Consider the following 130,000-nt stretch of genomic DNA (forward strand, 5'->3'; position numbering starts at 1 on the left):
TAGCTGCCCAAACAGTGATTTTATCCGCAAAGTGTAGCCAGCATCAGGGAGTTTTTTAGAGGTCTTGGTCAAGGCAACATGGTCATGTTAAAAAGGAACGGAGATAGAAGGGCCCTTTTTGGAGTACTTTTGTTGGGATGTTATATGAGCTTGTCTCGCCAATTAGTATCGTAGAGGTGCATTTCGAAAGAAATGTCTTCATATAATTAGAGGTCCTTGGCTAGTTCTTGGAGCATTGTCTCATGACAGACGTTGTCATACACTCTATATCGACCTCGACGAAAAAGTGTTCTTGAGGTATTCCAGTTCATACCTCTTCCTTAAGAAGTAGGAAGGCGTCCCGAGCTGAGAGGCAGCCGACCATAGTGTGGAGTGATAGGCTGTTATTCTCAAGTTAATTTTGGAGGGTAGTCGGGACTATTAGCTGGCAGAGCTTTCCTATGTAAGGCGGGAGGGAGATGGGTTGCAGAGCATAGTGGGCGGGGAGCTTCCCTGTTTTGGGGATAGTGATGTTCGCAGCATGGCGCCAGTTCTGTGGTACCTGACTTTTTTTCCCTAAGCCCCTGCTGAGATAGTCCGGGACGTCTTGAATGTGCGCCAGGCTGAGGTTGCGAATCCAAGCGTTCATGATTCGATAAGCTCCAGGGACGGTGTTCCTGTGTGAAGCCCTTGCAAGACTTATTTTGGGGTGATAGGGGCGTCAAAAACTCAGTTATAGTCTGGTTGGTATTGCTGGATACATGGATGTATATTGGTATCGCCGAAGTACTTGGTATAGAGAACTGGGATGAGTTCTTTATTAGTGCCGAGAAAATTCTTTGCAATTTACTGGGCGGTTCTGTTAGTGACTTGTTTGTTTTTGCTGGGGTCAGTCAGGCAACGGAGGATATTCCAATGTTAGGGCCATGCATAGAGTACTTCCGAGTGAAGTGCAAGACTGTCGATTTCTGTCCGGTCAATTGTATCGTATATTCGCGGGCTTCATTCCTGAGCTGTGCGATGCTTAGTTTAGGTTTTCGATTTAGCCGTGGCCGTCTCTTTCTTTTGGTGAGATTTGCTCGAGCATTCCAGAAGTGAAGAAGATGTCTGACAGTTTAAGGGTTTGAACCATACGTTTTATTGTTATGGTGTTTTTTTTATAAGCTTATAAGATGCCGAGTTTTTAAAAATGGCAGAACATCTTAGTGAAACACACTGTATTGGACCCGCTATACGTTTTCGGGCACTGACCTCCTTGCTACGCGCCATGCCTGACAGGAGTTTCGAAGCGCTTGGGCGTCTCACGACCAGGCGTCCGGCCCGATGAGGGCAAAGATGGCGTGAAGCTGAGGCGGGGTGCGTGGGGTGTCTGGTCATGCACTGCAATCCCTCCTTTCCCCTCCCCCAACTTATGCATCAAGTGCGCACACAAGCTGAAGGTGACGAAGGCAGCGCCAGGCACGCGCAGATGGTGGCCACGTGACCACGACAAAGAGCCGGGCGTGGGTCATCGTGGAAAGTGTGCACCATAGCTACGTTGTGAAAGCCATCCTTCTAGAAATGCCTCCATCCTTGCCTCGGCTTCTGAAGCGCTGACTGCGAAACAGCTCCCACACTGAAACAAGACATTAGTCAAACACAGTGGTCTCCGCTATTATTCGCTCTTTATAATCTGAGAAGACACTGCAGGCAGCTGTGATGACCCCCATAATGCGCAGGTCTACACGGGACGGAGAGGCAAAGAGACACCGTATGGCTCAGTTTAAACAAACAGGTATATTCAATAATTACACATGATTAAGGTTATACATCAGAGGCTGGGGCGTCCGAGCTTACGTGCCGACGACTTCATGGGGGCGATGGAGTGGCTCCGGAGTTGGGCTCGAGCGGTTGCTGGCAGAAGCTGCACGCCGTCGGGCTTCGGCGCTGAAGGCCCTCTTGGCGAACGATGTCGTCCTCAGCTCAGACTCGACTGCATCCGTTTACATGTGCTTTTAAGCACTTGATTAACAAAGGACTAAGGGCGGTCATTTCCAGTGGCCCGCCCAAAGCATCAATTCTCCAATCCAAAATAACATGCGAGATGGGGACCACCCCTTGGGTTGGGCTTAGCCTCGAACCCAGAGTCTGTTAACAATACAAACTAAATAAACAACAAAAACGCCACCACTCTCTCTCAAGTGAGAGTATACACAGGCTCTCTCTTCGGAGCTAATTCACTAGCGCCTGTCTTTCCACATTCTTGGCGAGTACTGCCTGTCCGCCATGACAGGTGTCCGTCACGGCCCTTCTGGGAATGCGCTTTTGTTCACGAGGCACGGCGGGAAGCTGTGGGTGCATTCCCGGCGATAGCCCACGTCGAAAGGGGAAGGAGGGAAAGAATGTTGTCTTCGCGGTAGCGCATAGCGTCGGCTGTGGTACGGCGCGCTCTGGCCCGCTGACAGCTCCCTTGTCCTGGAATGTGCCCGGAAATTGGGGAGGATAAAGCCTGTTTCCCCGCGGCGGCGGCGGCGGGTCCGGTTGTTCTGGTCGTCACTCAAAGAGCATGGCTGGGTAATTGATGATGCCGCTGTCACGGCGGCGGGTCCCTTCGTTCTGGTCTTCACTCAAAGTGCATGGCTGGGTAATTGATGATGCCGCTGTCATCTGGGTCTCCGTCTACGCCGCGCCGTGAAACGCGGAACCTCGCAGCACACAAGGAATGTCACACTCGCTCACCCTCCAGAAGAATGTTCTCCGAACATTTGAGTCCCTGCAGCTCCCCTTGTCTTTCTGAATCGCCTCGCACAGTGCGTCCGACAAAACACTTTTCGCTGCACTCAACACCACTGCACAACACCAATGCCTCCGCTGTCATAACTGGCGTCTCCAGGGGCAGCACTGATCTTTTACAGATAAACATGAAACTCAGCACCCAAGCCTCTCCTTTCTAGTCCAAACTGGACGAAATAAATTTACCACAGTTACAAAGGAGCTCCCACTTCTAGCATGATCACGGCACAGACAAAAATATAGATAACGAAAGGAAGTAGGGCAGGTTCTGCATGCGCTCCGCATGCTCTCCTGTGAAGGTGTTACTTAATGACAGAAAGGTTTAACTATTAACTCCGATAACTTAACACATACGCATATAACAATGTTATGAGCTGCGGCATTACACAATTCTAACCAGTTCACAACTCCGCTCTGTTTACGCCATTAGTCCGACTTAGCTTTCCGATTTCGCAGCGGATATCGGCCTTCATGAGTCATACTAAGTAAGTCTGTGCCCCTTTGTCTGCTTTGGGACTCGCGAGGGCTCGTGGCAGGAGCCTCTCCTGGCGTTATCTGCGCGGCAACCTCGCGCGCTTCTTCTTCTAGCAATGCATGAAGTAAATCCGGTGGCATTCCGGCCGTCACCTCGGGCGCCTGCCGAACAAATGCAGGAGAGGGCGTTTCTTGCGAACTATCTGCGCGCTCCGCTTCACTTCTGTCCCCATCAAAATCCGCGCTTTCCCTTTCCTCATTTCGTGAATACTGAACCGGTGCCGACTTGAGGCGATTTGCGTGTATCCTTATCAAACGCCGGTTCACGTCTCGGACTCTGAAGTTTACCGGAGAAAGCTTCTCGACAACCTCGCACGGTCCTCTCCACTTCGTCTGGAACTTACGAGCTAGCCCAATCTGCCTTTGGCAGTTTTCAATGTACACGCTGTCCCCCACATCAAACGGCGCGTCTCTAGCACTGCGATCGTGCACCTCCTTCCTGCGCTTCGCCGCTTTCTTTAAGGACTCCTTTGCGATGTCCCTCGCCACTTGCAAGCGCGATTCTAGCTCAACCTTATAGTCGTCCAGTGAAGCGTATGGGACACGACGGGGGCCCTCTGGCACTTCACTAGGCTGGTCCGGGTCTCGGCCGTAGAGAAGAAAGAATGGCGATTCGCCCGTGCTCTCGTGTGCTGCGGAATTGTAGGCAAACATTGCATACGGGAGCCACAAGTCCCAGTCCCGCTGGTCGCGCGAAACAAAATGCGACAGGAACCCGGCCACGGTTTGGTTCAGTCGCTCCACCGCGCCGTTGCAAGCCGGATGGTACGGTGTTGTCTGCTTCTTAGCGATCTTAAGCAGCTCGCAAACTCTCCTCATTAGCTGCGACACGAAGTTCGTTCCCCGATCTGTCAAGAGTTGCCTCGGGGGTCCATGTCGGAGCACGATCTGTTCGACAAATGCTCTTGCAACCGTGTCTGCCTTCTGATCTGGGAGTGCTACCGCTTCCGCGTATTTTGAAAGGTGATCGACAAATACTAAAATGTACTTGTTTCCGGAAGTGGTCGTGGGCAATGGGCCCATTATGTCCATACCTGTCCGCTCGAAGGGAGCCGAAACCTCAGGGAACGGCTGAATTGGAGCTGGTCTTCGTCCCTTGGGTGTTTTTCTTTCGAGACAGGAATGACACTTCGCACAGTAGTCTCTAACATCCTGTCGCATGCCACTACAAAAGTACAAACGCTCCACACGCCTGCGTGTCTTCGCTACGCCAAAATGACCGGCGCATGGCGCATCGTGAAACGCGCGAAGAACCCTTTCTGTCCACGACCGAGGTATGACGACTCTCTCCCAAGCGGTTTTCCCTGGTCTCCCTTTCCTGGTTGGCCTCGTGCGCCGACACAGGGTGCCGTCTTTGCCAATGAAATAACCTAGCTGTTCGGGGTGAGACGGTGCGTCCTCTAAGCTTTCGATTATTCGCTTCAGGTCCGGATCTTTGCACTGCTCTGTGCGTAATTCGGCGGGGTCGACTACGGGGACAAACTCATCTATAGCTGCCACGGCAGCTGTGCGGCTGAGTGCATCAGCATTCAGATGCGTCTTTCCTGACTTGTGCTCAACTTCAAAGCAGTATTCCTGCAGGTGTAGATTCCATCTAGCGAGTCGCGAGCTAGGGTCCCTGACACTCATCACCCATTTCAGAGGATGGCAGTCTGTGACTAGCTTGAATTTGCGGCCGTAAAGGTAGCATCTGAAGTGCTTTACTGCCCAGACAACGGCGAGGCACTCCCTTTCCGTAGCTCCGTACTTTTGCTCTGTGGGGCTCAGCTGTCGGCTAGCAAAAGCAACGGGATGTTCTTTGCCCTCGATAACCTGAGATAGCACGGCACCCACTGCGAACTTTGACGCATCTGTGGCCATAATGAAGGGCAAATTAAAATCCGGGTGGCGCAACAGCGGTGCACTCATTAGCTTCCTTTTCAGGGCCCCAAAAGCATTCTCCGCGTTTTCGTCCCAGCGAAAGGCGACATTTTTGGCTGTTAAGGCGGTGAGCGGCTTAGCGAGCTTGGCGAACTCCTCTATGTGCCTTCGGTAGTAACCGATCAGGCCGAGAAACTGCCGGACCTGGCGGACGCTAGTCGGGGATGGAAAATCCGAGACACACCTTAGTTTCTCAGGGTCCGGTCGCACGCCGTCAGCTGAAACAACGTGCCCGAGGTATTTCACCTCGTTTTTGAGGAATTGGCACTGAGAGGGCTTCAGCTTGAGACCCGCTCCTCTTAGTCGCACCAAAACCTGCTCAATATCGCGCAAATGGTTCTCAAAACTGTCACTGTATATGATAATGTCATCCATATACACGAAGCACAGCCTCCCCAGAAGACCTGCCAGGATAACATCAGCGGTTCTCTGCCAGACAGCAGGGCTGTTGGCCAGACCCATCGGCATTCTTTTCCATTCATAGTGCCCTGAGGGCGTGTTGAATGCCGTTTTCTCGGCATCTGCCGGATCCATTGCTATCTGCCAGAATCCCGCCGCCATGTCCACTACCGTGAAGTACCTGGCAGAGCCCAGCTGAGAAAGCGTCTCCTGTATATTGGGGATGGGGTATGGATCGATGCGAGTTAAGGCATTTAGTTTGCGGTAGTCCACTACCAATCGATACGAGCCATCTGGCTTTTCCACCAATAGTGCTGGTGCTCCCCAGGGTGACTTTGAGTGTTCGACAATGCCGCGATCAATCAGGTCCTGCACCTGCCGCTCCATCTCCTCACGTTGGGAGTAAGGAATCCTGTACGCACGCTGGTAAACGGGCGATGAAGTGCCGGTTTCTATCCTGTGCTTTATAACGCCACAGTAGCCCAAATCCAGGTTGGACGCGGCGAATACCTCCGAGTAGTCGTTCAGCAAACCAGCCAGAGCCTCCCTCTCCCTGGATTTTACGTGAGAAAGATCGAACGACACCTTTGGAGCAGCCGAAGGACTAGCATGCTCTACAGTTGCGAGTACCGTATCGGTGGGCTCACGTTGCTCGATCGCAGAGGTGAAGAAAGCCAATGTTTTGTTCTTGGGAAGGCTCAGTGGCTGCTGGCTACAGTTAACCACCCGTAGGGGCACTCTGTGGGCGTCATTAACTGTCACGAGGCACGCGGCTGCCTTCAGGCCATTGCTGAGAGAGTCGACCGGCTCAAGCACTCCCACGGCGCCGCTCTCTACATCTGAAGGCACAAACGCGTACAAAATGTGCTCCGACCAAGGAAGGACGACCGCCTCCTCGACCAGCCGGACGGCAACCCGCGAATATACCTTCTCCAATGATCCCACTGTTTGACGGGTGTCAATATCGGTAATGCGAATCTCAGCCCCTCTCCTGTTCAAAAACGGAAATTTTGAGCCGCCCGCATTAACCTCTTCCTCAGAGAATGAGACTACTACCTTCCCTTTTCTCAAAAAATCCTGCCCTAATATACCTGACACTCCGTTTGGCAGAGACACCGTGTCCGGGCATACGTAGCAGGGGTGCTCCAATGCAATTCCGCCGAGAGAGAAGTGTAACCGGTAGAGTCCACTTATGCCAAGAGGATCCCCCGTTATGCCTACAAATTTGGTTGCCATACCACCAGACGCTTCCAACACCTCGCGGTCCCCCTTCCTTCGAAGCGTGTTAAAACTGCTCTCCTTAAGCAATGTCACCTTTGACCCCGTATCTATCAACAATTCCATACAACAACCATTTAACTTGCAACGCACAACAGGGCATGCCTCGTCGGCCACACAAACTACCACCACCTCATCATCTACTGCTCCCTCCCCACGCTCCTCAGGCTGGGGAGGACTAACTAGTTTTTTGACTCGGTATCTGGAGCCCCGCTGTAGGCTTGCTTAGGGCGTGTCTCGCCTGCTTCTCTTTGTGGCTCCCCACTGCGCACGTTTTGGCAGAACCTGGCGATGTGTCCGCGACCCTGGCAAGCGAAGCATACGATTTCTTCAAAATCTCGCATACCGCGCCTGTAGCTTTGTGGCGGTCTCCGGTTTCCAGCGAATGGGCGCTGTTGAGCGCGCGCTTCAACCTGGCGTTCTACCTGCTGAGATAGCAGCTGTTCTAAGCGATCTAACCGCTCTGTCAAGAGAGCAACCTCAGGGTTGAGCACCGCTCTCTCTATGACGCGTACTCTCGCTGCGGCTGTAGTTAACGCCTCATTTTGTTCCTCATCCAATGCGGCCTCCACGGCTTGGTCGAAATTGCTCGGCTTGCGCGAGAGCACGAACCGGCGCACGGGGTCTTGCAGACCAGCCACGAACAAAGCGGTCATTTCCTCTTTAAGTATATCTTCCGCGTATTTCTTCTTAAGCTGGTCTCCTTCCTCCTCCCTGCTTAACGTATCGTGCGCTAGGCGCTGAAGCCGCGACGCAAATGTTCGCACGTCCTCCCCTACCATCTGTCCGGCGTCACGGAACCTCTGAACCCGCACGTGACGTGGTTCAGTGTCGAAATGCTCAAACGCGAGCTTCTTAAATTCCGCAAATGATTTTGTGGATTTTACTTTTTCGTCTCGCCATGCAAAATCATGAGCAGCTCCTGCCATCTTACACCTCGCCATTCCCAGCATTTGAGCATCGGACCATCCCCCCATTTTCCCAATCTCTTCTAGCATGGAAAAGAAATCGCAGATTGGAACCCCTGTCTTATCTCCTGTAAACGTCGGAATGACGCTTCCTAATGCCAGCATGCTTGCTCCGAGCGACGGCTGTGGAGTGGGAGCTCCCTCAGATAAAGACATTTTTTTTCAAGCCCTCCGGTGCCTCAAGCCTCTCAAATGGGGGTAAAAAGTCCCACAATCAGTCCCGTGATTCCCTTTTGATTACAATTTTGAAGTCTTGAATGTCGCAGCATTCAGAGGACATTTGCTTTTGAGACCCCTCTTCTGACACCAGTGTGATGACCCCCATAATGCGCAGGTCCACACGGGACGGAGAGGCAAAGAGACACCGTATGGCTCAGTTTAAACAAACAGGTATATTCAATAATTACACATGATTAAGGTTATACATCAGAGGCTGGGGCGTCCGAGCTTACGTGCCGACGACTTCATGGGGGCGATGGAGTGGCTCCGGAGTTGGGCTCGAGCGGTTGCTGGCAGAAGCTGCACGCCGTCGGGCTTCGGCGCTGAAGGCCCTCTTGGCGAACGATGTCGTCCTCAGCTCAGACTCGACTGCATCCGTTTACATGTGCTTTTAAGCACTTGATTAACAAAGGACTAAGGGCGGTCATTTCCAGTGGCCCGCCCAAAGCATCAATTCTCCAACCCAAAATAACATGCGAGATGGGGACCACCCCTTGGGTTGGGCTTAGCCTCGAACCCAGAGTCTGTTAACAATACAAACTAAATAAACAACAAAAACGCCACCACTCTCTCTCAAGTGAGAGTATACACAGGCTCTCCCTTCGGAGCTTATTCACTAGCGCCTGTCTTTCCACATTCTTGGCGAGTACTGCCTGTCCGCCATGACAGGTGTCCGTCACGGCCCTTCTGGGAATGCGCTTTTGTTCACGAGGCACGGCGGGAAGCTGTGGGTGCCTTCCCGGCGATAGCCCACGTCGAAAGGGGACGGAGGGAAAGAATGTTGTCTTCGCGGTAGCGCATAGCGTCGGCTGTGGTACGGCGCGCTCTGGCCCGCTGACAGCTCCCTTGTCCTGGAATGTGCCCGGAAATTGGGGAGGATAAAGCCTGTTTCCCCGCGGCGGCGGCGGCGGGTCCGGTTGTTCTGGTCGTCACTCAAAGAGCATGGCTGGGTAATTGATGATGCCGCTGTCACGGCGGCGGGTCCCTTCGTTCTGGTCGTCACTCAAAGTGCATGGCTGGGTAATTGATGATGCCGCTGTCATCTGGGTCTCCGTCTACGCCGCGCCGTGAAACGCGGAACCTCGCAGCACACAAGGAATGTAACAGAGCTTTAAAGTTGTCTTCGGATATCAAGAATAACAACTTGCACTGCACAGGCAATAAAAGCTACGGCAGACGGCATTAGCATACTGTGTATATTTAAAACGCCAACAAAGGAGTAAGCCGGGCTAGTTGGTACATTCTTGTCATGGAAACAGTGCAGCAGACGGGACCAAGAAAGGATGACACACACGCCAATCCTTCAGATCAGGAAAGTGAGAAAAAAATGATTAGTCGTTGTAAATGTGTCTACATTTCTTTCAAAGGTAATTTTGGGAAGCGAATGTGAATTACCAGTAGGATATTTAACTTAGAAAGACTTGGTTGTAGGCCGGTTGGTAGGACATCGTGAGGAGCAAGACCGCTCCGTCCCATCTTGTTTTGCGGTTTTGCTCCTCACGATGTCAGTAGGAGTTTTCGTATTTAAAACACTGCGTGACAGTGCAGCATTGAAAAGGTTAAACGCCACCCCACGCCCGGCGTTTGCAATATTGCTTCACCAAGGTGACAGGAGGGGGCGCCACATCGCCGAGGAACTTTGCCCAGCGATAACGGGGCTGTCGGCAGAACTGCTCCCGTCGCGCAGAAGGCGACTTACACAAGCCTAGCTGATAGCGACAGCAGCAGTCCGGCTGGAATCAACAGGCGACACAAGACGAGCGGAACGACTGAGCGAGCTTGCCACAATCAGTCATCTTGGTGGCTGGAAGCATTCTCGCTCAGAATGTCCTGGTCACTCGAGGGGTAAGCGCTTTATGTCCACTACGCCGGTGGCATTGTATTCTTTCGAATAGTCAGTGAGTTAATTATGTTCGAGATTCGCAGCTAAGAGTTCATAAGTGGTGCGACATTTTGGCGGAATGCACCGTGATGGCTTGGTTAATGTTTTGGACTGCTAGAAGCGGAAGCTGCTAGAGTCTTGGCCTGTCCCAAAGGCATCTTGAAATGTAAGAGATCTCGAGGCCCCTCACCCTGCACCCAAGTATTGTTTTTGCGCGAAGTAACTAAGGTTCCGCGGCAGAGCCCAAACCGAGCCAGCCTTATGCGAAGGAATGCGCTAAAACCGGCACAAGAAGACAACACACACACACACACGACACAAGCGCTTGTGTCGTGTGTGTGTGTGTTGTCTTCTTGTGCCGCTTTTAGCATATTCCTTCGCATAATGATCAACCAACTGGCCCCGGTAATAGCTTAGCGATCGAGCCCTCATAGGCGGCGGTAGAAGCGCCTTTCGATAGGAGTTCGCCACACACGTAAATGAATACTGCTTTTTGCCTGACCCCACTACTTCTCTCTCTGCACGTGCCATGAGACCCATGTATTTGCTTACTGATTCTGATAGGCGGTCAATCGAGACATGGCAGCCCTGTTGTGAAGACGAAGAGGAAAGCCTCCCCTCCCAAGAGCGGGCTACTTCGCAAGAAATGTGAGCGCTACATGTCGCAGCAACGCTTACATTTGGCTAGCTACCATTCGCCGCAGTCGCATTTGGAATTAGTAAGTAAATGAATACGTACGATGCTTCGGAAAAAATTTTGCAGGTAACGAGAATACGAAGGCAACTAAACAGTCTCTTATGTAATGTTTCGTTGTTAGTGACACCAGGGGGTCGAGATTGATCCGGAGCACTCCATACGCATGCTGCCGCGGTGGCTCGGTGGTTATGGCGACCGGCTGCTGATTCGAAAGAAGCGGGTTCGATCCCGGCCGCGGCGGTGGAATTTCAATGGAGGCGAAATTCTAGAGGCCCATGTAGTGTGCGATGTCAGTGCAGGTTAAAGAACCCCAGGTGGTTGAAATTATCAGGGATGCTTCCACTACGGCGTCCCTCATAGCCTGAGTCGCTTTGGGGCGTTAAACCCCTATAAACCAAACTAAACCACTCCATACGCCTACTCATTTTTAATGCAAAAGCAGACCCAGTGCCGCAATGCAAAAGAGCCGGCCTCTGTTTGTAACCTCGGGGAGGGAATCCTTCACCATCCTGAAGCACCACCCATCTCCGCGATTCGCCGCACACCCATACTCATTCCACCCCTCAACTCAACCCCTACTCACTTTTGACCTCCATAAACGCCATCCACCATACACTAACTAAACTCTACCCTACAGAAGCTCCACCGGTTGTCAAACCACCTGCCTCCACCCTTCACAAATCCTCCAATGAATAGAAACCCACGCAGAAGTGTAACGAAAAAGTGACGGTGTAATCTAATTTAAAGACGCAGTGCAAAAGCCAGCTGCTCTGAAGAGGCACCATACACAAGCTATCTTCCCAACCCCTAAATAGGGGAGCTTCCCACCAGACCGCCGCCTTCCAAGACACCTCTATAATCCATTTCAACCCTCCTGAAGCACCACCCACCCAACCATGTCTGCCCACCTGCACCCTCCTGAAAAACGTTTCGCGTGTTGGTTACTTCGGCTTTGAGTAAAAGTATTCAAGAAAATTCAATTGCTTTAGCACAATTGTCACATCAGATATCAGATCGTCTAGTAAACTTTGTTTTCTTGTTAATATTGTCAGTGTTATTATCATTTATTCTCAATATGGATGTCTTTTATTATATTGTCGCTCGTCGTCTATGCTTGATAGCCTGCAATCACTCGTGCTAGAGGTACTCAGTGTGGCTTCGCACGCCTCATAGCCTGTGAATGGCATTAAGCCAGGAAAGGAGAGTAGCAGGTTGTTGTGAGATGTTGCTGGGGCTAGCCTTGCGATTATTCTGCCAGCCATTGCTCCATCGTAGCGATACTTGGACATTATTTAGGTGCGAGAGTCTGTGGCAGGCACCTGTGATCTAGCAGAACTTTGCCGCCACGTACACAAACACCCAAAATAGTCACCAACTGCTGCTGTCACCTTTCGTAGTCCACATAAGTGTCATGAAGGAGTTTTAGAAGGTGGGAAGTGCATCTTACAAGCGACCGCTTTCAACGCGGGTAAGCAGTGTCTGAGTGAACCGTGTGGAAAGGACAGGTCTCTGCACCTGCACGCCTGTCGACAGCAAACACAAATAAAATGAGAGTGCTAGTGGTTCTCACTTGTTCGCGGAAGTTTTACAGATTCCCTTGTTTGACTTCTGCGGGTAAACGATGTAAAATCTTACAACAGAATCACCCTCTGCCGACCTCTGTGAGGGTGTTATTACTGCGATGCGGGTGCGAAAGGCCCGTCTTAGGACGGCATAGATATTATTGAAAAAAAAACATTCACCAGCGGTTCCTTTAAAATGAATGATTTGAGAGATAAGAATAAGGTAAGATAAGAGATGAGGATTTCTTTTGTCATGAGCTATGCTACATGGACATCGCCTTAAATATTGTGGAATTAAAAAGGTACAGACACAAAATTTCGTACCCAAACAAAACATATGATTTGTTCAATTGGAGGCAAGGATGTGCCTCCTAGCTGGTTTTAGTCGCAGGCATTTAGTGGAACAGAATTTAACATCTTTTTGAATGTTGTGTGAAGAGCCGTTCGGCATATCCATCCGCATCGAGTGACGTCAAGGTGCAATTGCTTTAATTATTGTGGCATCACCGCATCCAGTGGTTGTTCACAAGAAAAACCAGCGCTTGCCGGCGACAAGACGTCACCAGGAAAGTGGTAGTCTGGTTTGGTAGGTCGACCATGTCGTCAAGGTGCACTTCAGCGGTGGCGCCGACCGATACCGAAACTAAAGGTGCAGAATCGTTTGTAAATAGTTATTAACGCTGCGAACGAATCATTAGGCCCGCAGACGCTCTTTGCAGGCAAAAAAAAACGGACAACCAAGAACTTTGCGCCTGTACCAATTAAATTTGCAAACCAGGGTGGCGCCACCACCACGCTAATGCAAAGGTCACGATATTAAAATACACCAACCCAGTTACAAGAGAGAATTATATGAAGCACAATGGTAGTACATATGAAAGATTTTGGGAAGATTAACTTCACTGGTGACTGGCGACTTTACTTTTGTGTGCCCAGAGAACTGAAAGAAGATATAAAAGAGGCCCTGAAAGCGAATGGCATCTACAGCAACGACAAGCTGTACGACACGATGGCAGTGCTCGAAATTCTGGGCGTGAAAGCAGCGCAGCACTTCGAACTTCTTGAGACTGAGGACCTTGTCTCAAGGGGAATGCCGCCTGAGACAGCAGACACTTTATTGAAGGAATTCGGTAGGTGAAGCAAGAGAGCCTTTCTCATGGAATGCTCCTACAAAGAAATGCTACAGGAAGCGTGAAATTCGATAGCACTGTTGCATGATGAGAAAAATGTGCTCCATAGGTGGTGCATAATTGGTAGCTTGTTGATGATGATGAGTTTGTAGCATGTAAGTGCAGTTGTGTACCTTAGACCGAGGAGAATAGTCGACTCATGCTCGTGCTTATCCCCGCAAACAAAAGCACGAGGATCACAGTATAAGTGAGAAAGCTTCTTTTCAAAGCCTTCTTCCTGCGTAAACTAGAATATATGTGTCTTAATTCCGAACGTGTCAAGTACTCATGCCCCACAAATGTGAAGCACTAAGAAACCAGGAGCCCTGTTGGAAAATCTCAAGGGAGGCAAAAACTTGGACACTAGCAAAATTAAACTGGAGTATTTTTAAACCAGGAACTAACAAAACACAAGTGGTACGAATCGAAGGTGCATGCCTGCCCGGATTTCGAGCAGTGGGCAATCGCATTATGACGGTCTACACGGCAACGGGCAGTTAAGCATGCTGTTCTTGCGAAGATTTTTTGCGAAATCGGCGGCAGCTTAGGCGGTCAACAGAGCTAGCCTGAGCAATACTGAACGACAAAGACGTGCTCAGTGGACGATTTATCTAAGGTATATTGTAATAACCGCTGCCTGTACAGAACGATGGCGTTGCATGTATTACTCAGCTCTTTTTTCCCCGAGATCCGGCTGAACGACTTCGTCTACTTTTGCTGTATACGAAGACGCGCTGGGGTCCCACGAAAATTATTGAGGCAGACAGAAATACAGGAGCACATAACCTTTTAGAGAGCAGCTCTTAAGCGCACATTCCTGCGTTGAGCAGCATGCCTCGGTCTTGGCGTAACCGACGACGGAGGGCAGTAGAGGAGGAAAGAGGGTGATAGTGAATAGAATGCAAGGAGGAAAGCGTGAAAGAAGGAAGCAGCGACAGCGCATGCGTCAGGGTGAAGAGTAGAGACGGGTAGCGCGCTCCATCGCCCGCTCGCCAACGATGTCTCCAATAAAAGTATGCATTGCTCCCCAGAGATGGCTCCACAGTAGCGCTTTCTGTAAACGCGCAGGTCATTCACCCGAGGCGAGCCTGACTTGCGGTGGAACGCTGTACGCTCTGCCCAAGTCTAAACCCACAGCCATCTCAGTTGGAAAAAGTGTGTTCTATATACTGTCGCTTACGGATCGAGTACCGCCGGAGTTGCGCTCAGAGATCACATCACCGAGGAGCCTAATCATCGGCTAACTGTTTCGTCACTACATTTCCTCGAAATTGTAGCCGCGATATTCTCCTCGACATTAATGCGGTCTGTCTCTTGGATAAACAGCATAAATGCTTTCCTCGCGCGCACAGATGAGGCAGGTCTTCACCAATTAAGGTTAAAGAGCGTTGTTGAGATTAAGCAACAAATCAACTTGGCATGAGAGTAGTCTTGGCGTCTTCCATAATGATGAAAATAGTTCTGACGTACTAATACGTCCTGAAGGTCATCATGTAGAGTGCCACCTGTGTACATATGTGTACTCGGCTATCTCATTCTGAACAAGCAATACATTTTTGTTGCAGACATTGATACATATGCGTTGCAGGCAAGCGCTGTCACGCCTATCAACGGCTGCAGCATACAAAAAATTTAGATGATTACTTGCACATTATACTGCGAACGCTAAGGAATGACACGTATCTGTGCGAGGCGCATGGGCTACTAGTTAGCATCCTTTAACATGATAGCGATGCTCCGTGTGGTGTCCATAGCCATTCTTCTTGGTGCTTGCCCGAATTTCTGGCACGCATGGACGACTGAACTGAAGCAGTTTTTTGCTGCGAGAAAAAGTATTGCGCAATGGCGATTTTTGAGAGGGAGGCGATAGCTATTTTCTACAGCCAGAGTTGCATATATTAAGGTACTCTTTGTGCAACCCTTGTGTACAGCGCTCGGGCGGTGCACTCCCCTGAAAACAAATCCAGATCTTGTCGCAGCCTCTAGGGTCCAAAAACAACACTTGCGCGGAAGTCGAGCCATATAGACCCGGAAACAAAGCAGACACGACCTCTTTGCCCAGAATTCGGAGGCTGCTCTTTAATTTCGGTTTCTGTTACCAGGTACGTACTGCTGGAGCGCTCCACACAAGGGTGACGCGGACTGTACATCAGGGCCCTATGGGCGCGAAGCTTCAGGCCAGTGGTCCGTGGAGCACAGATGTATGACGTCACCTTCACGAGCAACAGTTGCGAAGCGTGCACGGCAGTGGGTATGACGTCACATTACGCAGGATTGGAGGCGCAACAGGTGGTATCTGGCGCGAGGGCTCTACAGCTACCACCTAAGACTTCTGCAGAGCTCTCGGCCGCTAGTGAGGGTACGCTTGCCGTGAAGTGCCTGAAAGTGATAAAAGATGGAGCTTGTGCTCGAAAAAATGCGTAACAGTGAGGAAATCGCAAACGTCAGCAGGAGTAGGCAGAAGCCGCAGCAGCTGCCGCCAGTGAGCCAACCTCTTCAAAACAACGCTGTGCCAGTCGGGGCACAGCGACGAACGGGATGATAGAGGCATTTCTTTCGGCTCCTATAGCTAAACTCATGAAAATCTACTGTAGCTGAATCATAAGCAACAGCTCTTGTTGCAATTAACGATAAGCTAAAAGAGAGCTTAGCTCAGCTATCGTTTCTTTCGATACGAAAGCGGTACTTCACGATCTCGAAGTAGCTCACCGGTTTGTGTGATGCTTAGCCTTGCTGGCGACCCTGGCAAACCGAGAAATAAATAAATAAATGAATAAATAATGCAGCGACTGGGATTTTAACCCGCGGAGCAGCGAACAGATCAGTTTTGCTGGCCACTGATCCAGAGCAGTATAGCGGTCGTCACAGCCGATATCGCCTCCTGTTGAACTTCAACACTCTCACACGCTGTGCATTGCACATTGTCTTCTTCATCAAGTACTACTACTGTCAAACTAATATTCGCGCTTTGAGCTACGCGGAGGTAGTGACAGAGAGATGTGCGCTGCATGTGTTGGCGTGGTCAACGTTGTGGCAGGAACACGGCACTGGAGCAATACGCGTTGGCGTTGCCAACACTGCTGCAGAAACGCGGCACTGGTGGATAGGCCGCCGGCATACATTGGGTGAATTTAGTATTGACGATGATACTGTGCTGTCGCACAGTATTTCGTCGTCAGCAATGCTAAATAACCAGCCAATTTTTCCGACACCACCCTGGCGTCGCTTCGATTCTGTGGCTGTTTTTTAAAAATAAAAGAAAGTACACTGGTGATTTAAGATCATTTTGCGCATAAAACTCGTAAATGTAGGTTTCATATCCTGTCATGTCTTCTCTGTGCTCAGCCGAATTCGAGCAGTATTTTCACTGATCCTAAACAAGTATGAGTTCTTGCGCAATTGTCAAACCTTGCGGCATCTATCGTGATTAAAGTTCTTAGGAGCGAAGATGGTCGCTTCATTTGTAAACGCTCAGGACGGTTTCCACATAGGCGAGGTGAAATACTATTGAATGTTCTTGTGTGCAAGTTTTTTCTCATTACCAATGCTTTTTCTTGTCAGTGCAGCGCTCAGTACTCCCTTCGTCCAACAACAAACTGTGGCCGGTTCTTAATTTTGAAACATCTAAAAGGCGCCGTGGAGAAAAGACTCAGGTTCCCGAAAGATAGTTGTAACTGGTGAATGCATTCAGACATTTAAACCACAACAAACCAGGTGTAAACCACATCAGTTTTTCATATCGTAAGCAAGCCGCACATGTGCATGTACTTACAGGGCTTTCATCAAGAGCATATTTCTGCGCTCTGTTTATGATCCCTCCTCCTATCGAAGTTACAAATGGCCTCATAGTGGGCTTCTTGTGCATAGGAGTTTATTGCAAGTGGTAGCAATGGTTGCGATGACTACCTCTAGTTAATTGGTCGACAGGTAAAAGTAAACGTGGACACGCCACGATGGGTCAGTGGTTTGCTGAGCCCATGTTTGGGGGATCGAACTCCGACCGCAATGTTTCGCCGTAGTTGAGAACCTGAATGCAAATCAGTCATTGAAGACCAAATAACTCCTGCAGGAGGTCGACATCATTCCTGATAGCACCACTACATAGTATTTTATAGCTCAGCTTAGGTTCATTAGCTTGCATTGATTTTCCCGTCCAATAATCCTGCACAGGCGAAATAGACCAGCGGTAGATATTTGTGTTTCTTCAAGTGAGGTTATCTTTTAACAAAGAAAGCGTTTTCAAAAACGGCTTGTACTCGGCAGAGTACAAAGTCTGTACTAAGAATAGAGAGAGAGGAAAGTGATTGGCCAGAAGGTTATTCTGATACGTGCTCCCATTGGCTTCCTTGAACTGGGCGAAAAGGTTGAGGTCATGCAAAAGGGACAGAGAGGGAGGCCCCGCCGCGGTGGCTCAGTGGTTAGGGCGCTCGACTACTGATCCGGAGTTCCCGGGTTCGAACCCGACCGCGGCGGCTGCGCTTTCATGGAGGAAAAACGCTAAGGCGCCCGTGTGCTGTGCGATGTCAGTGCACGTTAAAGATCCCCAGGTGGTCGAAATTATTCCGGAGCCCTCCACTACGGCACCTCTCTCTTCCTTTCTTTCACTCCCTCCCTTACCCTTCCATTACGGCGCGGTTCAGGTGTCCAACGATATATGAGACAGATACTGCGCCATTTCCTTTCCACCAAAAACCAATTATTATTATTATTATTATGGAGAAAAAACAAGGACGTCGCTAAGGATGTCCGCGCTTCGTACATGTGAATAGCCACCTCTGCCTCCCGATTCTTGTCCGATTCCCCAGTGTGGATATGTGCCATCTTTAGAAAGGCTAATAATAATAATAATAATAATAATAATAATAATAATAATAATAATAATAATAATAATAATAATAATAATAATAATAATAATAATAATGAAAATGACAATCAGTTGCACACGCACGACGCCGTCAGGAATCGAACCTCCAATTTCGAAGTTTACACATGAGCCTTCTCATCAACGGCATATTGCGAAGTTAAAATATTATTACACATAAGTGTCTTTTTAATAGTTGTAAGCACTTTGAGTTGACGAACATTTGCTTTTTTGATACGCCTTCTTTCTTACAGGGCCAGCTTGTGGGGAGGCTGGGACAGAACCTGAAAATGAAGTGTAAGCTTTTTCAGATTTTTTGTGGGTACCCATATTTCTAAAATTTTGGTCGACACTTGTATAAGTTGAAAGAGCCGCATCTCCGCTCCGTAAGCCTCGCTTGTGGCTTAGTCAACGGCAAAGTCCAGAAATGGCGACGGATCGCACTGCCTGCTTTTACTCCATAGTCACTCGACAAAGTTGTAAAAGCCTAGTACTGTGGAGGCCGTTTTGTTCAGTGGTCATTTGCCGTGACATATAACTCAACTGGCTCACATTGTGAAGCCGATTCAGTGACTGTTGTAACACGAAGAATTTTCAAGGCGAACTGATTCCTGAGGCACTTGAAGACCACACTTTCATAGAACAAGCTTCAGGTGAGACTGGCAACCGCACAGCGTTGTAAGAAACTGGTGTGTGAAGATGAAGACGGGCATTATCCTAGGCGCCCTGCCATCGCTCCGAGCGAGAGCCTGCCGACCCTGACGGACTACAGACTGTTTCGCCACCGCCTAAGCGCTGATCTTAGCTGCCGTTACAGTTGTAACGATAAGAAAGAGGAAAAAAAGCAGGATTTAGATAAAAAAAGGGTTTGCAAAGCCTAGCTAAAGCAACTACTGTACGATTAGAATCACTAATTGGATAATAAGAAAACGGAAGCGTAGCAGCGAATAGCAGATAATGAGGATTAATCAAAAGGCAGCGAACTTTGCAGGACAGGATAAGATGGAAACGATAAAGAGAAAAATCAAGACCGTTCTACTGCCCCTAATGGAATACTAATAATGAGTTTAATGGCCGCACTCAATATAATGGTGACCTCTTGTTTCGTTACAGGTTCCAGGAAAAGGGCATGGAGATTCCTAACTGGTCGTGTGGTGTAGGGTTGCAAAACGTAGGCCTGAGCGTTGCCGGAGTTTGGTTGGCGTGCGAAATTTTTAAGAGTCTATTATTGTTGCTCTAAAATATCTGCATGCGGAGGTGCACGCACCCGTCCCAGCCAATGGTGCGAGCAGTCGGGAGCATGACGCTGTTGGAGGCACATTAACGCACTCACCCTTTTGCTCACTGAGTTCCATATAATTGGCCATGCTCAATAAAGACGTTTCTCTACTGTTCTCGTGCTGCGTCCACGCTTCACATCGGCATGTCCAGCCATGGTGCAGTGGTAGGGTACAGATAGATAAAGAGGAGGAGCGAAAGGCAGGGATGTTAACCAGAAAGTGGTTCCGGTTGGCTACCCTGCACTGGGGAAGAGGGATTAGGTGACTAAAAGGAGGAAGAGAGAAGGGAAAAAAGGCATAACACACACACGCACAACGCTGTCACAATTTGTCACTCAATCCAGTCGCTTTCAAGTAGGCAAAGAGTGCCTTGTATGCCTTGAGGGCAGTCGACTGCTGTGGCCACGGACCGAGGATCTTTTGCTCTGTTAATGGGCGAGGATCGAGGCGGTCCACGGACACAATTTCTTTTCTCATTATAGGGTACGGGTGAAAGTTGTTAACCTCTTCATTGTTGGAAAATTACAGGTAGGAACACTTTTGGATAAATTATCTACAAATAAATGGTGCAGTGCGAGGAGCGCATGGAGGAATATGCCAACTCAGTTCAAGACGATTTTCGCTGGAACTGCAGATATCTGTTTTTAAATATTTTTCAACGTGGCCCGCCAACTGTCATTCCTGCCTCCATCTGGAGACTCAGCGGCCGTCCCTTGATGCCACGTTTCGACGCAGCATCCAGGAGCAGGTCGCCGACGTTTTGACCTCCAGCTCTCGGCTTCCACCTGTCACGCTGATACACCTAAGTCTCGCACCCATCCGTCGCGCCGCTGGCACCGCCTCGCCACGCCGTCATGAACCCCTGGCGCACCCAGGACAACCACCTCATTTGTTATGCCTGTGGCTTGCTGGGCCACATCACCCGGACTTGTCGCAAACAAGCGCTGAGTTTCCGGGACAGGGCACGCCCTTTACGCTACGACCACGCGCCTCATTCTCTAGCCATTTCATCCGGCCCTTCTGCGAAGTCCTTCTATCTAGACTGTTCCTCCTGGTCTTCACTTCAGTCGCCTCATCTCCGTCGCGAATCTTTCTTTCATGCATCACCGCGCACTCATTCTCGCCCGGAGGAAGCTGCAGTTCCGGTGGCAAGAACTGCGCTGCTATCGAACAGCCGCAGTGCTCCCTCTTCCGCCGCCAATGTTGTCGGAAGTGTTTGTCGATGGCGTCGCCTTCGAGGACCCGGGGGCTGCTGTACCTGCTATTAGAAGAAGCACTCTACTCGGCTTGAATTAAGATTGTAAATTAGTCTTTGAAACTAATTGAAACGTCATTCGAGCCTAATTAATAATTTTACTTACGTTAAATAGCTGGTTATTGGCATTGCAAAATAACTGCCTTTGTTGCGGATTCCGTCTAATATTAAACGCGCCTTCCTCAGCCGAATCCGATCAGGCTCAATTCGAAGCGGACCGTAAACTCCGAAATAAAGTGCTTAAAGGGAAGCTGAAGCACTTTTCGAGAAAATTGAGTTGCATGCGGCATTTTATAGTTTTAGTCCGCTGAAAAAGAATATCGCATTCTATAAAGGGCGGAAATGAACGCACAAAGCTGTTTTTTGAAAGAAAACGGGCACCAGCGTCTCAGGGCGCAGAGCGAACGCCGCGAACGCCCGGGATTGTCGTGACGTCATCTACTGGGATCTCCGGCCAGCACCGACTGTGTTGCTGCGTAGCGCGTTGCTTCAGCTGGCTTGAGAACTTCGTTTTGCAAATTATGGATCCGTCGTTCACCAAAGCGCAGGCCGAAAAGCAGCAAGCAAAGCAGGACGGCCGGCGGACTATCCGTGAATGGCGTCACTTCCGCCAGTTCCGTCCCCCCATTCGGCGCTTCCGGAAGCGAAGAGGGCGTGTCGGTGGCGGGTTTTTAACAAGGGATTGCGGCTCATTTTGCGAACAGAATCGAGAAAAAATTGACACACATGGTTTTCAAAGCCCCTTCTTCCCAACCACAGCGTTTCATGCAATTTGAAAACCGTTTCAGCTTCCCTTTAAGAAAATGACGAAAGAATACCGGTTTAAACATGGAATAAGAGCGGATGACGATATGCATATGCTAACTCTATTTTCGATGCGTATAGAATCAGTATAGATGAGCCGATTCTATTAATCACAATAAAATAAATACCTAGAGGGTAGGAATATAAAGGGTATTTCTTTATTTGGATTAAGCATTGCGATTTACTCGTGTGTAGTGTCCATGATCACCCCTGTCTGTCATCGCGCGGTCGAAAAATACGACGACATGGCCGGTCCCAAAATACAACAAACTTTTATCGTCCCATCGTTACGACAAATTTTTCTGTAGTATTGCGAAGTTTTCTGTTGCTGTGACAGAGTTGGCCCTGTTGTTACGACAGGAGACTGGTCAAGACTACACAAAATCTTGTTACTGCAGAAATTTTTGTTGTCAGGTCACAAAATGCTACAGGAAAATGTCTTGTGAAAAAAACTTTTTCGTGGTGTTTATCAGTAGGAGCTACAGAGAAAATTTAAAGTCCAGTTACTGCATTGACTGGCGGATCTCAGCGCAAGTGATGAGGTGAAAGCAGCGGTGTACAGGTGGCTGCGAGAGCCAATCGGAGGAACTTGTTTCTCGCGTTATCTCAGCTTTGGGGATAGTGGTAAAGCAAATGCGTTGAACATCTTGTGGACTACATTGCCGGCAGAATAATCAAGGCTAATCCCACCTGTAGCATACTATAACTCAACTCAACTACAGTCTCAAACGGTAACTTCCTTTTTCCGTCATGATTAAATTTCTTAGATATATAAAACTAATTATGCGTATCCTTCAATACGCATATGCGAACGGTAGTGCGACCAGTTCGTATGAGTTTCACTCTCCTTGTGATCTGTATTTCCCGTAAGTTAGAGACGGCAAGAAAAAGAAAGAAAAATAAAGGTGCCTTTCCCGCACCACGAATTCACACAGCAGGTTTAACCAATTGAAAATAAAAGATTATGGGCCGAAGCCTATAACACTTTTTAAAATAAAGAGGGAGAAAGTATGTATTTACCATGAGTGATTGCACAGCCATGAGCGGGCATGGATGAATGGAAGTTTGTCTCAAAACAGCTGCGTGGATTTATGACGTTGATTTACCCCGGGCGATTGATTTCTTGCAAACGAAAAGAGGAAAGATAAGTTATAGAATGCTTAAGAAATTGCAGTAGTTCCCAAAAAATTTCGGCATTTAATTATTTAATAGAAATTAAGTTAGGCAGTTCTCCTGACAAAATAGTTGTGGTAGGTCTGCTATTTGGAGTCCAGGGTCCCAGGGTCCATAGAAACCTCTTCGCTGGAACTAACGGGGTTACATGTTTGTTGCCAGAAAAACAATTCACTAAAATTCACGTCGAGGATTACATTCAATCCTTTACGCCAATACTTTGTTGCTTTAAAGTTTCAGATAATCTATCCGAAGAATGAAAAATTGTTCACATAATATGGGGCTTGAAGTGGAGATCTAGGAAGCAAAAATTTCCTTCACATCCATTGCTCTGCAGAACTAGAGGTGCTGTGAATAAATTTCAAGATTTTTGGGTTAGCTTGTAAGAGTAAAGATTCCTTATGTGTCTGTATTGTATCTAAATACTGGAGTGGCTCTGAATGAATTCTATCTCGATTATTCTTCTGTATTTTCCTCTTTTGCGCTAATAATGCATTCAATCTGCATCCTAAACGTATTTTTTCTGAACGTGTTCAGAAGAAGCATATTATTTCTTTCTAAATACCCACTGGAAAAGTAAGTAGAGCAGTTTTTAACGCCTCACCAAATGGACCTTGATAGCAGTGGCAATTCCAAGACAAAACGGACAAAGCTTTTGAACATTGGGAACGTGTTATAAAGAATATGTGTCGTGAAAAATATCAGAAAAATGATTGTATAATAAAAGAAGTGTGGTAGAGAAAGAACTGATTTTGTGTTATATTGAGCATTGCTTTCAGCATTACGCTATTTCTAATGAAATCTCTACAAGTGTAGCTGCTGAAACGTATGGTTAATAACCGAAAAATAGGAGAGTGACAAAGGAGATTGAGGTTACTCAAGTGAGAATGATGAAAAGAGAAGGCATGATTTAAGTCTGGTCTGAGTCAGTAATTATAACTTCCCTAACACGAAAAATGCCATCTTGAGAGGTGCTACGTGGTGTCAGGAATTGAAAAATTAAAGACAGATCAGCTTACTGTCCGTTGCCTAGAAGGTATTTACTAAGGTAATCGCTAATAGAGTCAGGGCAACCTTAGACTTTAATCAACCAAATGATCAGGCAGTCTTTTGTAAAGAATATTCCGCATTTGACCACATTCACACTATTAATCAGGTGATAGAGAAATGCGCACTATATAACTAACCCCTATATACAGCCTTTATGGATTACGAGAAAGCATTCGACTCAGCGGAAACCTCAGCAGTCATGCAGGCATTTCGGAATCAGGGTACAGAAGAGCCTTATGTAAAAATACTAGAAGGTATCTATAGCGGCTGGACTGCGATCATAGTCCTCCATAAAGCTAGATATAAAATTCAGGCAAGGGAGGTCAACAGATATCGCGCTTAATAAACAAATTGAGGTGATCATAGATTGCTTTGAGGACTGAAAAATTGTTCTCGGAATTAATATTGATTTTACAAAGACATTTGACTTAATCGATCATCGTATGCTGCTACTTATGCCACACTATTATAGAATCAGAGGAATAGGATTATCGTTAATTGAATCCTACCTAAAAAACCACATGCAAATGTTTGTCATTGAGCGCACATCGTCAACATTAAAACCTATTTTTTTCTGGAGTCCCACAGAGTAGCATTTTAGGCCCCTTAAAATCAATAATATATTAATGATATATTTTACATGCCTTTAACTGTGACTTTAATAGCTTACGTCGACGATCTCACAGTGCTTTTGCCGGGTGATAATGAAAGAGATCTATTGTATGTAAAACAATTTTTAGAATATTTGCGAGAGTGGTCGGGAAAGAATTGTTTAAGAGTGAATGCTAGGAAAATAATGGAATTTTTTTCCGTCTAAAGAACAAGCCCATCTCAATGAATTTTGATCTCATGCTGGGTAACACTAGAATTGCAGTTGTAGACACCATAAAATGCCTCGGTGTGGTGTTCACGGAAACCCTAAGTTGGGACGAACATATAAACACTATCTACATGAAAATGAACCCAGTCAGTGGTGTCGACATAGGCACACACTTCTAACAAAGATAAATATTATTATCTCTAATGCACACTTACTTCCTATTATTACCTACTGCGTAATCACCACAACCAAAAATAACAAATTAAATATACTAGTACCACAAAAACGTGCTGTCGCATTGATTGCAAATCTACCATGGCATTCCCATGCGATTCTTTAAGTAATATGGTATTTTGTATCTTGTTATATTGCACCCGTTTAAATTATTACGTGCATAAGAATTCAGTTAAAAGAAATAATCAACTGTTGCTTGCAGCCTTTAATCTACATTATTACACACCAGTGTACAATACACGGTGTCTTTTACCCTGGCTTCTATCCTTTTGCCGTACCTCATATCGTAAACTGTCCTTATCCTATAACTTTGGAAATTACCTTAACAATATCGGCAGCAAATAATATATGTATACAAGACATCTCAAAGAATCAGTTATCTGTCATGTGAATTGTCGAGACTATTGTGGCATCACTTTTAATAGGTTTGGTGTATTGTGATGCATGTTGTTCGTATCACTAATGTGCATTTCTTTTGTTGTGTACGCGAACAGGGTTATACTTTTCTTGTCCTTTTTCTTTCTTTGTTTTGATGAGGATATTAAGCTTACCTTAAGCCTGATGTTCGCGAAATACACTGCTGTCGGTGTATTCTTGGGGCATCGGGTGCTACTTCCAGCTGCATTACGCAGCTTTTTCCCCAGTGTCCCCTTTTACCACTGTAATGTGTGTGCAGAAATAAACTTCTAATTTCAATTCCAATAAGAAAGGCTATCGGGCAGGGAGACACGATCTCGACAATGCTTTCACCGCCTGTTTGCAGGAGGTGTTCTAAGGCCTGAATTGGGAACAGAGGGGGATAAAAAGTTTATGAAGGATATCTTAGTAATCTGCTATTCGCTCATGACATTGCCTTGCTAAGTCACACAGGACATTAACTGCAAAGCATGATCAATGAGCGCTATCGGCAGAACGGAGAGGTAAGTCCAAAAATTCGTATGCAGAAAGCCAAACAGTCTGAAAATCAACAGTCTGAGAAGGGAACAGCAGTTTACAATTGGCAGCGAGGGGCTGAAAGTGGTAAGGGAATACGTCTACTTCGGGCAGGTAGTGACCGCAGATCCGGATTACGAGAGCGAAATAACTAGAAGAATAATCGAGAATGGTGTGGAGCGCATTTGGCACATTCTCTGAGATTATGAATACCAGTTTACTAATATCCCTCAAGAGAAGAGTCTACAACAGCTGTGACTTACTGGTACTTACATAAGGGGCAGAAATGTGGATACTAACGAAAAGGGTTCAGTTCAAGTCAAGGACAACGCAGCTGCTATGGAAACAGAAATGATAGGTGTAACGTTAAGAGACCGGAAGTGGGCAGAGTGGGTGAGGAAGCAAACGCGGGTTAATGACATCCTAGTCGAAATGAAGACGAAGAAATGAGCTTAGGCAGGGCATGTAATTCTAAGGCAAGATAACCGCTGGTCCTTAAGGATAACGGAGTGTATTCCAAGACAAGGTAAGCGTAGCAGGTGGCGGCAGAATGTTAGGCGAGCGGATGAGGTTAAGAAGAGTGCGGAAATAGAATGGGCGGAGATGGCACAGAACAGGGTTAAAGGAGAGAGATGGGAGAAGCATTTGCCCTGTAGTGGGCGTAGTCATGCTGACGATGACGATGACGTGGTGTTGAGTACTTCAGTACTTGAAATTGAACTCTGGTTAGCAACCTGCGAGCTGGTGAAGCGCCTGAACTCAAGTTGCGAGTATCCACGTTGCGATACTGATGAAGGTTGAAGGCTAGAACTGGCGGGATAAAATAATTGTCCTCTCCTGAAGCTATTGCATGACATGGCTCAACTAGTAGGGAGCAACTGTAGTTAGCTCAAGCAAAAGAGAGCAAGATGACATGAGTTGAATCCTAAGGGAGCTTTGAGGTGAAATGCAATTTTTCGGATTTAGGACACCCTTTGGGGTCACCCTTACTTTTATTCCCGAAGAGAAGTTATGAAGGTTCTATAGCCCTTTAGTCGTGTATTTATCCTCAGTATCAACTATTCCTAAGACGGTTGCCCCAAACTCTTATTATCGAAGCCTCGTGTCGGTCCAGATAAAGCACACAACCACTCCCTCTTGTCCCGAGGCGAAATTTTGAGCCAGGTTTCTGTAAGTTAATTATTACAATGTTATATTTTTCACGGACGTGATTCGGATTTTTGTGAGATCCTTATACTTTAATAATTCCGGTTTATATTTTATTCCATGACCACGTAAAGTATCTTTAAGTTATCAAGAAGATTATTGACAGCCTTATAAATAATGATTGACAGAGCTCAATCTTTTTTAGTAGGGGCAATTATCGCTATAGTCAATAACGAATCGGTTAGGGTATTAAGGAAATCCAACATGGCCACTGGTTGTTGGAACTACTAGTGAAGGGGAAATCATTTTTGAACGTTTCATATACTATAAGGCATCCAGTGATCAGTACAAGTTTCGCTTCCTTTTCTTTCCCATAAGCCGTTCCACTGATTAAGCATCTATGCATACAGTAGTTGGGTTAAGTACTATATGCGCAATAATTGGCTTTGCAATGTGAGTTCCAGTTCTTCTACCTCTTCCTAATTTCTTCGACTATTTCATTTCGCATAATACATGAGGTGGGTAGAAAGAAATGTTGAGGACACCGGTGGCTAAAGTCAAAATATTCAGATTCTTCGCGTAATGTTGTTAATGTTCTGAAGGTTCCTGAGGGCCTGGAGAGTACGAAGACTATCAGCAAATATGTAGCGCTCATGTCCGAGCTGCTGATGTATGTACGTATTTAGGGCTTTATGCAAAAAAAAATGTAGGAACAAGAGGAAAATAGACGTTATAGATTGAGCAATTCGGTCTGCAGAGACCTTTTCAATTGAACATCTCTTGTTAAGCATGGCGCGTTGTCAGCGCTACAAAAAAGCCAGCAGGGCTGAACACAAAGTCGAGCAGCTGATGTAAATGTAGGAAACATAGAATAGACTTTCACTGACATCTGGCAGGATTCCATGCTTCGCGATGACAATTAGTGATCTACAGAAAAGGCTTTAGTATGAAGCATTGGCGCATTACGGTATTGTAAAAAGGCATTCTTGAAATGGTTGCCTCCTTCCGCAATAAAAAAAAAAGATATACCGATATCTTCACGCAGCGCTGGAAGCAGTTCAAGAAACTTGCTGCGGGAATGAATGGCTTGCTTGCTTGCTGTTGTTGTCAGGAAGAATGGAAAGGAATGTGCCCGGGCCTGTCCACTGGCTCAAGCTGACCACAATCGCTGCCAAATGCTGAAGGTAGGAGAGTTTAAAGATGGGAGAGTTTAAAGATATGAGAGCAAAAATAGAAAGAAAAGACGCGCGCTAATATTTCCAGAGAATAAATGGCAACTTAACATCCTGATAAATATTGCCTGCTTTTGTGGAAAATTCTGACTTTGTCGTCCTATCAGCCTCGTGCACAAGGTTTAGCAAGGCAAAAAGTCAAATTCGGAAAGTAAAGTAGTAAGTAGTAAGTGTTTATGAAAACATAGTAATAAAAATGTAAGTTAAAAGAGTTTTGCTAACCCCGGCATGTGCCATCATTGTGGCGGCGGCACCTGAGCTGGGGCTGTGGAAATAAAGGATAGCAGGCAGTATGAAGAAGAGAAATGAAAAAAAGGTGAGGGGACAGCTAGAAAGGACATAGGGAGTGGTCATATATACACTATTTACAAAGGCGAACAATAAAGTTGTCCAGGTTGTGCGCGTGTACAGTCAAGGATGGAAAGTAAAACACCATATCTGTTTTTGTCACTCCTTTATATGCTGTATACAAAAAACTAAAGTCAGAGAAGGTTCTAGTGTAATTGAGAAATCTTATGGTTCAATAATAAAGGGCTGAGAGGAGAGCATTAAGGTGAGACCTCCTAACCGAGTAAGGCAAAGAGATCTGGTTTCTTTTAGGTTATTTTCCCCTCTGATATTTGACGAGTCTTTGGCTCATGTAAAAGTTTTGAAATGATATCCTTGTACATATGATTCAAAGCATATTTAATAAGCTTGCCGCGGTGGCTCAGTGGCTATGGTGCTCGGCTGCTGAAATGAAGGACGTGGTTTCAATCTCGGCCACGGCGGTCGCATTTAAAAGGTGGTGAAATGCTAGGGGCACGACTAGTGTGGGATATCTTGTACGTTTGACAACCCCAGATGATATAAATTATCCAAAGCCGTCTATTATAGCGTCCTTAACCATCCAAGTTCCTTAAGGACGTTAAATCCGATAAAACTAAACCATTCGTTTTAATATCGAAAAAGGTTTTAATAGATCTATTTCTTCCTGAAGTCCTTTAGTTGTTCAGTTCAGCCCACTTATACCGGTGGCCGGTGTAACGAACACTTGCTTATCGTGAACGAGGACTATTCTATCTCCAAAATGTGCATTCGGGTCATGGCAATACATCTCGGCTACAGCAAACAATGTCTGCCGCCGCATTTGGTTACACTGAACGAGTAGCCATGTAAGGTCGCCCCCGGTGTGTATAAAAAAACTCGTGCTTCTTGCAAGCGCGGTGACCTGAGAGCGGTGACCAAGCACTCTGTCCCCTCCTTTGTGGTTTTGTTTGCTAGCACTTGAATTTTCCACGCTAATAGCGTCTCTCAGCCACCGTGGCATCACCCCGAAAAAGACATGGTGAGCCAAAAAAAAAAAGCCCTGGTTTAAACGTAGTTAAACCAAGTAGGACGTGCGGAAACTTTTGCGCACAGATGGAAGTTGATGGACACGACGACGTGCAATGCACAGCGAGAGAGTGTGTTGCAGTTTAATACGAGGCGCGATCGGCTGCGGTTAGAGCATAGTGCTCTCGTGCAGTGGCCAGCAAAGCTGGTTTGTTCGCACCGCCGCGGGTTCGAAACCTTGTCGTGGCAATTTTCTTTCTTTTTTCTGCTGGTTGGCCAAGGTCAACCGCAAAGTCTTGCGAACCACAAGATTATTATTTTGGGTTTTACCGTGTCATACAGTGATTTCGTAGTTAATACAATAAAAAGACACTATTGAAACTAGATAACCGTCGCCCAAGAGCGCATCGATGCCCTTAAAAGGTCAATCATAGCTTGCCTCTGTGCCGGCTGGGCAAAGCACCCAAAGTAGATGCAGAAGACCTCTGGGTGCGAAACAGGGGCCGAGTCGAAATCTTAGTTAATGCGCACGATAAGTGTTTCAACTATGGTAGCGATTTGAAAAGATTGATTTCTTTGGTGGACATGCAAATAATGTGCTATGTGTCTCTTTCCCAGTCGGCTGTTCACACCTTACGTTGCTACTACACGCAAGCAGCGTGCAGAAAGCCCGAAAGCAGCTGTCACATTCCGAGCACACGTGCGCTTCGCTGCTTTCGAAACTGCATGGGCCAAGGTAAGACAGAGGAGGCTGTGTACAACCGACGTTATCGCAGCCACGTGATTTTGATCGACGCGTCGGGTCGTTAATGCACAGCTGACCGGATGTCGCCTGAGATGACTTCATTCGTGCGGACGCCAAAATCGCACGGCTTTTTTGTGGCGAAGTCATCGAACCCGGCGGAGCAATTGCCAGTAGAATCAGCAAGGTTAATCCCACCTGTAGCTTGTAAGAACCCCAAATCAATTCCTCAAGCCGTAGAACGGGAAATACGAGCCCCCTCACGGCCAGGAATCTGGTTAAGCTGGTCGACCTCCCATTAGCGGCCGTGAACGATACAACACTGATTAGTTATATCATGTCCAGAAAAGTACGTTGTTGGCAACAAGGTGCAGGAAAGCTTGCAAAGTGCCGCTGCATGATCTACTGTCAAGTATACTCACATAACGTAATCTTTAAGTAATAAACGCTACTTTTGTGGGACTCTGAATTTTAGGGTGTGATGTGGGAAGTCCACTTACTACGAACATCAGAGACAACGAACGCAATTTGCGTGACAGCCAGGTTCCTTATAAGGGGGCTCAAAAATGCAATGTTAGGCTTTAAGGGGTCATGGTCGCTGAATCGCTATGTTTAATACCAGATTGTCTTGAGGGTAACAAATTGTTTTTAAAGGAGAAGTAATAGAATCTATTCAAAACTTTTTCTAAAGTCTCACCAATGATTGAGTTCAAGGCTAGAATTGGTGACTGACTCAGATTGATAATTTCTGTTTTTTGTATAGCAGTCAAAATCACCATAGATATCTTCTAAGGTTGCCGAAATTGCTCGCCGTAAAGCTGGGATTAAAATATTTCAAAAAGAAAGTTTTGTGTTTATAATGAACAGCTGGAATAAAAATCGTCGTTCTTCAATTTTCACCAGGGCAACATGTTGATTTAAAAAGGAAGATACTAAAGCCACTTCCTGAGTAAACGAAGCGTCGGCCACTTCAACCTTGAAGCTTGTATTTTCACCTGAACTTGGGACTATCCCAGGTTCATCATCGTGTTATATAGTTGTTTTATAATGAAGTCAACCGATTATTCTGGGGAGTTGGTGATTATGTTCTGTTCTATTCATTTCCAAGGTATTAGAACGTTTTTTGTTTAATTTTTCGCAAGGCAATTTATATAGAAGTGTGAAACTGATATTATTTTTATTACTTGGCAAATTTTCTTTACTGATCGAGTTCGTTGCAGTTGAGAGAGTTCTGTTATATTTTTATTATAGTCGGAAGGAAAGAGCGAACCCATGGCTTCGCGGAACAGCTGCGGCCGGCGATAGCGGCAGCTTCCGGCGAGCGTCTAGTGTCGCAATCGACTGGAGCGACAGCAGTGTAGGCGGCAGGCTGGCAGCAGCAGGGTGCGAAGAGCCTTGGGTACAGCGACAGAGACGGCTTGTCGCAGCCAGTGCTGGCACTGGTCATGACATCCCCGCAGGAAGGGAATCAGGAAGTAGTTAGGTGAGCGACATTTTTTCATGCGATCCTTTGCAGTAGGCCGTTGAGTCGTCTTCACGAGACGAAGCGGCTGGAGTTCGATATTAGTGCACCGACTTAGCTTCATTATTAGTTCGAAACGCCAGCTGTTATCAAGAGTTACTTGATTTTGGAGCAGCCCTCAGCATGCGTAAAGTGAATGAGTAGATATTTCTAGTTCGATAACGCTGAATTTAAACTCCCGCACTTGAAAAACGTGACAGTTATTCCCAGTGGCTTTCTGCTCTGCAAGCCAGACCACCCGTTTTGTTTTGTTTAATTTAGAGAAAGCAAATATGCTGTTACAGGAATTTAAGTTTAGCAAAATATACTGCCCGCTTGACTTCTCAAATATGCTCCCATTCGAATATGCATGCAAAAACCGCTGCTAATATAACCAGCAGAATTTCACGACTGGAAGTAAACACAATGCGGAAAGGGGGTCAGTGCGCCTTTAGGCGCAAGCCCGGCTTTTCTTCCGCTGTACTTGTTGTTCTCTGCTCCGACATGCGGGACAATCACGTGAGTCAGATAGGTAGTATACAAAGAGGAAAAAAAAACCAATGGAATCTGACGACATAAAGCATCGGGTTTTTTACTTATACTGCCAGAGGAAACTAAAATGATCGAAAGCGTATCGACAACAAGCGTTCAATATCCAGTGGTGCCTGTTGTGTCGGCTGGCGCTCATGTCTATAAGAGCACTCTGCGAAGTGCGCATGCGTCGCTAAGTATTAAAAGCAGAGTGCCGCTTGCTAGCGGCTCTCTTTTCTTGCCCGAGTCTCAACCCACAAGCATCGGTTAATAAACGTCGTTCACCCGGAACTTGTCTGATCCTTTCGACACGCCTGGGCGCAAAACGTAACAGTGCCAGTAAGAAAAAGATACAAGCTTTTGAAAAAGTGGTCATTAAAGTTGCAATGCTTGAGCCTGGGTACTTCCGGTAGTTAGCCTGCTATGCTTTCCTTCTAAACCCTCTCTGGCGTGGTTGATAGAGGTTTATCACACAGGAATCTCGTGTGGTTCTTCAACTGTGTATAAAAACGGCCGGTGAAAATGACAGATGCAAGGAAATGACAGAGTAGGAGCTACACAAAAAGCAAATTTGGTTCACAAGCTTACAGCCCATTATCTAAAGCCAAGAACGGTCTAAATCGTCCGCGATGGTTAAGTTTGCTTCAAAAAGGTGTTTAATCTTGCATTTTTGCATTTTGTTAGCATGATGCCGTAAAATAACTCATTTTTTAGGTGGGGAGCGCCTCAAGCTGTACATTCTACTTAAATTCGTTTTCTCATTAAAACAGGGAGCGAGTCACCAAATCACACCAATATGACACATGGGATACCTACGTGTGGGCCACTCCACAAGAAAGGTGAGCAATGCTTCAACAACGTTTGCGTTCACTGGCCGGCAGATAACTGTAGTCACTTTGAGAGGAAAAAACAACCATTAAAAATGAAGAAATATGCGTATAAGTGAACTTCTGCAGCAGACTGAAACAACTAAAATACTCCGATCCTGTGACGTGAAGGCCCGGTGGCATTTCTAAGGAGAGATCTTCTGCAGCAGACTGAAACAACTAAAATACTCCGATCCTGTGACGTGAAGGCCCGGTGGCATTTCTAAGGAGAGATCTTCCATTTTCGATATAAAGTTCATGAATGTAGCGAACGCTTTGTCATCTACATGCGTGTTGCAACTGACCAATGAAGACAATCCTTCATCACCACTGTACCCTGCTCGTGCCACATGGCTGATGGGGAGACCAGTGAGGTAGGGCCATACAACACCACTTGCAATTGAAGTACGTCCGGGATTCTTACCACGAGCTGGTGAGACATTTACGTTACTTTATTAACGCGCCAGCTCTTATTGTGGACATTCCCCGTTTCTCCCAGTTTCTCCGAAGATATGCCGAGTGGGCCTCACAATACCTTAAACTTATTTTTAAAAAATCGTTGCACACCCATTGTGTACCACAAGATTGGCACAATGCACTAGTAATTCCGGTGTTTAAAGGAGGCAACCGAACTCTTGTAAATAACTACCGCCCAATATCTCTTACATCGATTTCTTGTAAACTTACTGAACATATTATAGCGAAGCATATCTTTCATTACCTAGAAACAAGCTGTTTACATTGCCCTCACCAACACGGATTCCGAGCAGGCCTTTCCACCACTACACAACTTGTAGAGACAATTCACGATTTGGCAATGACGATTGATGCGAAGCAGCAAATTGACATAATCGCTGTAGATTTTGCCAAAGATTTTGATAAGGTGCCACACAATAAACTAGTTTTTAAACTGGAAAGAGCTGGAATTAATATGAATATTGTAAAATGGATTAAAGCGTACTTAGGAAATCGTAACCAGGTGGTCAAAATGGATGGTCATGTGTCCGCCTCACTAGCCGTTCTTTCAGGAGTTCCACAGGGTTCTGTTCTGGGACCGTTGTTATTTTTGGTGTATATTAATGATATCTCTGCTGTCATGGAACAAAATGTACGACTGAAGCTATTCGCAGATGTCTGTTTAATTATTCCACAGTTAGAAACACGGAAGACCAGCTTAGAATTAACAACTATTTACAGGCATTAAGCGAATGGTGTAAAAAATGGAACATGGAAATAAATTATTCGAAATCAACGTACATGCACATTACAACGAAGAAATCTGTTCTTTCGTTCCCATATTTCATTGGTGACAAGTGCTTGGTAAACATAACTCAGTTTAAGTATCTAGGAATGACAATAACGCAAAATTTATATTGGGGCACACATATAGAAGAGGTGTGCTCTAAAGCACACCAGAGGTTATGTTTTTTGAGAAAAAGATTGGAGAATGCTACACGAGATGTAAGACTATTTGCATATAAAGCTTTTGTGAGGCCAATACTTGAGTATGCGTCAGTAGTATGGAGTCCTAAACAGAATTATTTAAAGAAACAATTAGAAAGAGGTCAGAGATACGCAGTACGCTTTATTTGCTGCCGATATCGAAGGACAGACTCAGTTACAGATATGCTTTCTTCCTGTAACCTGGATTCATTAGAAATACGTAGAGAAAAAAAATCGCCTAAAGCAATTATTCCAGATGCTCCAAGGACAGGTAAACATTCAAAAGGAAACATACATACAAGCGCCAGGCAAACGAAGTTCTAGAACAAATCATAGCCGGATAATTCAGCCGTACTACGCCCATAGTGAAGCTTTCAGAAATTCCTTCTTCCCCCATGTAATTGAAATGTGGAATGACTTTCCAATGAGTGTTGTAGAACAGAATGATCTGCATGAATTTGAGCGATCTCTGGATGACCATCTGCTTGAAAGTGCTATTTGATGCTTGAACGAATGTACTGTCTTCTGCTGATGTATTTAGTGATTGTGAATAATTCTATTTTCTAAGAAGTTTTCATAACCTCCCTGTAAGGACCCTCGCTTGAGGGTTAACAGTATTGTTAAATAAATAAATAAATATATGCAGAACTGGTCATTGTGTACTTAACACTCATATATCCCTGGGAGTAATCATACCACTCCTGACGCAGTGGTGCAGCGGTTAAGCAGTGCGTGAGTGGCCTGGGAGATGGCAGGTGCCGCCATGGGTGCAACTTGCGCGTTACAGGTTGCCCTTCCAGAGAAACCTCGCTCGACTGATCATTAATTTAACCTACACCTGCCAGGTTGCATGTGGAAGCGATCTTTGGCAACACACACACACACACACACACACACACACACACACACACACACACACACACACACACACACACACACACACACACACACACACACACACACACACACACACACACACACACACACACACACACACACACACACACACACACACACACACACACACACACACACACACACACACACACACACGCACGCACACACGCACACACGCACGCACGCACGCACACACACGCACGCACGCACGCACGCACGCACACACACACACTTTAAGTCAATTTAACTTAAGTGGGGCAAGTTGAATGTTAACTCAAATGGCAGTCATCTGCAGGCCTGGTTTCTGTCTAGGTTAGTTTTTTTAGCTTGTCTATTGCACGGTAAACAAAGAGTTACAGTGTCATATAAAATGTCACAGATGCTTAAATATTTCCTACAAAACAGTCATTCTAGGTCAGTCAGAGAAAAAGGAAATAAAATAAAACAAACACCCATGATCTGCATTCAGTAGTTGCTGAAGGAAGTGGAAATGAGTGTGCCCCTACATGTGACAGATGTTTGGGCCCTTACTACCCTCTGCCCTCTAAATGATTTTGGGAAGAACAAGTTCATCAAGAAAATTTTGCCGAAAAACAATCACGGGGCAAGACAGAGAATCCCTAGAGCCCTTTTCGATAAGGACGCATGACTCTTTCTGAACGAGAATTCGGTTCCTAAACTTTTTTCAACTCTCCCAGCATTATAGGCCCCACTGGCAGTTAATCGCAGTTTGTGGAAATCCGCTTTTTGGCTCTGTGCGCAGGAAACTGGCCGAAATAATAAGCGAAGTCCTGGAAAAAAATCTCATCTATGGCGATGACGAGCTGCGCAAAACCATGGCGGTGCTGAGAAAGCTAGGAGTGAAGGATACACAGCACTTTTCACACATCACAGCTGAAGACCTTCTTGGCGAAGGAATGCCGCTCGTGACGGCACGAATACTCATGAAAGAATTCGGTGAGTGCATCATATACCGTTTATAATTTTTTATACATGGTTGTTGAGACACTCGCTATAGCATGCAACGTAAAGGAAACATCCGTGTAGCTTTAACGAGTTTAAGCTCCAACGGTAGCCCGCGTAGCTACACGGCTACAAATGATACAAGTGCTAACATACTTTTGCGCATGCTAGAGCCTGTGGCTGATTCGTACATGTCGAAAGAACAGTTTCAGTACCCCAACTGGTCCACGGGTAACTTGAAATCAGGTGAAGGAATTTGTTTTCATGCCACGTTTATCCATCAACCAAGCCGGCGAATTGGCCATGTATCGACATGTGCTGGCGAATAGAGTGCAGAAAGTGCACGAAGAACAGATGTATCAGGAGAAAATATGATCTCGGATTACCACAGTACTTAATTTCGCTCAGATAACGGGCATATATAGCGCGTTTCAAGTAGCTTGTAGGAAATCTCATGAAACGCCAAAGCGGTCTATGAATTTCAGACTTGTACGCGGTGCATCGGCATTGAGGGGCCGCTGAAAGCCACCAAACAGTCGATGTCGACAGTGTTGGTCCCTCCGACCTAAAAAGAACACAATTTTCGCATTCAATAGTGATTACTCGCAATTTGGGTGAACAGCACCAGTTGCCAACTTGGCGTATAACACCGAAAAATCATGTTCAGCCTTAGTCGAGAAATAATAAAACGTCGTCTTATATCGAACTCGTTTTGCCTTTTTCATATTGGAGGCACCTGTACAGTCATGTGGGCTCATGTCTGCCTTAGGTCTTTGCTACGAGAGTGGTCGACATTCGGCAATTCGAGTTTTCTTTCGGGTTGCTTAATATTTCTTTAGTGAAATGCAGTAGAAAAAAGTTTGCCCTTCTGTGAAAGTCACCACGTTCACGATATTGCAGCATACTGGGAGAACGAAATGCATATGCACAGTCCTGGTCAAAAGTTTTAAGGCCACAGCGCTCAGCTGCAGCGAAATTAGTGTTCCGCAATGCTTCGTGTAGGGGATTATTCAAAACACAAGTAGGAAGCTTCTCTGCCGCAAGAAAAAATCTTCTGCTGGCATTTCAAGGTCATTCGGTCTTTGATAGTGCCATAATGGCTATGTGATGGGGCTGAGGCGAAAAGCCTTTGTTCTTAAGACTTCTGACTAAGACTGTACGTGAAGACGAGCCTTAAATCGACAGCTACTTTGCGGAGCCAGGGCCACTGCTTTTGTTTCAACCGTTAAATATTAACTAGTAGAATCGAACTTTCTATGCTTTATTTATTTTTTTATTGAGACTTGCCTTCGGATTCCAAGTCTTTTTCACGTGAGCATATTGCAATGTAGCGTCTCGACCTGATGTGAACTCTTGAGCCGCACATACCTTACTAGTGAATCCGACCAGTACACATCATCAGAGCTGCATGATTTGAAGATATTGTCACGAGGTGGTGACGGGAACTCCGCCGGGGTCACGTAGCACCGACTGGGTCCGGTCTTGAGGAAGGCACAGAGCAGATCGTAAGAGAATACTTTAATAGGCTGGCTTACGCCCACTAAGAACAGCTCTGAAAACTCAGCGGCGGCGATAGCAGCCAACGTGCTCGGCGGTCGTCGACTAACAGAAGGCCCGCCGCTCTTAGCCGTGCTCAATTTTAAAGGCGGCAAGGAAAGTTCCAGAACATAGTAGGCACACTTGCGCGAGGCTAAAAAAAATCGAGATAACTCTGGTCGCGTCTCGCGTCCCAGAAAATTGATAATGCGGCGTGCCTGCCGCGATAAGAAGATCCCCCAAGCGAAGCAGCGCCGGGGGGTGACTGAGCCAAAAGTTCGCCCCGCGAGCGAGAGCAGCAGGTTCCAGACAAAAAGCAAGCTTCGCGGCAATATTGTAGCGCACATGACAGCGTAGATTTCAGCCCGCATGGCCATTAGATGTTAAAACCAAGGAGCGCTGTCGTAAACGTCATGGTTTCATTGCTTGTCAGAACTTTTGCGCTCCGTGGGTTCTTTCACAGTCGATTCCAGTGAGAAGTAGGGAAAAATTGACTTTTCGGTATCCGTTTCTTTTCTAGCAGGAGCTTCCGGCAGTGAGTCGTACTGGGAATGGTAAGTCATTCAATCGTTTTTATAAGGCGTGCCCCTCATTCTCCGCCTGATACGTGTGTCAGTTCAAGAGCTTCTTTAATACTGTATGAAATAAGCCGGATGCCCAGAAATCGCGATTTCTGAAAGCGTGCACCATCGACGGGTGACAGCGAAACATCCTGAAAGAAGTATGATGAGAGCGTTGAACAGTTCAACAGATAATATTAAACAGGCAATGACGCTTCCAACACCCTTGGCTGAGGCAGTCTTCTTGAAGAATAGGAGGAAGGCCAGGAAAGCGGTGGTCCCTTCAAATGTTACTTGTCTTTTATATACCGATGCCAGTCACAAAGAACGTATGTGTGAGCGTCGGGTTTGTACGATACTCAAAGGATTTCCGAGACACTCAGATTGCATTCGCTTTAATTGACTTGCTAACTGAGACAAACAGAGACCACCGACCACTCTGGCTCAGGTGCTGTGGAGTTTGCGTCAGACCGCAGAGAGTGTTTTCACTCGAGGCGGCCTCATCGCGACAGACCAGAAATGCAAAAGCGGTAGTGTACACTGATTTCTCTGCATGTTAAAATAGGTATTGCAGTAGAACACGTTCTGGAGCAAGTTGGTGCATAGCTTGAGTAGATGAAGCGCCGAAAAACACAACACACAGGTAAATAATAGCACGAGACAGCCGCTCCTCGTGTTATTCTTTACCTGTGTGCTGTGTTTTTTTTTTTAGCTTCATCTACTCGAACTCATGTTAAAAATACTTTGCAGACTCGTATAAACGCTTTAAGAAAGAACAACAGAAGAAGGCTCAACAACACCGCATGGTTGTGTCTCGTTCTTTCAGTGACGCCTGAGTTTTAGCGAGTTTTCGAGACCATCATGCTTTTTTATCTAGCCTACCTTTACACTGTACTAATTGAAGAAGTATGGTATTATATTGTGTGGTGTAATGGTATATGGTCTGGTAGCGTATGACAAGCGGGGATTGATGTCCCAAAATTTTACAAGGACAAAGGTCCACACGAATAGGGTGAGCGGATCAAAGGATATGTTGTCGCCAATACTAGGAATAAGTTTTTAAGCGAGGTTTAAATTGAATTTCTCCGAAAAGTTAAAAATTTTTACATGCGGGAAATGCCGAGCCTTCTCCTGGATATTAGATTCACTTTCGTGCCCTTCAAACTAGGATATGCAAGTTTATTATCTGCGCTGCACCAAACATCATTATGTTCTGATCTTGGTTACTGAGTCTGGACACTTTTTTGGGGTTTGTGGAAACTGATCTCCTATTCTATCTGTGAATAGTATTTCTAATATTTGTAATAATTTATAACACGATAGTTTGTATTGCAATTATGAAGGCCGGCATTTATCTCTTCCTTGAAGATTACCTGTATTTGTGCGGTTTTATGTTTTGGATCCACAACTAGCCCCGGGTGCGTGTCCGAGTACTCTTTGTTAGTCCTTGTTTTTGTGAAGGTAATGAATCCCATTTAGTAGCATTCAAAGGAACAACCATTCAATAAATCTGATTCGCTCGGGTAGCAGCAGTAACTTAGCAAGTACGCTTGTAACCAAGATCGCAAATTGAGCTAGATTGTGAAAGTGTGTGCTCGAAAACCTTTGTGTCCAAATGGGACGCGACACACCGAAGTATCACACAGAAGCGTTGTCACTGAAAGGGAAGTTTTGTTGATAAAATGCGGCATTTTACCTAGTTTTACAGCATTCGCGCTGCTAAAGAATTTTGCTGTCTTGTTCAGAAAACAAGAGAGTGAAGAACTAAAATATCCCGCAACTCATATTCTATTGCTCGTTTCCTGACTTGCAGAATGATTCAAGGACTTGCTTTCGAAAGAAGGCATTTGTGATGAAGGCAAACAGAAAGCGGTCCGGCATTATAGTCGCCTTCAGTACTTAAGTATCATTCAGACCGAACGCGCTACATTGTTGAGCCGTAACTGCTAGAGACAATTTTGCTTGATCGCATTTGGAATTTTATTGGCTGATTTTAATGAAAGAGAACTCGCCGGGCTTACACTTGCCCAGGCAGGGGACCTAGTGCGAACAAAGAAAGTATCGTGACACAAACCGCTCAGTCAATTGTAGAAACTCGCAAACTCGCAATAATGAAAAATGAGATGAATCTGTCAGTTACGGCGAGTGAGCAAAAGGAAATAATGGGCGTTACGGTAAAAGAGACGAAAAAATTCAGCTTGGGTTAGACAAAATTTTAGAGTTGACGACGTCCTGGCTTAAATCATAGGAACACTGAACAAATTGAAGTTGGCCTGTATGGATACTTAGCGACATTTATTAGCAAATGCGCTACTTTACATCAAAGGGAGGTTTATTGTCTAAAAAACGCCATGATATAAAAAACAGGTATCACCGCCACCGGCCGTTTTCAGAACGAAACTGTCGTGACATCGCCAGTCAAATTTTTCGTAACTGATCTCAGAGGCTAGGCTACTGTACGGTTAACTTCCAGTGGTGATCATGAAGTACTTGGCTTTGATGCAACGAGTCTGAATTCAGGGGTGAGGCAAGAATGTCTCTGTTGTAAATAAAATTGCTGGGCAATGAATAGATATCATGCATCCGGCCAAATCTCAACATAGCTAGAAAGAATGAAAAAATGTTTACTAGGAACAAACTTTATCGGGAGTTTCTCTCAATGTTCCTTCCAAGGTGCATATGCGAGACGCTTGCTAATGACTATAACCGAGAACCACTTACTAGTAGACTGAATGAGTGCACTCTGAGGTGAAGGGAAACGTTGTTAGAAATACCATCAATTTAGCTAGCGTTTAAGTTAAGCAATATTTCGAAATGAAGTCACAACAATTAGTGCAGAGAAAGGATAACTCGAGATTAAAACTAAACCCAGAGCATGATGGTGATGATAATGGTGATAGCAATGGTGATAGTTTCTTTTTATTTCAGGCTCATCAACAAGGCCTCTGAATTCATTGGCAGTCCAGTTGGAAAACTTCTCATATTATGCGCCGAGACTGCTCTCAGCATTTTTATAAAGATGATCATCATTGATAAAATATAAAAAAATTTGAGCTTCCCCTTATAGCACTAGGCGAAAATGGCTAACCTTCCCGTCTCTCCATTTCGCACATGGCTGCTAACTGTATGGGAGAACGCTGATGGCGTTGTTATCGGTAAATAGGGCTTACTGTCTGGAAGGTGTACAAAAGTGAAGGACTAATAATGGTGCTGCTTTAACTACCAGCAAATAAAGTAGGCTGTCTGATTCGTACAGGACATCGTAGGATTGCATGCAGGTACTTAATAAGTAACTGCATTAGCGTGTTTTGAACTATTCTAGCGCGCCGAACTTTCAAGCTCCTCTCAACTTTAGTTCGCAATTTACGCAGCCGCGCTGACGCTCTCTTTAGGCTCGCCCTTCCAGAAACCGTTTGAGACTGGCCATCACAAGCATTTCGCTTTCAGTTGTTATTTTAATTGACGGGGGTGCAGAAAACTTTATAGACTTGTTGTTTCATTGGGTGTAGATATATATATATATATATATATATATATATATATATATATATATATATATATATATATATATATATATATATATATATATATATTGCCGCGAATATTTGCAGTGTTTATTCGTTTTTCAAATCTGCCACGACCACGCTAGACGCCATGCTGCCCAACGTTACAGAAGAAGAGAACGTCGACGTTGCCGCCTACCTTCAACGCGCAGAAGAAGCTCGAAGGCTTGCCCGATTACGGATCAAAGATCAGCAGCGGTCCGACACCAGACGCTACAACCTACGAAGACGCAACGCGGAATACAAGCCAGGCGAACAAGTCTGGGTGTGGACGCCCATTCGCCGCCGTGGATTGAGTGAAAAGCTTTTGCGCCGCTATTTCGGCCCGTACAAGGTTCTTCGTCGGCTGGGTGAACTGGATTATGAAGTCATCCCTGACGCAATGACTGCATCCCAGCGACGCCGCGTACGACCAGAAGTTGTCCATGTAGTCCGTCTGAAGCCGTATTATGCGCGCTAAAGGCCGCTGCATTTCCATGCTCTATTTTCGCAAGATCCGTTTTTTTTCGCTTACTAGTCGCATTGTTTGTTTTAATGCATCGGGTCGATGCTTCTTTGAGAGGGGAGTAATGCCGCGAATATTTGCAGTGTTTATTCGTTTTTCAAATCTGCCGCGACACCACCTTATCGATTTGTTTGCGACGCAAGACGCGACTAGATTTATCTCGATTGATCGCAGCCAGGCAAAGCTGATTCTACGTTGTTCCGGAATGTTCTAGTAACTTTGCGACCTTTATCTCGAATGTTCGCTATCAGCTTTAAATTGAGCACGGCCGACAGCGGCGGGCATCCTGTTCGACGACCGCCGAGCACGCTTGTCGCTTCGCCGCCGCCGAGTGATTCAGTCCATTTTGGGTGCAAGTCAGCCCAATAAACAGTTCTTTTAGAAGATCCTTTCGTCCGTCTTCATCGCTGCCTCGACTGCCGTCACCACTACGTGACAATATATATATATATATATATATATATATATATATATATATATATATATATATATATATATATATATATATATATATATATATATATATATATATATATATTGTTAAATGATGCAATTACGAAAGTTGTTTCCTCGTAAGAAGACCGACAGATGTAGGTAAATGTTGAGAAAATTGTTTTTGTGGATATTACTCACTAAATAGTGCGAACTGAAGTTCAGGTGCTTGCCTAAAAATATTTTTCTATCTTGAGTAACAGAACACAAATACCTTGGCGTGTGGACAACTAACCTCAAGTGGAATGAACACCTTTATAAGTTTAACACTAATGACTGTCGTAAATTGTTTTTCCTCAGACTCAGAAGAACCTTCAAACTGTCCACATGCCCTGTTCACTCATTAGCATGCAACACAATACGCCCAGTACTAGATTACATAGCCCCTATTTGGAAATACTTTACGGAAACTACCACCGAATGGCTCCAACGGGGGCCGAGAAAGGCGGCTCGCTTCATTTACATTAACTTCTGCCGCGCCTCAGTAACAGAACTTTTAAAACGAGCCAACTTGCCCGCACTAACAGATCGTTATCGGGTTTCGGGACTAAGATTAATGTATCAGCTTGTAAATGGACATTTCGATGTTAACCTCTCTAATATAATGTAATTTTATTCTGGATATGGCACAATGCAGAGGCATCAACTAACAATTACAACATTCCGCGCAAGAAAAAACAGTTGTTTTAAATATTCCTTTTCTCCCAAGACCATAACAAAGTGAAAAAACTTTTTATCAAAGTTACTCACTCTTTCTTGCCTTTCTTTGCTGCTTGTATCTTGATATTCCTTCAAGCTCAAATATGTATTTTTCTTTATACGATGTTTTATTGAATAACGGCGTTGTTTGTCTTGTTGTGATTTAAGCTGTTTACTTTACTTTGTTGTCACTCTGTTTTGTCCGTGTGTTTATGTACGGATGTCTTGTATTTCCACGCTGATGAAATCCCTTTTTATGGATGTTTTATTGAATAACGGCGTTGTTTGTGTTGTGATTTAAGCAGTGTACTTTACTTTGTGGTCGTTCTGTTTTGACCCTGCGTTTACGTACGGATGTTTTGTATTTACACGCTGATGAAATCCCTTTTTCAAGGTATTTCAAGATACTTCAAAGATTTTATTTCTTCCATACGAAGAAAAAGGAAGCTGAGGCAAAAGGCTTATAGCGCCTGACGAGGTCTCAGCTTCCTTGTACAGTATGAACTACAGTGAAGAGGTAAAAAAAAATTGAACATGTACAAATCAAACAAACATTCAACACTTTACAGAACAAAGCAAAGAGAAGGAGGCTCACACATTGCATGAAACGTGATCACGGCGGAGCAACAAACATGACATAAAACCAGGCTTCGCTTGCGCACAGAAAACAAATAGGTGAAATAAACAACACTTTTCAACCCTTATGGATGTTTTATTGAATAACGGTGTTGTTAGTGTTGTGATTTAAGCAGTGTACTTTTCTTTGTTGTCGCTCTGTTTTGTCCCTGCGTTTACGTACGGATGTGTTGTATTTCCACGCTGATGAAATCCCTTTCTATGGATCGCAGTGTCTGTAAATAAAAAAAAAACTGTGACCTTGAACAGCCGTCTCTTGGAAGTCCTTTGCTGATTCCACGACTCCCCGCTTGGAAGTGGCACTCAAGTTGGGACGACAAGAGAGCACATTAGGTTGTAGCGCACCCGCGGCATGGTTTCTCTCAGCCTCACGTCTTAGAGCGTAAGCTCTCCTTAGCCCGTTCCTCAGTTCCCAGCCGTAGGCATCGTCAGCGTCCGCAGCGCACCCTCCGGTGGCTGGTGGCAAACTGGGGATATGGAGATTTAACGGCAGAGGAGGTAGATGGAAGATTTACTAAGGATGGAATGGCGAGAGGGACACCAATGTCGCCTAACAGAGTTTAAGGGTGGGAAGAATTGACAGGGAATACGGCGTGTCACGCAGTGATCGCTGGGTTGGATGGGGAGAACGGAGGAGGAGGAGGAAGAGGATGAAGAGGAAAGGCAGTGTATAAAAATGCCGGACAGACTGCGCGCGGAAGGGCATAGTGCACAAGGCGACGCGTGTTGCATTACATGCACTTGGGTATTCTAGGCGAGCTTACGAGTTTAGAAAAAGAGTAATAAAAAATGCCTTTGCACGCGCAAGCGGTCACGTGACACACTAAAACAGTCCTCTGAGTTTTTTAAATTCAAACCAGCATACCGGATTCGCATATGTTCTTGGTACTATAAGGTTCAGGACATAGAACTTCGAGACCCTAGTAGACGGTTGCTGTGAGCTTATAAACATAATTTTTCGCAATAGCGCGCCTAGTTATTGATATCATTGGAAGAGTTCTCAAGTATACTTTTGGTAGAAAAAGGGTAATTAAAGTAATGGTGCATTAAAATTAGGGACCACCAGAATAAGCAACGTTCCCATATGGCGGTGAACGCCGACATGGGTCAGAATGAGTATCAGGATTATTCTTACTGGGTATCAAAAGAAGAACTGTAGACAGCTCTTCCCGGGCTACCTGTTTCCTAATATCTGTGGGGATTTCAGTCACTCTACGCGATTCCATGTTTACACTGAAAGGTAAGCAAAGTAATATATTGACACGCCGTGCACCGCGGCAACTGGCTACATACTTCTTATTTTACCGGTAAAACTGTATGTAATCCGTAGAGGGAAAAAAAAAGAGAATTCGGCAGACTGATGCTAGGTGGCGTACCATACCCAAAAATTCTGGATAAAAGAATATTTTAACGGGAAAGAGGTTATGAGCACAATTTTTTCATATATTGCAAGATTTCACTATGGCAATCAATACTGCCGCCACCCTTTTGTCGGCAGCCTTGCATTTTTTTTACTTTTAACGTATTATACGCAGATTTAAAGATTATCAGTATTGGAATGGTTCAAGAGAGCGTAGTGTACACATATGCTCGAATGTTTAGAGATTTTTGAACAATGAATCACTACAGTTGGCTGCGCGAGCGTCTATAAACCTTGGTGGTCTTGCAGAATAAAGGGAATTGTTACCGCTGCGATCTTCTGTTTGCATTCTTTTTAACTCCACGTAGCCTCAGCACAAGTGGCGCACTCTAGTTAGGGACACGAAATGTACTATATATCACAGCAGCCGAGCTTCTTCTCGGGCGTAATCCTATTGTGCTGCAGACACTCGCATTCAGCCCAAAGCTACCCGCTTCCAAAGCATGCCGTGTTGCGTACCACACAAGAACGTACGCGCACCTTCGAGTGCATACGAGACTCTTGCTGTGCATTTCCCACCGTATTAGTTGCAAACTGCTTGCTCAGTTCATGCTGCCTAAGGGAGATCTAGCGGTAGTAGAGATTAAAAACTTTAAGGCATAAAAAAGCTCACCGCAGTATGCTAGGGGCTTAATCATTCCTCTAGCTCTCTGTCGAACATTTACATACCTCGAACAAAACGCAGTGCAATTCAACACGCGCCATGACCTACCAAAAATTTCGTGTTTCTAGCATGCTACACTCCTAGTCCGAACTATCTTCTGAATGTCTAAAACACGCTGATCGCTGAGCAGCTTATTACTGTTATTACTGCTGAGAAGCTGATTACACGCCTATTAGTATCACTGTCTTCTTCCTGGAAACCTGAACCGCGCCGTAACGGAAGGAAAGGCTGGAGTAAAAGATAAAATAGAGGAAGAGGTGCCGTAGTGGAGGGTTCCAGAATAATTTCGACCACCTGGGCATCTTTAACGTGCACTGGCATCGCACAGCACACGGGAGCCATTGCGTTTCGCCTCTATCGAAACTTGGTCGCCGCGGTCGGGTAAGAACCCCAGTACTCCGGCTGAGTAGCTGTGCGCCCTAACCATTGAGCCACCGCGGCAGGTACAAATGACACGTGCCATATCCCGGCACCGACTTCAATCTCCTCCTCTACGTGTGGCCGCACCTTGACTGTGCTTTTGACGAAGCCAAAGGAGGGCGCTACAAACCCTTTAAACTTGGCGGACGCCTTGGCAATGCCCAGGCTGGTTTGCGATATCACAAGGACATCCTCGACATCGCTTGGCACGACTTAGTGATTACTTAGAGAAAACGCCACCCGCGATGCACATTTACACTTAATCGTAACGTTTTCCCATTCAGTGATGACACTTCTGATCATTACTTTAGGTCGTCACTCCGGTTTGGTGACTTGATATGATGTGAAACCATATTACGAGTACATGATATGCTTTTTATATTCTCTCTCTCCTTCCTCTTCTCCACTCCTGGTGCGGCCTCAGTCGGCGATTGATTTTTGTCGCCATGGGCTCTCTATTCGACAGATATTTGGCTTTAACTGAGGAAGACGATCTAGATGCTCATACAATGAACGATAATCTGACATCCATCATTACGGAGCGTGCAGTAGAGGTAGGCGGTAGGACAGTTCGACAGGATACCGGAAAGCTATCTCAGGTGACGAAAGATCTGATTAAGAAACGTCAAAGCATGAGGGCGTCTAAATCTACCGACAGAATACAATTGACAGAGCTATCAATGTTAATAAATAAGCGCAAGGTAGCCGACATAAGGAAGTTAAATATGGAGAGGATCGAGCATGCTCTAAAGAACGGAGGCAGCCTAAAGGCGTTGAAGCGGAAACAAGAAATAGGTAAAAACCAGATGTATGCGCTAAGAGACAAGGAGGGCAATGTCATTAGCAATATGGATAAGATAGTTAAAGTAGCCGAAGAGTTATACACAAATCTGTAGAGTAGCCAATGTAATCATAGCGTTAATGGGAGAGACAGTAGCGCAGAGCAATATGTCATCCCGCCAGTAACAAAAGAGGAAGCGAAGAATGCCTTAGGAGCAATAGAAAGGGGAAAAGTAGCTGGGGAGGGAGGATCAGGTAACAGCAGATCTGTTGAAGGATGGAGGAGAGATTGTTCTAAATGAACTAGCCACCCTGTATACGCAATGCCTTATGACCTCAACCGTACCAGAAGCTTGGAAGAATGCTAAAATTATCTTAATTCATAATAAGGGAGATGCCAAGGACTTGAAAAACTATAGACCGATCAGCTTACTATCTTTTGCTTACAAGGTACTTACTAAGGTAAATGCTAATAGAGTTAGTGTAACCTTAGACTTTAATCAAACAAATGATCAAGCAGGCTTTCGTAAAGGATATTCCATAATAGATCATATTCACACTATCAATCAGGTGATAGAAAAATGCGCAGTATATAACCAACCTCTATATATAGCCTTCATTGATTACGAGAAAGCATTCGACTCAGTGGAATCCTCAGCAGTCAAACAGGCATTGCGTAATCAGGGTGTAGAAGAGCCTTATGTCATAATGCTGGAAAATATATATAGCAACTGCACAGCTACCATAGTCCTCCATAATGTCAGCAATAAAATTCGAATAAGAAAAGGCGCCAGTCAAGGAGACACTATCTCGCCAATGCCATTCACCGCCTGTTTACAGGAGGTATTCCGAGGCCTGAATTGGGAACAGTTAGGAATAAGAGTAAATGAAGAATACCTAAATAATCTGCGATTCGCTGATGACATTGCCTTGCTAAGTCACTCGGGAGGTGAACTGCAAAATCATGATGAATGAGCTAGACGGGCAGAGCAGAATGCTGGGTCTAAAAATTAACCTGCAGAAAACCAAAGTAATGTTCAACATTCTAGCAAGGGAACAGCAGTTCACAATTGGTAGTGAGCGCCTGGAAGTGGTAAAGGAATACGTCTCCTTAATGCAGGTAGTGACAGCTGATCCGGATCATGAGAGGGGCATAACTAGAAGGATAAGAATGGGGTGGAGCGCATATGGCCGGTTCTCTCAGATCATGAATGGCAGTTTACTAATTTCCCTCAAGAGAAAAGTGCACAACAGCTGTATCTTACCAGCACTCACCTACGAGGAAGAAACGTGGAGGCTAACGAAAAGAGTTCAGCTTAAATTAAGGACAGCGCAGCAAGCCATGGAAAGAAAAATGATAGGTGTAGCATTGAGAAATGGGAAGTGGGCAGAGTGGGTGAGGGGACAAACGCTGGTTAAATATCCTAGTCGAAATCAAGAAGAAGAAATGGGCTTAGGCATGGTATGTAATGCGAAGGCAAGATAACCGCTGGTCCTTAAGGGTAACAGAGTGGATTCCAAGAGAAAGTAAGCGTAGCAGCGGACGGCAGAAGGTTAGGTGGGCGGATGAGATTAAGGAGTTAACAGGAAAAGGGAGGATGACGCTGGCAAAAGACAGGGTTGATTGGAGAGACATGGGAGATGCCTTTGCCCTGCAGTGGGTGTAATAAGGCTGATGATGATGGGCTCTTTAATGCTTGAAGCATTATAAAATATGAAGCCTATTCGAATCGCTTTCTAGTAGTGCTCTGTTTTCCAGATCGTACTTAGCCACATAAGCTGTTTCTGCGATCCAGCTACAAGCCTTCCTTCTTCGCGCTTTTATAATACATCAAGGGTCAACAGCCATGGTGAGACAGCCGGGAGAGATAATACACAAACACGGGCGGAAAGAGCCTCTCGCTTGAGTGTCTGGCATGTTTTCCCGTTCGAGCCACACGCAGCATTCATTCTGCCCGCCTGACATTCTGTATACTCTATCATTCCTCCCGAGCGCCGTTATCGCGCGGAGAGTTTGCACGATGATACGTAGCGTGCTCGACAATGCTCAGAATCGCAGGCAGAGCAAGCCGCGCTTGTGTTCTCAAAGCATCAAAACGTGCTGCCTGAATACGATAGGTTCAAGGCAGAGGGGCGAGCCCTTTCTGTGTCCCCCATATTATTATGAAAGTCCCGTCATGCTTCACCGCTTCTCAGCGATACATCTACCGTCCCGGAGCGCCCGTCCTCCACCGCTGTAGGTCCGCAAGGCTGTCATGGAGGAAGGCGGGCGAGAGCCGCCTCTGCATCGGGTGCGTCACCTGCTGACAGGCGTCAACTGGAGGCCGACGAGGTTCGTGGACGACGTGCCGTACTACCACACGTGTGGCCTCTGCAATGTGATACCCAAGAAGACGATGCTGCTGCCTTGCTCTCACGTGCTGTGTGAGTCCTGCCACAAGGGAAGCCTTCAAGATGAACAGGCAGATGACGGTGCGGGTGGAGTGTGTCCTCTGGACCGGAAGCAGTTTAAATCGCGCCAATGTGCCAGGATCCAGCTGTCCGAGAAGAAAGCGAACAGTTTGCAGGTGAGAAACCGATTAACTTAAGCTTCCTCGATGTAGGTTATGTTGCAAGAGATTGGAGGTGCCAGTAAAAATTGCAAATATTTTATTTCTACTAACCGTCCTAGAGTATTGCTTGAAGCCCAAAGTGGTCATCAGATTTCCCACAGTGTAAACAGCGCCTGTGTTCTGCAATTTCGGACGAGAAGATATGCAGAGTCGCAAGAAAATCGGCAGATGCAGTGGTTGCGAATACGCATTCTATCGGAACAACCGTAAAGTATTTTTAATTTTGTCAAGGCGGTGAGTTTCTTGGTCTACTTGCTGTTCTTCATCGTCCTGTCAAATGTGAAGCTCGCCTTGATAACATGAATAAACCATCGTGCTGCCTACGCGATTATGTAAAATCCGTTCAGTGATGAGGCTCAGAGGCTCGTGGCAAATTATCTTCCCACTATCTCATAAAACAAGCACTACTGTTACTCTGTACACGTTCACGAAAAGCTGTTGAGTGGTAGATATGAAAGTTGGTTGTTGAGAGTGCACTTAGCATTTACCATCTCTTAAAGAGTGTTTTCTGTTCAAGCATAATTTAACCTTATTTGAAAGGCTACCAGAGTGCTCAATGCACTAAGCTGGAATAAACGATGTTTTGCTACATAAGAAGATTATTCCTCGGTGCTTACGTTGTGAGCTTACTAAAGCTCAGCCCCGAAATCATCCAAGTAGAGGACTGAAATTTACCAATTCCTATAACAGATCTCTGGAGATTTCGGCTCACATCTTATGAAACTGAGGAGAGAAGTACTAAAGCCTTGGTTAACGCCTGGCGTAGAGTATTGACCTCAACGCTTCCACAAGGAGGGCCATTATGTGACATGTAACTCAAATGGCTCACATTGTGGAGCCGATTCATTTGCTGTTGTAAAACGAAGAATTTTCAAGGCAAAATGATTTCTGATGCACTTGAAGACCACACTTTCAGAGAACAAGCTTCAGGTGAGACTGGCAACCACACAGCGTTGTAAGAAACTGGTGTGTGAAGAAGAAGACGGGCATTATCCTAGCCACCCTGCCATCGCTCCGAGCGAGAGCCTGCCCACTCTGACAGACTACAGACCGTTTCGCCATCGCCTAAGCGCTGATCTTAGCCCCCGTTACAGGTGTAACGATAAGAAACAGGAAAAAAAGCAGGAATTGGATAAAAAAAAGTTTGCAACAACTTAGCTAAACCAACTACTGTACGATTAGAATCACTATTTGGATAATAAGAAACCGGAAGCGTGGCAGCAAATAGCAGATAATGAGGATTATTCAAAAGGCAGCGAACTTTGCAGGACAGGATAAGATGGAAACTATAAAGAGAAAAATCAAGACCGTTTTACGACCGGGAACCTAATGGAATACTGATAATGAGTTTAATGACCGTAATGAATATAATGGTGACCTCTTGTTTCGTTACAGGTTCCAGGAAAAGGGCATGGAGATTCCTAACTGGTCGTGTGGTGTAGGGTTGCAAAACATAGGCCTGAGCGTTGCCGGAGTTTTGGTTGGCGTGGGCAATTTTTATGAGTCTATTATTGTGGCTCTAAAATATCTGCATGCGGAGGTGCACGCACGCGTCCCAGCCATTGGTGTGAGCAGTGGGGAGCATGACGCTGTTGGAGGCACAATAACGCACTCACCCTTTTGCTCACTGAGTTCCCTATAATTGGCCATGCTCAATAATGACGTTTCTCTACTGTTCTCGTGCTGCGTCTACGCTTCAAATCAGCATGTCCAGCCATGGTGCAGTGGTAGGGTACAATTTCTTTTCTCATTGTAGAGTAAGGGTAAAAGTTTTAAACCTCTTCATTGTTGGAAAATCACCGGTAAGACCACTTTTGGATAAATTATCTACAAATAAATGGTGCATTGCGAGGAGCGCATGGAGGAATATGCCAACTCAGTTGAAGACGATTTTCGCTGGAACTGCAGATATGTGTTTTTAAATATTTTTCAACATGGCCCGCCAAGTGTTACTCCTGCCTCTGTCTGGAGACCCCGCGGCCGTCCCTTGATGCCAGGCTTCGACGCAGCATCCAGGAGCAGGTCGCCGACGTTTTGAGCTCCAGCTCTCGGCTTCCACCTGTCACGCTAATACACCTAAGTCTGGCACCCATCCTTCGCGCCGCTGGCACCGCCTCGCCACGCCGTCATGAACGCCTGGCGCACCCAGGACAACTGCCCCATTTGTTATGCCTGTGGCTTTCCGGGCCGCAGCACCCGGATTTGTCTCAAACAAGCGCCGAATTTCCGTGAGAGGGCTCGCCCTTTCCGCGACTACCACGCGCCTCATTCTCTAGCCATTTCATCCAGCCCCTCTGCGAAGTCCTTCTATCTAGACTGTTCCTCCTGGTCTTCACTTCAGTCGCCTCATCTCCGTCGCGAATCTTTCTTCCATGCATCACCGCGCACTCATTCTCGCCCGGAGGAAGCTGCAGTTGCGGTGGCAAGAACTGCGCATCGAGCAGCTGCAGTGCTCCGTCCTCTGCCGCCAATGTTGTCGGAAGTGTTTGTCGATGGCGTCGCCCTTCACGTCCTCGAGGTCGCGGGGGCTGCTGTACTTGCTATTAGAAGAAGCACGCGACTCGGCTTGAATTAAGATCGTAAATTAGCTTTTGAAACTGATTGAAACGTCATTCGAGCGGAATGAGTATGTTTACTTATATTAAATATTTGGTTATCGGCAATGCAAAATAACTGCCTTTGTTGCGGATTCTGTCAAATAATAAACGCACCTACCTCAGCCGGATCCGATCAGGCTCAATTCGAAGCGGACCGTAAGCTCCGAAATAAAGTGCTTAAGAAAATGATGCAAGAATGCCGGTTTAAACATAGAATAAAAGCGGGTGACGATATACATATGCTAACTCCATTTTCGATGCGTATAGAAACAGTATAGATGACCCGATTCTATTAATCACAACGGAATAAATACCTAGAGGCTAGGAATATAAAGGGTATTTCTCTATTTGGATTAAGCATTGCGATTTATTCGTGTTTAGTGTCCATGAGCGCTCATGTATGTCGTCGCGTAGTCGAAAAATACGACAGAGCCGGTCCCAAAATAGAAAAAAACTTTTGTTGTCCCGTCGTTGCGACAAATTTTTCTGTAGTATTGCGAAGTTTTCTGTCGCTGCGGCAGAGCTGGCCCTGTCGTTACGACAGAAGACTGGTCAGGACTACACAAAATGTTGTTACCGCAGAAATTTCTGTTGTCAGGTCACAAAATACTACAGGAAATTGTCTTGTGAAAACAAAATTTTTCGTTGTGTTTTTAGTAGGAGGTGCACAGAAAATTTAAGAGTGCAGTTACTGCGTTGACTGGCGGAGCTCAGCGCAAGCGATGAGGTGAAATCTGCGGTGTACAGGTGGCTGCAAGAGTCAATCGGAGAAACTTGTTTCTCGCGTTATCTCAGCTTTGGGGATAGTGGTAAAGCAAATGCGTTGAACATCTTGTGGACTACATTGCCGGCAGAATAATCAAGGCTAATCCCACCTGTAGCATACTATAACTCAACTCAACTACAGTCGCAAACGGTAACTTCCTTTTTCCGTCGTGATTAAATTTCTTAGATATATAAAACTAATTATGCATATCCTTCAATAAGCAAATGCGAACGGTAGTGCGACCAGTTCGTTCTAGTTTCACTCTCCTTGTGATCTGTATTTCCCGTAAGTTAGAGACGGCAAGAAAAAGAAAGAAAAATAATGGTGCCTTTCCCGCACCACGAATTCACACAGCATGTTTAACCAATTGAAAATAAAAGATTATGGGCCGAAGCCTATAACACTTTTTAAAATAGAGAGAAAGTATGTTTTTACCATGAACGATTGCACAGCCACGAGCGGGCATGGATGGATGGAAGTTTGTCTCAAAACAGCTGCGTGGTTTTATGACGTTGATTTACCCTGGGCGATTGATTTCTTGCAAACGAAAAAAGGTTTATGTGGGTTTAACATCCCAAAGCGACTCAGGCTATGAGGGACGCCGTAGTGAAGGGCTCCGGAAATTTCGACCACCTGGGGTTCTTTTACGGGCAGTGACATCGCACAGCACACGGGTCTCTAGAATTTCACCTCTATCGAAATTCGACCGCCGCGGCCGGGATCGAACCCGCGTCTTTCGGGCCGGCAGCCGAGCGCCATAACCACTCGGCCACCGCAGCGGCTTCAAACGAAAAAAGGAAAGATAAATTGTACAATGTTTAAGAAATTTAAGTAGTTCCCAATAAAGTTTCGGTATTATTGAATAGAAATTAAGTTAGGCAGTTGTCGTCCTGACAAAATAGTTGTGGTAGGTCTGGAATTTGGAGTCCAGGGTCCCAGGGTCAAAGAAGCCTCTTCGCTGGAACAAACGGGGTTACATGTTTCTTACCAGAAAAACAACTCACTAAAATTCACGCCGAGGATTACATTTCATCCTTGCCGCCAATCATTTGTTGCTTTAAATTTCAGATAACCTATCCGAAGAATAAAAATTGTTCACTTAATATGGGGCTTGAAGTAGAGATCCAGGAAGGAAAAATTTCCTTCACATCCATTGCTCTGCAGAACTAGAGGGGCTGTGAATAAATTTCAAGATTTTTGGATTAACTTGTAAGAATAAATATTACATACGTGTCAGTTTTGTATCTAAATACTGGTGTGGCTCTAAATTATATCTTGTACATTTTCCTCTTTTGCGCTAATAATGCATTCAATTGGTATCATAAATGTATTTTTATGAACATCTTCATAAGAAGCATTTTGTTTATTTCGAAATACCCACCGGAAAAGTATGTATAGCAGTTTTTAACGCCTCACCACATGAACCTTGTTAAGAGTGGCAATTCCAAGACAAAACGGAAAAAAGCATTTGAAGATTGGGAACGCGTTAGAAAGAATTTGTGTCGTAACAAATATAAGAAAAAAGGATTGTACAGTAAAAGATGTGCCGTAGAGAAAGAAATGATTTTCTGTTATATTGAGGATTGCTTTCAGCATTACATTTTTTCTAAAGAAATCTCTACAGGTGTAGCTGTTCAAACGGGTGGTTAATAACCGAAAAATCGGAGGGTGATAAAGGAGGATGAAATTACTCAAGTGAGAATGATGAAAAGAGAAGGCATGATTTAAGTCTGGACTGAATCACTAATTATAACTACCCTAACATGAAAACATGCCATCTTGGGAGGTGCTACGTGGTGTTAAGGATATGCCAGGCATTGAAAAATTAAAGACCGATCAGCTTACTGTTCGTTGCCTGCAAGGTATTTACTAATGTAATCGCTAATAGAGTCAGGGAAACCTTAGACTTTAATCAACCAAATGATCAGGCAGGCTTTCGTAAAGGATATTCCACAATGGATCACATTCACACCATCAATCAGATGATAGACAAATGAGCAGAATATAACCAACCCCTATATATAGCCTTTATAGATTTCGAGAAAGCATTTGACTCAGTCGAAACCCCAGCAGTCAAGCAGGCATTTCGGAATCAGGGTATAAAAGATCCTTATGTAAAAATACCAAAATATATATATATATATATATATAGCAACTCCACAGCTACCATAGTCCTTCATAAATTCAGATATAAAATTCAGGCAAGAGAGGTCAACAGATATCGCGCTTAATAAACAAAATCAAGTGATCATAGATTGCTTTGAGGACCGAAAAATTGTTCTCAGAATATATGTTGATTTTACAAAGGAATTTGACTTAGTCCATCATTGTCTGCTAGTGGATAAGCTACTCTATTATCGAATCAGAGGAATAGGTTTATCCTTAAATGAATCCTACCTTGAAAACCGCATGCAAATGGTTGTCATTGACCGCACATCGTCAACATTAAAACCTATGTTTTCTGGAGTCCCACATGGTAGGAATTTAGGCAAATTACTCTTCAATAATATATTAATGATATATTTTACGTGCCTTTAACTGTGCCTTTAATAGCTTACGTCGACGATCTCACAAGGTTTGGCCGGGTGATAATGAAAGAGATGTATTGAATGTAAACGAATTTTTAGAATATTTGTGAGAGTGGTCGGGAAAGAATGGTTTAAGAGTAAATGCTAGGAAAACTAATGGAATTATCTTCCGTCCAAAGAACAAGCCTATCTCCATGAATTTTGATCTCATGCTGGGTAACACTAGAACTGCAGTTGAAGACAATATAAAATGCCTCGGTGTGGTGTTCACGGAAACCCTGAGTTGGGACGAACATATGAACACTATCTACATGAAAATGAACCCAGTCAGTGGTGTCGACATAGACACAGGCTTCTAACAAAGATAAATATTATTATGTCTAATGCATACTTAGTTCCTATTATTACCTACTGCGTAAGTACCACACCAAAAATAAAAAATACAAGATATAAGTTCCACAAAAAGTCAGATCGATTGTAAATGTGCCATGGCATTCCCATGTGTTTCTTTACTTTAAGTAATATGGTATTTTGTCTCTTGATATATTGCACCCATTGAAATTATTACGTGCATAAAAATTCAGTTAAAAGAAATAATCAACTGTTGCTTGCAGCCTTTAATCTACATTATTACACACCAGTGTACAATACACGGTGTCTTTTACCCTGGCTTCTACCCTTTTGCCGTACCTCATATCGTAAACATTCCTTATCCTATAAGTTTGGAAATTACCTTAACAATATTGGCAGCAAATAATATATGTATACAAGACATCTCCAAGAATCAGTTATTATCTGTCATGTGCATTGTCGATTCTATTGTGGCATCACTGTAAATAGGTTTGGTGTGGTGTGATGCATGTTGTTCGTATTATTTATGTGCATTTCTTTTGTTTTGTACGCGATCAGGTTTATAGTGTTGTTGTCCTTTTTCTTGTTTTGTTTTGATGAGGACATTAAGCTTACCTTAAGTCTGATGTTCCCAAAATACACATCCACACAATCGACATCTTCACTACCGCCGTGCAAAGGCTGATCACGGAAAGAACAGCTGCCCAAAACACGACCTGGCTGTGGAACTGCAGGGGGCAGAGGAAAAAGCAGAGCTCCCTTGCGACATGCCTTCTGCACACAGCACACTAGGTAATGACCATCACAACATTGACACGCGCCTAATACACGATACGAAAATAATTTACACCACATCGGTGGCTCAGTGGTTAGGCCGCTCGACTACTGAGCAGGATGAAACGGTACCAGCCCACAGCGGATTCAAAGGTGGTCAAAATTATTCCGGAGAGTGATGTCTCCGGAATAATTTTGACCACCTTTGATTCCGCGGTGGGTTCGTTCGGAACAACCGACCTCCCTGCGGTCAGCTTCTAGCATTGGCTCTCGCAAGCTGGACATTTGTGTGAGGCGTGAGACAGAGCACAGAGGGCTCCTGGACTTTTTGGAGCCCTGACAGGGCGCAATATATTTTTTATTTTTACTTATTTTTTAAAGAAAATTCTAAGACTCCTCCTCTTCCTCGCGGTTCAGTATCGCCGACACCACGACTGCGATGACGATCACGATCCCCGCTGCGACACAGGAAAGTGCAACCCAGAAGAAGGGGGACGCGACGAAATCCGACTCCCGAATACTTTCCTTTGCTGCATCCTCAGCTTGCGTTGTCGTCACCTTTGAGGTCGGGGCCCTTGTCGCTGTGGCTTTCGTGGTGGCAGCTAGTGTAGTTGTAACAGGCGGAGGGCCGCAGTCCACTGATACCGGGAACGAAGTACCGGTTAGCCCATCGCTGTTAGATACTTGAACTGCCAGCCAAAAGTGCCAGTCCAAGTGCTCAAATGGCTGAAACGAGCAGAAGGTGCGGGGAATTGACAGAGTGACGTTGTGCTTGGCACCAGGTGGTTTTGGGTCCAGGTTGCCTTCGACGACATTGGCTTTCGTGATCTCAGCCTGGTTTTCAAAGTCGTCCCATAGGTCATCGTAGAATTTTGCGGCTCGAATAACCACGGCAGAAACTGCGAAAAAATAACGCCATTGAAGAGGAATCAGGAGACCATCCTTTGTAACGTCGTCCTAAGCTGTGCCAACTATTTGCGCTGATATTCTTTAGTTTCCCTCACCAAGTTCATGTGACCGTTCTGGCGGTATATGTGTTGCACGACGGAACATTAAAAGGGGTCGAACGTGTTCGGGATGCCACGGGCGTCTGCCTGACCCTCTTAGCGTCAAGTAGTAGTGATGGGCAAAGACGTGAGCTAACTAAAAAAAACCCACAAAGTAAAAGACCACAAAGAAAGAATATTAAGGGGGAAGTATCTTTAATTAGCACACTGGTAGGTGGTAACAATGGGCTTTATTTCAGTTGCACGCATTGATCGTCAATTACGTCCTCGTTTACGTTCGCACCTTTTCCACCGATAAGTCTGTTCTTATGAGTGCAAATAGTTGCGAAGCTATAATTCTCTCCGCTGTGCTAGCAGTTTCTTACACTCTGTCTGTCATAGTCTAAAGGTTCAATTCAATTCAATTAACTTACTTCCCAACATGTATATACAAAAAGTGTGAAATTCCCAGGGAATCTTTTCGTTACCTCTGTATGTTCCATGCGTTTTTTATTAAAGAAGTATTGATGTAAAAACTGTCTCTGAACTTAATAATAATAAATACCTGCAGTAATAGTGTGAAGCTGTCGGAGCCAGTTGCTGTCTGTATTCGTTATAATGCCGAAAACAAAAGGCGCAGTACATCAAGAGCCATTTCCACCCCATAACTGCACACATATGCACCCGTTTCATATGGCAGCTGACGAGCTCAGTGGGAACTTGTCTTTATTCGTAAATTACACGTGACATTTCGAATTCACGGTGATATTCAAATTAAAGTGTGTAGGTTTATATGAGACGGTTCTCTGACGAGCCCGGGAGGCAACCACCGGTTATAAAAGCTTCTTTAAATGTTCTGACGCTTTCCACAGCACTACTGGATAACCCGTACTGTGGAGGCAGCGAATAGCAATACTGTGGATAAAGCGGTGTGTGTTAGCCTCAGTTATGTAAAATGCACCATTAGATTTATTTAAAGGAATACATTTGCATTTATAGAACATGTTTCCCGGCGCATGGAAGTGTTCAGCATCATGCAGAACGCGTGGGATTAAACTCGATTTTATTTAGCAATCAAGAATGTTACGCAACATAGCGCCGACTGTGCCACGACAATAATAAAAATCTACAAATGCTTCCCTCCCTCTTTCATCGTTGCCAACTTGCGCAGTTTTTCATCCTTGAATACTGCACCTAATAAGTGGATTAAGCCTGTAAGCCCCGAACACTTAACAAAACATGTCAGTTCTTTAGTGCTTACCCTTTCCATGCGACAAGCGAGCTCCAGGCCACGTCCAAGTTAGCTGCACCAGGAAAGTTCCCGGAATCGCGTGCGATTTAATCAACCAGTTTTTTCCTGGTGGCACTTGGTTTACCGTAATATCTTTCATGACAAAAAAACTACCACAGTCGGCCACAGCCTGGAAATCTTCCATAGTCTCCGCGGCTGTGCCGGTGCTGTGGTCGGTGATGTCGTCGGAGGGGTCGTCGACAATCTCGAACATAGAGATCGGGTACCCGGTCGCCAGTTCGGGAAAATCGGACACTGGTTCGAAGCTGGTTCCCGGGGCTGCTCCTGCGTGAGTCGCAGTTGAAAAAGGGTAATAAGAAGAACTAGGAGGAGAATTCAGACGACAAGTGAGTTCGCAAGCTCATTACAAAAATTATAAGGAGGATGCGCCCCTGCCTTTAGAACGAGCCACGCAACTTGGGGGACAACTTCCACCATTTCTTCAACTGCGCTCTGTAGTTGTTTTGAGTCTGCGATATATAGAGGTAATGAAAGTGACAGATACGTGTATGCGCGTACAGTTAGAAAGCTCTCTATGTTTTCTACACCAATGCCGGATTCATAAGCAGACGGTTTTTGCACCAGGAAAACGCCGTGAGTGGCGGCTGATGCCCACCGTCTGTCACACGCAGCACAGATCACAGCCCCGCCACCAGCGGAGAGGAGCGTGGTGCTACTGCCAGGGGAAAGCAGAAACACCCCCTCCCCCTGCCAGGCCGCTGTACGATCGCTTTTTATCCGCATGCGCCCGCGTCGTTGCGGCAGTGCGCAAGGGCCGCGGAAGGGCCGGACCATAGTCAAACAATGGGGCGCATGAACGCATCCGCCTGTGCACACGAAGTTCATTAACTTCAACTTTTTGCCGAGAAACGCATAATATTGGGCGCATGTATCTAAGACGAGTGGTGACAGCGACTTCGAGGTTCACAGTGTGCCACAGCGGTAAGCGGCAGTTTCCCCCAAGTTGTTTTGTCGCCGTCTACACCGAGTTGACCGAGCAGCCTTCAACCTACGGCGTCTACGCAAGATGTATACAGTGCCGGCGTCAAGAAGTGTTTATTTGGAACCGTTTGTTATAGCTACAAGTGTTCTTTATTTGCGCCAGGATCTTCGCGAACAGCAGCGATAAGCAGCTCCCCATGATGAATTTCCTTCACAGCGCAGTGACAAGTGTCAGTGCAGTGAAAGCGATTACAGTCGGAACGAGTGATCTTAAGTCAGTGGTATCGCCTGCAAGTACAATTGCGTCGGAAAAGCTTACCACGCACGTCTTGTTATCCGAATGCTGAAAGGAACTTAGAGCTGTACAGCAGATCGTGGTTCGGGAGCAAGAGTGTGTCCCGAGTTTGAGAACAGCCGCGAGTGCGACCCGACTAAATGAACTTCGTGCTCTGCAGTCAGTCGCATTCATGGCAGCGGTTGCAGTGAGCGGGAGCACAAGTCGTTGTCCTGCGGCATAGTTTGTGTGTACTGTGTTGGACAACCACCGTCAGTGCGACGAGACCATTCTGAAACTTGTGTTTTGCTTAAGCGAAACATCCTCGGCTGCACGGCTGTTGGGCGGTTTTCTGCCAGGACTACCGAAGTGTCGCAAAAATTCTGCGGCATTGTGCTCCGTAAAGTGGAATTACCAACTATGAGTGGCCGCGTTACGATGGTATGCCGGAGGCACTGTGAAATCTGTGTGAAAACATCGGTGTGCATGCAAGCTTTTACATCTAGAGCGTCTTTTTTAATTTCCTGCCGGCTGAGCAGGCCCATATCGGCAATAAACATTTGCGCGACAAATTGAATGAATCTAACTTCCCCTGCTAGTGATCATGGTCTGAGAAAAAGCAGTAGTGTTAATCATGGGTTGTAACATATTATCACCAGGTCAGGAACACTTATATAGGAAGAAAAACCATTGTCGCAACTCTTTCACCGGTGTTTTACAATGCAGAAGTCTCTAATATGGGCCCACTGACGCAGCTCTCTCTCATGAGAATTTCATTTTATCTGATGCGAAAAAAAGGAAAAAAAGACCAAGGCAGATGCTTACGCTTCTCAAAGCAAACAAACCATAGCCTATAAAATTGTGCCGCATTAATATTGTCAGCGACAAACGTAGCAGGAAGCGGGAAGCACAGCCCTTTACTGGAGCGCGGCTTGCCGAACAGCCGCGCTCATTAGAGACAAAGACGACGTTTGGGCAAGCGCTGGGAGACAGGTTCGGCCACCAGGTGGCCACCAGGTTCGGCCACTCCACTCCACTGTGACGAACTTGCTGGCTCGCGGAGGGATTGTTATGTGGTCGTCACATACGCGCAAGATTACCCTGGTGGGTTCGGTGTTGGTGACAACGACTCGCTGGCTGGAAAAAATATACCATAAGCTCCCGAAGGTCGATGGCCGGCAAATACTCTAGAAAGAAATTCATGCCCAGAATGAAACCTTTAGAACAGTCACGTAATTCGTCAAAGGAGCCAGTGAAAGTAAGACCGCGGATCTGGATGCGGCTGGTGCAGACGCCGATCGGCGTCACCGCATAGCCACAGGCGGTGCGGACCACGGGTCCATGCACACCAATGCGTCAGAACCTTACGAGAGTCGTGGCGAGCTGCCTGCCCATCACAGAAAAATCAGCTCCGGTATCGACGAGTGCGGTCACTACATGACTGTCGGCGGTTGCTAAAATTTCAGCAGTAACTAATCGCTCGCAGCACGTCGGTGCGGTTGTCGAATCGGGTCGTCGCCGCTCGGGCCGTCGCGTCAAATCTTCGGGTGGAGGCCGTTGACATTGTGTAGTGGAGGCGGCCCTACCGCCGGAGGACGCCGTCTTCAGTTTTCTCGGTGAGGGCACGTGCCTCTGAACTGACCAGAGGGTGAGGGCAGACTGGGAGAAGCAAAGCGCCTCGGGGTGGCGATCGAGATTGGCGCCGCTGCGAGGTCGGCGGCTGCACCTGAGCGGTCAGGTACTCCTCTATGTCCTGCGGTCTTTCAACATAGCGCCGTCGAGGCGCGTCCGGAGGGTGTCCTCTCAGACCCTTTCGTCGGTACGGGCAATTCCGCAGATTATGGCCGGGCTCCCCCACAGTGGTAGCAGAGCGGGTGATTGTTGAACGTTTGCCATACGTGCGCTTTGCTGAAAGGAGGGCACAGGTCCTGCTGCTGCTGCTCGACGGGACGCAGGTAACGATGCTGTGGTCGTGGTCCGGCAACACGGCGAAACACTTACGGCTCGGGGGCCGATCGGCGCAGGGCATCGCTGTAAGACATGACGTGCGGCTCCGATAGTGGTGCATGTGGTGGCTGCGCCACTCGCCGGATTTCGTCACGGAGGACATCGCCTCTAGAAGGTAAGCTTGCCGACGAAGCATTCAAGTGGAGGTGTCGTAGTTCTTCGCAGACAATGCTCTTCACAAGCTCTCGCAGCGCCTCATCCCCGGGGGTTCGCAAGTACGTGCAGTAGTGATCTGCTGCTACATTTGCCTGACGGCCGTATAGAGCACTCCGTTCCTGCAATGAACGTTCCATGCCAGTAGCTTCCTTGGAGAAAGCGGTGACGGTTCTAGGAGGGTCGGGCATGGCCGTGTCGGCCCGATTGCAGAGGTGGGTCAGGTACTCAATAAACTTGGCCACGCTATCGTTGGACTGCTGTGACCTGGAGCAAAGGGCAATTAGAGCATTTTCCTTTCGCTCGCTCGACCTGAATGTGGCGAGCAACTCACGGCGAAAAGCTTGCCATTTGGAGAAGGTCGCCTCGAACCACCTTTTCGCTGAGTCTTGCCGTGCGAAATACACATTCATCAGCTTCCGCTTGTCGTCTCTTTGGTTGAATGCAGCAACATGGTCAAAACTGGCCAATCAACCTTCAACATCCTGGAACTGGTCGTCATGGAAGGATGGTGGCGACAGAGGTGCGAGAAAGACGAACGACGGGGCACTGCCGGAGTACTGACCTGTCTGGGTGCCAGTGGTGAAAATCATAGCTCGTACAGGCCTTGTCAGTGGCTCAAAATCGGGTTGCAGGCCTCGCAGGCGGCGGCTCGCTTTGTGGACAGGTGTGGCCTCCGCGCGTCGGGGAGGAGCGTCAACGATATCGTCGTGGTCAGCGTACATAGGAGGGCACCCAGCAACTCCACTAAATGTCACCGACAAACGTAGCAGGAAGCGGGAAGCACCGCCGTTTTCTAGGGCGAGGCTTGCCGAACAGCCGCGCTCATTCGAGACAAAGAAGAGGTTAGGCTACCGGCTGGGAGACAGGTTACGACACCAGGTGACGGCGGTGGCAGAGTGTCAGCAGTGTGGCAGTATGAACACTTTGGTTCTGGATCAGAACTGTGCGTACAGAGTTTCCGTAATAGCGAACAGTGATTAAAAATTAAACGCATTTTCAGTAAACTGCTGTGATTACAATGTGTGCTTTGCTTAGCAGCGTGGAGTCAAGTTGGATATTAGACAGATGGTTGCAATATTAAGTGCATTATCGTGGTTGCCATGGCTATTGGTAAAATGCAGTGATCTTGAAGTGCTCCTTGAGCCATGGCAATCGGGATAGAAACTGTACTCTTTGAATCAGCACCTGATTCCATATTTATTTTTGCTTTCATTACGCTGCTGTCGCCGAGGGGCTCAACAACTTGGCTTTATTGGTGTCGAACAGTTGTTAACCAGCGTTTCCTAAGTAAGCAGTACCAGCTTGTGTAAGACATTCCCGAAGCCTTTAGAAGCATATGTCATCAATGCACATGCACACATGCATATTCTGCGTTCATTTACCTGTGACTACCGGCAATTTACTTTATTTGCTGGATGAAGGCGATGGTGGGCCGATGAGAATGTAATTGTCAGAAATGCAAAAAGCTTTCTAGATTTACTTTGCCTTCTTTCAATTGCCGCATTTCTAAATTTGTTTGCTTGAATGTAGATGCTTGTTTGCACATTCCACAATTCTCAGCTATAGGCTTCCGCGGACACACATCTGTTCACATTTGTCATATGATAGTGACAAGGCCATATTTCTGCATATTGCCAAAACCACGTTAATGAGGTTTATATGATTTCTCAAAACGTGCTATGCGCTATTGAACTGTGGTTGGCGCTGCAATGCTGACATTGTGCCGTTTCTGAAAGTCCTACAGTGGCGGTGCAGCCATTGAGCTGCCGAGGCTGAAACCGCATTTAATTTCAACCCATTCCCTGCTTCACACCTGCATAGTTCTCCTCGTGCCCGACGTGTTTTAACTCGAGTAGTTTTTTTCTTCGTGCCGTGTGCTGTATAAAAAAAACGCATCCAATTAGTGTTGCAAGTAAACACCTGTGAGATTATAACAACAAGTTTATACAGTTAGCGAGCGGCTTAATTATTTAATTCGTGCAGTGAACAAAGTGCGCCAGGAAATGAGTCGCCGAGCCTTTCAGTGCCAATAATTTTGACGCCAGGAAGAGAAGTGCTTTGTCAGTCAGAAAGTGCAAGCGGAGAGAGTTGGCATGCACGGCTGTTCAAGGTTTAACAAAAACTGATCTCTATGCTGCAAGGGGTTTAGGGCAATTCCAGGGTGCAACTGCCATATTATTCAGCCTGTATTTGTCGCCAAACAGTTCTAACAGTCCTTGCGCTGTGTAATACTATCTGGTTACCACAGGCCAGACGTTCGCATTGATGGCCATATAACACGACAAAAATATGCGAGTCCCAATGGGCTTTGTGCATTTAAACCCTCTCAGTTGTCCAAACAGAAAGTTTCCATGTTAAGCATGCATGCTTTGATAAAGTTTCATCCCCAGAAAAACTGTCCTTAATTCAAGCCATCACATTACAGGGTGGATACTAACGAGGCATGGCTGCACACAGCAGAATGTGGTAATTTTTTAGTTCTGATAATATCACAAACACCAAATCATCGCACCATTTCTATGAGTAGCATGGGTTCCTAATGTGACAAACTCTTACGCTGCTAAATTTTTGTGGCCAATTAAATTTTTCTTTCGAAATCGGTACGCTTTTTCAAAAGCATTCCTCTGATAGCATACTTTTCGTTCGTGAAATACACTTGCGCCTTAGTCCCTTTGAGAAATCATCCGATAAAATCCTTTATTAAATAATGCCTTGCAGCGTACTGTTGTGAGCAGGATTTAAGTGATCCTAGCGAGCTAACAGCAGTTGTCCCATGCTAACTCTTGCTCACCCTCTCTTTCTTTTTTCGGAATCTCGGGCAACCCCAAAGGTGTCGTACTTGACTCTTCACTTTTTCTTACATTCATTAACTGCATTCCTTTCAAAGATTTATTTAACTAGTCTTCATTGATTGCTATACGGTCTGCCATCCTACTGTAAATATTGTAAAGGAAGGCCAGGCCGAGACGGCAAGACGTGTGTGGAAGGCTAGACCCGAAGGAACTGCGAAAAATTGGGAACTACAACTTAAACTACAGCCTGTACGCGGACGACATCAACCTCTGGATCAACAGAGGGAGCGACGCAGAGATCAATCAAACGCTGCAGGCGGCAGCAGACGTCATCTCAAAGTACGCGGAGGACAGAGGACTTAAATGTTCGCCTGAAAAATTAGAAATCTTCGTGTATAATGACAAGGCACTCAGGAACAAACCTCTCTCTGAACCAAAGGTGTACGTGGAAGGAAGGGAAATACAAAAGGTAGAGACAATACGAATATTGGGCCTTCACTTACAAACACACGGGAGGAGCACGATCACAATTAACAAATTAGAAAACCACGTGACCCAGACATTAAACCTCATCAGGAGGGTCTCACGTAAGGGAGGCGGCCTCAAGGAAAAAAACCTCCTAAGATTGGTACAGGCCTTCATCATTAGTAGAGTGGGATACGCCACGCCATATCTGAACCTAAAGGCAGATGAGAGGAGCAAGATAGACGCGCTCATCAGGAAATGCGTAAAAAAGGCCCTAGGGCTCCTAATCTGTACATCGACGGAGAAGCTACTGGCCCTAGGACTGTATAATACGATTGCAGAAATCGCGGAAGCGGTTAAAACCTCGCAACTTGAAAGACTCAGCACGACGCGAGTAGGAAGAGCTACGCTAAGTAATCTTGGAATGGCCACGACAGGGGGCAAAAGGAAAGGGTCGTCGACATTGACAGGGAAATCAGGGCGCACCTAAGAATCCCTCCCCTACCCATGAATATGCACCCTGAGTTTAATAAGGAAAGGAGACAGAAAAGGGCGGAAGCGATAGAAAGAATATATGGGGTAAACCCCGAAATGAAGTCGCCTACGTAAATGCGGCAGGGGACAGAAACAGTCGATACATGACCATAGTGGCGGTAGATGGGGAGGGCACCCTCATCACGGCGGCCACCATACTAGGGAAAGAAACCGAGATAGCGGAGGAAGCCGCGATAGCGATCGCTTGCGCTGGCACCAAAGCTAGATATATTATTAGCGACAGTAAGACTGCAATCCAAAATTTCAGCAGAGGGAGGATAAACCCCCTCACCACCAAAATTTTAACACAAGGAGTGATTGATAGGACGATCAACATCATCTGGACCCCGGCGCACGAATCTGTCAGCGGTAACGAGGCGGCCCACAGTGCAGCTCGAGATCTCTACCTCCGTGCTGTACAGGATGGGTCGGCTCAGGCCGAACATGATAGAGAAGGGCGATTAATCTCGTATCAAGAGCTTACAGAACACTACAAGCAATGCCGGAGGTGTTTTCCCCCACCAAACACGGCGTTAAATAGGAGTCAGGCGACGGCGTGGAGACGCCTGCAGACTGGAGTATACCCAAACCCAGTACTAAACAAACATATCCGATCGGACTGCGAGGACGATAAATGTAAAAAGTGTGGGGCGAGAGGAACCCTCGACCATATAATTTGGGAGTGCGCTTACTCCCCAGGCAGGGCGCAAAACATTAGCAGTAGGGAAGCCTGGGAAACCTTGTTGGGGAGCTCGGACCCTGAGCTCCAAATCACCGCCGTCCAACTGGCAGAAGAGGCCGCCGGCGAAACCAACCCGGCCAGCATCGAATGCGACCATCCCGTGCGGCTGGGCCGCTCCTAAGTTCTCTCCCCTGTAAAGGGGGGTGAGACAGAGCGGCCCAGGCGGTGTGGTCTTTCTCTGTTGGACAATAAAAGTTTTCAGCAACAACAACAACAACCGAGATTCCCAAAAGCAAACACGGGCGCGTGCCACCGGCGCGTGCCACAGGCGCAGCCACGGGATTATGATGGTATGTACAAGAGAAAGATGATCCCTGGAAGGCTCACACAATCTGCCCGGGGGTCGGAAGCGGCCATCCTGGCCGCTCCTAAGCAACCGATGGTTCGCGGCGTACAAACGGTTTCAAACGGGAGACGTGGACAATCTCAGTACCACGGTGGCGTCGATCAGCTGGGGGAACAACAGGTGTAACACTGTAGTTCACGAGGGAAGTGCGATTGATGACCCTATAGGGACCAAGGTAGCGGTGGAGAAATTTGTCACTAAGGCCAGGGATGCGCAGTGGTGTGAAAATGAGTACTTCGTCACCTGGTCGGAAAGAGACCACACGATGAGTAGAATTGTAGCGACTCTTGCGGTCTTCCAGGCAGGCTGCAGTGTTGAGGCGAGCAAGGTGACGGCATCTGGCCACACGGGATACGAACTGGGCAGGTACTGATGTGGAGGTATATTCAGGCGTAGAGAAGAAAGAACTGTCCAGAATTGTGGTGGGAGGACGGCCGTAAACGAGTAAGAACAGAGAATAAGCGGTAGTACGCTGTATTGCTGTATTATAGGCGAAATTGACAAACGATATAATAGTGTCCCAATTTCGATGATCCGGTGTGACGTCCATGGAGATCATATCAGATAGAGTCCGATGAAAACGCTCAGTTAGACCGTTGGCCTGGAGATGGTAGCTTGAGGTTGTCTTATGACGGGTGGATGATGCGCGAAGAACTTCGGGAACGATGGTCGATAAGGTCTTCCCGCGGTCACTGAGGAGCACCCGGGGAGCACCATGCCGTAAAACAATAGACTGCAAAAAGAAATTTGGAACCTCTTGAGCCGAGCCAGTGGGCACGGGTGCTGTCTCGGCGGATCGCGTAAGGTGGTCGACAGCTGTGATGACCCAATGGTTACCTCGATCGGAGAGAGGCAGGGGACCTTATAAGCCGATGCCGACGACTTCGAACGGCGTGGCGGGACAGAGAAGGGGGTGTAGGAGGCCAGCGGGTGCAGAAGCCGGCCGTTTGCGAAGTTTACACAGGAGGCAGGAAGTGACGTATTTTGCAACGCTGGAGGATAGGCCAGGCCAAAAGAAACGTCTCTTCACGCGGTCATATGTTTTGTGGAAACCAATGTGGCCGGCCGTAGCGTCATCGTGGAGAGCCGCTAGGAAATGGGAGCGAAGCACCAGCGGCACGACTGGTACCCAGCGGGTTCCATCGGGACAATACACGTAGCGACGTAGGATGCCATCTTCGAGCTTGAAGTTGCGTAGCTGTCGGCGGAGCCGAGTGTTGGATGGTTTTGAAGCGCCGGTTAGGCGGTCGATGATGGGACGGCAGTAGGCGTCGGCCAGTTGCTTCGAGCGGAAATCGTGTTTGTGGTCGGAGTGGTCAAAAGAAACTGCTGTGATCTGCGTCGAAGAGGGTGGGCTCTGGTCAGAGGAGGAATGTCATTGCGTAGAAAAACAGCAGGATGAGTCAGATAGTGGGCAGCGAGAAAGCGCGCCAGCGTCCTGGTGTTGGGGACCCGATTTATAAAGGATGTCGAAGTGGTACTCCTGGAGGCGCAGAATCCAACGGCCAAGTCGGCCTGTCAAGTTCTTTAGGGAAGACAACCAGCAAAGAGCATGGTGATCGGTCACAACAGTGAAATGGCGACCGTACAAGTAAGGGCGGAATTTTTGGACTGCCCAGACGACTGCTAAACATTCCTGCTCGGTAATGGTGTAATTTTTCTCTGCTGGAGTGAGGGTGCGGCTGGCGAACGCAATCACTTTTTCACGCGAAGTTGCGTCGCGCTGCAGAAGTACACCATCGAGACCGTGACTACTGGCATCAGTATGCAGGATGGTTGGAGCCGCGTCACTGAAGTGGCCAAGGACAAGGTCTGAGGTGAGGGCATGCTTCAAGGTTTAACAAAAACTGAAATCTATGCTGCAAGTGGTATTAGGGCAATTCCAGGGTGCAACAGCCATATTATTCAGCCTGTATTTGTCGCCAAACAGTAGTTAATGAAGGGGAGCAGCAATAGTTGGGAAATTTCTAATAAAATGCCGGAATTAGGATGCCAGGCCGAGAAAGCTGCGCAAATCTGCAGTCCGTTGACGACGTGAAGTGCAGAACCGCGATGATTTTGTCAGGGTCTCTACGAATGCCGTCGTGGCTAACGAGATGGCCCAAAATCTTAATTTCCTTCTGTGCAAAGTGGCACTTCTTGGTGTTCAGCTGAAGGCCCTCTGAAGCGAGGCACGTGAGAACCTCATTCAGGCGCGTGAGATGATTTTGAAAAGTTGAAGAAAGATAACAATGTCATCCAAGCAGCACTTCTCCCCTTGAGGCCACAAAGTACAGTATCGATCATTCTTTCAAATGCGGCAGGGGCGTTACAGAGGCCGAAGGGCATAAAATTAAATTAGTAAAGTCCATCGGGAGTTGCGAAAGCAGTTTTTTCTTTGTCGGCCTCGTGCATAAGGTATTTGCCAATAACCCGAGCGTAGGTCTAAGGTGGAGAAATATTCGGCGCCTTGAAGACAGTCAAGGGCATCATCAATGCGGGGCATCGGGTAGACATCTTTGCGAGCAATTTTGTTGAGCGCACGGTAGGCAACTGAAGATCGTACTGAGCCGTCCTTTTTTTAACCAACACTACCGGTGAGGACCATGGCTTGTTGAGGGACGAACAATACCGCGGTGTAGCATATCATGGACATTTTCTTCAATGACTTTGCGTTCGCTCGCAGAGAGAAACCCCATAAGGCCGTCGCCGTACGATCGAGTTCTCTTCGGTAAATATGCGGTGTTGTGTAACAGTAGTCCGTCCCAGTGGTGGGGAAGTTGCATCGAAAATGGCTCGGTGACTGCGAAGCAATGTGAGCAATTCTTGACGTTGATGCGGCGTGAGTTTCGGATTAATTGTCTTTGATAGAACAGTAGGAGAGACGTCGGTCGAAACAGGTTCCTGATGTAGAGGGGCGGTGAGCGCCATCACAGACATAGTTTGAGCATCTAATACGCAAGGGATGGAAGTTTCTTTGGGCAGCACGAGGGAATCGCGGGAAGTGTTCTTGGCTGCTACGATCGCTAAGCCGCTGCAGAAACGGTCAAGACTTGACGGAAAGGCGATCCCACGCGCAAAGTGGCGTTGAGACGGCGCGATGAGTACGTCCCCATCAGTGATGCGGTCGGAAACAACGTTAAGGGGTTGTTCGCACTGAGGAGGCAAAACTATCACCTGCGGAAGTGAGGGAATGATGGCGGTCGGAAGAGTCATGTGAAAAATCACTGTCATATGGATGACGCGGTCGCCACAAGAAATTAATGCTCAAGCTGTTGACAAGAAATCCCATCCCAAGATCATCAGATGCGCACAAGGTGAGAGTACAGCAAACTGCACATGGTAGCGGACACCGTCAATAACAACTCGCACAGTGCACTTCGCGGAAGGGCGCAGAGTGACATTTGCTCCACGAAGTTCAGTCCCATCATATGGTGTCGTCACTTTCCGCAAACGGCAGCGCAAATCAGCGTGAATAACCGAAATTGCAGCCCCTGTATCAATGAAAGCTTCGACAGGTAGTCCTTCCGCTAAAGCAGAAATCATATTGAACGGCCGATCTGGAGGACTTTTAGTGATTTCGCAAAGTGCAGTTTTACCTCCGGAGACTGCATCGCCTAGTTTTCCGAGTGACGGATAGGGAGAGCTGTTGCGGGTCGCAGTGGGGACACGGAACGGCGGTATGGAGATGGGGAGCGGCGTCGGAAAACATGGGCCCCACTAGGTGCACACGAGGGGGGCGGCGGCGGAGAGAATCGACGAAGCGGGCTGGAAGAAAGCCGACGTTGATAATAGGAAGAAGGTTGCTCACTCTCGAAGGCGGCGTAACCACGGCGCTCGTCCTGAAGGCGTCGACGACAAAAGCGGGAGATATGTCCTGTAATTCCACAGTAGTAGCACACTGGGAGGGCGGGTGCCAAGGTGCGTAATAGGATGGCGCAGCTGAAGCAGTCGCCATTGCGCTGATGTGATTGTATGTCGGTGCCGGTCGAGGCGGGTGGTCAAAGGGACGGGAAGATGCAGCTACTTGAGCATAGGTCGGTGCTGGGCTGGGAGCAGGAGGTTCAGGTGCGATAGGGTGGGTGAGTGTTGCCAACTCCTCTTTGATGATGTTACGAAGTCCAGCGTCATTAGAAGGCGCGAGAGAATGATCGCACCCGTGGTGGCAGACAGGCCCAAGGACTTGGAGCTCTTCGCGGATGATCGCTCGAATGAGTGTTCGAATATCGAGGTCCGCAGAGGTCAAGGCTGTAGCAAGGCCGGGGTGTGCGAGGCGGGGCTGCAAGCGGGAGGACTGCAGCTGGTCGAGGCGTTGGCAGGTGGTAATGATTGAATCGACACTTGAAGGATTTAGAGCAATTAGGGCGTTAAAAGCCACAGAATTGATTCCTTTCGGAACATGGTGGACGCGGTCAGCTTCCGGCATGGTGGGACTAAAACGACGGCAAAGGGCAAGTACGTCCTCGATGTCAGACGCATAGGATTCATAAGGATCTTGAAAGCGGGAAGCGAGCTTGGTCGTGGCGAGCTCAGTCCGAACATCCTGGTCGGCAAAGTAGTGACGGAATTCCTGTTTGAAGGTGGACCAGTTAGAAGTATGGTGTTCGCGATTGATGAACCAGTTTCTGGCGACCTCAATGAGGTAGAAAGAAAAGTTGAGAAATTTTAAAGCGACATCCCACCGGTTGTAGGCACTGCAGTGTTAATAGGTGTCGAGCCCGTCTTTCACGTCTTCGACGCGACGACCAGCGAACATCGGTGGGTCGCGTGGTCGGAAGGGCGCGGTCGAAGGGGGCGTTGCAGGTGACGCTGAGGTAGAGGATCCGGCGGGGCCAGGGTTGTCTTCGGTTGGCATGACGATAATGGGAGGTGCACAACGGCGACCGGAACGCAGCTTCAGCGAGTGGCAGGGTACAGGGCAGCAAGGGGATCGAGGTTCACCTCCATCACTTGTGAAGGAATGCCAGGACGAGACGGCAAGACGTCTGTGGAAGGCTAGACCGAGGCGGCAAGACGGCCGTGCCTGGTGTTTATTCCCAAAAGCGAACCCGGGTGCGTGCCACCGGCGCGTGCCACAGGCGCAGCCACGGGATGATGATGGTATGTACAAGAGAAAGAAAATGATCCCTGGAAGGCTCACAATATCAACATTCCTAGCCTCCGGAACAACCGTCTGCGTTTCAAGCGAAGCAACACAGGGACTTCTATTGTGTGATGTGGTTAAAATGCTAGGTACGTATGTTTACGCATGTGACTTTTATGTGCGTGCATCATATGATCCTTATCCTCATCTGATATGGCCAGCCAAGTATGTCATCGGGCCAGCATTTAAAGTATTTATAAACGGGTCCGTCCTTCTCTATAATGAAGGTAAATTTCACGTACAGTTCTGACGTCATTAATGCAGTCAGATTACAGCTGCTGTGAATTTTCTGAGTGAATGTGATTTTCTTACATTGACGGCAGTGAAACGCATGGAAAGGCGCAAACGTGCACTCAATATTAATTTATTCATAGAGTTGCTGTTTTCCTTACATTAGTAACATGAGTTTTCATATAAGGCCATGAGGAGGATTGTTATTTTGGTGCATTATTTTGAAAAAAGGAGGCCACAAAACACTTTCGTTTGCCTAATAGATGCAGCTCTTTTAGCAGTGTTTAACTTGACATACACGGCCTGTATGAAGCCGAAAAGTAGGCATAGCCTAGGCAAAGATCTTCAGGCAGTTAGGCTAACAACTAAGTTATTTTAACATAAGGTAAGCCTAAACAAAACTTTGGTAGTTTGAAATCGAAACTGGCAATAAAACAAGCTTCACTTTGCAGAAGATGTTGATAATAACAGCAGCTAGCACGTTTAAAACCTTATACATAAATAGTGCTGCAGACAATGCTCACTTTTATCTGCCGTTTTGGGAAACAGAGTCACTGTTACGGTAATCATTTTTTTTCTGCTCAGAAAAAATTCTTAAATATTACTGTAAAACGAGATGAGAGGATATATCCATGTACCATACTCACCGTTAAATGATTATTTTTTATTTCATTGTATTTTGCAACAACACAGCTTTCACCTTGTAAATATATTTCTGCAAATTATGATTTAGATAACCACTATGCATGGTGAGTGCATCCTGTTTCCCTGAATATATTAAGTATTCTTTCTCAACCTCTACCAGGAGCCGCCCAGATGTAAGCCAGTTTACGAACTCCCATATCATGTTATTTTTACACTGAAGGTAAAAAGCATGTATGGCATTCTACTGAATACTAAGCAACCAGTTTGTTTTCATTCACATGGGCACTTTCAGAATTTTTTGGAGTTGTACAGACAACACGCCAGCTTGTTTCTGCATCTGTCACCATTGACTGCCTCATCTGAGCACAACTCTGCAGGTTTTTTTGCACTGCTGCATTCCAGCTTGTGCAGTTCTCATTGCAACATGAGCTAAGGAATGACTGCTAAAAAAAACTGGCCGCCCGCTGTCACTGTGCAAAAAACAAGGTCATGCATTTCAGCGCAGTGATGAATGGCTTGGCGCGTTTAATTGTCACCGCACGTTGCTATATCTATTTTGGCTTTTCTAACCGACGGAAAAACGTTACAGAGAGAAATCAGCACTGTTGCACGGTCACTCTTTTGCGAAATGCATAACTGCGGCGGTTACAAATGATTTTAGATATTCCAAATTACAAGGAATGTCATAATTTTATCGTGCATTTTAGATCATATTCGACAGCAGCGTGCTAAAATATGGAATTTTTTATAATGCACAATTCAGACACACACTTCTTATATCGATGAATAGATAAGTATCTTTCGCATTAAGAGTTAAGTGGGCAGAAAGCAAGTAGGCCTGTTTACTTGACAGTGACCACCAACGTTTATAGATGACAACTAAATTGTGCATGGATTAATGAAAAAGCCACCAAATAAAGGCAATTATAATACATGTAAAATGACTGCAGTCTGCTAGATTGAATAACTGATGATTTAACCTATGCCAGCTATCAGCTATGTGCGTTTTCCTGTTATAACCAATAAACGATCGAATATGTACTGCTAACCTGTAGGTGCTCTAGTCCCGTATCCTTGGCTCCGAGAACTCGCGATGCGAATGGCGTCGTCGTTCTGAGGTCGTTATTGCATGTTAGGGTATAGTGTAACTTTCAATGGGGGCACTCTTCAAATATTAGAAGGCAAAAATATTAGATCGTAGTTAGAACATTTGCATATATGGGTGGTCTTCAGCTGAGTCCAGCCGACTAGCGGTTGAACGAGTAACATTACGGTAAGGTGTACTAGAGATAGGTTGAGTGGCGCGACTGCAGCAACTTTTAGAAGCGCGTCGTATAGAACGGATAGAGGGCGCTTCGAGAAACCTGGCTTGGTGCTGCATGCTTGGTGCAGAGGACCTCGCCAGCCTGCGGCGCCGCACGAATTAGTGCATTTTGGCATAGTTGAGGTGGCAAATTACGTTGTACATTACGGGCGTAAGTTTGCAACGGCATTTTCAACGCGAACGAAGAGCAGTTCTGCGCGCTATTCGGCTGCGTGTCCCCGGTTGTCACCTGACTGCTCTAATAGGTGCTGCTTGGAGGGAGCGTCTGCTATGGTGACGGAAGTTGCGCGTCTACGCGCAGTCGTTGTTCTTGGTCGAACCGTAGTGGTAACCGAGACGAGTCTTGTTGCAACATCAAGTTTGAATTTAATGTGTGAACGAAGCGGAAGATCCAAGGACAGGCAGTTTGTTTTATGTTGGCATCGTAGTAGATGCGCCATGCTACCAGAGTTTACACGGCTGTCGCCTTCCTGATTATGCCGTGCTTTGTATGATTACTTTTATTCTAGCGCAGTCTAAATCAGTAGACAAGAACATTTGCATGAGCGTAATTTAAATAACAGTCTGCACGGCAGGCTAAAGGTGTATGAGATGTAATCAGTTATTTTCGAGGGAACTGCTTGGTCGGAGCGTCTGTTGCACGGTGACAGATTACGCGCTGCGCAATCGCTATTCCTACTTGATCGACCACCGTGATCATGTAGACAAGTCTGTGTCGATAACGGCGTCAGTTGAAAACGGAATTCGCGGGAAGTCCAGCATTGACAGACATTCCGTCGGGATTGTTGTAGTCGGAGTTTACCATGACTGTCGCGTTCTCAGTTATGCCATTGTACAGCACCCACTGTCCCATACAATTTTAACCCACTGTCGAGCGGGAAGTACATGTCAAACCGCGTAACATCTCCGACCACAGCAAACCTTGCAAAATAGCTGTGCCTGTCATAATGCGGTGGTTTAATTAATGTTACTTTATATAAAAAACCTCTACACTTTCTCAAATTCCTAATATGAAGACCGCATTTTTTAGCTTTATTAGATATTTACGAGGCACACGTTCAACCGCAAGCGTCTTGCATTTCTAGGCACGGCATCAATCGCCAGCGCCGATCGACACTCCGCGCGAAATCCTATCTTCTTTACCAGCCACAATATGCGCGTACTCACGGAAAATATAGCGTTCCTCAAAATGTAGTTCACACACAGACATTTTCACCCAACGGTTTGTCAGCGCGATGCGGGTTCTTTTCACTCAGCTTCCTACAGGCTTCGTCCTTAGGAACACGAACTAAAAAATTTGCAAATAATATAATAATTGTTTATTCTTCAACATTTTGCAGTTATTTCCAGCCAGCCTAACAATAAAAGTTGGCTTGTGAGTGGGTCTGGCAGTCAAGCTAAAAACGCCGCTCGCGATGAATAAATCAGAACGTAGGACCTCCTGGTGACAGTAAACGAATAGCGTTTATACAGTGCCAAATATCGATTATAATTCTCATTATGCACGCCCTTATGTACAGGACGCTCAAAAAAAAACTCACAAATACACTCAAATGAACTAATACATGCTAATACACTAATGCAAGAAGCACTCGTATACATATATTCCCACATAAACTACTTGTTAGAGATCCAGTTTTCCCTCTAGTGGGCGTAGGAGTTCTTTCAGCTGTTAAATGCTATTTGCTTCATTTTTAATCCTCAGCTTATTAAAACAGGGAGGAGTATAGAAGTCATGAGTTCTTTTCCCGTGGTTCGTGCAGGTGCAGGGAATCTTGAAATTTTCGACTGAGCGGAGGGACCGCTCTTGAATATATTTAGTTCTAATTAAACGCTTCTGAAAAGTAATATATACATAATATGTCGAAGCAGCATGAAGTATAGTGCCGTACACAAGACGTGTTGCTATTCTGCCTCATATTCGATCCAATGTGTTCAGTTTGTAAGCTGGTGCGAAGCCGTAAATGGCGAGACCGTAACGTGAAATAGATTCCCCCAAGCAAGTGGGTTTAACACCAGCGTAGCCGGTGCAACAGCCGAGCGCATCGCAGTGCCGGTCCTTCGGCATACTAACCACATCACAAGCACAGCCGCCCTGCGAAGAAATTCCACCCGAAAACAAAGAACGATGCTAACAGGGACCCCGGAACTTTTTTAGAGTGGGTGGGGTGGGGTGGGGGGAGGAGGTTCGAGCTTATTTTGTTTTTTATTAATTTAATACTCATTTACATAAAAATTATTTTATTGTTTTTTATATTTCAATGTTGAAAGGTTGATGCAAGCAGCCACGTTATAGTGACCACAGTAGCCCTGTCCACATGAACCCGATAGAGTCGAGTAGAGTTTGCTTGCCGCGTAAAAAACCAGTTGCCGGGTTCATGCAGACGCTGTCGGGTCGAGTAAAATAAGCGGCAGAGCGAGTCTAGTTAACTCGCCTGCAGGGGGTAGGTGAACTCGCCTGACCCGCCTTTCCAAAAACCATGTATACGCAGTCGGGCCAGGGAGTCGGGTACCAGGGAACTCTGGGAAAAATTTCGGTCATGTGATCAGTCGGCCAAAATGGCAGCCGCCGTCGGTCCCCGCGCTGTTTCCACCCGAGCTTCTTGGACCGACCGGGAAGTGGAATGTTTTCTGGGGCTAATAAATGAAAAAAAAAAGGTGAGCGAGGCGCTGGACAGCAGACGGCAGCGCAACCAAGATGTGTTCAAAGATCTGCAGGCCGAAATGGCCAATCTCGGCTACCACTGGACGTGGCAGCAGTTGCGGAACTGCTGCGAGAATTTGAAGAAGCGATTCACGGCCGTGAGTATCAACATTCCCTCACCCGAATTTCGACACCCATACGGAATGATAGGACGTTGCAGCACAATTCTGTCTTGTGTGACAGGAACGGTTCGAGCAAGAGCGAAGTGGAGCTGCACCGTCGGCTTGGAAGTGGTATGACCACATGAGCGCGCTGCGGGAACCCGCGAGCCAAAAACAGGAACCGGAAACTTGCACGATAACTGCGAACCTCGACGCTAGGCGCCGCTGCGATACTTACGCGCTTGAACAGAATTCATGTAGACAACAATCGGGGCGAGTCAGAGGCGAGTCACCTAGCCCGACGCTGACTCTACCCGGTCCTGTCGGGTTCATGTAGACAGGGCTAGTATGTATACAATAGTCAGGAAGACAGCGGAAAGGCTTCGAAAAGAAACCATTCGAGTGGACTGACTCGCACCCACTATGAATGACTCTGCAGGGGCGATGGCCACAAGCGTGCTCGGCGGTCATCGAACTGAACGTCTGACGTTGTTTAAAGCTGGCAAGGAACCTTCGAGATAAAGAACCAAACACAACTTCAACAATCTGGAAAAATGTGTAAGCATTAGCATGCGCCCATGATCAATGAAGATAAGTTTGGTCATATCTGGCATTAAAAACAAAATGATAAAGCCGTGTGCCAGCTGTTTTGTGTGCGAACGAACAAAAGGTACAAAGATTCACGGTAATATATTACGAATTTAAATAGGAAGCTTTACACACGACGAGAGATCAATTGCATTAAAAAAGTTTGTGCATAGTTTGTTTTAATTCTTCTAATCATGATCATGAACGGGTCAGACAGTCGAGTTCTGTTGGGACATGAGTGCTTTAGGTTACTCATATACGAAATGCTTTACAGCTGGCTACGAAGCCAAGTAGTAGCTGAGCCCCAGTGTGCTTTGCATTAAAAGAGTCCTTGAAATGAAGTGTTTCAATTGTCGGGAGTCTGATACAAGTGAAAGGAATTGGATACAGGAGGGGGGGGGGGGGTGTTGGAAAGTGTTCCGATGTCTCTGGATGCTACGGAATCGTGCGGGCATCTGCACTTCTCTCTGAGTGGGACCCGGTGCTTCCAAATCCAGCTCGACCGCAGCGCCCCCGCACCAACTTTTCATGCGCCGTGCGCCACGCAAAAGCAAGGGCGGCGGCAGGCGTTCGCGGCACTCAACCCATTGCTAGGGTCCCTACAATTTCTAGTAGACTCTAATTACGGCGCGCACCACTCTGCCACCATCTATGAGCGAGCGGCGATAGCTTCGTTCGCTCGATATTGCCGGTATCGAAGGAAATGGACTCGAACTCTCCTCGCTGTCTTTCTCTCCCCTTGATATCCTTTTGCGCTCGGTTGCACCTCTGATGGCGTCGCGGCTCAGCCCGCAAACGGTCGCTTGAGCCACGCTCTAATAAGTGTCGAATTATAACAAGCAGAAATTGGGCTGCTGGACCGTAGTTCTTTATACGACATATGATAACAGAAAACTGCAGCACCATGCGTAGCACCACAGCAACCCCGTACCGCTACCACCGTGGTAATGTGCACACGCGGATGGCTCAGACCAGTTATAGGTGCAGAGCAGCTCCATGCGCACCTGCACTCTTTGGACCATCTGCGCATCCGCAATGCGCACAGCTTGCACAGAAGTGACATTATAGGCTGCGTTTTTCTTAGAGTTTGCAGGCACACGCAAAAGTTTCCCTAATAGAGAAATCACGTTTGGCAGTGGCGAGCAACGAACGCACGCGCCTTGCATATCATTTTTTCGCACTTTTCTCAGGACACACTAGCCGCTGTCAGGTTGCTCCAACAACCAGGCACTGCTTCTACCGTCAGCGGTAATCGGCAACGCTCCCCGCACTCGATAGTAGCAGTGTCGAGCGACGGTCCCACCCTTACACGGCTCGAAAGTCCTATCGCACTTTTTCCGGGTTGGTGGATTGTTGCTTCCTGCTTTAGCTTCTCTGTATCGACTCTGCTGCTGGCAAACATTTAGTGAAGTGGTTTGTGTACGAAATTGTTGTCTATGGGAGATACAGATTAAGAAGTCTGCGCTGCTTGCAACAGAACAACTGACACTCCTGAGAGCCTAATCACATGTGAAGAATGTCTGTACCCATAACATCTAGAAGGTTTTTCAGGAACTCCTCAGTAGGGCATGCCATTGTCCAGGTTCTCACAGAGCATTGCACTGTTCAACGAGCAAAACAGGTTCATCTCGCAGCGGGAAAATGGCACCCACAGCCGAGGTTCCTGCTTGTGCCATTGGCTCTGCTTTTCTTCAGCTGTCAAAAAACTAGACAGTTTAATGTCATTTATAGAAAAAGTTGATAACATTGCGCAGTCCGTCCAGACAATGTCTGGCCACTTTTACGAAATCATGAAGCGTCTGGATAATGAAGACAAGGAAATCGCGCAGCTGCAGAAAACAATGGCCCAAGTCGAGAAAGCGCGCTGCGATCAACAACTCTCTCAGCTTAACCTTGATTTGGACGAGGTGGAATTTCGACACAGGAAAAAGAACATAGAAATTCAAGGTGTTTCTCAAAGTGAGCAGGGGAATCCCGTATGCAAAGTTAACGAAGTGGATAAGAAAATTTATGATGCCGACATTAGTAAGAGCGATATTGAGGCATGCTACCGGCTTCCAGCAAAAGCGAACAAGATCAGCCATTATTATGCGCTTCCAGCGAGAAGCCAAGTGAAAGCAATGACGTCAAAACAAGAACGCTTTGGCAGAGAAGGGGTCAACGCGTGTACCTGTGTGGAAACTGTACCTGGACAAAGAAATCCTTTCTTCTGTAAAAGAAAGAAACAATATCAGGTTTGTTTGGTGCGAAAGGTGCTTGTTCGCCGAAAAGAAGGTGACACTGCTCAAATCATTCGAGATGAAAGTGACCTTAATTGTGGACTTGTAAGCAGGTATCCGTTGTGAATGCTGTACACAAAGACACAACAAATATCGTCTCCCATGAGAAATTCATGAGATCAACTGGAAAAGCCGACAATAACTAAGTTTTAATCCTAATACTAGATCAGCAAAAATTCGAGATCATTGCGGTATAACCAGCATTGGAGTAATGCGAAAGCATTGGCGCATCCTCGGCACTCGTCGCCTCCATTTGCTCCTCTTTGATTCTCTTTACCTCTCTTTGCCCCTCTGAGCACTGACGGCTTAGACATGCTGCCATGCGCCCAGACAACGCGCAGTTAAGCACCACGGCATCAGCGCGAGAACACAGCATCGGCACGCGGCAACGGTGGGAGAGCAATTGGCGTACAAGCGGTGCGCCGAAGCGGAGGAGGCCGTTTACGGATTTCTTTTTTTATTATTTATACAATTACCGGCAGCATCTGAAGGGTATAATTTCAAGCGGGGGGGAGGGCAAGTTGGGGAAAACTATTTCTTAAATGAGCATGTGACAAAAACTTTGAACAGCTAAGCACAGTATGTAAAAGCAAGAAACTAACAAAATACGTAACGTCGATACGTCGTCTATACGGCAAACGGTCTTCAGGGCCCCGCGATACAACAGCCGCAACACAGAAATCGAAAGCGTATATCGCATGAAGCGCAATACGAGCCAAAAGATATGAAGAACGAGATTATATTAATCTACGGCAGACTGTGTGACAATAAAGACAGAAACTCTGAACACGTTTGACATTCACCGATGCTCTTGGGAAGCCTATTCCAGTGTGCAGAGGCATGCGGAAAAAAATGAATTACGGTAGCCTCTTCAGACCCCTTGGCCTTCTACAGGGACACTGGGTCTTAGATCCTGAGGAGAAAATATGTTTATATAGAACGTAGACCTACTGTCCCCCTCGGAGGACAATTTTTGTGGCGCCTCCTGTGAAGAGCGGAGAGAGATATCTGGCTCCGTAAAGAAGATATCATGACGGGATTAAACACGAGAACGTTCTATATGCGACGGAGAGATAAGCCGCATTTTACCATTGAAAACTGTTTTGACCGGGACCGTATTCAATATATATAGAATCGCTATCGCCTAAAGAACAATTTAGTACAGTTCATTGCGAAAAAGCATAGTTTTCTGCCACCAGCGGTATAATAAAATAAATGTATGTCCCTGCTTGGGGACATTGGGTCCCAGTGCTGGCAATTCTTGGTTAGTTCCGGGTGATGAAAGGTTTTTTCTTCAACGCACGCAGCTTAGAAATTAAAACACTTTTGTTGTTTGTTTATGCCCTGGCCATTAGCAAGGCCGAAGAGATCTCGGGGTCAATTTGTCAGCGTGATAACTCCGATGTATCCGAATCTGACAGTGAAGAAGATACTAATGATGCATAGTCCTGTAATACTGAGGAATACAGTGATGCCACATCTGGCAGTGACCGGGAAGAGCCAACTCCTCAAACTTGGCGGTGACGTGTTTTGTGGAGAGGAGCGAATTCGGCTCCAGAGAATGATGACCCAGATCTAGAAACCTGGACATGCTGCTCATTTGTTAATTATGAATATTAAACATTAGGTTCTTTCAAGTTCTGAATAGGGGGACATTCTGACAGCGTTTGAGGATGCCTACAAGAGCGTGGGAATATTCTGAACTACCTAAGAAATAGACACATAGGAACCCTAGTGTCCCTCTAGGGGGACATGCATTTTCATCCATGGCGAAATTGCGATAACTGGAACGGAAGTAAATGCTGATGGGGCCGTATATTCATTTCACATTGGCGTGGAATCGCTCCGCGCCGCACCGTCACACCATTAATTCGCCTTAGTTAACATTAATTCTCTATTATCACACTCATTTCACAATTTATTCACCTTAATTAGCGCTTAAAAATTTTCAGTAATCATTGATTTGATTTCCATTAACTGCGCATTCTCTCTTGTTTCATCTCAGTATTCATTTCGGGTGTTCAAATCTGGCGCGACTCGTTGGCTTCGCGCACTCTTCCGGGCATGTGGTCCCAAACTTACGGCGTTTTCAAATTTGGCACCACTTTTGATCTGGCCCCGCCCACTTTTTCGAACAATTTATCCGGTCTCGAAGGTGTGTTTCCGCAGCACTCTCACATCATCCTCCTTCGATTACAGCCACTCGTTTGACGCTATCGCTTATGATTTCGCCAGAACAGCTGCGGCCACGTTTTTGCGGACACGGCCTTGGCAACGTGGCTTAGTAAAGCTTTCGCTTTCATAATGACTATCAATTCTCTATCTTGTTAAACATGTTTTGTTTTGCAGCGAGAGCTACTCTACGCTAAACGAAACGATTTCGTCTGTCTTGGCCATCCGTTCTAAATGCGCAAGCGCGCGTTTCTCCTCAGGTGACACGTGCATGACGTCACTGCTCCGCTGCTGCCGAGACCGCCGCCGACTCCTCCGCGTCACCCCCTCCCCCGCTGCACGTTGACGCCACGCCTAACTATGCGCCTTACTGCGCGTGCGCGCGCGTGGGGTCGAATGAATTGGGAGGCGATGCACTCGGACGTCAGTTGCAAGCCATAGAAGAGAAGCCCTGATTGTTGCAGCAGCTTTCGCTATGTATACTAGGCTCAGCACAGCTAAGCCCGAGCTAATTTATTATTTCGATGCAGTAATGATTCAGAGGCTTGGCTGGCTGACAGCGATAACTTTGAGTTGCCCTCGTTTTAAACATTCTCTTTAAATCGGAAATCCTCTGGGGGAGGTGGTGTATGCATCCTTGTTTGAGCACGGTGTGTGAAAGTTTTACCGAATTGTTTTACATGCGGGATGATGTTGAAATTCTGTCAGTTATATCCAAAAACACTTTAAGGCTTGTCGTTTACAAGCCACTGTCTGGTAAACTGAGCTCATGTCTTGTAATCATGCAGTCTATTTAAATCCTGCAATAAGGAATAAGTATGATGTAATCATTGGTTGCGATTTCAACATGGGTATGTTACGTGCAACTATGAACGGCGCATCTTTCGATGTTTTACTCAGATGCTTTCGCGTTACAAATATGACTACAAATCCAGTCCGTAAAACCCCCGCCTCTGTAAAATGCATTCATATATTCGTAACTATCATCGACTCTTCACTCATTACTCAGGAGTTGCATGCTGGACATGAGTGATCATACGGGTGATCATTTTACTCCAAAGTTACACAGGGTATCTGAGACCATAAGCAAGCCGGGGAGATCGCGGGAATTGTTAGAGTGTATTCAAAAAAAGAACAAATTTTGTCTACTATTCATCGTCACCATTGATGTTCTTGTTTTTCAGCACTTCAAGAGGTATGGGAATAAACTTAATTCAGATATACGACAGGCTAAGGACAGATATTATGTAACTTTCGATCTGCATAGAATCGCCCTGGTAAACTACTGGATAAGGTTCGGTTGTTAGACTCTGCCGTCTCGCTGGCAAGAAGCCACAATAAGATAACTAATAATGGCATATATTTTTCAAGTAATCACCTCACACTAGAATTTGGCAAATTTTCTACCTATTAATCGAATTCCTCAGCCCATTCAACTGACCTAGTCATTGATAAATGGCCTCCGTCTACGTTTCTAGAACCTGTTCCTAAGCACGAAATTTTGTCAACGTGTAGAGACTTTAACAGCTGCTCTTGTGATGCGGATAATATCCAGATACGTCCAGTTATGCTCGTCATCGACATTGTTGCTGCGCCATTATAAAGCATTTATAACTCGTGTATAGAAACCCTCACCACCTCCCCGATTTTCGAAGGTTGCTGGAGTTGCAATCATATACAAGTAGGAGGCAAAAACAATTTTAGGAACTATCGCCCAGTAAGTAGCCGGCCGATGTTCTCAAAAATGTTGGAGAATATCATTCTTAAACGAGTTGAAAGCTTTTTAAATAAACACCGTATAATCCCCGACTTCCAATATGGCTTCAAGAAAAACCGTACAACAAGAACTTACTCTTCTACACGTTACGGAATATATATTAAAGACCCTTTAAAATAAGAAACTTGCCTTGGGATTTTTTTTTAGATTACAGCAAAGCATTTCACTGCATAAATTATAGCATCAAATTTCAACAGCTTGGTTCTTGAGGAATGAGAGCAAAAGCAATAATATTAACTAAACCTTATTTGTCATTTAGAAAAAAAATTTTCATACAAATGAATAAAATTCAGCTGCGCGAATAATTTCCAGCGGGGTTCCCTAAAGGAGTATTCTGCGACCATTGCTATATATACTGTACATTAAAGATATATTAATTGCGGTTACCTGTCCTCAGTTCGTAGTTTGCGGTGATAATACTGGTTTGTTTTTATCTGGCGAAAATAATAATATTTAATAAGCAATGCGAACATGTTATTTGGGGAAATATAAATATGGCGCTGTAAAAAATCTTCTCGCTGAAAATACTCTAAACTTAAGGCAATACTTGTTCATGCAAAAAACAAAAGTGCAATGAACTCAAACCACTATTCTAACACACTAAACATATTAAAATATTAAGGTTATTTAGGACGCCTGGCATAATATTCACCAAATATATGTTATGGGATGACCGCATTAGCGAAGTGCGTGTTTAAGCAAACTCGCCTCAGCACAGCTGCTTTATTAGTGCCTTAATAGCATCCCTTGACGACTAACTGACTTGCGTTGTTGAAAGTAAATTACTGTGCTTGTCTGTAGTGTTTGCATGGTGCTATTCTCTTGACACCTATAAAAATGAACCATAACTATGTTTTTTTTTCTTGCAGCAACCCTGACCTACTGCCTCAGAGAAAGTTGGCATTACGGGTAAGCCTACAATAATGAATATACATTATAAGTGTGTGATATTTCGCTATTTTGTTGCAGCAGCCTTGTCCCACTGGGGAACGTTGCACCAGACTGACATCTCTCCAGCAATGCGGAACCTGAGTGCAATACTGAACGAGAAAAATCATTATTCGATAAAAGCTGAGAGGCGTCTTGCATGCGCAAAACTTTAAAGGCATTATGAAGCAAATAAATCTAAATTCCAGGCAGATCTTTTCACTACGGTGCTTTCATCCCATGAACGTTCACGGACAAGCTTTGTGAACATGCGGGCCCCGCAGCTCATAAAATGCTAGGCACATCAGGAATGAATTTTAAGGGCGACATTGCTCTCTGGCTTTTGGGAACTACACTGCCTGTACGTACACGACATGCTTCCTGAAGAGCCAGCAGTGACTCGTTTCAACAACGAATTCCAAGTTCAAATGGGACCATTTGACAACTGGTTTAAGGAACAAGTTTCCAGTGAACTGGGACCGGTATCCAACTGGTTTATGGAACAATTTTTCAGTTACACTGGGATGAGTTGTAACTAGACCAGCTGAAGTGGAAAATTGTTCTTTAACCCACTTTTACTGGAACCAAATGGTCCGAGTTAAAAATTTTCAGCTGCCCATTGGGTTTATGACGCGTTTCGTATGTTGTCTTCCGCAAAAGATAAAACTTGTCTTACTATGCACAGTTTTACTAACATTTGAACTACTGCATGCCCATTAGTGTAGGGCGCCTCTACACATATCAACTCTAAAAACCAGCTGTTGCTGAAAGACGTGCTCTTAGAATTGTTTATGACATGCCAAATAGACGTACACTCCACTAGCAATTACACTACACTAGCAATTACCGCTCACGAAAACACACCACGGATGCAAAATGGTTTCATTTCAACTTCCATTCCTACAATATAGTACTAACTGATGCAAATATAAGTAGAGAGCTTTAGCTACACTGACCTCCTCGACATCGTTATCCCCGCAACTTCCCTTCCTTAGTGTTTTCATGATGCATGTGTAAACGTTCCCCTGTAGCAGTACACTCTGGGGGGCTAGCTGGTGCATGGGTTTTTCAAAATCATGCACCAACCATGTCCCATGATGCCGCAAGATGAGCATCTACCGCACAAGGCGGATTTATGGTTGCTTGACAGCGGAACTCATCTCTGGTCCGTCAAGGCAACGATTTGGTCCAAGTCATTTTTCCCAAGCGTCTCAACCCAGAAGAGCCGAGCACCTGGCCGGAGGAAACCTTGCACTCATAAGATAAACCGGTGGGTTCCCGGCGGCACTGGGGATTGAACCCTGCACCTGCCGAATGCGGTGCGGGGTGGCTGCTCTACCACGAGTTCAAGCGAAGTGTTTTACAAGCGCTGTTTCAGATGCTATTATTGTTGTTTTGATGTGTGTGTTCTTTTTATGACCGAACAGGTTTCTCTTGCCAGTATATTTTTTTCTTTAGTTACTTGTATGAAATCGTGATATAATTGCTGTCGCATGCCACTGCTCATTTGCTGTAAAATGGGTATAATTGTTATTATTATTACAAAGAAGCTAAACTCTTTTACTGCCCCAAATTGAAACCATGATATTGAAAGCCTGTTCTCTTATGAGGTCAGCATAACGCACACATGAACTGCAGGACGTAAGTGAAGCAAGGCACTGGGAAATTGAACTTCCTCGTGCTTTCTTTGTTCAGAAAACTATGGTGAGAACCTCCAAGAATTGTACAGGGAAGGAAAGGGGGCAGTTCCCTCTTTCTTCGACTTTTTAGCCTCAGTTATGTGGAAAGCATATGGAGATGTTTTTCGGTAGATAGTAGGCTTCAACATTGTGCAACATGCGTTTCATGAAAGTGGAGTTAATGGCGAGTTCATGAATGTCATAGCAGCTGTGCCAGATCGGATATTTACCTCTCTGGAGCTGCATAACGGCGGCGGCACACTGATTTTACCCACACGCGAATACGAGTCCGTATAGAATCTTTCCATGTATATTTTACTCTTATGCATGCTTGGAACAGGCCTCTGCGGTGACGTGACGCCGACTTCTGAGTCCTCGGGGACCCTGTTCAGTCTGCATTCGATTCCAACGCGAATGTACGTTTGCCACTGGAGGTCGCGGATAGCGCGCGCCGTTTGGCCTACTTAGCCCTGCATACAGTCCGCTCGAGAGCCGATGTATGTAATTTGCTAGCTGAGGTGTGTTCCAGGATATAGAACCCATGTCACAAACTACATCGGCCCGCATTAGCGCAGTGCGAGATATCTGCGCCGTTTTATGCTACATAAAATGTCCGGACCAATTAGTTTGGAAAAGCCAATTTTCACATGAGCACAAATTGGCTTACACTCACTTTCATGTACAAGCCGGGGCGAGTCACCAGGTGAAGGGGGCTGCAGGTACGTACGCAAGTAGGCACGAATGCAACTAAATAATTGTTGCAGGTACGCGGGATTTTACGCTCTAATGTGGCACATGGTTTATATAAGCGGAGCTGCAGTGGAGGGCAAAATAATAAATTATACCATGTGGCGTTGTTTAACCCGCAGTCACAGCGCACAGCACCCAGGCCTTTTCGCATTTTGCCTCCATCGAAATGCAGCCCCTTCGGCCGAGGTCCGATTTGGCCATTTTGGGATCAGTAGCCGAACACAAAAACATCCGAGCCTCCGCGGTGCATTCAACCGCCCGCCTGAAGACATCAAACTAAAATTGCCTGTTATAAACTTGTGCCACGATGCAATTACGAGCATTCGCATTCGCTTGTAATTGCATTGTGGTCGCATGACGGGAATTCTCCATTGCCTTTACTCATAAGCGCGTTCTTTTTCTTATAATTAATGCGCTTGGTGGCTCTGCGATTGCCTGAGAGGTAAATAGGCCGAGAACAGGGAAACTCACCCGTCGTCGCATGAAGGAATGACGGGGCGAGGAAGGAATCCGAGCCACTCAAGGCGTAGGCCAGGCGAGTGGAGTTCTGGTTAGAGACCTCCACCATGGCGGTGTATCGTCCCTTGCCTATGAAGTCGACGAAATAGCCGAAGTACCGGCCATCATTTTGCTGAAAATCGGGTACTGGGAAAAAGTTCAGGAAAGGCACATGGTGACAGAAAGCGACAGAGCGGAAGGAAGTAGGATTGAAAGAAAGTGAGACAGTGGATGAAAAATGGAGGGAGAGAAAAGGAGAGAGTTGAAGAAAAAAGGAGAGCGAGCAAGAAGGAAAGGAAAAAAAAGAAAGGCGGGAAGACACCAACACACGAAACACCCACGTAACAGCCGTAACAGTGTGTCTTTGATGGATCAAAAGATTCACTGATTTTGGTTATCTGAAACGTCCAAGTCATGTGGGCCTCCAGCTTTCCAGAATCACTTATTATTAGACAATTAACAGAAACGTTGGACATCAATGGAAGAAATTCGATAGTCTGACATCCACTCTTAATCGCGCTTTTCAATGTTTCGGTAGTATGATATTCCCCTAGTGGTCTTTTTTTTTAGGGTAGGTTCAGGTGTCTGGTAAGCCATTCAAATTTCTTGTGTGGCTTACCACAAACAAGGAAGACAAAAAGACTCAGGAGAACATCTGAGCACAGCCTTTGTTTAATAATGTTAGACTGCGGAAGAGGGCCGAATGCCTATTACCATACCAAAGAAGGGCTCTTACCCTCTGCGTCGTCATGAAGTGGGAACTTTATCGGCTGCGGATCCTTCTCCGGGCGGTAAACTCTGGCGAGGACAACGGCGTCTAGAACCGGCTTCTTGCCCTTGGTTACCTTGGCTGAGACGACCGCTTTGTCGAACTTCTCTACGATCAAGTAGACCATCTGGCAGGTGACTAGTATCGGCTCGTAATCTTTTGCTCTGGGTTCGGACTCCACCCGGACGCTGACCTTCGCTGGAGTCGAGGTGACACTCGTCATATGAAGTGTCCTGTTTCCAACCTTGTGGGCAGGAAAAAAGTGTCAGTGAGCCTTGGTAATCTTCAGCCACCAGACAGCCGCCATTCAGTGCATACAGAAAGCAGCTACGCACTTGCACCAGCACTAGCAAGGTAACTGCACGGGTTAGCAGATGTGGTGTAACGGCAAGAGAGCGCTAAAGGTTGGATATATACACTTAATTTCACTGCGCGTTTTCCCCTGTCAAATGATGCGTTATACATTGAAGTACACGAATTACAGGGTGGTATTTGCCTACTACCGAAAAATAATTTACAAATGAATTTCTTCTCTCATGGTGCTTCGGTTCCGGTTTCATTGACCGAACAAAAACTGCGACGTCAAGTTTATGTTTTGGTCACGTTATCCACAAGAAAAACTAATATAATCGCTTATATGTAGTTTTAATTCACTATAACATTTAATGTGTTCTCTTACAAGACTTGAATTACGAAAAATGACATGTCAAGTAAATTATATAGCCGATTTTTTATGCCGCATGTAACCTAAACAGAAACCACACGTTAGAGTGTTCGTTCCGCTGATGAATCCGAAAACCTAAACAGTGTCAAGAAGAAATTCAATTATAAATTATTTAACGGTTATTATTTATGCCTGGTGGCTCAAACATGAGGACGTCGTCAGGATATACAGGGTACTTAACGTCAAACTATACGCGATTTTTTAAATATCGACTTTTTGAGTTAGCAGAGCGATTTTTTCGACATAGCATTGTGAGCGGTATAGTACATTGTAATAAAGCTATGAAGTGCTAACTAGCAGGCTGGTTAACTAATGTTGAATAGTTAACTCTTCACCTATTACTGTTAGGCTTCTTAATTATTGAGTCGCGTGTAGCCCACCGTAAGTAGTATCCATTTATGTTTTTAGAATTTCGAGAAAGAGGTTACCGTCGGCGCTGTGACGCAAGAAATTTAGCTACATCGCGTCAAAATACATGCGCTTTTGAAAAGCTTGCAGACAAAGCAAATTCTTTAGTTGAGGTAACTCGTCGAGGTAGTCAAAATTTGTTGAGCCACAGCGCTGAGGGTATCTGCATTTTCGAAATTCTAAGAACTGATAGGGATATTATTTTCTGTAATTCAGGAGCCTAACCGAAATAGTAAGAAAGTTAACTGTTGAATATTAGTTAATTAGCCTGCTAACTAGCACGTCCTATCTGTATTCGGATGTACTACACCACTGACAATGGTAAATCGAAAAAGTGTTATTCTAACTCATAAAGCCGATATTTAAAAGTTGTTTAAAGTCTTAGGTGAAACACTCTCTATTATAAAGCAGGTAAAAAGAGGCAGGCGAGTACCGGTCGCGATCCTCAAAGAGAGGACAATGAAAGCGATGCTCAGCGATACGAAAAGTAAACTGTCGCAGAATGTGGCCGTTACCGTGGTAATCGTAGCAGAGGGACTGAACAGTGACGCTGCACATCTGGTGGAAAGATTAGCTCAAAGAGTTCACGATAGAAACGCAATAGGAGAGCAACGGCTGATTGAGGGGTGGACACTGAATGCTCGGACGGTGCGCAGAGGTTGATAGGGATGTGGTGATTGAAAATCGGGAAATTAGGATGTCAAGCCTGGATAAACGTTTGCACGTGAAAGAAACAACAGCGGTGTCTGTGGAACAGGGTTTGGCAGAGGGTTTGGACGAGACGGCATCCACCAGTTGAAGAGTGGGAGCAGAGAGGGGCTAGCAGGCCATGCATTAGCTTTTTACGGACTCCGCTGGGACCCTGGACGGAGGACTAGCTGGCGGCGAAGCAGGAAGCATAATAATGTAGACTGTGCCCAATAAAGTGGCCACTTAGAGGTCAAGGAAGAAAAATATAAAAATAAGTTTATCACAAGGATCAGATATACAAACCTAGTAAGGGGTAGAAAGAGAGCGAATAGGTTAGAAACAGCACAGCACTTCGAGGACGATGAATAGGCGTGTACGCTCTATGCGCGACGCAACTGAGGGATCTGGAAAATCCTCCGCTTATCAGGGGCTATGTCTTGGAAAAGTGCAGAAGAAAAGGAACGGGGAAAAATAGAAAGGGGAAGGAGTCGGTATCCTGATCCATCAAGGAACAAATTGGCACAGATTAAATCAACTTGCAAAACATGTCTCGGTAACAGGAATAATTATCTGCAAAAGTTCATTGTTACGGGTTGTTTATTTATGGACCTGTGGCAAATTTAGGCAAAAAAACAGGTTCTAGATAAGAGTCCCAATAACGATATAAAACAGTTGCGAAGTGCTACAGTTGTAATTGTATTCGGCGCATCAATGGTCACGCTGATGATCTGGATGGGTGCGCAGATTATAACGGGAAGTTAATGCAAGACCTCTGCGAGCAGCGGGAATTAGCTATTATAAATAGAGTAGATATATGTGATAGACAGATCATCTAAGAATTCCGGAATATACAGACGACCTTGACTACGGCCTTATCTCGCAAAGAATCTGTAGCAAGCTTACAAAAATAGAAATAGGCGAGGAAGGGGAGAAGTGCCTTGGAAGTGATAATTAACGTAATAATCTGCACATTGGCGCCAGGGTCAATATAGGAACGCAGAAAATACAAAAAGGGAGCGAGAAATGAAGCGAACAAATGGCGCGATAGCACCAAGCGCTGAGGAACCAATACAGAAATGCCTAATGAAATATTGGCATTATAAACATTTAGAACAACTCATGAGTACGAAAATCAAACAAGTGAAAGCGGGAACACACTGAAAATGAAAGAGGATGCCACAAAGCTAGTGAAAAAGTAAATCAAGGAGGACATAGGAAAAAAACGGCCTGACTGGTCGCAACACATAGTTGCAAAGAAGTCGCTGTTATCAAAAGAGGAAACAGGAGAATAATGGGAATCTTGTAGGAAAAAAGAACGTGAGAATGCTGGCCCTCGCTTAGGGAAAAGTAAAGCAGTCGACCGATCGCTGAATGGCTGAAGTTGGCGATTCAATTATAGGTGGTCAAGAAAATTCTGGAACCGTAAAAGCTGTGTGAGTAAAACGAATGAGAGAAAGGAAGAATGAATTCAGGATACCGAGAGAAAATGCTTATATGAGAGAAAATGCTTAGAGAAATACGATGCTTGTGATAAGTACATTACATCAATTTTAGCTGAGTCATTTAGTAGCGAGGATAGGATGATCAGGGATAGGCGTATCAAGCCGATTAATGAACTCGGTTTTAGAAGCAAGAAAACTTCGTTAAATGGATTTGAAATAGTCAACACAAATAAGAAAAATCTGGACAGCAGGTGACAGAGAAAACGCGATTTGATTTATGGAGAGAAACGACACAGGATCAACATAACATTCTTCAGACCGATTAAGATAGCATCAGTTATTTACAGGCTGGCAATACAGGCGGTGAAATTAATAATGCTGACATCGATAGCAACTAAGAAACACAGAAACACACAATGGGTTCAGGCGGAATAGGCGCTTAAATGATAGCCAGTTTCCGCTTACTGACATAGCTAGGGCGGAAAAGAGACCTGTGTATTTAGCCTTCGTGCACATAAGCAGTGCATCCGACAACGTGAACAGGGGACTCCTGTGAAACAGAAAAAGATGAAGGCATCGGTCATGAGATAACTGATATCGAGCTCGAAATATAGTGAGATATTGAAGATGAAAGTGTATTTGAAAGACTTTTGAGGTACACAAATGATTAAGGCAGGGTTGCCTTCAGTCACTACTGAGGTTCATGCTTTATGTGATAAAGTGTCAAAATGAGGCTACAAGAAACCCGTTTAGCTTATAATTTGTCGTAAAGGTTAACTGAAAGTGTCATAGAGTATCGGCTTCCCGGTTTATTACTCTACTATTTAATATTGTTTTATTATAGCAGATAAATGGAGTATTTGAAAACTCTGGGTAAATCTTATGGAGCAAAACCATGTGCTTTACGGCTCACTTTTTGCGCAAATATCCCAGTTATGATTTTTAACAATTGAACTGACCAGGTGCTTACAACAAAATGCCTTGAAATAAAAAGATTTGAGGAAAACGAATATTTCAGTGTATGGGAAAGGAATGAAGGCTCCAAGGCTTACTTTCAGGAAACTGGTTTTGTGCGGAAAGTTAGAAGCCACTTGCGACCATCCGGGAGATAGTTGCGGCGGTAATGGAGCTCGTCTCGGATGGTGAAATGGCGGGACTGACGGCGGAGAGCACGGGAAGGAGGTCGAGACGATTGGCCAGATAGGAGATCAAAAAGGCAAGTGATCCACGGGTCTTTGCGTTACTCGGAAGCCATACCAGTGAACTCAAACTTCAAAGAAGGCAGGGCGGATATACAAGGCGCTGCCTCATATGGTACAGGGGAAAGTGAGAGGGCATCAGCATAGGCATGTTTGCGGCCGGAACGATAGATAACGCGAATGCCGTACTCCTGGAGTCGCACAGCCCATCGCGCCAGTCGACCAGAGGGATCTTTCAAAGAGGACAGCCAGCAGAGGGCGTGGTGATCGTTGACAACGTCAAAGGGGCGCCCGTACAGGTAGGGGCGAAATTTGGCGATCGGCCAAAGGATGGCTAAACACTCCTTCTCGGTGACAGAATAGTTGGCTTCAGCTTTTGTGAGTGTCCGGCTAGCGTAAGCGACAACGTATTCGTGAAAGCCTTGCTTGCGTTGAGCGAGTACTGCTCCGAGGCCGATGCCGCTGGCATCCCTGTGGAGTCCCGTTGGAGAAAGAGGATCGAAGTGATGCAGAATTGGTGGAGTGGTGAGGAGGCGACGGAGTGTCGTAAACGCTTCATCACAGGCTGGCGACCAGGCCGAAAGGTCGTGGCTGGAAAGGAGCTTGTTCAAGGGGTCGACGATAGTGGCAAAATTGCGGACAAAGCGGCGGAAGTAGCAGCAGAGGCAGACAAAGCTGCGGAGGTCTTTTACAGAAGTGGGCTTTGGAAATTCGGCCACAGCTCGCAACTTGGCCGGGTCCAGGAGAACGCCATCCTTCGACACGACATGTCCTAGAATGGTGAGCTGCCGAGCTCCGAAGCGGTACTTTTTCAAATTAAGTTGGAGGCCAGCATCGGCCAGGCAGCGAAGAACAGTCTCGAGGCGCTGGAGGTGAGACGGAAAGTCCGGCGAAAAGATTACAACGTCGCCTAGATGACAAAGGCATGTGTGCCATTTGAGCACCCAGAGTATGTTGTCCATCATGCGCTTGAATGTGGCGGGTGCATTGCAGAGGCCGAAGGGCATGACATTAAATTCATAGAGCCCGTCGGGTGTGACGAATGCAGTTTTTGGGCGATCGGCCTCCGCCATCGGCACCTGCCAGTAACCGGAGCGCAAGTCCAGTGAAGAAAAGAACTCAGAGCCCTGCAGGCAGTCAAGGGCATCGTCGATACGGGGGAGAGAGTAAACGTCCTTGCGTATGATCTTATTTAGACGACGGTAGTCCACGCAGAAACGGATGAAACCGTCTTTTTCCTTGACGAGAACCACTGGCGATGCCCACGGGTTGTGCGACGGCTGTATCACGTGACGCTGGAGCATGTCGGTCACCTGGACGTCAATGATGCTGCGCTCAGCGGCTGACACGCGGTACGGTCGTTTGCGCAAAGGGGCATGGGTTCCAGTGTCAATACAGTGGGTAACGGTGGTGGTGCGGCCCAAGGAATGTTGCTGGTAGTCAAACGAAGCTTGAAAACGCTGAAGAACGGCTTCAAGCTGGTCTCGTTGGGTAGACGTCAGGGCGGCGTCGACGGAAAGGTGAAAAAAATCGACAGACGACTGATTCGTGATGAGAACAGGCGTAATGGCGCTGACGTGAAGGCCGGCCGCGCTATCGACGAGGGGGTATGCGGAGGCGGGATCGAGAACGGCTACGCTACCAAGCGATTGGCCACGGAGTAAAGTGGTAGGGCAGGAGAACGGGTTGGCCACATAAATAGCGCTGGTGCCACGAACAATTGTCAGCACAGCATGAGGCAGCAAAACAGACTTCTGGTCAGCGCATCGTAAAGAGGGGGTATAAGTCACAGTTGCATCTGAGAGCGCAGCACAAGAAAGAGGCACCAGCACTGAAGAGAAAGGTGGATCGTCTGTGTCCTCTGAGACAACCACAGTAGCGGCAGCAGCACCGGTTACGTCCAAGGGGGCGTCACTGTAGGGCGACAAGTCAAGCTGAGCACGGGCGCAGTCAATAACGGCGTGATGTGAGGAGAAGAAGTCCCAACTAAGGATAATGTCGTGAGAGGAGCGGGCGAGGACGATGAACTCGATTGTGTAGGGAACGTTCCCGATGAGCAGGCGGGCGGTGCAGGCGGCTAACTGTCGAATGTCCTGAGCGCTGGACCTGCGGAGAGAAACGGGAGGAAGGGGCGTCATCACTTTTTTGAGTCTGCGACAGAGGGTGTGACTGAGAACCGAAACGGCTGCGCCAGTGTCAACAAGTGCTTCGACGGCGACTCCTTCAACGAAAACGGTAATAATATTGGCAGGCGCAGAAACAGGTCTTGAGTGAGCCACCGTTGACGCAGTTCGTGCCTCCGGAACTGCGGTGGTTAGTTTTCCGCGTGGACGGCGGGTTGGCGACGGATCATGGGAGAACGGGAACGACGGCCAGGAGATGGCGAGCGGTGGGAGCGGGGATGGTAAGTAGGAGAAGAATCCGGAGGCGGAAAGTGTAACGCAGGCGAGGACGACAGCGGAAGGTCGTACGTCGGCTCACGCCTATAATCGTAAGAACGGTGGTCACGACTGTGACACAAACGAGGCACGTGACCAGCGACGCCACAGGCGTCGCATATAGGGCGGTTGTCTTGTGTGCGCCAGGGGTTGAGTGGCTGCGGCTGAGATCGGGGGCGGGCAACCGGACGGTAAGTTGGGGTTGCAGGTCGCTGGGGTTCTAACTGCCGGGTAGGTGGCCTGTAGAAAAGGGCAGAAGGTGAGGGCCGCGACCACACCACGGCATCGGCGTACGTCAGAGGAGCCGCGATCAGGGGTGGCTGAGAAGAAGGTGGCAGGACTTCAGCGACCTGCTCCTCGATAACACGCTGTAGGTCGGGAGTGAGCGACGGCGCAGGCGTAGGCGGGCAGGTAGACAAAGATAGCTGGCGTGCGACTTCCTCACGTACAAACTGCTGGATGCTCTGGAAGAGCGACTTTTGGTCCAGAGCACCGTCCCCTGGGAGAGCCAAGCTGCAAAGTGCGGCCTCCTGAAAGCCTCCACGCCGGGTAGAAAGGCGCTGTTTGCGCAGCTCATGGAAGCTTTGGCAGTAACCGATGACACCGGAGACAGTCTGGGGATCTTTGGCGACGAGCATCTGGAAGGCATCATCCTCAATGCCTTTCATAATGTGTCTGATCTTGTCGGCCTCGCTCATAGAAGACACGTTTGCAGAGGTCGACGACATCTTCCTAACTGGTTAAGTTTTCACCGGTTTGCTGGGCCCGACTTCGCAAGCGTTGCTCGGCGCGAAGCTTTCGCACTGCGGGACGGCCAAAGACTTCTGTCAGATTGGTTTTTAGAGCTGCCCAGCTTGAGATGTCAGCCTCGTGGTTTCGAAACCAGAGATTGGCAACGTCGCTCAGATAAAAGATAACGTGGTGAGCTTGAGGCTATCATCCCACTTATTGTATGCGCTTACGCGTTCATAGGAGACCAACCAATCCTCCACATCCGTGTCATCGGTGCCGCTCAAGGTGACCGGGTCAGGCTGCCGCGCGGCGCCGGAACAGAAGACAGCCGACGGAAGCGGTGAAGCGGTTTGGGTGACGGTCTCAGGCATTACAGGGGTGGTAGGCAATGCGCGGGTGCGAAGCTCCAGGGCGAGGGATCGTTGGCACCTCCACCACTTGTAATAAGAAACGTCTTCAAAAGAACAGTGTCACGAACAACCAGCGGAACCGTCCAGGCACAGATCAGAGACCGCCTTCAGTTCAGAGCACGCACGAGCGACCGAGCGTTCGGCGCTCGAGCTTCGCAGTGTTCGGCGCTTTTCGTCGTCTTCTTCGTTGCGCGCCAGCCTCTGAAGATTCTAAAGCCCGTGGCCAGTCTTACAACTAAATAGTTTCATAAAAAGTACAAATGTAATTTAAATACAGTCCCAATTGTTGCTCGCAAAAAATAATGGAATCGCGAGAAATAAGTGCCGAAAAGAAATGGAATTACTTTAAATTTACTCTTTCGTTCTAATGCCTAAGAAAGCAATGTAAAGAGAAGAGAAGAAACTGCAACATGTCTAGAAGCAGACATTCCTTGGCATTCACGTCAAATAGCGTCCCAATAACTATTGCCCCATTCTTTAGGGCCGGCCATTACAAGGAAGAGGTGACGCCAACAAAACAATTGAAACAAGCAGAGATGAACACTCGTCACTCTCGGTGCGCTCAAGACCCGAGAGGTGAAATCATCTTGCTATCCGGAGCTCTCTCCAGAAGCGTAGCCAGCCATTATTGCGCACTTAAGCAACATAACCTTGTGGGCGCGACACTTGGGAGTGCGGCCCTCGCTATTCAAGCGGCACGCAAAAAAAGCCAGCCAGACGCCACGTCTTTTCGAAAGGAATTCTGGGAGTGTTTGGCCGACAAAGCAGCCTATAGTAACATTCGGCACTGCGTCGTCGTCTGCTGCATTGTCTGCTGCGCATGCGCAAGTGCTCTAAAGCGGCCGCCAACTAGCAAGGAGGAGATGTCACGTCTGGCTTCAGAAAATGCGACATAACAGTTGCTAAGCTTTTCCTTCCTCTATGTTTCGGGAGAAAGTTTCGCAAAGCACTTGCGGTAAGCATAAGGGCACGCACCACGTCCGCTAAAATTGCTGTGTGCGGCGGTGGAGAACACCCTCCAGGTTAGCCTACTCTTAAATAAATACCTGCGACATGTGCCTATTTCATTCAGCTGGTAGAGCACCGTTCTCGACATGCGGAAGTAATGGGGAACGAGTCGTTGCGGCAACATGTGGTTGTCCTTTCTTTTAAGTTCTTGCAATTACTCTAGCATTTAAAAACTATTCAATAAATATTTTACTGGCTTAAATTAAACCAGTAACAACCGAAGCCGCTTGCATTCCCAGCTTTTGTACGCGGCCGGAAAGAATACTGCTTCGAGATATAAAGCGTAAGCAGTGTTTGAATAGAGCATGGTGTTGAGAATATTATAGAATAAAAATATTGGAAGACCTCACAGCACCGTTTTGAGAAAGAATGCTCATAGCATTCATCCATCCTTTGGCACATATACGGATCAGTGATGGGAAGCTTGCTCTAATTAAGGGCGTCTTCTACCAAATGTCAAACCGGTCGAGAGCGTACTGAATTAAGCGACCAATTACCATTGCCGGACTCGGTATGGTGACGGTTGTTTTATCCGCGTTCGCACTCTCATGGCAACCCTGGCACGGCTGCCCGCTGGGTTCGTTGAGGCTGGCCTGGATTCGCATGTTGCCGGGACTGTTTTGCTTCACGTGCACCACCGTCGAGTTTCCCACGGCGGAGTCCACTTGGTGCTTACTCTCAAGCGAGCTCGTGAACTCTTCGTCGGCATCCAACAGCTGTTATGGGAAGAGATTGTCGCGAAGAATTCACTGAATGCAGTCAGTCTCAGCAGGCGGTTCGATGGCGCCAGGTTTCCGCACGTGGCGCAGGGGAGACCGCGCATGCGCACCGGCGACAGTAAGCGGTAGGTTCTGTTAACTTTATTTTCTGTCAGACCAAAAAGAACAAAACATTTTTTTCCAGTTAGGTTCATCTTAGATTTTGATAAATTAGAGATTTCTCGCTAAATTCACACTGCATTTTTAAGGAAACGAAATATATTGCGGCATCCATAAGCAGGAAACCAAATTTTTGTTGCGTGTTATGCTTTCGGAATGTGCTCAAGACATTAGCAAACGTCGGCCAGCATATGAAATTCGGCTGCGAGCAACTATCTCCACAAGGATGCTGCATGGTGCAACGGGCGCTCGAAAGTGAGGCTACCGGAAGTAAGCGGCCTCATCCCGGAAGTCAGCCTTTGGAAGTGCACGAAACCGGACCTCAGCATGGTTTTTCAGATTGTTTTCGTTTCATTCGTTTATTCATTTATTTTATCCTTAAAGACCCGACAGCATTACATAAGGATGGGGTTTACAAATGGTTTTACATAAAGCACTCATGATGAAAACAGGCGCAATGAACGCAACACTGCAACTCTAAAAACGCTAAAGAAATAAAATAAGAAGGATCAAGTGCTTACAAACAGAGCAAGCAAAAAAGCTCAGAAATACATAGAAAAATATAGGAAAAAGTACCAGGCAACAAAAGGTTCACGTGTTGAGTTTCACTGCTGAGTTTCGCGCGAAACGATTTCCGATCGTTGCATGAAAATATGTCGTTGGGCAGGGCATTCCAATGGACCATTGCGTCACGAAAAGAACTGCTCATTGCTGAAGTACGGCTCTTGATGCTGGCTATGGGGTGGCTGTGGCTGAGGCGTCTGGAAGTCCTAGTCGGTGGTTTCAGCAGGGGGTGCTAGGACGTGGAATGGCAGCGGAAGCTGTGCAGTAGGCAAAGGCGTGAACTGATGCGGCTCGACTCAAGTCTGGGGAGGGAGATTGAGTGCAGTGATGCTATTCTCTTATGTGTATTCAGAGGTGAAAAAACGGGTGGCGCGGTTTTGGATGGCCTCAAGTTCAGCGGTGAGGCAGGGATGAACGGGATGGGTGATACAAATTAAAGTTTGGGCGAACAAATGTTAGGTACACAAGCATTTCTTCTTTTCGCCGTTCTCATCTTTTTACACGACAATGCCTACCCGTTGCGCCGTCAAATGCATGAGAAGAGCAGCAAAGTAAGTCTTCGGTAAAGATGTTAACAAAATAACGATCCATTGCATCGCAATGGGACGACGGTAGCGGACGACAGGACGACGTTACACACAGTACGTACGGAGCCTCGTGTGCTCAGCTCTGTGTCGCCCAGTTGAGCCAGTGTTGCAAACTCTGCTCTTGATATTGACGCACGTTGTCGCGCTCTAATCCCAAGTTATGCCACCAATAGGGGTAAATTTAAGAAAGAATGGGTGGAAACCTTCGCCTAGCTGCCGCTGTCGCAGTGACCTTGCATTTTGCTGAATTATGCTTAGACTTAACTGGACGGAGGGCGAGGCTACTAACTGGAGAGGTGCCGACCGTGTTCTGCTGGTTTACATTAGCGCCTGAAAAAAATAAGGCACTGCTTTTTCGACGGAGTGTATCATGTACTCTTTCGTAATGTAACACTTTATGCGTGAATGGGCTTTTACTCGTGACATTTGGTGCAGTTAACTTCTAACAGCGCGTGTCACCCGCCTTGAAGCCTTCTTGTATCTCTTCCGTTGTTTCTTACGCGCTGTGCAGCTGAAACATGACTGTGCTATGAAGTTTGGTTAAAAGTACGTCTGGAAGGTTAATGATCCCTCATATTGGAGATAAACATACCTGCCATCGCTGAGAAGACACATCGTCCGCCCCTGACTGGAAACTGAAACTGCGGCAGCTCTAAAACGAGTGGCTCTTCGAGTGTCAGAATTTCCGCGCCATCGACCGCCTTTTCTTTGCTACAATAAAATTCGGTTTTAAGTTTACCTAGCCTCATCGTCATTACGCTACTTCTTCTTTACGCTCGGAAGACGAACAGATAAGAACATAGTGTTCAATGCACGTACTCATTTCTTCATTTCTTCGGTTTGTCTGAAATTACAAGGTTTCCAAACAATCCTCACGTTTCGTGCGTTGAGCTTGCCTATTCCTTTGAAATTATACCGTAGATCTTAAACGTGAACAACGCGAAAAACTGAAGACGGAAGGGCTAAAGACGCGACTTTCTGCAATGAAACACACAGAAAACATCGGCCTTCCGGGACATGCCGCAAAACTTCCGGCGGCTGCCCTAGCGCCCACATCGGGCGGTTGTGGTGGTTACAACTTTTCTACCACAAAATAAGAGATTAGTTGGGGCTGGGACGAATCCAGGGTTGCCTCCAATCGGGGGTGACCTCTCGAGGTCGCCTCATGAAGGCCAGTAGCATTGTTTTTCTTGAACTGTCCAAGAGCTTGCCCCATACTTCCGTCAAGGGAGCCGGCAAAAGTGTCGTCGGAGGGGTTTGCTGGCGCGTTCCCACAAAATTTGGCCGTGGGTGGCGTGCGTCCAGTCAGCGCAGTGCGGGCATGCAGGGACATACTCACCATTTGTGATTAAACATAATCAGTAGGGGCTAAGGATTGCCTTTGTTTGTAGGTGTCTCAGTCGTGTCTCGCGTCCTTTCCAGGTCGGGATGATGTCAGAAAGCGGGAATGAGGCATCTAGCCATCTGGTGAAGGTCAGTGGTGCGAGCAGCGGAACGGTCGCTTTACATCACGTGTAGAGCTCATACTAAGTGAGGCGTACAAGAGCTCCAGTATAATCGCTCCCTGTCCATGCAGGCGCTATAGCCGGTTCCAGCAGCCGGAATGAAAGTGAGTGAATCAACAGCTATTGAACTCACGCGTACCAAAAAGGCTTTACGCGCGTGGAACTCTTACGAGTTAGGAGTTCGCAAGCACAGTACGCAGCGGGTCTACGTGGGTCTGTTGTACGTAGGTGGGATGTCGAATCTTGCGAGTGTGCCTTGGACGCGTAGAGGGCTCTGCGCGTGATGACCTTGCATGATATCTAACAAGGAAGAGCGCTTAATGCAAGACGACAGCTGAAAGCCGCTGATAGGATGCGTTCGGCAGCTCCGTGTATTGATATTCAAAACATACCGAATAGGCTTCGCTGCCACACGTAAAGGAATGCAAACCCGCCAAGGCAGGCACGCGAGATGCAGTTGAGGTGAACGGACATTGCAGTGCGATTTTAAGAAATGAAATAGTGTTCAGCATCCGGACCCACCGCACGAACCTGCAGCTCTTCTGGCCGAAGCCCATCGTTGGAGGACTTAAAGCGTACGTTGGAGGTTGAGGCCCTTGCAAGACACGCTGCACGAAGGCGTACGCGGGAGAGAGCTTCGGCAGCACAGCCGAAATAGGCGCAGAATGACGCCAGATAACGATTATACGTGTCACGAGGCGATACATGTCCAACAATTCTGAACAAAAGTATTTTTGAGCGGGAAATCTTTGATGAACGCAATTGTTTCATAAAATGCAAGATTGCTCTATAAGAATCAATACACCCGCAGATCACCCGACGACGGTCTTACATGTTTTTGATATAAATGTTTTTGCTATTTTCAAACGAGTTCCTCATTGGTTTTCTCGGGCAGTCTGTACTTTTCTATGCGATCGATGGAAGCACTTTGATAGAAAGATTCGGCTACGTATCCGAAGAATGGACCGTTTCCTTCAATATTTTCACAACAGTATCTTACAATTGTCCAATTTTCAAAAATCTCCCCTAGAAACTTGCACTTGGATGGCACGGCGCAACGTACGCGAGCAGTACATATTGAGCAGAATACGTCCACATAGTCGCTCTTTGTGTACGCCAAGTATGTGTAACTAAAAGCGTTTCAGACAACGTGCGGATTGTGCCCGCAGAGTTCTCCCGTTTGCGTCGGTGAAGTGTGTACGAACTTTTACTACAACTGCATTGCAGTGTGATTCTTCATGGTCTTGCGTGAAACCCTCTACTTGTGACGGACGTAGCCGCCGTTTGACTGGAGAAATTGAAGCGACAATGGAATTTAATTTAATGTAAATCGTTTGTCAAGCGCAGCCTTATTTCACATCTCAGTGCATGGCTACTGCTTTACGCACCATTTCAAAGAAATAACCCGGCACAAAAAAGTTCCTCTCGGTTCACGTTTAAGGGAGAAAAAGAGCCAGTTGCTTTGGGAGAATGCACGAGGTTTTTGAAAGGGTCAATGACCGCCAAAAGATTTTGCTCACCCTCGTGCTTCTTGAAACGTTCAGCTCAAGCGCCACGCGCTGCGGAAGGTCTTCGTCCTCCTGTGCTTCGTCGAAGGTCACCTCGATTGGCTTGGACATGTCCGGCATGGGCAGGCTGGAATAAGAAATCAATTTCGCATTCGTTCTTTCCTTCGTTCGCTTGCACAGGTCGCACAATAATTTGTGTAGATTCTATATTCATTAACCTCCAAGGAATAAAAACAGCCGCAAATTTCTGTTAGGCACGTTCAATAAATAGGTTGTAATAGCCATTGAACTCGTGTCTGGATTGGTCGTTTCTTTCGCACTGCAGGCTCTTTTTTAACTTTCCGCGAATATTTATTGCATATCTGCAGGTAGTGCTAGGAAACGGGTATCGCTGAATAAAGAAATTTGTTTTTATCGGCGATGAATTTTCAAACCACTTAAGGGATCATGATCCAAGAAAAGGTTTACTTGGAGCGATCTTTGGCGTACGCCGCTCGATTGCGTTGATGGGGAAAAGTATGGTTACGTTTTAGAAGAGACAACTTCACTCAGCTAGGTCATTCAGATTTCGTGTTGCATCCGACCTCTTAAAGACGCTAACTGGCCGAGTGCGCGGCCAGTCGTTGCGGTGCCGCGCGCTCACAGCAGCTGGACCAATCGGAAATCCACGTGCGGCACGCGTGCTCACATGTGGCCGTTCAGATCATCGGCTTGCAAGTGCTTGCTCGCCGAGCGACAGTCCATTCGGGCCAGCGCTGCTATTCCGAAGTTAAGTAAAAGGCCGAGTCCGAAGACGCGCGCCCTCGCTGGCTACCATACCCACAGAATAGCGTCGACGTTCAGGTGCTAAGTGCCGCCGATTCTCACCGAAGCGGGACGGCGCGAAACAACAGCGCCTACAGCAGGTACACAGAGAGGGCGGCATCGATGAGCAGCGAAGGCTGAGTAAGAAGGGGGCCTAGAAGAGATGCGGAAGTCGCTCGACAATGCCGTGGTCGCGAAAATACCGATCAACACGAGGATGGGCTCGAAGAGATGCGTGAGGTCAGGCGTCGGCATGCGTCAGGAGAATCAATACAGTGGGGTCGATGCCTACTATGCACAGCACTTCACGCAGAACAAGTTCGCAGTTTAATACAGCGTGTGCGAAAGATGGCGGTTACGTCGGGCCTCAGTTGTGTCCACGGTCTGTGCGAAGTGATATTCTGATTATGCCGTGCTCAAAATGAGTCGCTTCAGGAGGTCATGAACAAAGGTATGACTCTTCATCAAATCTTATCATAGCCAGTGTCCATGCAGCTTCTCCGCCCACAGCACGATAGAGCTACGCTATCGCAGCAGCCGATCCCGCCTCTCGTTCTACTGCGACACACTCTCGCACTGTGCATTGCACGTCATTGTTCACCAAATTCCGTCTGCGGCGCGAACAGATCAGACCAGCTTATAACCCTGATCAGAGCTCAACCAGAATGTATTATCGACGTCGGGTGTTCCGACGACCCAGCAAAGCAAAATCTTGAGCCAAGCAGGCTAAGCATGCGCTTTCGCACGAATGCTCGGTTTAGCTGCAGGTTAAAACCCTAAATCTTTTTATTCCCGAAGTGATAAGCTTAAAATGACAGTGAGGACGCATGGAATTTGGCACGTATGTTTGTACTAATCACCGCGTTCAAAAGGCAAACATGCAATTCACTTAATGTAAGCTAAATAGGCCCAAAAGTTATATACATACTACAATATTGGTAAGTAAACTGCGATTCATCGACAGAGTTTTATTGGTGTGAATACCATTAGGCTCAGTTACATCGTGATTCATTCCAAAATTCCTTTAAACTGTGCTCATGGAGTCCTTTACGCGCAGACGTCATAGTCAGAAAATTCTAAAGGAATTTTTTGACTAATAAACACGTCTTTTGCAACAGGATAAATATCAAAATTCAAGAAAGAGGCATAAAAGTGATTTTTACTAAGGATCAATCAGGACAGAATTGCTGTTAATGCTATTTAAGGTCCCAGACTAGCAATGTTCAATTTTTTTCGATGTTCCTTGCTTCAGCCAAATGTCTCCAGACGAGCAGTCTTAGTGAAGACACTAAATTAGTGGTGTAAGTGGCTCCCAGCGGTATTTATCTACGCGCTCATATACTCTTCGAATTCTTTGTTGTTGTTAGTTGCACACTATAGTAGGATACAACTTAAAAAAACTGCAGTTGTTAACACTGAGCTTTGTCTGCGGCGTACCGTATTGCTCGCCAGCCAAAGTTTTGAAAACGGATGACATTTTACCGTGGAGGAATATTGTGCGCCGGTGCTTAATGTGGGCGGAGCTTCACTGCAGACTTACGTTTTATCCGACTATAGGAGCGCAGTTTAACAGTCTTGTTTTCCCATGAGGCTGTTTATTCCAGCTTTGTGTTGTTAATCAGCATAATTGCTGATTCTCAACATTGTCTGAAGTTGCACTGCTTCGGTCAGGAGTCCGTATGTCTTGAAAAATTGAAAATTTGTTTTTAAGGAAAGGAAATTGCGCAGTATTTCTCTCACATCCTGGCCCCCAACGAAACTGCGCCGCAGTAAGGAAAGGGTCAAAAGAGGGACTGAGAGAAGAAAGGAAGAAAGAGGTGCCCTAGTGGAGGGCTCCGGAATAAGTTTGACCACCTGGAGATCTTTGTGCGAATCTTTGCGCTCATATATTTTTCAATTGCTTGTGTTAGTCAGTTACACGCTGGGAGTGCAATTTAACAGCCTTGTCTTCCCCTGAGGCTGTTTTACATTGTAGCTTTGTTTTGTTAATCAGCTTACTCGCTGACTGTCAACACGATGTGAACTTGCGCTGTTCCGGCCATGAGTCCCCGTGTCTCTCTTCATTCGTTTCGTTTTCGAATCGCCACGTATGTCTTACATGGCGAGTTGTCACCGCAGTAGTTTAGAAACAACCCTACTCTCCCTACCATATTTTTAAGATGCTTTGTCGTTTACTCCAGTTATTGGCTTTTGTACACCAAAGCATGTAGGTATTTCTCAACTAGAAACTAGTCTGTGGAAAAGAAAAAAGTATTCTGAAGCTATTTCTTCGCACACTATGAGATTTATTAAAAGCTATTAAAACTATTGCCTATAAATAGGTGTTAAAAGCTATTAAATTATAAAAGCTATTAAAAGCTCAAGAAAATTTGTTGAGAACATAGCGAACAGGCGACAACGCCAGCTCACTCGGTCTTTAAACCCAAAGCGCACTAAAACTTCATCTATTGGGAAACAAGCCTTGCGGTAATTTAGTGCGCGAATGAATTTGGACACTTTTTTCTCCTCTAGGTGATGGTGTGATTTAAACATTTCTCAGTCTATGTGAACTTGTTTAAAGCTCTGAAACATGTGTTCAGTAAGTTTTTACACCTGGGTGACTTTTATAATTAAAAACATTGATTTCAATCCAAGAAAAGAATAAACATTATAAATAAGTTTTTCTTTTTTATAGGAATAACGTCGCTGGAACAAAACAGTGCGTAAACACCAATACTGAAGTTTCTGTACCCGTCACTACGTTTCTAAATTTTACAACTAGCCTTGGCACCTTCCACAGTAGCTGCGTTGAGGTGCGCAATGCTTCTGCAGACCCATCATGGCTCTTTCTGAATTACGGTGGGAATGTTGGAAGCAGGTGAGGATATTATTGCTATTATTCAGATAGTTCACCACTACGACAAGTCCCAGTGATATTACTTATAAGCTGCAGCTGCTAGGACTACTCCACTCACTTCTTGAAGTCCTCGTGTTTGCTGATAACATCCCAAGTCGAGCGTTGATCGCAGTACTCGTTCTGCTTGTTCGGGGCGTACGGGATGTGGGGGCAGGGTCCTTTCCGGCTGTCACTGAACTGGCTAACCTGCAATGGCGGAGAATGCGTTGATGCACAGCAGCGTGGGGTGCGATGTTTCAAAGGAGAGGAGGAGGAGGAGGTGCAGGTAGAACTTTATGACCTCGAGGACTCGGGCAGCGGAATTGAACCTTATTTATTTAACAGCGGGAAGCGATAATCGCCGAGAGATAAAGACAAAGGCGGAAAGAAAACTAGGTAGGTTAGCATGTAAAAGAGCAAGAGGCTGAGGAGGTGCGTGTGGCATATTCACAAATTATCAGGCAGGCCAGACTCTCTCAGGAATCTATACAGTATTTTGTATCACTGGCACGCCACCAATAAGAAAGTACAGACACCTAATCCCATTATGAGTAAGCAGCTTTTGGTGCCTTTACCGGAAGTACCACAATTTCCGTCGTGCTGATGTCCCATCTCTCGAGACAAAAGGCGAATTTTATGACTGATAACGCAATCCGGCGCCTTGGGCTTCACTAATATCACTAATATATGATTTCGGGCGGGAGTTCATTCCACTGTCATAATACAGGCTGCCTAGCAAAAACTGCATTTCGATCACGAATAAATGCTAGAAAAATGGCAGACCTACCGCCTGGTACTATATGTATATTTTGACATCATAATCACCCTTTTCTTGAAAGTAACCAGTGCTGCATATTTAGACGAATACACATAAAGGCATGACAAGACGGGGCAGTGTATTCGTCTAAATATGCAGTGATGTTGATTTACAAGAAAAGAAAAATCCGTCACCAACTAGCCGTGCGAATAGTTTTATTAAATGGTTAACCAGTAGGCCTCTTAGCCGCTGGCCTCTAGCTTGCTCTGCTTCGCACACTAAACCAGCTTTTGTTAACTCTCAGTCCCTTCAAACCGTCCGGGTGATGACGCACTTCCTCACCAGAGTAAGCGAATACTTCTTACATTGGCGACGTAGGGCATGAACATGATGGAAGACTGGACGGGGTCATGTTCCAGCTGCTTGATGATGACTTTGCAGTTGCGATGTAAGCGGCACTTTTTGTTGATGGAGCACAGTCTTCCTTCTGCGGTTCTCGGGCTGAAGACAATTCGGCTCGAGCAGGCGTTCAGGCGTACCTGAGAAAATAATTCGCGCGCAAATATACGAAGTGATGAGCACATCTGGTACGTCAACGATGCAATGCAAATAAAAACATTGGTGTTGTGTTTTTTTTTGCTATTCCCCTTATTAGCCATCAACAAAAAATGTAAAGCTCTGCTGATACTGATTTCGTTAGAACGGGTCCATGGCAAAAGAATTCGCTAAACTCTTTCGATTATTGGGAGGGTTTATTTCCATTAGATTGTATTCAACCCACACAGTTGATATCCAGCGTTTATGGCTATGCACTATAGGCTATTAACTTTTACTGATCTGAATGACAACTGAACTCGTTCTTCGCGGTGACTAAACATCCGTGAACTGTTTTCGTGGCCGTTATCAACGACCCCACTTCGAGCTTGCCAGCTGCACTGGCATCATCATTATCATCAGCAGTAACCTGAATACGCCCTTTGCTGCTGCTAGTGTTAAAGATAAGAGGGATTACAAATGATTCTTTTCATATAGACTATATTTGCATTCCATGGACTAGATTCGAGCGCCCTTTCTCAGGGCATTGTGCGTTGCTTCATGTCACAAGCTTTTTCCCCTGACTCACGTCTCGAGAAAACGTAGCAAGAAAACCGGCCAAGTGCACTTTTCATCACCGTTGCTGCTAAAGGGTGTTAGAAGCAGTCAAACTGAGTCATTATAGGGAGCTATCGACGCAAAAATTCTGGCTCCTTCAGTGGCGGCCACGAGCGCCGACGTCCCGGTGCTCTTGAAACTCTTGCAAGCCTCTTGATCCGCTAATACAGATTGCGGTGCTTCAAGCGTACGATTAATGCTCCTGTATATGCTATAGAAACGCTAGAGAGCTCTAAAGCTTTTGTTAGACAGGACTTCTCTAAGCGTCCTTGGGTTTTATTTACGGCGTTAAAACTTATCCCTGGCTTGCGATCCGAAACACGAAGCGATGGTTGTGACTACCGACGAAACCAGCACGCCCACATTATCATATGTGCCATCGAGTGCTTAAATTCCAGCCGCACTACGACCTGTTACATGTAGCCGGTGTTAGCAAGTTCTAAGCGTTGGCTACTAAATGTTTAGGCTGAGTCTCAAGTGCTCTATAATTGTTTTGAACGCGAACATCTTTAACTATAGTTAAAGTTTGTCTGGTTTGGTTCGGAACATTGAAGGTTTGTAACATTGAAGGTTCGTAACACTGAAGGCGCCAATCAAGCACCGAAACGTAGATCCAACCCTTAAGGATTTGCTTCGTCCTTCACAAAAGAAATCATGAACATACACTAGGGACCTCTGCTCTTCCCATACGTAAAATGCCTAAGTCAAGCCACGGAGAAAAATGGCGGTCTGCTGCCTGCTAGGTGCGGGCAATTTTAGCCGCCTTTCAAGGTTTAAGGAACGGAGTACGTCAAAGAACATTGGGTTTTGATTTCAACTCTTTGTAGACCGCACAGTCTCCTTGTATATGTATAATTATTTTCTAGATGCTCTTAATATCTCCTTGTAATGTGTTTTTTTTACAACTCTCTGCCGGAAACTGTGCATCCCTCCCATCGTTTCTCGTGTCGTGCAATGTTTCCCGTGTGGCTCACCGTGTTGTTGTAGCAGAAGGTCAGGGGGTATCTGCTGTCGTTGAGGCTGCCGTAGTCGTCGAACACGCCGTACCTGAAGTGGGCCCACTCGTGCACGAACACGTACGCTGGGAAGGTGGGTGTTTATTAAACGCACTTTTAAGCGTGAAATGCCTTTAGCATCCCGCTATCTGTGCCACGGGTGGCCTTGGTGCCAGGATAGAGCAGAACGCAGAGCCGAACTTCAACTACTGCCGGTGATATCCCTTTCATTTCACTTCTTCAAACGGCCCGCTATCCTTTATTTCCGCTGCCAAACCTCAGGCGCCGCCGCAGTAGTGATGGTAAATTCCCGGGTTGGAAGAAACCTCTTACCTCCATTTTTGCTTTTATTTTACATTAGGCACTTACTCCTACTACTACACCGGCGAAACTATCGGTTCACCGGCGCCTGGTGGCTACGTGCTGCGCGGCCGCCGGAGCTGCCCATGCGTCAACAACAGCGTCGTCATTATCTCTTGGTGCTAAAAGCCAACGTCGGCCCGGAGGAAGTTCTGCCCTGCAGTCCGATAGGCGCGCGCGCAATCCTGGTGGCAATTGATGAACGAGGCAAGCAGCTGCGAGTGGGGCGGCAGTCCCTGGAGAGTTTCCGTCATTACGCAATGCGTGCGCATGCGTCACGGATACCCGTGGCGCCATTAATTAGCACGGCCAGTAATCAGCTGTGGTTAATCAGGTCCCCTTATATAAGCCAATTTTTAACAAGTTTTGCTTTATGAGAAAAATTATCGCTTCTTTGCCGTATTCTGGAGAGGAAGAGAGACACCTGATAGCCTGCAGGCTGTGCTGCACACTCTAATAGCACACATCCTGTAGCACTATTCGAAATATTTCACGGTGGGGCATTGCACCCGCTGCAGCAGCGTCGTGCTTTCCAGCTACTTTCCGTTGTGCCTTAGTTTGAGTGGCGCGTCGCAATTTGTCTCGACCGCTGCACCATTCCTTTCGCCACACGCTCCGCGCATCAATTCACCGTTTTCTGCTGCTCTATTTGCTCCGCCTAGCGCTTCTTTTTTTCCAGCCCGTTTGCAAGCGAACTGTTCCTCGCAGTGTAGCACTCGTTCCGGCGGCATGACGGCTGTATCCCGACAGCAGCTTCCTACTCTGCCCGACTGCACGAATACAAGAGCGCGCCACGAGAAACGCATCGGCGACCCGCCTCCTGTCAGCAGAGCTGTACGCTGGCCAACCCCAACGCGACAAAGGCAGACCCGCACAATGCGCGAACCTTTCTCCATCCTCGTGTTCTTTAAATCCCGACGGTGTCGAGGTTGTAGGGAGCTTTAGAATAGATTGATAGTTAATGGAAGAAGGGAAATAGAGGGGCGCCAATACGCATGCGCCGAACACTCAACCTAGACAGTAGGCGGACTCTTGGTTAGTGCTCTTGGCGGGGGGGTTGCACTCTGCGCACAAGTACTGGCGCCCCACTTTTGCCTATCCCTCTTACCAAGGGGGTTAATGGTATAGGGAAGCACTGTGATATAGCCACTTTTGCCATCTGTTCTAAATGCCTCCTTGCCACATCCGTAGGAGCATATTCTGCTCTTGCCTTATTGTTATCTCTGCAGACTCTCTCCCCTTTCTCCCTACCACAATGGTAACGTCGTTTTCACTCTTTCTTCTTCTTCAAACCTGTCCCTCTCGCAAGCCCCGGATGCTGCGAAGGCGAACATACGTGCTTCCGCTTGTCTTCCTCGGTAATAACAGCTATCGCCGTAAAGGAACCTCAAGCGAAAATATCGTGTACAAAACTGCTTAATATACCTGGGTTAATAAACCTCTTAGCCGTAGAGTTGGTAAGTGTGGCCAGAAATCCGGGAGTGAGGTGGATGAACTCCCCCGGCTCGCCGCACGGCTTCACCTGTGTTGTGAACGGCCTGTCGTCATACGGCGGTGTGGGCATGTCGATAAGCACGTCGCTCTTTTCGGAGGCGTTGGACGACGGTGCCCAGGAGCTATTTCTCTTCGGCCACGTCTTGGGAACCTCGATGATGACGTGTTTGAAGTACACTCGTCCATTGGTAGCCTTGTGAAGGAACTCTGTTGACGATCGGAACAGTGCCTGCACATTTTCATCGATCGCACAATCTGTACTCATTGCACCGCAAGAAATTCAACTTTAGGTTGTCCGCTTTTGCTAAGCATAGAGCCTGTTACTGTGTTTCGCTTTATTGGGGCGAGGCATGTGCACTTGCCTCTAAATAATCCTTACCTTTGCTCCTTTTTTATCTATCACTCGCTTTTGAACCTAGGTTGCCTGGCTTGTAGCGCATATTACCTCGATCAGTATTCTTGAGGACGTGACCACCCGCTGGCGACGTTAGCTTCGGCAGGCTCAATACAGATGGGCTGTGCACAAGCTGACAGGGGGGGGGGGGGGGGGGCTGCCCCCGTGATATGCATAGGCGGAGGCCGTCTATTCTCGTTAACGGGACATCGAATGCTATCCGATTAATATTATTTTTACAAAAACATGAACGCATCACGCCTTGGCGCGAAACGAGCATGCCAAAAAGAACTGAAGACGGATAAACAAATAATTTCAATAACGGAGAGCTTCCCGACTAAAAAAAAAGCGCGCTAGAACTTAAACACGAGAACCGCCGTAGAACGCTTCTCTGAGAGAGAGAAAGGAATGATAGAGGAAGCGCAGGGAGGTTAACTGCAAGGGTGTTCCAGTTGACTACTCTGCAATGGGGGAAATGGATGAAGGGGGCATAAAAGGACAAGATAAAGTAAAGAAATGCGGTCCGTAGCAAGAACATCAAGCAATGACACACGCACTGAAAGTCACAGGCTGCCGCAACTGTAGCCTGCCCACCATGAGGGTTGTCGAGCGCTTCGACCTCAATAAAACACATCCACCGTCTTTCACTGCTCAGCACTGCGCCGTAACGCAGCGCAGACGTTCCACCGGGAAGAAAGGCTGCTTGCTGTTGCGGTTTATAATGTAGATGACAAAGTGATAAATCCCGACTTGTCGGAACGATGAGGCTGGAGGCTCCATTGTGCCAGCTACTGTAGAGCTGCAGCGATTAGATTGAGCATATCCACACCCGTAGTTGTAGTGCCTTTTGTGCAGCTATCGTGTGAACGCTGTAAAGCAGCGCACGCATAATGTTGACGAAAGTCCTCAGATTTTCAATTACTTGCACGTGTCCAACTTGCACTGGTGCCTGAGCTAGGGTTCAAACAACAGCAGGCTCAGCCCACGGGGAGCGTACGACTGTTTCATCACTAAGGGCGTGCACTATTTCGGGAGCGACAGCCAAATAACCTGCCGGTCCCGACCTTGGACCAGAGTTGGTCCTTGCGCTTGATTAGCGATAGACTAAGTACTTTGAATGCGCAATACCTGGTCGCTGACGGTGGGCGTGGGTGGCTCCGTCAGGGATGGCCAAGACCCGTCTGCGACAACCGTCCCTGCATCACTACTCACATGGCCCCCGTTGTTTAGGGAGGTATGCAGAGGGCGAGGACAAGTTGCACGAATTCCTGGACCATCCTTCTCAGTGGCCACTACACTCCTAGAAGACCTTTTACGAGATTGACGACTTCGACGCAACTTAGCAGCGTCCCCTCTGGGTGTGGAATCGTGTCTTGTCATTTCTTGCGTCCCTCATTCTTTTCAGGCTCAGTAATGACCGCCGCGGCAAAGGGCGGACTTTTGGAGTTCCGCCAGGCTAGCATCGCCTCTGTGTGGTTGGGAATATAGAGGTCAGGTTGGGCTAAAGAAAAACATTTGCCCTGCCCGCATGGCCGAGAATGCAAAAAACATTGTGCAACCATAAAAAATAAAAATAAAGAAGAATGCAGTGGCCACAATGGAATGCAGTCCCCTTGGAAAGTCAACGTGATGCACTTTGTCTTCCCAAGGATATGAGGTTGCAATAATGATGCGCCGTCAGTAGCTCATCGAAATAAAGTTTTCAGGTTAGTCGCATATGGTGTTAGGGGCTGCGCCTCAATCCCAAGCCTTCCACCAGTGTCGTAGACGGAGGGGTCCTTGTGTTCTCTGACTCGTTCAGCACCGCAGGTCCCGGTCCGAAGGACGCTGTCGGACTTCTTTAAGTAGGGAACTGTACCGTAGGTTTTTTTAACATTTTTACAGCCGAGAAAGGATCGAGTGTGTCGATAACAAACCAGCACCCTTTTTAATGGTCTTCCTATTACCTAGATCTCTGACTGTGGAACAAAGTTGGTGGAATAATGGCCAATCAAGTGAGCAGATATAAGACGAAAAGCGCGAACAGAACACACGGGCGCAGAGAAAGACCAACGACAAGCGCTAGCTTCCAACTCTTTGTCTTTCTTTGCGTCCGTATGTTTTTTTTCGCGCTTTTCGTCTTACATCGGTACACTTGATTGGACATCATTCTTCAAACCTCATTCCACCAACTAGCCCGCACCCACACCTTACTAAGTGAACAGATGAAGACACTGGTGGTGCCGCCCGGAACAGGTGGCGGTGCTGATGCTTTCTCGCAGCTCAGTCGACATAAATTTAAAACAGAGTCCTCGAACACTGTCGTGTCGTGGTCACCACAGCTACAAGGTCACTGCCTTCGTGAGAAAAGAATGGCAGGCCGATTCCCAGCAGGTGGACAGGAACAAAGACGGATCGAACACTGGGGTGCTATCCTCACCATTGTGGCGGATTCGGTGTCACAATGGAAAAGGAATGTCAAGACCTTTCCCAGCAGGTGCATTAACGACCTTGTAATCCCCCGCCTGTTGTCCGAAACGCGGGAACTCCGTCGAGATGCCCACTGTAACCGTTGCAAGCACCACTCCGTCCGGCGACCAGAGGACAGACTCGGCCACCTGACGCCGCCACTGTCGCCGCTGCTTCCGTGAACGCGAGACCTCACAGCTGCGTTTCATCACGATGACTCATCCGAGTTCACGTTGGCTTTCTAGCAACACTCCCCAGGTCCGAATTCACCGATCTTGACAAGGGCTATGTCGACGTCGAAAATGATGCATACCGTAGCGCAGCTGCCCAGGAGGACATTTCGTGAACTGACACTGATGCCGCCGACCATTTTGATCATTCTCGAACTTTCAAGCACGATTCGGTCCGTGACATCAATGGCAACAGCATTCCCATAACGATTCACCTTCACGCCTTTGATTGAGTCCTCACCTTAGCGCAGTCTCAGTTCTGCCTTCTTGCTAAGGACTCGGATGAAGCCGTCGTCAGGTTAAGAGTCATCACCAGCAGCAGAGCACAGCGCTGTGTCTGGGCTGCTTGAATCACTCGTGAGGCCACGACGCATCCTCTGGTCAGCAGCAGCTGACCCAAGGGGTTCCACAGGAGGTCCAAAAGAGTTCACTTCCATCACCGTCACCAAAAAGAAAACAGTATCTCCACGATATTACGGTAAACTAGGAAGAAACTGAGGAGAACCATCCTGTTTCTGGTTTCTCGAGTATCTCTCCTGCACCCACCCGAGTCTGTGTGCAGAGTGTTTTCTTTTTCGCCTAGGATTTGTTGAACATATATTGCCCTAGCTTGCCTGCGTCCTTTATGCAGGTTCGGATCCATGTTTTCGGTATCGTGACTATCCTGAGTGTGTTGCGATATTCGTCAGGTTTTCGCTTTGTTCTTTATTTTGTAGCGCAATTTTGAAGCCGCATCTATTTAGGAGCGCTATCCACGCTTTGGTTTGTTTTAGCCTTTGTAGCTGCGCCGCATGTTGGGCTTCTCTCAGCTCTTCAAAAGTGTTATGCAAACCCGGGGCTAGGAGTCTTTCCGTTGAGGTTGCTTGCGGTAGGTGGAGCGCTATCTTATATGCTTCCCTTATTATTGTGTCTGCTGGAATCATTTCTCCCTCAGTGCAGTTGTAGTATGGGAGCCTGTTATTCTGCTTACTACGAGGGTGCTGACGCATTTTAAAGTGTAAGCTTCCCGCATGCCTTGCCTCCTTCTAGAGACTCTAGTTATCATGGGGGCCACTTGCGTCACCGAAGCTTTGGTTAAGTTTAGGGCATATGTGCATCTTTGGTTCGATTGGATCAACATTCTTTGTTTTCTAATCACCTTTTTTTACGGAATTGGTTTTCCTTCTAGATAGAAGTTTATGCTGAGTTCCTCCTCATCCGGTACTTTGTGACTTTTGTCTGCTTCTCCAGATTCTTAAGAGCTCTGACTTTTCTGTTGAGCAGGCAAGACTTCTATCTGTGACGTAGTTCTCTACCCATGTGACTGGTTCCTGTAGCTTCCCTCTTTCTCACCGAGCCAGCCCTCCTTGACCCACACTGTGATGTCGTCGGCATATATTGCGTGCTGTACGTCTTCTATGTTTTCCAACTGCTTTGCTAAGCCAATCATCGACATGTTGAAGAGGATGGGGGATATTACTGATCCCTGCGCGTTCCTTCATTGGGCGTGTGGAAACACTAGGAGCGAATTTCACCGATTCCTATCGTTGCTGTTCGGTTTGTTAGAAATGCCTTGACATACCCGCATATTTTCTTGCCGCAATCCAAGTTGCTTAGGCCCGTTAGTATTGCTTCATGGCTGGCGTTGTCTAACGCCCCTTTAATGTCTTGCGCCATGATTACGTGCTCCCCTCGTGTCGGGACGTTGGTTGAAACCTCGTCCCTGATTTGGAGTAGCACGTCTTGTGTTGATATTTTGCTTCTAAAGCCAAACATGCTGTGGGGGTATAGCTCGTTGTCTTGCATAAGGTCTTGAAGGCGTCTCGTTATTATCCTTTCATATAGTTTGCCTAGGCATGATGTAAGAGATATCGGTCTGAGATTTTCGAGCTGCAACTTTTTGCCCGGTTTTGGGATCATTACTATCTCCGCGTGTAAGGGATGGTGTTCTCGCGTAAAACCACTTGATCGTCTTCATCTGAGGCCCCTCTGACAATGCATTCTGCCTTTTACCGGCCCACGACACTTATCCTGATCGCTGTTACACATATGCCAAAACCAATGCGGCGTAAAAAAAGAAAGCTTCGACATGCCATGAGGAAGGGGGGAGAGAAATAAAAGCTGCTTACTTTGATGTTACCAATGATGGACTCGTCAGGAGTAACGCTGTTGCTGATGGATACCCGCAGTTCCGTGTAGCCTCCATCCGACGTGTCGAGTTGCACTGACGCGCCAGTGCTTAAGAAAAGCAGCAGAACGGCCGTAAACATGAACATCCCGCTCATTTTGATGTCACCAACAGTGGGCCTGGGAAACATTGAAAAGATTTATTTAAAGGCGGAACGACCACAGCTGTCCGGTTAGAACTGTGTAGCAGTGTTGTAAGATTAGGGAAAGAGAGTCCTGAATTCTGGATTTGTTCTGGACAGGTGCGAGGAATTATGTTCTTTGGAGTTCAATACTAGAACTGGCGCTCCGTAGCGAAGAATCGAATTTTAGTTTCCAGTCTCGGTGCTCATCGCTTCCTAGGCGTTGCTTGCAGCAAAGCTGTGCATGAAACACTTAACTTGCGAAAGTGTGAAGGTCCCGAGAGGTCCACGTTCTTGCCACCGTCAGAACGCACGCATTAATCGAGCGTTAGAAATTACATCCGTAGGATTGTTCTTTTCGATGGAAGATAAGTGTAACTTACTCGGTCGCAAATTTTATTTACCGGGGCCTTACCTTTCACTCATTTTCAGCCATTTTGCAAAAGAACCCGTCGGATGGACAGAGTAAATGACTGGCTTCAGCTAACTTCAGTAAAGGCTGTCTAATACTGCCATGCATTTTAGCAACTTTTGGACAGGCCCAGAAATTTTTTTTTCCTTAAATATCAGCCACTAGGCATCTCGCAAGTAAAGATACAGGTTTATGAAGCTAACGCCAACATTCTTTAATGATCGCCTGCGTACACTCTTGTCGACGCCTGCAGTGTTATTGCTGTTAGCTCAGTATCCAAAAGGTGCATTCCGGTTTGCCAGTGCAAGCTTCCATGGCAACTGATTTCCGACGCTGATTTGCTTTATAAACCACTGTCAACTGCGATAAAAAAATCATACACGACTCTTAATGTAGCTGCCTAACGTTACAATCCTAGACCGCAGAATGTGCCGCGGTAGTCCTTATAAGTAGAATGAATGCGAAAAAGAATACATGACATAATAAAAAACCAGTACGAAAGATCTTAACCTTACTGTTTCTTTCTTTGCAACTTCCTTTCCGTAGAGTAAACCTAAACTTCCAGGTTTTTTTTTAATGCAGCAAAATGAAGGTCATCAACAGATATTTTTGATCATTTCGGTAGTGGAACTCCCTGTAGGTTGTGCAGAGGAGAAAAATGCTTAAGGTTAGGAAGGACGATTGTGGGACTGGTCGTCATGGGAGAGGTCTCCAGTTATATACAACCCACGTACTTATATCTGGTGGTCTGATTGCCCGAAATTTGGAAGTTACGTGTTTCAATGTACTCCGTAGACTTGCTAATTGAGATGGTTGATAACGGTGGTGGCACCTGGCAATAAAATCACTGAAACAGATGCAGGTACAAACATTCTTAAATATAATAGTTCGACAAGCAAATTAGAAGTTGGAAGATGCCATATATAGACGGTTTCGAAGCACAGACAACGGACTGCAATAGTTTTTGATTTGCAGCTCATTATACTAACTTCCTGCTAAATCTGCTGACTTTCAGTCTCACCCTCGATCTCAATCCACGATATGGCACATGGGTTATATTAGTATAGAAAGATGTATTAAGAACGTAATCCGGCATTATTCTCCTGTAAAAAGTAGTCTGAATTGTCGTGCGGATTCCTAGTTTAATCAATAGAGACTGAATTGTATAATTGGCTGATGGCAAAGAAAATTCGCAGACTAGCTCTTGTCAATTTTTTCGGAGCCGAAGCACACGCTCTAGCGTTGGCTGCCTGCAAAGATAAGATAAGCTTTGTGAGTTTCAAAGACAGCACCTATTGCCAGCTAGGGTGCTTAAGCCCTTGTTCAGAAAGATCGGCAACTCATATTTGCGGAAAACGACTAGAAAACCAGCCAGTAAATATATAGGAAACTGTAACAGGGAAACAAAAAACTTTACAACACGGCGGATCCGAAAGGTACAGCGTCAGTACTGGATTAATTTAAGAGAACCAAAAGCAGACTCTGGGTCTTCATAAGTGAAAAGAAAAGAACAAAGCGGGGAGAAATTTTGCCTTGATAATTCTAGAGGAAGCGCTGTGCTGTTTCAAGTCAGAATAGGTTGGCTTCTACCACAGCCACGCGGCCGTTTCGAAAGCCCATTCAGTTGATACTCTTCGATATTACCAGTCTCTCTCGCACTGCAAAGAGCTGTGCCACTCCTACACGGCAAACTCGATTGCCGTAGAGAACATTCATCATCTCACACAGAGGTGTCATGGCGCAGCCGTCGCCACCAAAAGTATTGCAGGGGTGTCAGTAATCTGTTTGTAGGCACCAAGGCAAGTCTGAGCTGCAAATGTTAAAAACAAAATGTCTATTCATTACAGTAGTACTATTCACTCTTGGAAATTTATTTTGTTCTTACGGCACAAGCTGTGCAATAGCATTCATGCACTGTTGAGGAAGATGCTGTTGGTTACGTTTGTTTTGCTGGTAACAATCGTTTTATGCTTGCTGAACTGTTTTGTATACCGCCCAGTCTTATTTTCTGGAAAGGTAATTGTATATTCTGACTCTTCAAAATATTCAATCATGATACCGTTGTGATTTTATTTTCTAGTGCCTTGCTGCGTCCGGCTCGGGATCCGAGATTAAGTAATCATGCTGCTGGAAGGACCTCGAGATATCGATAGTTTCGATATCGAAATCAAGATAGCTCCACGCTGCTGGGTTGACGCGACAGACCTTTAACCCCATGGCCATCGGGCCGCCCGTGTAGCAGCTCTCGGTTGGCCTTTGAGTCGACAGAATATCTATACCGAGTGCCTTTCGAAATGTCCCTGCGACAGGGGTATCACAACGCGAAGATACCACCAGAAATCTAACGCGGTTGACAATGCATGTGCACTCCGCGGTAAACTAGTAGACCTAATTGAAAATCTTCGGCTAGAATGGGGCAGCATCTATCTACATGATGCAGGCCCAGTCGGTGCCCCGAGGTCCAGTGTTTATTGAAGGCAATGTCACTATATCGGAGGGAGACTGTAACAACGGTCGAGGAATTGGTGCCTTAAATGCAGTGCAGAGACTTATGGATGCCTTCGGGAATCCGGACTGCAAAGCGTAGACATCAATAAATGTTACGTATCAATAAAGAAATTGAGCACTTTTAACTTTGACGGTTTGGTTTAGTTTGTTTTAATGGCGTTTTTAACGACCCAAAGCGACTCAGGCTGTGACCCACGTTGCGAGGCAGGGCTCCGGAAATTTCAACCACCTGGGGTTTTTTAACGTGCACCGGCATTGCACAGTACACGGGCCTCTAAATTTTCAGATTTTGAGTTTGGTTGATTAGGTGAACTGTTAATAAAATAATACCGCGCATGGCAGTACTTTCCACTACCCAGTTTCAGAGGAGACGCTCATTACTTCCATCCAACCCCATGCTGCGCGAAGCGACCGAAAAGAAAAGCCTGGTTTTTCAACAAGCCAGGTTTTTCCGTTTGAAATCTCGATACAGGGTATATTTGGTTTCGTTTTACCTCTACTAAACTGTGGCTGTAGCCTTTAAGCCATCAAAGAGCGGATTAAAAAAAGAAAACGTACAACCCTTTTTCTTACTCCACACCAAAGCGAAAGGACATCAAGCAATCTTGTTAAACTGTTGAGCAAATGAAGAGGGAAAATTTCGCATTGTTTGAAAAGATGCCATCAAAGCCAAAAGATGGACGCAGAATTGTCGCACACAGGAAGATTTTCAATATTCCTGACCTTTAAGGAGTGAAAAAGAGACCAGCTTTCATTGAAAGGCTTAAAAAGAAAGATGAAATTTGGAACATGAAGCGACAAATGAGACATTTCTGCAAAATTTTGGACAGTTAAGAGTTAAAATCTTCATGGCGATGATGGAATCGACACTTATAGGTAGGCAATGCAATTAGCCACAAAATTTGAGAGGCCCAGACAGGCACAGCGCCTCCGGCTAGAAGAGAAGAAGGTTATGGTTTATGCGAGTTTAACGTCCCAAAGGGACTCCGGCTATGAGGAATGCCGTAGTGAAGGGCTCCGGAAATTTAGACCACCTGGCATTCTTTATCGTACACTGACCTCGCACAGTACACGGTCCTCTAGAATTTCGCCTCCATAGAAATTGCACTCTCACGGCCGGAATCGAACCAGCGTCGCAGTGGTGGCGCAGTGGTTATAGCGCTCGGCTACTGACCCCTCTTAAAAAAAATTTTTACAGACAGTCTAAATACTGTCCATACACTTCCGTCTACAAATTCTGTAGACACACTCTACAGAACAATCTACACGCAATACAATCCCTACAGACAGTCTATAAACAACCTATAGAATTATGGGGATACACATGGTGGACTTTTGTCTATAGACCGTATATAGACTTTGAATAGATAAAAAGGAATATCTATATCAAGGCAAGAGTCTATAAGAAGTCTATAGACTGTCTATAGAGCATTCTTTAAGGGCCAAAAGAAGGAGGGGACGAAGCTTATCTGTAGTAGCTGCGGTGAACAAGGCATGCTGCAGAGCCGAATTTTTAATGTTGGTCGGGCATACAATTTCTAAATCATCAGAAGGGAGCGCCTTCTCGTGCCGGAACGCATGTTGCTTCGCCTGCTCAGCATGCTGATCGCTCAGGCTCCTTGCGCAGTGATCTCCTCTCTATGGGTCCACCATGAAAGTGAAGCGCTGCTTGTCATAAATTGCCCCGAGGAATTTGATTGCTTGCACTTGATGAATTACATGATAGCGATAAACAATAGAGATACCGACTTATTAAGAGAGCCGGAAAACTAATAAAACGCATACATTTATCATTAATGAGAGTTAAATATCGTCTAACCACTGCTCCAGGACATTGAGGTAAGACTGTAATGACTGATGTACAGTGTCTATCGTTCCACAAAGCAAAAAAACACGCAATTTCATCTGCCTACGCACAGGTTATCACCTTATGACTGCACGAAATACAGCAAAATCAAACGTTGAAAAGAACAGGCGAGGGGACCGCACGTTGGGGCACTCCTCTCGTCTGTCGAAATCTGTCAGAAAAAACACCAATCTGGAAAGAATAAATTTTCTCCGTCAGCCAGAAATTCCAAAATTCATGCTGCAGAATACTCGGAAGCCCTGCTGCCTGCCAACTTTGCAACAACCTCCAGTGCTCAACGCTGTCATAAGCCTTAGACACATTTAGTGTAACAAGCACGGCATATTGCTTTCGGCGACGAGCTAACTGCATGCGGCTCTCCAGTCGGGTATGAGTGTACCATATAGAGCACCTTGGCATGAAACGTATTTGGCAAGGATTCAGCAACCCAATATCTGAAATGATTGACATGATTTCACAACGCAACACCCGTTCAATTAACTTAACGAGATTCGGAATTAAAGCAATCGTTGTTACATTGTCTAACACTTAGCCTTCTTCCTCCTTTTTTAGCAAAGGGACAACATTCGCTAGACGTTACTTGTTTGAGATCCATGCACCTTAAAGAGAGTAATTTATAAGTACCAGTAAGCAGTAAGAAGTGACACCGTCAGCGTGAGGGGTCGCCAGTGGAAGGCGGGACACAGTTTGCGAGAACTCACTGAGGGAGACCTCCCCCAAATCCACCAATGTGCGTACAATCCTCGAAGGACAAGAAAAATGAGCCGTAAAGCGACGCTCAAGGCCCTTGCCTATCTCTTCTAAAGATTGAGAAATTTCAGCGGGTGTTTGAACTAGAGAGTCTGCGTTCATTGCGGTCGCGGTCAGCTTCGTTTATGTTAGGAAATTAAATAACGCTCGCAGATTAGCTGATATAGAAAGAAATTCAGAGCATTGTGAATCGTACACCTTTCCTGCGCGAGATATGGTGCTCTTCAATATAGGCGCATTGAAATTATAATCGATCCTGTCTTTGGGGCATTGATTACGTAGAAGTTTTTTTCCATGCAACCTTCCGGCGCCTATAGTGCCATGTGCAATCCACATTCCACCAAAAGCATGGCGCGGTGCCTGTAATAACCTAGACGAAATTTTTTTTTCAAGCTCCGTCCAAAATTAAACAAATGCGGAAGGCCTTGTCCCCACTGTCCGAATTAGACAATGCTTCAAGATCTTATCCGAAGATGTCTTAAGAACTGTTGTATTTTAAGTAGGTGTGCCGGTGGCTGTTAGGATGATCAACGGGCACGCAATCTGGAAGCTGATCGGAAGGTAATCGCTATTGGAAGCACAGTCAACTACAGCCCAAGAAAAAAAAACCATCCGAGGGGAGGAAGACTTTAGGTCTAATGCAGTGCAAGACTAGCCTCGGAGGAATTTGGGGAGCCCAGAATTTAGGTTGCGAGGTTATCGTAGCAATCTGTTCTATACTCCCACGGAACGTGATGCGAGTTAAATCACTGAGAATTCAAACTTGTGGCCTGCAACACGATAAAAACGAGTGTAGAGGACGAATATCATGCACACCTGTTGGAAAATGTACATTAGCTAAGGTGATAGTTGGAATCCAGGACGTTCAGATCCACAGCCTGTATTTCGCACTGACTGTCCACATATTACAATGATACATGTGCCCTGTGGCAACATTTTGAGGGTATGAACCATTAAAACCGCCACCTCTTGATGCACGATAAAGCGTGGAATAGGTATAATTTTGTTCGGATTCTATCTGTAATCTTGAGAAAGCCACATTTCCAGAAGGTGCAAGTACATCTTGAGTTAGACTATTGGTTTAACAAGCTAAATTTTGTGAAGCGGAGAGAATTGACAGGCGGTTCCACTGCAACACTGTGAGTGACTCTATTTTGTCGGCAGTGCCGCAGCGGATACCACCTCTTCCAAAATACCGACTTTAGTTTAGAGCGACCATTTTTTTGTCCACTTCAGAGAGCAAGCCGGACCAGCAACAGCTATTGAATGCCCGCAGTCGTTTTGAGCTCTAATGTCACTCTTCATGTCAACGCACTGGCTGACACTTCCGCCAGATTGTGATTTGGATATCTTGTTGAAGAAGTAGACAGAGCTAATGGATTGGTAGCCAATGGAAGACAGGACTGGGAAGGTGCAGTGAAAGCTGATGCCACTGCGCCACAACGAGGAATAGAGGAGGCTTGCAAGAAATTCGACAGATGAGATGTCATCACCTGCGAAACGAACACAGATTCTCTACTATGAGATGCACGGCACTCGCAATTGCGTTTTCCACCGAAAAGCTATCGTTTACGACAAGGTGGAATCCACAACAGTTGCATGCCTGCTGCCCACTTGGACAGCCAGGTGCATTATTTTTATAGCTGCTAGAGCCTCTCGTCTAGTACACCTTCGCTTGTTAACTGTAGTACATCAACTTCTGCGGCCCCCGCTTAATAGTCAGAGTGGCTTGCTGACTGGCCACCACCAGCACGCAAAGAGCGCATCTACTAAGAACAACCATTGGGTTCGTGGCTCTCTCCGCACCCGCAGCAACCAGGTCCCGATATACAGGTCATGGCACCATGGCTAAAAATCCATTAATTACGGCACTGTGGAGGCCCAGATGTGAACTGATCAACCAGAAATACCAATGGCCACACCTTAACTTCAGATGGGCAAGTGGGCCCCGTAAATGTAGCTATGACTATGTCGTCGGGTATCTGCGTCCTATCCGCGACGCGACTACATTGGTGAATAGTTTCTCTACCGTCTCGAAGGCACTCAGACATGGGTCTACACCGCGGAATAACCCTTCTGAAGGCGCCAGCGGAGGAGTTACAAACGCACTCACCGGGTGATTGGCGAAGGAGGCGGGCGTGAGCAAGACTGCCACACATGCCGGCGTGGCGGTCTGCAAACTACTCCGCGAGTGCCGAACGGCCATCCATCAGTGGTCCCGTATAGTGCGGTGTGGTAGATCTCTGAGCTGCCTGTACCGCCTCCAAGTAATTTCCCCGGAGACGAAAGCAACGGGGATGCAGCTTACTGCGCGACGCAAGAAGCAGCCAAGTAACAACTGATCAGGGGAAAGAGCCCGACCAGGTGAAGCTCCCGTGGCCAGGGGAACTTGTCGACACCAGCCGATGTTCACGCTCTCAGCTAACCCGGAAAACAAGAAGAGAATGCAGGAAACGTACCATAAATTGAAGAACTAGCGCAGAAGCACCGGGTTCTCAGCCAGAACCGACGGGCGCACCGAGATCGCAGGGCAGCTCGAGAGTCAGCACGCGTTCGAAGCGCAGGGAGACGGGCAACGGTTGTGCTCACTTCATCTACGTCTTCCCTCCACCTGGTGGCCACGAGAGACTGGCAGAAGCACGCGCTCTCTCGGTTCTGTGCTACGTAGAAAACGACGATGCGCGGGCAATGCCGTGGGACGGAGCAGATGCATTTATGTTGAGGAAGGCGACGTTCTGAAATGCACGGCGCGAGTGTGTGGTAGCTTAACACAAGGCTGAGGACATCAACATCATCTGCGGCGATAGCCTAGTCAAATTTTTGAAGCTATTCAAATGTTCGGGCGGCCCGTGTACGAACTCACACCAATCGAGCTTTATTTGCACTATGAGGTGTCGCCACGTGGCTACCCAGCGGGTCTCTCAGTTCTACTCTGGTGGCGTCCTGGTCAAGTACACATATAATAGTTATTGAGATTGCAAATCAGTACGTCTTTCTTTTTTTCACCCACTGCAAGCAAGGTTGTTGGTGTTCATGTTCCGCGGTGGTTCTCAACAACTATTCCACTTGCGCGAATAAGATGGACTTGACCGACTGCCACCTTCAAAAACCGCGGGACCTGACGCGCTCTCGAGCCAAATTTATGATAACTATTTTTCATTTCCTATTCCAATAAATAAATGTTCAAACCAGTGTTGATGGGGGCGAGATTCGAGAAACCGAAACTATGCCCTCATTCTGTCCCCTGACGCCATACTCACATAGTTTCACATCTATGAAAAAAGTCGCGACAGTAATAGGCTCAGACTATAAGGAGATCTCTTGCGCGTCGGCACGGGACTGCACGGTAACCGAGGGAGAGTAAATGGCGGTTGCTCTAGCGGCCGCGGAGGGTTTTCGCGCGAATAAGTCCTTAACAATCCTCACAGATTCGAGAGAGGCATGCCGTAACTACATTAGCGGCAGAATAGGGCATAAAGCGCTCTAAATCCTAGTCCGTTCAGGCTGTTGCAAATGGGTCGCAAGCCCCAAGGGTAGCGTTAGCCTGGCGGCCTGGGGCACAGCTGGAAACATCCGAAGGTCCTGGCCAACAGTCGACTGCCAACAGAACAACTTGTTTATTCTAGCATCGCAAAAGAGCAGCCGGTCAGGTCGACCGAAGTGGTGAAACGGGCGACCACGTTACTCGACAGAAGAAATCGAAGCCTCTCTTTGGCGTCCGTGGCAGCTGCCTTTATACCCTCGGAGTCGAGGGCAAGAAGGAACGGCTCGGGATGAGGCGCACGAGACAGCGACGCACGGACACGTTGAGACGTGACGTGACGCGTCCGCCGGGCCGGCGCCGGTCAGACCTCCTCGCCTCCCAGTTGGGGAGCTCCTCTCCCCGGCTGCCGCGCTTTGACAAGCGTGGGCACCAACATGCACACACACACACACGCACACACGAAGACACGTGGCATTGAAACCTGCCTGGACGCGCTTGGCGGGAGGCGTTGCGGCAGCGCTGAACGGGCCAAAATGACCGCCACTTTGAACGAAGCCCCGGCGTCCGTTGCATCCGCGCCGGCTATACCGCGCGTCGTAGGCGAAACGTAACAGACCGCCCCGCCGGGAGAAGGAGATCCCGATGGTCAGGGGACTGCATCCGCTGTCCTGAGGGATGTCGCTCGATGATGCTCGTAATCGAAATTGGTCGTCCCTCGGCGTTGCTTGAGCGCAGCGCACAGAGAAGGCATCGTTCTCAGGTTCACACAGGACACTGCAAAGTGACTTCGGGAGAGTTGCCATTTTTGTTCCCGTTCCCAGCAAGCGTTAGAACTCCGCCGAAACGCAACCGCTCAGTCAGCAAGCACGACACAACCCTCACTAAGCTCTGCCAGGCTCTTTCCCTTTTATACTACTGTAGTCAAGCAGCACTCAGAACGCGTCCACAAATGGGAAAATTGCACTCGAAAGCACGTCATCACTTTGAAACACTAAACAAAAGCAATATGTTAAAAATCCTGCCTCAGGAAGAAAACATTAGTAACAAACAACTTTGAGGCGGATTCCCACGTTAGGGGCCTCGACTTAAGCCATCGGCGTTACCGTTGAGACTCCCCTTTTTGTAACGCACCTCAAAGGAATATTGTTGCAAAGCGAGGCCCCAGCGCAGGAGGCGGCCATTTTAGGGAGAGATGGTCTGCAGCCATTGGAGAGGGCAGTGATCCCTCTCAATGATAAACCTCGAGCCGGCTAGGTAGCATGACAATTTCTGAACGGCCCACACGAGACACGCACACTCTTTCTCGGTGGCGCTGTACGCCTGCTCACGACAGGTCAGCTTACGACTAGCATACAGGACGGGGTGTTCCACTTCTCCATTTTCCCGTTGGCACAGTACAACGCCCATGCCTCGCTCACTAGCATCGCACTGAACAACGAACCCTTTTGTGTAGTCTGGCGATCGTAGCACAGGCTGGCTTGTTAGGGCGCTCTTTAGGGCGCTAAAAGCTCTTTCCTTTGTCTCGCCCCAGACGACTGTTTGGGGCTCTGTTTTTCTTAGAGCATGCGTCAGGGGAGCCGCGATATCGGAGTACCTGGGGATGTACCTCTGATAGTAGCCGGCGACACCTAAGAACGACCGAATATCGGTCTCCGTGCGCGGTTGCGGGAAGTCTCGCACAGCGGCCACCTTTATTTCAGAGGGGCGGCGACGACCCTGTCCAATCACGTGACCGAGGTAGACAACCTCGGCCTGTGCTAACTGGCACTTGGGAGCCTTGACTGTCAAGCCCGCTTCGCGCAGGCGGGTTAGCACTGCCCGCAAGTGTGCCGTACGCTCAGACCAGGATGCGGAGAATATCGCTACGTCGTCTAAATACGGTAAAGCGAATTCTTCCTGTCCCCGCAATACTTTGTCCATGAGGCTTGAAAAGCAGTATGCAGCGTTCTTCAAACCAAAACTCAAAACTTTTGGACGGAATGTTCCCATTGGTGAAATGAACGCCGCATACCTACTAGCCTCTTCTGTAAGTGGAACCTGCCAATAACCCCTGACAAGATCTAGGGTGGAAATAAACTGAGCGCTACTAACTTTCTCAAGACGCTCCTCGATGTTAGGGATCGGATAAATTTGATCCTTAGTGATGGAATTAAGCCTGCGGTAGTCGACGCAAGGACGAAGTTCCTTGCCCGGTACCTCAACTAAAATCAAAGGGGAGGTATAATCACTCTCACCCGCCTCAATAACACCGAGCTGTAGCATTTTCTTTACCTCAGCCTCCATAATATCGCGCTGGCGGGGTGACACCCGGTACGCCTTGGATCGTACTGGCTCTGGGGAGGTAAGTTCTATATCATGAGTAAGGAGAGAAGTCCTACCAGGCCTCTCAGAGAACTGACCTTGAAACTTTTGTAAGAGTTGGTGTAGTTCGGTTTTCTGCTCAGGCGACAGCGGTGCTTTACTGAGTAAGTCACTAATGACCTGATCGGTGTCTTCCCTGTTCGTCACTGAGCCTAGTTCCGGAAGCTCGACCGGAAGCTTTTCGGGAACGTTTACCATCATACACACCACTGCTTCCCTTTGTCTATAGGGTTTGAGCAGATTACAGTGGTAAACTTGCTGTGCTTTCCGTTTTCCTGGCAGACTCACCACGTAGTTAACGTCCGACAGTTTTTGAACATTCCGTGTTGGGCCCTCCCACTTGACGTCGAGTTTGTTTTTTAGCGATGTGTGCAATATCATTACCTCATCGCCCACCTCAAAACGACGGGCCCTGGCTGTCCGATCATAATAAACCTTGGCCCTCTGCTGGGCCTTTGCCATTGCTTCACCTGACAACTCCTGTGCCCTTCTTAAGCGTTCGAGGAGCCTAAGCACGTACTCGACCACGACTGGGTCGTCGCCCCTGCCTTCCCACGAGTCTCGAAGCATGCGAAGCGGAGACCGCAGCGAGCGACCGTACACCAGCTCAGCTGGCGAAAACCCCGTAGCCGCATGCGGCGCGGTCCTTAATGCAAACATCACCCCAGGCAGACACAGCTCCCAATCACTTTGTTGTTCAAAACACAATGCTCTCAACACGCGCTTCATGACGGAGTGGAGCTTCTCAACGGAATTCGACTGTGGGTGGTACACTGAGCTGTGCAACAGCTTTACCCCACACCTTTCGAGAAAGGCTGTCGTCAAAGCGCTAGTAAACATTGTGCCCTGATCTGACTGGATTTCCGCAGGAAAACCAACTCGCGCAAATATGGACAGTAGTGCATTGACTATCTCAACTGAGCTGAGTTCTCTAAGCGGCACTGCTTCAGGGAACTTTGTCGCTGGGCAGATCACAGTTAAAATGTGTCTGTACCCCGTGGCTGTTACCGGCAGAGGTCCCACTGTATACATAACGAGCCGTCTAAAAGGCTCCGTAATGACAGGTACGAACTTCAACGGCGCCCTCGATTTGTCCCTTCGTTTGCCAACCCGCTGACAGGTATCACATGTCCTCACAAAGTGTTCTGCGTCACGAAAACACCCTGGCCAATAGTACTCTTGCAAGATATGGTCCTTAGTCTTCTTAACTCCTAGGTGTCCGGACCACGAACCGCCATGCGACAAGCGCAACAGATCCTGACGGTAGCACTGAGGCACGATCAGCTGATCGAACTCCACT

At 46.7% G+C, this 130,000-nt stretch overlaps 4 protein-coding genes across 11 annotated transcripts; 2 read left to right on the forward strand and 2 right to left on the reverse strand.

The window, feature by feature from the left end:
- The first annotated feature begins 9,739 nt into the window (after positions 1–9,739).
- Positions 9,740–51,988, forward strand: LOC144106345 (uncharacterized). 7 transcript variants are annotated; one of them, XM_077639118.1, is made up of 6 exons: positions 9,752–9,914; positions 10,516–10,599; positions 13,147–13,340; positions 15,482–15,630; positions 18,495–18,537; positions 51,707–51,988. In XM_077639118.1, the coding sequence occupies exons 1-6, from the start codon at positions 9,895–9,897 to the stop codon at positions 51,751–51,753; spliced, it is 537 nt and encodes a 178-aa protein (XP_077495244.1). In that variant the 5' UTR covers positions 9,752–9,894; the 3' UTR covers positions 51,754–51,988. The 7 variants fall into 7 exon arrangements, with proteins under 7 accessions (XP_077495245.1, XP_077495242.1, XP_077495244.1 ...); XM_077639121.1 differs by having other exon boundaries at positions 15,482–15,626; positions 51,707–51,789; XM_077639117.1 differs by lacking the exon at positions 51,707–51,988 and adding an exon at positions 19,354–19,634 and having other exon boundaries at positions 9,753–9,914.
- Positions 31,580–38,564, forward strand: LOC144108850 (uncharacterized). 2 transcript variants are annotated; one of them, XM_077642072.1, is made up of 4 exons: positions 31,580–31,706; positions 33,026–33,094; positions 36,225–36,418; positions 38,481–38,564. In XM_077642072.1, the coding sequence occupies exons 1-4, from the start codon at positions 31,669–31,671 to the stop codon at positions 38,516–38,518; spliced, it is 339 nt and encodes a 112-aa protein (XP_077498198.1). In that variant the 5' UTR covers positions 31,580–31,668; the 3' UTR covers positions 38,519–38,564. The 2 variants fall into 2 exon arrangements, with proteins under 2 accessions (XP_077498198.1, XP_077498200.1); XM_077642074.1 differs by having other exon boundaries at positions 38,484–38,544.
- A 5,602-nt stretch (positions 51,989–57,590) lies between the features above and the next one.
- LOC144107231 (uncharacterized) lies at positions 57,591–88,738 on the reverse strand. Its single transcript, XM_077640230.1, has 3 exons — positions 88,633–88,738; positions 59,575–59,889; positions 57,591–58,226 (listed from the first exon to the last, which is right to left on the reverse strand). The coding sequence occupies exons 1-3, from the start codon at positions 88,727–88,729 to the stop codon at positions 57,715–57,717; spliced, it is 924 nt and encodes a 307-aa protein (XP_077496356.1). The 5' UTR covers positions 88,730–88,738; the 3' UTR covers positions 57,591–57,714.
- A 631-nt stretch (positions 88,739–89,369) lies between these two features.
- Positions 89,370–117,310, reverse strand: LOC144108231 (calcium-activated chloride channel regulator 1-like). The gene is made up of 8 exons (XM_077641509.1): positions 117,139–117,310; positions 111,890–112,187; positions 110,084–110,190; positions 108,323–108,496; positions 107,280–107,407; positions 103,534–103,648; positions 98,977–99,195; positions 89,370–89,672 (listed from the first exon to the last, which is right to left on the reverse strand). Exons 1-8 carry the CDS (start codon positions 117,292–117,294, stop codon positions 89,370–89,372), a joined length of 1,500 nt encoding a protein of 499 aa, XP_077497635.1. The 5' UTR covers positions 117,295–117,310.
- Between the last annotated feature and the right edge of the window lie 12,690 nt (positions 117,311–130,000).

Source organism: Amblyomma americanum, chromosome 10 (assembly GCF_052857255.1).
Source record: "Amblyomma americanum isolate KBUSLIRL-KWMA chromosome 10, ASM5285725v1, whole genome shotgun sequence".
Taxonomy (NCBI): Eukaryota; Metazoa; Arthropoda; class Arachnida; order Ixodida; family Ixodidae; genus Amblyomma; species Amblyomma americanum.

Excerpts from the sequence above, each read along its gene's own strand:
- LOC144106345 (XM_077639116.1), top strand. The coding sequence starts at position 9,895 with ATGTCCTGGTCACTCGAGGG. Across the intron at positions 13,341-18,494 it reads CACTTTATTGAAGGAATTCG|GGCCAGCTTGTGGGGAGGCT; the intron begins GTAGGTGAAGCA and ends TCTTTCTTACAG. Across the intron at positions 18,538-51,706 it reads ACAGAACCTGAAAATGAAGT|GTTCCAGGAAAAGGGCATGG; the intron begins GTAAGCTTTTTC and ends GTTTCGTTACAG.
- LOC144107231 (XM_077640230.1), bottom strand. The coding sequence starts at position 88,729 with ATGGTGGAGGTCTCTAACCAGAACTCCACTCGCCTGGCCTACGCCTTG. Across the intron at positions 59,890-88,632 it reads ATTCCTTCATGCGACGACGG|GAGCAGCCCCGGGAACCAGC; the intron begins GTGAGTTTCCCT and ends CGACTCACGCAG. Across the intron at positions 58,227-59,574 it reads TCGCTTGTCGCATGGAAAGG|TTTCTGCCGTGGTTATTCGA; the intron begins GTAAGCACTAAA and ends ATTTTTTCGCAG.
- LOC144108850 (XM_077642072.1), top strand. The coding sequence starts at position 31,669 with ATGACATCCCCGCAGGAAGGGAATCAGGAAGTAGTTAG. Across the intron at positions 33,095-36,224 it reads TGGGCCACTCCACAAGAAAG|GAAACTGGCCGAAATAATAA; the intron begins GTGAGCAATGCT and ends CTCTGTGCGCAG. Across the intron at positions 36,419-38,480 it reads AATACTCATGAAAGAATTCG|CAGGAGCTTCCGGCAGTGAG; the intron begins GTGAGTGCATCA and ends TTTCTTTTCTAG.
- LOC144108231 (XM_077641509.1), bottom strand. The coding sequence starts at position 117,294 with ATGAGCGGGATGTTCATGTTTACGGCCGTTCTGCTGCTTTTCTTAAGC. Across the intron at positions 107,408-108,322 it reads TCATGCCCTACGTCGCCAAT|GTTAGCCAGTTCAGTGACAG; the intron begins GTAAGAAGTATT and ends CCGCCATTGCAG. Across the intron at positions 89,673-98,976 it reads CCATACCGAGTCCGGCAATG|GTTGGAAACAGGACACTTCA; the intron begins GTAATTGGTCGC and ends CCTGCCCACAAG.